Source organism: Artibeus jamaicensis, unplaced genomic scaffold, assembly GCF_021234435.1.
Source record: "Artibeus jamaicensis isolate MK-2021 breed Jamaican fruit bat unplaced genomic scaffold, CSHL_Jam_final contig_685, whole genome shotgun sequence".
Lineage (NCBI taxonomy): Eukaryota > Metazoa > Chordata > Mammalia > Chiroptera > Phyllostomidae > Artibeus > Artibeus jamaicensis.
Window position 1 is genome coordinate 31,105,484 of NW_026521924.1, and position 144,179 is coordinate 31,249,662.

The 144,179-nt window shown below is 48.0% G+C and overlaps 1 protein-coding gene and 1 non-coding gene across 2 annotated transcripts; both read right to left on the reverse strand.

Moving 5' to 3' along the window:
* Positions 1–36,009: 36,009 nt before the first annotated feature.
* On the reverse strand, positions 36,010–109,442 carry BCAS1 (brain enriched myelin associated protein 1). Its single transcript, XM_037133661.2, has 14 exons — positions 109,277–109,442; positions 102,595–102,659; positions 101,615–101,691; positions 99,062–99,140; positions 87,003–87,574; positions 68,740–68,895; positions 67,605–67,649; positions 65,083–65,223; positions 61,023–61,199; positions 55,830–55,871; positions 49,372–49,545; positions 43,343–43,408; positions 40,516–40,794; positions 36,010–36,674 (listed from the first exon to the last, which is right to left on the reverse strand). The coding sequence occupies exons 3-14, from the start codon at positions 101,684–101,686 to the stop codon at positions 36,600–36,602; spliced, it is 1,878 nt and encodes a 625-aa protein (XP_036989556.2). The 5' UTR covers positions 101,687–101,691; positions 102,595–102,659; positions 109,277–109,442; the 3' UTR covers positions 36,010–36,599.
* Positions 109,443–124,314: 14,872 nt separating this feature from the next.
* Positions 124,315–124,476, reverse strand: LOC119040653 (U1 spliceosomal RNA). The gene has a single exon (XR_005080899.2). It is a non-coding gene; the product is annotated as a U1 spliceosomal RNA (small nuclear RNA).
* Positions 124,477–144,179: the final 19,703 nt, after the last annotated feature.

Here is a 144,179-nt window from a genome sequence, read left to right on the forward strand (position 1 = left end):
AAATAATCGTATTAACAACGGATACTGAAATTTCCATGTATCTATTCTAATTCATTAAATTATTTAACGCTATTATCCATCACCTAGTACATGGTCCAGGGGTGATAAACTAGGGGCAATTTTGTTGCCCAAGAGACACTGGCAACATCTGGAGATAGTTTAGTTGTCACCACTGGGTGGGGGGATGGGTACCGCTGACACCTAGTGGGCGGAGGGCAAGAATGGTGCTAAACATCTGACAGTGCCCAGAACGTCCCCACAACAAAAAAATTATCCTGCCCTAAATGTCAATTTGTTATTATTGAGAAACTCAGGTCCTGGGCACACAGCAATGAACAAAATAAAAAAAAATTAACCTGCTTATTGTGGTCTTAGAAAATATATGTAATGTCTATACACAAATATATGTGTTTTACAGATTTGGTATTGTTCACATAGAGCTTTTTTACTTAACATCGCTTCATGCACATTTCACAGGATTATCAAAAATTCTTCGAAGACATGTTCTTTATGCCTAGAAAACATTCGTTCAGAAATATGTGAAATTTTTTAGCAGTTCTGTTATAATAAAATTGATGTATTTACACTTTTCCTATTATTTAAAATAATGCTGTTGATGAACATCCTTATGTCCACATCACTGGTGGCATTTTGATGACTTCATTAGATTCTAAGTCTTGGGGTTCATGCTAGACATGAAGTGATTGAGTCACAGGGCATAAACTAAAAAACAAACACACCTTGATGAACCCTGGCTGGTGTGGCTCAGTGGACTGAGCACTGGACTGCGAACGGAAAGATTGGAGGTTCAATTCCCAGTCAGGGCACATGCCTGGGTTGCGGGCCAGGACACCAGTTGGGTGTGTGCAAGAGGCAACCAATCAGTACTTCTTGGTATCACACACTGATGTTTCTCTCCTTTCCTTCCTATTTCTCTGAGTAAATAAATAAAAATCTTTAAAAAAATCCTTGATGAAATTGCTTTGCAGAAAGGTCATCCTAAGTTTCACTTTACGGTTTGCATTTAAAGACCAGGGGTGTTATGTTATTAAATAACAAATACAGGTAGTTTAAGCCACCAATAACACATCTGGATAATTCTGGTGACTGGAAGAGGTCTTTAGAAGGAGGTGAGTACCATGTTGGGTTCAAGTTCAACTAGTCATCTGAGCCTGAATGGATTAGATACATTTCTTCCCAGTCAGTCCCACAGTACTCATTGCATTCTGAGCATCCCAGAAAGCAAACAGACTGAATACAAAGACTGCAAGAAAACATAGTTAAGGAGTGACTGCCTGACAGGAAAAAATGAAAAGGGATCCAAGTCTGAAATCTGTGTGGCAGAAACCCCTGGAAGGGGATGGTCACGGTTTCCAAGCACTGATTCCAGTAAACACCAGGCTAGAAGAGGAACTTCCTGTGGGGAGGGGACGGCTCTGGAGGGGATGGCGTGCAGCTGAGCAATGGGAATTCCAGAAGGAAAGGTCACCAGCAAACTTCCTCACGGTTCTCTGTAAGGATCATCCGCCAAAGAAATGATAGAATTCCTTTTAAAGGGTTAGTAGGTGAAACAGCCAGGGGAACACTGGCCGATCAGATAAGGTGATTCTGCTCTCCAGTGAGCTTCACAGGAGAACCTAATACGACAGGTGAGCGTCCCCTCTGCCAGGGTGCGTGGGCGCACGCGGCCTCTGCTGTGGCCTGCCGTGGGCCGGAGGACCCCGCGTGGAAGGAGAGAGATGGCACATTTTCTTTCCTTTTCTCCTTCATAATTAAAATTTTGTTTCAGCTACAGTTGACGTACAGTATTACGTCAGTTTCAGGTGTGGAGCATAATGATTCCACATTTGTATGCCTTGCGAAGGGATCCCCCCAGTGAGTCTCGTACCCGTCTGACACCACACATAGTGAGGACAGCATTATTGGCCCTCTTCGCCTCGTGGTACTTGACATCCCTAACTGTCTCTTTTAGAAGTGGCAATGTGTACCTCTTAGTCCCTTCCCCTGGCGCTTTCTCTTTATCTGCAGCTAAAGGAAAGCGGCTCCTACAAGCTCATCATTGACGAGCAGGGGCGGACACACTTTTCCTGTGAAGAGAAGGAGCACAGATGTCTTCGGCTGCCTCTCCGGGCTCCGCGTCAGCCGCTCACCTCTCTGCCTTCGTGGGCTGAAAGCCGCCATAGCCACGTGCAAATAATGTACATGGCTGTGTTTCAATAAAACTTTATTTACCAAAAACCAGACAGTGCCCAGGGAGTGTAGTTGGCTGGCCTGTATCCTAGAGAAGTAGGAAAGAGCCAGTGTAAGAGTGAGCAGGTCCCAACTCTACCACTTACTGGCAGCGTAACCACAGGCAGGTTAATCGACCCTTTGGAATATCACTTTTCGTGACTCTAAGAAGGAGTTCATTGAAGACTGTACCTTATGACTTTGTTCTCAGAATGAAATCGAACAATGCCTAAATAATGGGTGGCGTTGGCCTGGGCACGTACATGACCGTAAGGAGAGAAGGGTGAAGAAAGAACACGGGCTTTCTTCAGTTCTTACCCACCGCATGTGCATTTGGAACCCCGCTTCCTCCACTCCCACAAAGTCCTGAAGTTCAAGGACCACATCTGAGTTAACCACGTCTCAGCATCTGTGCCTTGGCACGCAGCAGCCGGTCTGTAAGAGCAGGGTCGGGGGAGGATTTGGTTTATTGAGGCAAAGCAGCCGGAGGAGGGCGGTGAGGGAAAGAGCGCAGGAGGGGGCAGGGATTGTTTCTCCTCTGGAGCCCAGGTGCGGCCTGCTCTCTGGGACCTCTGGCGTTGGAGGCAGAGGGGCTGGCCCTTCACACCCTGGGACAGTCGGTTACTGGCTGTGGGCTGTCCCCATGAAGGGTGAAGGACACCTTCCAGGTGAATTGGCTCCTGTTGAGCTGAGGGCAACTGAGAATGGACAGCTAGGAGCCATTAGCTGTCAGCATCAGTGACACCGCAGCCTGGGAGGGTGCCCTGCCTGGGAGGGTGGCCCGGGGAGACACGGACAGCCTTCCAAACAGTGCCCGATTGTGCTCTGAGCTTACGCTCCAAGCCACCCATGACACGCAGCTGGCTTCTAGCAAAAGGGAGAAGGGCAGAGCCAGGGTGACTAAGCCATCACCTGTCACTCCAAAGGCAAATTGTTTAGCTTCGAGGCTGAAGCCAGGGATGGTGTGGACGCTGGTGGTGATGCTGTCATTCTGCAGGGACAGGAAGTGGCTTCTTTCCCAGGGGCCAGTGACGTTTATTTCCCCTGTCCAGACGAGCTAAATGGCATCACCCAGATGACCTAACACTGTGCCTGGCACAGTGGCAATGAGGTCACAGTTCACACCTGCCTGGGGTTCTGCTGTCCTGTTGGGGTGGAGTCAGATCCTAGCTCTGTCCCTTTAGCGTGACCTGAGCCAATTACTCAGCACTGCTAAGCCTCGTTTTCCTCATCTGTAAAACAGGAGCAACAACATTTCCTAGTTCGGAGGTTTTTCTTTTCTTTCTCTCTCTCTCTCTTTTTTTTGAGCAGATTAGAGTTAATGCTTATGAAATACTTAGTACATCGCTGGAACCTAATTAAGGTTTAATATATGGTAGGGTTTTTTTACTACTTTCTTTGCGGTGGTGTTTTTGTTTGGTTTTGGGTTTTGAGGAATGGTATTGTCTAGCGCACTGTTTTTCAATGGTCATTTGCATATGGCTAAGGGTGTTTGCCATCTCTGTTACCATGCATGCTAATATCTTTTTAATACACATTAATGGACTCTCAAACGAACCTCACACACTATAAATTTGCACATAAGACCAAGCACTGCAGTGTAGGCGCGTTAGTGCCCGGTGCCCGGTTAGTCCCCCGTGATCGCTGTCAGCCCTGCTAGGGAATGACGTCAGCTTTGCTTCCTACCTGAGAACTTGCCTCTGTCCATTTCATCCCTTCCTCTTCGGGCCGAGTCTCTTGCGTCCCCTCCCCTGAGTGAGGTCACCCCCTCCCTCCTGCATGCGCTCACCGCTGCGCTGCTGCTTGGCTAAGAACTGCGTGCACACCATTGGGATGTTTTCTCTCTCTCTCCAGCAAAGAGCTCGGGCTCCGCCAGATGATGTGGAAGTGGTTACTCAGCGTGCAGCGCTCACGACTGGGGACAGGGAGCCGTGGAAATTCCCCTTCCCTGCCTAAAATAGCTGGGGCTGGAACGAGACAATAGTAGCTTTGTCCAGGCTTGAAACAATATCCCTTCCAAGGGCATTTTGTACGGAAATCCCTGCCAGTGTGCGGTGGTAGCCCTCGCTGACAGGCTAGAGAGGGGTCAGCCCTTCTGAGCTCCAGGTTGAAAGAACCATTGTTAGCGCCCATGCCTCCCAGAGGGCGGGCATTTCAGTACCTGGACGTGGGAATATTGGATTCACCTGACTCTCCCTGCCCCTTACCCCATGTGATATCTTTCTGATGGCAAAAACCGAATTCCGGAAATAGACATGCTCTCCACGGATATGATTATTTTTATTGCCCGGCCGTTGGTGACCATCTCCCCCCGGACACCCCTGAGCAGGTTCCGAGGAATTGAGAGAAGGCCCTATAGCCTTGTGGTGGAGCAAAGTTTGGAGGGGCTGAGTTGGGATGAATGTCTGCGAGTTCAGACTCCAGTTGTGGTTTCGACTCCCATGCTTTGAGCTGGGCCAGGAGGCCCGAAATTAGCAGGAGGGCAGGTGTCCAGCCTGAGGTGCTGGGATTTGGTTTGGACCAATATTCTCGTACTAGAGTGTTATTCGGACTACTGTAAACTTGAGAAAAGAGTAGACAAGAGCAGCATCTCAAGAAATGCTTCATGGCTGTCTCTTTAAAATTTTTGCTTGTTATCACTTACACGACTGTACTCAAGGCTAAGAGGAAATAAGGGGGCAGGCACAAAAATGGGAAGCCATAAATTAACGTGTTTTTGGGCTCCATGAAATATGGTTATTGCCAGTCATGTTAGCCTGCGTTCGGGCGTTTCTTGAGACCTGCTGTCTATTGCGTGTGATTTATTAAGATGAAGAACCTGCGTCAGGGAAAATGTCCTTCTAAATAAAGCAAGGAGGCCAAATGGAAAGGCTATTTTGATGCACGTTTCCTAGCAGAGGTCCCTCTACCTGTCGGCATTCACGGCACTGCTGGGGGAGGGTGCCCCCCTTGTAAAGACTCCAGAGGGTTCTGTCCATCTACCCACCGAGATCCAAAGATTCTGGCATTTAGCAAAGGGGCAGGCGGAGCTGCGGAGCTCCCTCAAGGCCCTCCCTCCTTTCTGTCCTCTCACGCCCTTCTGACCAGCGCAAGGGAATGGGATCATTTCGCCCACTGAGCAAGCTTGGCCAAGGGTAGGAACAGGAGAGAGAAGAGATAAGAACATTGGTGGTGCTGGCAATGGTGCCTGCCAGCTCTCATGGGGCACTGAGTGAGGAGGACATTCCTGGCCATGCCTCTGGGAGGAAGAGGCCTCATGCTCCTGAGTGCGCCATCATGGTTTACAGATTCACACAGAGTTTTTTCTTAGACCATGGCTCCTAAGTGCAAGCCAACTATTGCCCCTGGTATTTCAGGAAACGGTCACCTCCGCAGGGTGACTTGACATGAATTCCCAAGGACACCTGTAGAAGGATCAGCACGTAGGCTGGGGTGTGATGGAGAACAACTGGGTACATGTGAAATGGCCCATAAGGAGAGAATGCCTTCTGGACTGGGTATGCTCCCCAGGTATTATCTACAAGATTCTTACCTGGGACTTTCATTAGAGCTGTTGGGAAAAAAATGAGCATGTGTGCGTGTTCCCTTTGGACCCAACATCCACGAAGGTCAGCTAGGCCTGAAGCTGCAGATGATTGCCTTGCAGTCGCATGGAGCAAGTCTGCCTGAAAATAACACCAACATCAAGGGAAAGAGAGCCAAGATGTGGAAAATGACATGCCCCTGCTAATTGTGTTGGACACCTGGATCCAGCTATGCCTGAAGTCAGCAGTACATTTGAATGCTTCGGTTACATAAGATGATAAATTCCTTTTATCATTCTTAAGCCAGATGGAGGGATGTCACTGTCACTTGCATCTAAAGTAGTCTTGGCTATTACAAACTCCTCCTTCTGATCTGAACTCTGAATAGATAGGTAAATAGTTAGTTTGGTTAATGACCCAACTTTGCAGGACGGAACATCCCCTAAACCAGGAACCAAGTGCTTAGGCTCATCTGTGCTCAAGGCTGGACATTGATTTTTAAGGATACGGCCCATTTCCCTTGCAGACAACGTGTCCGAGGGGAAACGAGCAGGGGTTCTAGTCGCTATGGGGTAGTCATCGCTGCATGATGAGGGATCAGTCAACCCAGTCAAATGTTGATGACTGTGATGAGTCCAAAGGAGTCTTTAACAATTGGTTTCCACCATGGAAGTGTAAAGTCACCCCCGAGTCACCAGCTGGCTAATAGTTCTTTCCTGCCCTCTGCAATGAAATTCACCCACATTTTGCGTGTATAATAAACATTCCCTAATATCTGTCCTTAACGAGCCTCTCTGTAATGCCCTGGCACGTGGGATGTTGCCTGGTAACCCTGTGGCTTGGGCGTAGCCGGGTACCATTTTCCGCTGCTGCCCACTGAGTGAGTGATGATTTCACCATCAGAGGCGTGAGCTGTGGACTTGTTTTTCTTGACTAGATAGTGCTTAATGCTAAGTGATCCACAGAACAGCAGCATGCAGCCAGGAACAGGGCTGAGCTGTCTAGAGATGAAAAAGGAAAACTTTGCAAGCCCATTGCGTAACCATCCGCTCCTGTTCGAGCATGTGCCCGAGAAGACTGTCTTCCTCTCTCAGCCTTCCAGAGAGCTGGTGCCCCCAGGGAGCGAGTGTGATGGGGATCTAGTTTGAAGAATGCAGACGGATACCGGGCCCAGGACCACACAGGGCCTGGGAGAGGCCCAGGCCCTGCTGACTCAACAAGCCTTCTGGCATCTCAAGGAATAAAAACGAAGAATTGCCAAAGCCAGAGTTACCAAAAATTAGGGAGTATTTTCAGTGTTTACATTAAACAAGAGAAGAGTCTGAATACACACAAAGTACTGTTGACTATAATGACATTGCACTGTACACAGGATCAGAGGATTTATGAGACATATTATCTTCAAATGGACTGCAGACAACATGGTCTGCAGAAGGACACAAGTTGAAAGCTGTCTTATTACTGCTCCCCCTGAAGGCCGGCCATCTTTTGGAAGACAGCCTTGAAAATCTAATAAAAGGCCTAGGATTTCTAGACCCCTCATGGCCAGCCCCACCGTGTGACATTAAAATTAATTTAAAACAATGAAGATTTAAAAAAATGATTAAGTTGCATCTTGTGCCTCCTGCCTTCTTAGACCTGGGCATGAGGGACGGTGTAAAGGAGCAGAGCCATTACTTGATAAGGATCCAAAAGAATTTAAAGCTTGCTCTGTGGTGTGCCCCAACCGGCTGTGTGACCTTGGGGCAGTCGCTTAACCTCTCTGGACTTTTCCATCTAAGAAAATGTAAGTGTTGGATCATGATGGCCTTGTAAGTTCCTTCTAAAAATTAATGACTATTCCAGTGTCATGTGAATGGTTTAGGCATGAAGGATACAGTGATGGGGAAAAAACAGGAGACACCACTCCACCCCGATCCGGTTGCGGCCTAGAAGGAGTGTGCATTCTATGTGGGGGTGCGTGAGGGAAGGGAATAGAGAGGGGTGCCCCTGTGTGTGCTGTCAATCAGCAGAAAGTCAGAGAGGGCGAATGCTGTGAAGAACAATAGAGATTGAGAGTGGGCAGGGAGGGACCTCCGGAGAGATGGCCATTAATGCTGTTTAAGCAAAGGATGTGCCATAGAGGTGGGTGGAGGACTCAGTGGGCAGAAGGGCCATTAAGGATGTGATGGATAGAGGAAATGACTCTCTGGTGACTCAAGAATTAGGAGAGGAGAAAGAAGAGAGAGGAGAGGGCAGCGATGATCAGAATGGGAGTTCTGTAACCCTTGGGTGTGTATGCAAGAGGGAGGCAGGTGGGGATTTGAATCCAGACTCTAATTACTTACGCCCGTGTGTCCTTACCTCCCCTACCGGTCTGATCCTCAGCTTCTTTCTTTCCGCAAGAGGGGATTAAGAAGCCCCACCTCGTGAGGGTGAAATGGGGAGATGTCTCCAAAGACAAAGCACAGGGCGGATGCATTAATAAACGCCCCACCTGCAATTAGCATAGTGCTTGCTAATATTTACTGAGCGTCGGCCAAATGGTTCTTCATCTGTGCTGCTTCCTCTCACCCTCCCCCAGAATGAGTCTGGGAGGCCGGCCCTACTGTGATCCCATTTCACAGAGGAGGCTGAGATGGGGGATTGGGTCCTGGCGGGACTGTCAGTCATCAGTATTTGTCCTGCAGCCCCAGCGGGGGGTGGGGTGGGGCGGGTATGGTGACCTGACAGCTTAACAGGAATGTCAACATAAGCTGGCGCTTTTCCTGGAGGTGGAAAGTGAAGAAATACCAACTGTGACAGAAGCGCATTTTTCTTCCGTCCGACACGCATGTCTTTTATTGCAGGACAATTTCCGCGCGACACCGTTTGCCCAGGTTAAGTGAATTCTGACGCATGTATACAGCCACTCGCTGTCGGCCTAACCATGGTCCGCACCGCGGCAACCACCGGTTTGCTTTCCGTCTCAGCAATGTCGCCTTTTCCAGAATTTCACATAAAAGAGGGTGGGCGCTTCTTTCGCTGAGTATGTGTCTGGGATTCACCCCCGTTCTGGCGTGGACTCCCAGTTCCTTTTCTGATATTTGCAAACCGATGTTCCATCCGACGGACGGGCCACAGTTTGTTTTTCCTGCCCAGCAGCTGAGGGACGTCTGGGTCATTTCTGGCGTTTGGTTGTTATGAAAGGGCAGCCAAGGGGGACTGAGAGCCGGTTCTTCTGTAGACACAGGCTTTTATTTCTTGCGGATACCATCTTGTGGTGGGGTCGCTGGGTTGTACACCAAGGGTGGGCTTCACTTTAAAAGAGACGGCTAAGTGTTGGACCCCGGGGGGCTGCCCATTCTGCAGCCCCACCACCATGTCTGGAAGCCCTGACTGTTCCACACCTTCGCCGACAGCTGCCATTACCAATCTTTTAGCTTTTAGCCATTTCAATGGGTGGGTGGTAGTATCTCACTGTGTTTTTAGAATTTTTTATTATTTATTTATCTTTAGAGGGGAAGGGAAGGAGAGAGGGAGAGAAATATCAGTGTATGGTTGCCTCTCGTGCATCCTCTGCTGGGAACTGGCCTGCAACCCAGGCATGTGCCCTGGCTGGGAATCCAACCGCGATCCTCCGGTTCACAGGCCCGTGCTCAATCTACTGAGCTACACCAGCCAGGCTCACTGTGTTTTTAATGACTGATGATATTGAACACCTATGTGTGTGCCTATTTGCTATTCTTGTATTTTTTTTTCTTGAAGTTATTTGTTTAAATATTTTGCCCATTTAAAAAAGTTGTCTTCTTTTAATGGAGTTTTAAAGACTTCTTTATATTCTGGACTGTCATCTGATACAAGCACACTTTGCAAATATTTTCCCCATTTGTGACTTGCTTTTTTTCTCAATTAGTGTCTTATAAAGATCATAAGTTTTTAATTTTTATGAAGACTAATTTATCCATTTTAAAAAATATGGATGATCTCATAGCTTCAGACGCCTTTACCTAGCCGAAGGTCACAAAGACTTCTCTCCTATGTTCTTAAGGCAGTTTTGCAAGTTCAGCTCTATTAGCTCTATTAGGCTGATGGTCCATTTCACATGAATATCTTATGTACACCGTGAGGGAAGGGTCAAGGTTCATTATTTTTGCAATGGATATCCAATTGTTCTGGCATTGTTGTAGATGAGACTACCATTTCCCCGTTAAATTAGCTTGGCTCCTTTTGATGAACTCAACTGATCATATTTGTGTGGGTATATTTCTCAATGTTCCATTAATTGATATATATATCTTTTTATTCCAATAATGCACTGCCTTGGTTCTGCCTTGGTTATAGTATGTTTATAGTAAGTCTTTAAAAATCTATCATCTATCTATCTATCTATCTATCTATCTATAGAGAGAGAGCTGAAGGGAGGGAGAGAAACATCAATCAATGTCTCTCACATGCCCCCAACTGAGGACCTGGCCCACAACACAGGCAGGTGCCCTGACTGGGAATCGAACCAGCAACCTCTTGGTTTGAAAGACGACGTTTAACCCACTGAGCCACACCAGTCAGGGGTAGAGTAAATCTTGAACTCAGGTCATTGAAGTCTCCTAGTTTTGTTCTTTTCAAGGCTCATTTATGGAGTGCCAACTATGTATCCGTTCCTACTGCTCATTTGTTCACTGATTCATTCAAGAAATATTTCTAGAGCATCTATTATGTGCCAGGCTTGCTTTTTGGTGCTGGGATGCAGTGGTGATAAAAATAAACAACCCCCCTGCCCTGGAAGAGTGATGAATGTTCTGATGCGGTTTCCCCACTGTATCTGCACAGAGGAGACAATCCAAGTTTTTAAAAATTCCACTTCGTGGTCATTTCAGCGAACAAAATAAATAATGAGAGCTGGACAACGTTTGAAGGGAGACCTCAATGAAGATATACAAGTAGTTACGTGAAGCACAGGACAAGAGCTTTCCAGGAGCGGGAACGGCGGGTTCGAAAGCACGAAGGTAAAAACGGGCTTGGCGTGTTCAAGAACCACAGCGCAGGCTAATGCGGGAGAGTCTTTGAGATGAAGTCCGACAGATAAACAGAGACCAAATGCCCAGCGGGCTTGGTGAGCCCAGGTAAAAGTTTGGATTTTATTCTAAAGGACAATGGACACCACTCAGAAGCTTTGAGCAGGAGTGACCAAATGGACTTCTGTTTTTAAAAGGCTGTGTGCACTTCAGTGTAACTTGGTGGCCTGTATTTAAGAAACTTGTGCCCCTGGCCAGGTGGATCAGTTGGTTAGAATGCTGTCCCGTACACCAGAAGGTTGCAGGTTCCATTCCCGGTCAGGGTGTGGACGAGAGGTAACCGATCAATGTTTCTCTCTCACATGGATATTTCTCTCTCTCTCCCTTCCTCTTTCTCTAAAATCAATGAATAAATCCTCAGCTGAGGATAAAAAGCATTAAAAAAATTTCTAGAATCCCGAGAAACCATTGGTGTTGGGTAGTGTCATCTGGCTGCTTCCTGGAAACCCCCTCATTTGGGAGAATTTACGATCATGTTCAGGGATCGACGTCCCTCACGTGTGACTGTTGAATTGTCTCATGTGCAAAGAGGAACTCTCGGTTTTATTAGGACGAGGAATGAGTTTTCACATACTGGGTGCGTGTGCGCATGCGTGTTTGAGGTGCCGAATCTTGATGAGTCATGAGGTGTATTTCCCCATTTCAAATAAATGAGCATTCTGTGTATAATCTTTCTCTGTCCCCAGCTTTACAAACACATTTTATATATAAAAATAGCTTCACATTTACCAAAAAGTCACAAATAGAGAAATAACGTAGAGAATACCTGTACACTCGTTATGAGGCTTACCTATTAATAATCTAGTCCATTTGCTTCATGGTTTGGGTTCTCTTTCCCTTCACACACACACACACACACACACACACACACACACACACACACACACACACAGAGTTTGTCCCTAAGTTATTTGTGGTTGTTACATTTATCATGGCCCTTTCCTCCTAAATTCTCCAGGTGTGTTCGCTGAGCATGGGGGTAGTCTCTTACACAGAGAGCCGCAGTAAAATGAACCACCTCACCCACTCATACTGACTCGAACCTTTGATCCAATCTATTGTCTGTATTCCAATCTCATCGGTTAATCTTACACTATTCTTCAGGGCTTGCCCTCCTCCAGGACAGCATCCAGCCAAGCGGCAGAATTTGCAGTTAATTTTTATGTCTCTTCAGCCTTCTTCCACTTGAACATTCCACAGCTTTTCTTTGTCCTTGGCGATATTAGCATTTTTGGAGAACACAGTCCCTCCCCTGCCGCCTGTCCCGTGCAACAGAGTGTTTCTCATTCGGGGTTTGTCTGATGTTTCCTCATGATTAGATGGAGGCTGTGCACGCTTGTCTGGAACTTGGGGCTTTAGAGGATGACCGATCCTTCTGAGCCTAGCACCCGCGGAAGCACGTGACCTTCATCTGTCTGTCATTAGTGATGGGAAAGACTCAGTGTTTTATCCAAAGTTGGAGGACGACATGAGGTCGGGAGGGAGGAAGAAAGTGGAAAAAGCTGGGAGGCAGATGACTCAGCATTAGTTAGGTTCTTGAGTCATCTGGGTGGCTGATTAGCTACCCAAAGCAACATTTTGTGTAATCACAGGGGTGGGGTGGGTTGCACACTCCAAACACAAGCCCACACACATGCACACACATGAACAGACACGGCTCAGCTCTAGTTCGTGCTTTTTTTTAAAGCTACCACCAAAGTCCTGTTTTAGCCAATGGGGCATTGGGCGAAATAATTCAGAGAGATTTTCCAGTTCTGCAAGAAGGCTTCACCTCTAAGCTTTACTCCCTAATAATTCCTTGGGCCTTAAGAAATTTGGTGCTATGGTCAGGAGGTCCGTGGGCGCCGGCCAAATGGATGCCTCTGCTTAAAGAAGTGGTTTCCAGCCCTGGCCACGCACTGAAGTCTCCTGGGTGCATTTCACAAGGGCTATGAGGACCCGACCCCAGACCAGCTGAGTCGGGACCCCTGAGGGTGGGGCTGGGGGAAGGAAGAGGTTTAAAGCCTCTGCCAAGATTTCTTGCCCTTTGGAGGTAAAGCACCAGCAGCTCAGAGGTAGCATTCCAGAACATCAGCGATCCCCAAGTGGTCCTTAACTCTTGGTTAAGTGCTCCCTTTAACAGCTGATGTATATTGAGCGCCTGCTGTGTGCCACAGGTGTCAGAGATTTTGTCCTCACGGTGTCCACTTTCTATTCTGTGGGTAGAACACTCCTGTTGTTCCTCTGGCTAATTACCACCCACAGCATACAGCTCGCGGGGTCCTGGGGCGCTGACCCTGACTCCCCACTTCAGGGATGGGCATGGATTCCTGGGCCTGGCAAACTGGTCCATTCACGAATGCTCTCAGTGGTTCAAGTGAACTTGAGGCAAGACATTGGCTGGAATTATTGGCAAAAAGGTGTTTCATTTCCGCTGGAGCTTAAGACAGAGAGAATGTGAATGTGAAGTCACCTGGGGCTTCTACAGAAAGGGCATCTACCCAGGGGTCAAGTCCACATAGACGAAAGCAGAAAAAGAGATGGACTTGATGGCTATGGTTTGCCCCCAGTCCTGGATCCAGCCATTCCTGAATCTATCAACTCGTAGATCTTTAAGTGATATGAGCCACTAAATTTCTATTTTGCTGAAGCTGGTGTGGGCAGAGGTTTAAGAAGCAGGTAAGATAAATCTTATCAAGAAACCTGATAATGTGACCTAAGGCCGGAAGTTATCAGAGACAGAAAATCCTTACAGAAGGAAGAGAATTCAAATGTCGGTTGGTTCTCTGCCCGTGACTGTGGGACTCCATCTTCATCAGTCTCCCTGGGCTCCAGCCTGCTCTTCGGAGGGGCCAGGGGGTAGGATAATGGCGCTGGCCTCACAGTGTGGCCTCGGGATTCTATGGCACAACCTCATATGGCCCTTCGCAGCTGGTTACCACTGAGGCCATTTTTAGGAGCCTGCATAAAATTCGAGCTGGTATTTGGGAAGTTGGTGGAACGGGGGATATGGATGCCTCTAAAATGGAACTGTGTCCCCATCAGCCATGGCTGCGTCCATGGCTGTGAGCAGAACATGGCCGGAGGTCTGGGCTCTTCTTTGCAAGACCCTTTCCTGTGCTCTCTGCCCACCCCACCCCTCCCTTGTCCCCCAACATAGGCAGGAGCCGCCGCTCCATCACCTTTGCCCTCCACCCAGCCCCCATCCTCCTGGCCTGCTGTGTAGCTGTCACTTTGGGTGACACCTAATCTAATAGTGGAAGGCAGGCGGAGCCTCACTATCTGCAGGGCCATCTGGGTGGCCTCAGTGGACACATGGGGTCCTCTCCCAAGCACCAGATGAGGTTCAAAAGCAATACAACACACAACAGAATGATATGGTTTTGAAATGATGCACGACATCAGATGCTACAGCTAAGTCAGTCATTTTCTTTTGAGATGGTCTCGTTCTCTCTGGGGGAGGGAGCCCCTCCTTTGCTCCGAGCTCCACTGTGTGTGCAGGTGGTCAGGTGCCTGTTGGGAAACCCCGCGTTGACTGTGCCCGCACCTGCCATTAGTCAGCCCATAGCCCCAGCTCACAGAGGTGGCTCTGCGGCCCCTGTTTGCCTGGTGAAGTGGAGACGCGGAGCAGTGAGGTGTTTGTCCACGGTCACGAGGCTGCTCAGCTCTGGGGGTAGGATTTGATGTCAGGTCTTATTCTCTCTCTCTCTCTCTCCCTCTCCTTACTTATTCACCATTCTGTCTATCTATTACCTACCTTCCTGTCTCTCAATCATCTAACGATTGTCTGTTTATCTATCATTTATTTATCTACCTACCTCCTATCAATTACCTATCTATCCATCTGTCTATTTATCTCTCAGTCCCTCTATCTATCTATCTATCTATCTATCTATCTATCTATCTATCTATCATCTTTCTATGTATCTTTGTCTCTTCTCCCTGACCTTGCACCTACCCAGGTCTGGTATTATGTTTTCTGTAGAGTGACCTTATTTATCATCCAATCTCGGACACCCTGGGGAGTGCGAGGTGGCACCGTTGGTACTTAGGCACACGCTGGCGTTGCCCATGGAGCCCTGGGAAGTGTGGGGCGGGGTGGGCAGGGGCTTATCTCTTCCCAGTCCTTAGCTCATCACAAGGGCTCCCTACAGTTGTGCTGAGTGTGTTTTAGCAACAGTCTCAAAGCAGGTGGTCAACCGGCAAAGCTCGTTGGCTTGTTTGCTTTATTCAGAGAGAAACCGAGTCACAAAGCGATGACTTATAAAGTCCCAGAGAGGCAGTCACAGGTGAGGTGGGGCCAAACCTCCCCTCGCATCACCCGGCTGCTACAGAGCTGCCTCCAATAGGCATTTGTGCAAAGAAGCCAAGGGCCCTGCAAACAAGCCTGCTGGAGGGGGCTCGTGGCAAAGAAATGATAAAATAGTGATATCTGGTGTTCACTGTGCCCATACCACGGGCCTTCGCTAAGCCCTCCATGTAGATTGTTTTATTTATTCCTTAAAAAGCTACCATTATTATAGAAAAAAAGAGATGAGGGTTCAGAAGACAAATCTCCCGCACGGCACAGCTGCTGCAGCCAGGGGACCAGCCACCTGACCACCTCGTCCTGAAGGATGCAGTGGGGTGATGGGTGTTTGCTACTGAGAAGCCCCTTCCAGCATTTTCTGGGAATCTTCATAAGATTCCAGCGAACAGTCCTAATCTCCCACATGGGCTCCATGCCCCAAAGCAGGCCAACCAAGTAACCCCAACTCACAACTTCTCTCAGCGCCCCCACCCCTGAAATTCATAAACAGAAATTACAACCTATGCTCAGTAATGAATCAGCCCCACTGAGGGGCTGAAAGCAAGTCAGCTGGGACTTCAGCCCCTTCTGTGGGGGGAGGGGAGGACCGTGGCAAGGAGAATGGGGGGGAGAAAAGGAAGGAAGTGGAGAGAATGAAACAGAGACAGATTGATGGTGGGGGAAGGCAGGGGGGAGAAGGGAGAAGAGAGAGAGAGGAAAGGGGAAGGGGAGAGAAGAGAGACGGAAAGAGAGATGAAGTGGGGAGGGGGAGGGGAGAGAAGCAGACAGAGAAATGGAGGGGGAGGGGACAGAGATGGAGAGACTGAGAAAGACTGAGGGGAAAGAGAAACAGAGATTGAGAGAAAGGGGAGAAAGAGGGCGTTTGTAGATAGCAGACAGACAGACAGACAGTCAGATGACGGACAGTGAATGCTGACCGACGGTGCAGAGCGAGGCAGCCACACAGGTGGAACGAAAGTCCCCCTTGGGTCCCTGCAGACGTCCCTGTTCAGCCACCACCATTTTGTTGCTGGCCTGGGGTGTGAGATGCTGGGTTGCCCCTCAGCCCCCACAAAGGGTGGTGCCAGCCCAGGGTGGGGGTGCAGCTGGGGGCAGCCCCCGGCACTCCGGGCCTGACTCTGGGCGGCCGGGACTGCACCTCACACAGTTTAGACCTCATTCCTTAAGAGTTCTGCAAAATGGTGTCTGCCCGTGTTTACCCTGCAGGCTGGTGCGTCCCTGAGCCGGGGGAGGTTCCCCACCCAGCTGGCTGCGTGCGGCCTGGATGGCTCTTCATCTCCAAGTTTTGATGGCATGTCCTTCAGGTGACCTTCGTTATCTGCTATCTCAGATTGCTGCTCACACACACATACACACAAAGTATCACTGGAAGAAAAAAAAATCCCTAGTGATTGTGTAGATATTCTTTACCAAGAATATTAAACTCAGATGCCCCCTGCTGGGCAAGACAGGTAGGGGCGAAGGCCAGCGAAGGATGGCGCTGGTGGCCAGTGGCCATGAGCTAAGGTGCTCTGGAATTGACGCTGTGCCTGGGAGCTCAGAGGAAAAGCCACAGTGGGGTCTGCCCCCTTCTCCTATGACCTGTGGGCATCTGTCAGGGCAAAAGAGCCAATCGGAGCTCTTTGAGGCAAGAGGAAATAGGAAACAAAACTGAAACTGCTTACAAGCAGATCACACATTTTGGGAGAATGGGCAATTCCTTCACCTGCATTTTTTTTTCTTTCTTTGACTAGTACTGTTAGATTTGACAGTTGGGGTGAATCAGGAAAGACGTGACAGAGGCTTTGCTGACACTGCCGGCGTCTTCATCAGGACAAAGGGTTTTGGGAAGTCTCAGCAAACACTGGTGGCTGGGGGAGGTAGCTGTGAGGAGATGGGGGGCCAAGATCATTTTCATTATGAAGTTGTATTCCCCAGCCAGGACTTGATTAGAGTGAAAGAGGGCGCTATTCACAATTATGCCAGGTTGACAGGTGTGACCCAGGGATGTCCCAGGTGAGTCAGACAGTTTGGTCAAATTGTCCCAGAGGAATTTCTCACAATGATAAAAATACTCTAGTCTGAGCCATTTGAAGTGGCAACTGCCAGCCACATGTGGCTACTGAGCATTTGAAACCGAGACAAATTTGTAGCTTCCCTTCATTGTTGTTCATCTACATTGAAGTTTCAGTAGTCGCCTAGTGGCTGGTGTATTAGGAGCAGAGCTCCTCCCCTTCTCAGTCGTATTGTTCCTGTGAAGAGACCAGAGCCCCAGGTGGCAGCAGCTAAGGCCCCGGACGCAGCACTCTCTGAGAAGGAATTTGCAGAACAAGCAAAGGCTCCATCCTCAGAAGTCACTGTGTGACTTCTGCCTCCCCAGGGGCGGGAGTTCAGACCGTATTTCAGAGACTTCCAGGAACTTGGAGAAGCACAACTTTTGCCCGGGGAGGCTCCGTTGCCAGGAGCCCAGTGACATTTCCCATCCAACGTCTAAGCCTCACCCCAGGTCTTGAGTGTTGTGACATGGCTCTGGGACCAGCATTTGGGAAGACTCTATGCCACCCATTCCCAGGACGTTCCTGGTAGTCTCCCGAAAGGCGGCAGAGTTTCCATCCGGGCAGAGAAGACCTCTCTCCTTGAAAATGTCTCTGAATTTCTGCTGGGGTCACTGACTGGGAAAGATGCGTTTTTACATTATACAATTATACAATTATACATTCCTGGGTGAAGTCACTTCAGCCCCCAAACACGTAGCAGGGCTATGCACAAAGAGGGGAAGACAACTGTGAACAAGTTATCTCGAGGTGTCAGAAAGAAATGATGAAAAACAGGACAGTTGGGGGAAATGTTTTCCAGCCTGCTTTCTGGTTCCAGCAACGGCGTTGGAAGAGATAAGATCCACAGGGCTTTGAGGGAGGCGGCAGGATGTCCAGGGGATGTGAGATGGGAGAAGAGAATGAGGCTGAAAACATCCAACCATGGCATATTCCCTGAAAAACAGATTACGATAGCACAGAGGAAGCTCTTTAAGGAAGGGCCCCCCCAGGGACGGTTGGAGCAAAGACTCAATAGGCTCCAGGACAACTTGACTTCAACTCAATGGTATTTGAATAATCCGCCCGAGAGAAAATAGATATAGCGCGTACACTGTCACATTTCGCGTGGAAACTCTCGGTTTGATTATGAGTAATGCTCAGCCATGCCCAGAGGTCAGGCCTACACCCGCCAGAAACAAGTGGGGAACCGAAGCAATTATTCAGATAAGATCCACAGACCGAGCTACCGGCCAGGGTCCCGTCCCCCGTTTAGCCCAGAAATAGTAATACTATTAGAAGCTGTTTGCGATGGGGCGGGGCGAGGGGAGCTCTCTTGAATTTATTAAGGAGGGGCGGTTACAGGAAAATCCTGCCTCTTCTGAGCGTGCACCAGAGCCCAGTGAGAAATGGGGAGACTTTCCTCGCCATCTTGCTTGCAGTTAAAATGGAGACAAGGAGTCGGGTTTAAATTTTTCGGATGGTTCGGATCTCTGCTGCGCATGTGCACAGCTGATACAGTTCATATTGGATTGCATTTGGGCCAAAAGGCAGAAAACGGTAAGACAGCACACTGAGAATTTTGAGATGCTATAAATCAAGCAATAGTATTCATAGCTGTCCCTTAATTAGTTTCTGCTCATGGTTTTCGGTGAGCTAGCCAATGGCGGGGGTCCAGTGTCGCCCTGAACCCCGTTGTTTAAAGTAGCTTGGAACAGAATACAGTTTGCCTGCCAATGAGGGAAAACCCCCAAACCAGCAGCTTAAATAAGACTTATTGCTTCCCGTTGAGTGAGAATCTGGGGAGGCGGGTGCAGGTGCTGGTATGGTGCAGACTTTTTTGACCCTTTTCTCAAAGTCACATAGCTGATCAGAGCAGGAAAGAAGGGAAAAAGAGATCACCTGAGGGTTCACCTGCCCCCCACTGCCTCTAACAAGCCTGTGGGGAAGCATACCCAAAGACTTCTGACCGCTCATTGGCCAGAACCAGGTTAAATGACGTGGCCAGTTACAAAGGATTCTGGGAAATGTAGTTTTTTAAAGCTGACTGTTTTAAAGCTACATCGCCCTCTCCCGCCCCACTAATGTTGGTGTTCTGTTAGTAGCATCGAGGAGATTTTACCAATTTAAAGAATCTTCAAACAAAATAAATTTAAAAAATTTAAATCTAGCTCTTCAAAAATAATCCTGATGCAATGGTCTTTATGAACAACTTTTGTTTGTAATTAATTACCACGTAATAGAACAATGATTATACATATTATCAAATATGTACAGGAAGAAAACCAGTTAGCAAAGGGGTGGGGTGGGTGTGTCTGTGTGTGTTCTCCAGAAGGCCAGCTTCACCCTTCCTGGGGGCTGTTTCTCCTGGGGCTGGAAACCAGTGAGGTGTGGCTTTGTCAGTCATTAGTGCCGCCTCCCTTTGTCAGAATCCGAGATGAGCAGCACACTCCTGAGAACTAAATCAAGAGCTTCAGCAGGAGTTTTTTCAACCTGAAATGCACTGTCTAGAGCAAGTTCAACTTCATTAGTGATTTGAAGAGAGATTTATTGAGCCAAAGGGACAACCTCTCTGAACGGAGGGTGTCTATCTTGATATAAGTAACCCAGACAGTCATGGCATTTGAGTGGGGGTTAGGTTCACGTCTGAAACAATTTGTGAGTCAGCCATTATTAGGGATGGAGAAAAGGAAGGGGGTGGGGAGAAGGGCTGGGAGTTAGGGCTGGAAGTCGGCACGTTCTGGACACAGCACCCAGGGTCCTAAGTGCACATAGACAGGCTGGATTTCAGCCTGCGGTTCTGAGGTTGCACACTCTTCCCGGACCAGGCAGCAATGTGGGTGCATGAGGCTGGCCAGGGTAAGGACACAGGGAAGGGGGCAAAGTGCCTGGCTCCCTAAAGCCATGGTCACCCCCGGTCATGCATATTATTAACTGTGCTGACCCAGGGCTGTCAGCCAGTCAGACCTTTCAGAAAATATCTGAATCCAGTTTATATGAAACCTGATTTGATAACATTGGGTCCAATGTTATACTGTTGGGCCAAGCGCTGAGCAAATGTGGTCGCCATTGGCAACTTTGCTTCATGAGCAATATGGTGCCAGGTAGGCTGTTTGAGCAGGAGAGGGACCTGGACACTTGTCCCTCCTTCTCCTCTCCCTTCTCTCGCTCCTTCAGCTATGGCAAGTATGTTCTGGAACAGAGAGGAGGGTAGCAAATAGGTGTGTGTGTGGGGGGGGGGGGCAGGGCAGTATCACCTGATGGCAGGAAGCCAGTTAGGATGCTGGAGATGCAGCCAGGATGCGAGCGTTGGGATGAAGGCAGTGGCTGTGAGGGTGGAAGAGTGGGTTGAATTCTGGAACAGTGTCTGAGGTGGAATCAGAGGCTCAGGGGCTGCGCTGGATACTAAGGGTCAGCGCCAGCTTAAAGAGGGAATTTGGAGAAAGAAGTTCCTGTCTGACATCTTGGCCACTGAGTTGGCCTCATAGGCGTGTTTCATGGACCACATGGGACTAATATTTTTTTTACATTGATTTTCAACTTTGAGAACTATGAGCATTTACACACACGTCTAGATTTTGGGCTCCTTTTGTAAAAAATCTGTGAGTATTAGGCACAGATTCCAAACAAACAACAACATCTGGGTGTGGGGTTGGGTCGGGCCCCAGGGATGGGGAGGGAGGGGTGCACAGACTGGCAGATTAGTTTCAACCAAGGGGCTCCTGTAAGTGTTGGAGTCTGTGACCCCGAGGGAGCCGTTGTACCAACCATAGCAGTGTGAGAGATCACCCCGTTAGAGCAAGACATGAGGAATTCCAGGACAGAGTCAGGGAATATGGCGAAGGGGACTTAGGGAAGGTAGTCTGGGAGACTGGAGAACAACAGGGAGAAATGGAGTAGGAAACAGAAGCAGCTGCCTGCTGCCTGATGCCACTGGGGAGCTCGGTCCTGGAAAGACAGAAATAGGCTGTTCAAGAGGGTTTGTGTGGCCATCTTGGAGGGGTGCCGCACCAATGCCATTAACGATAAAAAGGGAAAGAGCGCCCTCCCTGGCTGGGAGGTCCGATGCTCTGTAGCCGCCCTGGAGAAGTGAAATTCCTCCAGACAGGCTCGGAGGGAGAGACAGGTGGAGTGCTCCTGGTCTGCTGTAGTGCCAAACTAGAACACCCTAAATGTCCATCAGTAGGGGTTCCAGGTAAATCAACCCCTGTCCACGGTGTATCTGTGCTGTGGGGACCCAAGGATGAGTTACAAAGGTAAGATACTTTGAAAAACTTCCAAACAAAACAAATGTGACATAGCAGTATTCTTGTATTTCTCTCTCTCTCTCAACAGGTCCTTTTAACTGTATGGAAGCCTGACATTTGACATTTGGGTAAAAGGCAAAAAATAAAAGTCTCCAAAAGCAGCTGGGGCCTGAGGACCTCGCCCACCTTCCCCCTGGCCTCTCCTCACCACACTAGATGTCCTTGTTGAAGGAGAAAATTTCAAAAATCAGGGAGAAGTAGTTAAAGGGAAATCTACCTTTCTCTTTACCTTGTTAATTATTTTAACTGGGAAGATGCCTTTCTGTACCACCTGTGCAGTTAAAAGTTAACAGAGAGCATAGGATGCTGCCTTTGGCAGCCTGCAAGGTCTGGCTTAGCAGCCCAGTGGGCGTGAAGATGCATTATAACATCCTGAGTGCACCGTGGGTGGTGAGTGGGCGATCCAGGCCAAAGAGGAACACGAGGTTACTAGCCGGGTAGTGGACACGTGGTAGAGAGTCTGGGGAAGTTCGCTGTTGGTTTGCTTTTATCTGGGTGGCCCAAAAGCTCGGTGGAAGGGCGTTTTGGCTTCTCCTATGGGCCATTGCTTCTACAGCAGAGCATGGGGTTTGCTTCAGAGCTGAGATCACACTTATCATTTGTGTCTTGGCTCTTCTGATGTAGAAAAATCTAGAAGAATTCTGATGGGAAATTTAAAGTGTTTGGTGGGATAGGACCCCAATACTTGTGTGAGGGAGAAACGATCCTATGAGGAAAATGTTGGTTGAAATTGGATAGAAAAGAATGTCCACCGATGGAAAAACAATTAAATAGGTTTTCATGACCACTGGGGCAGACTGTCAGATGGTTATCCAAAAAATCATTGTTTTCCAAGTTTTAAAGTTTAAAATATAGGGAAATGCTGGTCCTGGCCGGGTAGTTCAGTTGGTTAGAGCCTTGCCCTAGTATGCTAAGGTTGCAGGTTCGATCCCTGGTCAGGGCACATATAAGAATCAGCTGATGAATGCATAAATAAGTGAAACAACAAATGATGTTTCTCTCTTTCTCTCTGTCTCTCAAATCAATAAATAAAAATAGGGAAAATCAATTTTAAAAAATAGGGAAATGCCAATAAATATAAGCTTTGATGAAAAAATTGCATGCTACAAGACTTTTTATGCAGTTGTGTCCAGATGCAAAAACAAGTATCTATGTATTAGGAAAAAAAGAAGGAAAAGCGTTCCGTTATCAACAGCGCTTCCCTCTGGGTGACAGGGAAATTGGCGATTTTATTGTTCATGCATTTCTGTTGACACAACAATTTTCTACTGGCAACCCTATTGCTTGTATAATTCCCAGAAGGAACTGTTTTTAAAACTGTAGTTTCGACATCCTTCATAAAGGAAAACAGCCAAAGAAGGACTTCTGTTGGCAAGGAATCGGCCAGGCAGGCCCCTCGCTGCCTTTTACCCAAAGGTCAGATGTCAGGCTTCCCGTACGATAAAAGGACCTGGAATTAGAACCAACTTCCCAAATGCTCGGTAACAGGTGTGCACTCCGCCCTCCTCCCTGCTCACGGGCTGTTGGATGTTCTTCCATCGATTTCCTACAAGAGAAAACACAGACCTCAAGCCGGCTGGAGCCACGAGCTGGCCTCAGAGGTATGTCCCCCATCTCCTAGGCTGACCCCAAAAGTGTTCTGTGACCTGCAGAGAGGAGATGGTGGCTCTTCTATACCTCTCCCCGACCCTACCCCCTGCCTTTGCACCAGTATGGCTGTGCAGCCCGTGATTCTGTCTATGAACTTGGGAATCCTACACGCCCTATGGAATTGGAATCCTTACCCTTTCACTTCTCAGCTTTGTGGCTACCAGCAGATTCTGCAACTTCTTTGGACTTGAGCTTTCTCATGTGAAAAAAAGGGAATGAAGATCCCCGTCCCACTGGGTCCCTTTGAAGATGAAATGAAATAAAATACATTGAGTGTACATGGAGCAGTCCTTGAATCAGTGGTCTTATTCTTAGCTTTCCTAATTTTATTTTCTTCTCAGCCCACCTCATGTCCGTCACTCATGGGATGGAATAAGAAAGGACAGCTTTGGGGTCCTTTAACAAGGATATCCAGGCAACAAGGACACTCTTGTTAACCTGCAGGCTTCCCTGTGAGAAGCAAAGCCACCCATTCCACGTTGGCGTCCATTGGGAGCCAATGGCCCCGTTGGGCGGGCCCTGTGGCCTTCCAGGCAGAGTGCTTAAGCCCCCTTCAGGTGCACCTGTGGGTTTCACCTGGACTGCATTGTACTGTCCTGTCTTACTCGGATCCGTCCTGAAAGCAGGCACTTCCTGCCACCTCTTAAGGACCCCTGCCATCTAGGCTGCCCTCTTCTCTGGAGAAGGGACCACAGCAGCCCTCTCCTGGGCTACCTTCCTAGTGAACTTTGGAATCAACCCAAATCAGAGAAGAACCAATCTGGACAGAGCAGCGTTCTGTGTGGGGGCCCAGGAAGGGTGTGGGCGGGGGGACTTCGGGCTGAATGCTCCCTGCCTGGGTCCGTTACAAATTTACCTGCAGTCACAGGGAAGGAAGCGGCACAGCTGCTTTTCACACCTCTGGCTGACTGACTCCCGAGACCCCACTCCGGACCACCCAGCTCGCAGCGCCCCCGCTGTGGTTGCTATGAGAAGTGAGTATCGATGTCCGGGCGGGCAGTCCCATTCATGTTCATTTCTGCACCCCCACTTCCTCTGCTTTCCCAGCCTCGAGAGGGAGTAATTTACCCACCTAGCACACCCTAAGAATTTGGGGGTGCTGCTTCGGGAAACATAATATGTAGCTGAACATCTTTCCCTGCAGTTTTTTGAGGCTGACCTTTGAATTAACCAGCAGTCCAAGGACATCTTTTCTTAGGTATATCTATGCAGGGTGGTTGGGTTGGTTTCATTCGTGAATACATTAAAACGCTCGTATGTTTTATTGATCCGTGTTGGGGGATTTGTTGAGTTTTAATACATTTTTTCTTTGAAAGGGTGAAAAGCAAAGCTTCCAATGAAAATAGGATCGTCTCATAGTCTCCTCCCCTCGTGGAGTTCATTTTATGACAACCAGTCGTACGCAAGGAGCCCCCTCTGATTTCATCTCTTTGGGCTTCCTTCCAGAACCTTAAAGGGGAAGAGGACAGGCTTGGCCACAGCTCACACACTGACACAGGGAGAGATCCTGGAGCCACAAAAATTGGGATCCTGTAGCTCATTAAAAACAAAGGGAATGTCCACAATATAATTATAACATAACATAATATCATATCATATAGAGCTGTAACTAAAGTACACAAAACATAATACAAAGTGGTTGTATGCATTGAATCGGTCGGTTGGGCCGTGGACATGCACTTCACCGAGCATCTGCTATATACCTGTGTTCATCACCATGAAGTGATCAATATAAGATATATTTGAAGGGACTATTGAAAAATAAGATTGAATCAGGGAGATGGGGTGATGCTAGTTTTTAGCTTTATTGTCTCCTGAGATTAAAAAAATATTGTGGTCTCACAATACAAAAGGAAAGAAGTGTTTGAAACGGTATGGGAATCAAAGTTGCAAATGCTGATTTTATGCTGACTCGGTCCCAGGCTATGCCCCGAGCAGCCCGTGAATAGCGCCTGATTTAGTTCTCTGATGATGAGCGCATTAATGACGTCAGCCTCCTTTTACAGAGACGAAGCTGAGACACAATATTTCTCCTGAAGCCCAATGTCTTAGGGCTAGTTCGTGGAATGGAGTTCCTGAATGCTCTTAATTACGACTCCAAGCATACCGCACCAGGGTATGTAACCCAGTTATGAGCGTGGGACTTTCTACAGTGTTTCCTTGATGTTTGGCCTTTGAAGTAGATGCCGCCTTAGCTGTACTGGAGGCTTCTCTGTGTTCTTGCTCCTCACTCTCCCAGACCCAGACTCACAGCTGATACACTCTGTTGGTGAATAAACCAGTGCCACTCTGATCAGAGAGGACAGGCGCTGAGTGGACACTTCGCTTTTCCAGAAGTGTCTATCGACTGTGTGGGACTTTCATAGAGTTTTTTTTTCTTCTGTGTGAGCACCCTTCCAAATTGAAATGGATAATGCAGCCCAGTTCACCAGACCAGCAAACACTTCAACTGAGAAGACAGCGATTAAAACAGGAAATTATTTCACCCTGGGAGTATTCCGGCAACCAAGCCTGAATAATTGCTCCATGTTCAGTGGGATGCAGGTTCCTTCCCGGGGTGACTCACACTCGGAGATTCTCCTGATGGCCTTCTGACTGCCACATGTGCCCACGTGCCCACGCATACACACACCCGTGTTCCAAAGTGCTAACGTGCAGCACGGATCAGTCGCTCTGGCCTTGGGAGCACGGAGTCCTTCATCATGAACCTTCATCGTTCTCAGAAAGAGAAACCTCTTTCTCTCACGCTCACATCCTCTCTGACAGCAGACCCTGCCGCCCCTGAGTCTCAATCTGAGACCGATTCTATAGTCCAGCACATGTTGATTTTGGGAAATGTCCTCTGTGCCCCTCAAAAAATATATATATATATATATATTCTGCAGTTTGGGGTTGCTTTATTCTATAAATGTCAATTAGGTCAAGTGTGTTGGTCAAAACTTTTCTATTCCTACTGATGTGTTTTTGTTGGTTCATTTACTAGTTACTGAGAGAGCAATGTTGAAGCCTGCCTCTAGGATTGTGGGGTTTCTCTTATGCTCCTTTTAAATCTGGTGGTTTCTGCTTTATTTACATTGAGGCTATATCACCAGGTGTTCATAGAGTTAGAATTTTTCTATCTTTCTGGTGGAACTGGCCCTCTTTGTTATTATAAAATATATCCCGGTATTATATTGTTTCTTACCCTAAAATCTACTTCATCGGGTACCAGAATAGTTCACCGGCTTTCTGTTGGTTAGTTTGTGCAGCTATGTCTTTTCTACTCTTCTATTTTCATTCTTTCTGTGTGCTTATACTTCAGGTTTGCCTCTTGTCAGCAGAATATAGTTGGGTTTTGGTTTTTTCATTTAGTATGACAATGTCTTTTAATCGTGTTACTTAGTTCACTTACATGTAATGCAATTCTTAATACATTACTAACACCATATGAATATATTATCAACTGTTTTCAATTAGTTCCAGTGTTATGAGTTTCCCTTTCTCTCCTTTATGGCCTTTGCATTAATGAGATCTTATTTTTCAGATCATTCTATTTTTCCTCTCTATTAGCTTGTTATCTCCATATTTTCTTTTCTTTTCTCTTTCTTTTTATTACCCTACAGAGTACAAGTGTGATTCTTGACTTAATAGAGTCTAACAAAATTAGTGCTTTTACTACTTCTCAGGCAGTGTGAGGAACTTAGGACAAGTTTAATTCCTGGTTGTTCTTTCTTGCTTGCCTTTTATACTACTGCAGTAATGTATTTTAATTCTACGTATATTTTAAACCCCATGAGACTATTATTATTATGTTTGAATACAGTCAATAGTTATTTAGATTGACTAATACATGTATCATTTTGCTGCTCTTTATTCTTTCCTAAGTTTTTATTCTTGCATCTGAGATCACTTTCCTCCCCCCTACAGAACTTCCTTTCATCTTTTGGGAGTTTGTTGGTAATGTATTCACTCCCTTTTTGCTTGTCTGAAAAGGTATTTATTTCATCTTAAGTTTTGACGGATATTTTTTACTAGGTATAGAATTACAAGTTGCAAGTTATTTTCTTTCAGCCCCTAATTTTTTCTGTGAAGAGTTTTATCTTCTAGCTTCTACCAGTTCTGCTGGGCAGTCCGTGGCCAGCCCCTCGCGGCCCTCTCGAGCGATGGGGCACAGTGTCCCTGTCTTAGCGTGCCTTCGGAACAATTTTTTTTCTGGTCTAGCTTTTCTAGTTATTCTCAGTAGGTGAGATGATCTGAAACTAGCTATTTGGCCGATTTTCCAGAGAGAATTGTTACATATTAAATGGCTTGGGATTTCCCTGAAAGATTACTGAGATTCCAAGCCATGGCAGTAGCCCACACTTTTAACCACTAAATAAAGGCCAGAGACTTTTAAACTTTTATCCCTATAAATTATAGTAAGAAATATATATGGAATCTATATGTACATATTCATAATAAAACCCTAACCTTTCACTAATCACTGTTACCTCTATCACCTGTACTATGACGTGAGATATTCCATTCCATTCCACCCCCTCCCATATGCTGGCTTAACATTAATGGGTTGGTCCCCAGTTTCAGATAAAAATCACTGCTAAGGACAATGATTTACCCTAAGGATTAATAAAGCACATAGTTCAGATTTGCCGGGGAAAGCTCAGAAAGTGAGAAAAAATAAAAAAGGCAGAAGAAGCCAGTTAGGATGGACTTTCAGGGCCTTTAACGACAAAACAGCTTTGGGCCACCCCTTCTGATCCTGGTAGCCTGCGGGAGGTCCCTGCACTTGACCTGGCACAGGGCAGGGAGACATAATTCTGCCTGTTTGGGATGTTTGGGAGCCCATCGTGGCCCTCTCCACCCCACGCAGGGGCAGGGCAGGCACCCCACAAACGACTCCTGCCTGAGCCAGACACGGAGTCGGCTGAAGTCTGTGCCTCTCACACTGTCCATTAAGCCCCTGAATGAAGAAGGCACTGCAGTTCCCTCTGGGTCAGCCTCGACCGCCAGAGAATATGCTAGAATGGTCGTTTTGTCCAGAGTTGCTGTCTTAGGTTGCAGTGGCACTCACTGAGGAATTAAAGAAACATCCCTCCCGCCCCCCCTTCCAGAATTTCCTGTTCTGTCTTGTGGTTGACTTTGAAAACATTTGAAAACATTCTCGACTCCCGCCTCGCTCTTTCTCACCATCTCTCTTTCAGGGTGTAAAGAGGTTGTCCATTGTGAAGGAAACAAGTAAGCAGAACCAGAGTCTTGGCGGAGGGGGGGGACCTGAGTTTTTCAAGGCTCTAGATTTCGAGAGCTGAAGAAATGGGCCCGATGAAGGGCTTGCACAGGAGATTTCGGCCTTAGTCAGGACGGGCGCGTTATTTCCTGTTTTGTATCCTCCAAACTGCCAAGCTGCCGGTTAACAACTGGCCGAGGGAGAGGGAGGGGCGGCGGAGGCCCGGGGCTTCCAGCCAAGGAGGGAGGAGGCTGTTCCTCCTGCAGTTCTGGCAGAACTTCTGTGAAAGTGGAAGGATTTTTTTTTTTTTTAAGGCAATGAAGTAGAGACTAGAGGCAGATTCTAGACATCGACGCTGGGGGTTGGAGTGATAGAGAGAAGAAACAAGTTTGAGCAGGAATTTTAATGGGCTGCCAGATAGCCGAAGAGCAGCTGAATCTCGACATGGGCTGATAAGCATGAGCATTTATTAGGCACTTACTGTGTGCTGGGCAGTGCTAACTGCTTTGCCTGGAATATATCATTAACCACCCCCCCCCCCCCCCCCCCCATGGCAGGCCCACGAGGTGGATCCCGCCGTGGGCCCCACCCTTCATTTTATGGGTGTGAAAGTGAAGCTTGAAGAAGTTAAGTAATTTGGGATTCCAACCAAGGCCTCTCGGACCGGAGCCTGTGTGGTTAACCAGCACTCAGTTCTCAAGGTAAAGGAAGTGACAGGGTTGTCACTGGAACCATAATCTACTCGTCTGCTCAGATCCAGGCTACGGAATGGGGCGCTCGGAATGGTTTTGTCTTCTCTCAGAGCGGGGTTTCAGAATGTGCTGGGCACTTGCCCGTTCGCTCTTAGCTTCTCTCTCTCTCTTTTAAATCCTTATCTGAGGATATGCTTATTGATTTTAAAGAGGGAGGGGGAAGGAGAGAGAGAAACATCAACTGGTTGCCTCACATACACACCCCAACCAGGGATTGAACCTGCAATTTAGGTATGTGCCCTGACCAGGGATCGAACCCGCAACCTTCTTCTGGTGTACAGAATGGGGCTCCGACCAGCTGAGCCGCTCCACCAGGGCCCTAAGCTCCTCTTGCCATATTGCCCTTCGGACAGCTTTGCCCAGGTTCCATTGCCAACTTGTTAGTTTCAGCCAGGGGAAGGCCCTGACACCCTATCATAAAGCAGGGCTCGTGAAGAACCCCCTCTGGTCCCAGCTGCCTGCCCCACCCCCACGTGGCACCCCCTTTTTCCTGTGGGGCTCCCATGACGTCACCTCTTTCTCTCTGCCTGGCCCTCATGGTAGTTACGCTTCCTTTTTGCATCCAAAGTCGGGATGGCCTCCTTGTCACATGCTTGTCTGTTCTGCTCATCCAGCACCTGTAACCCTGGTGCCCATAGGAATGTCCCTCCATGAAGCTACTTGGCACAAGCTAGATTCTCCCCGACCCAACCCTATGAGAGACACAGACCCTGACACAAGAACGCAGATGCAGGTCCTTTATTCAGGAAGTGGCCCCAGGAAGTACATACGGGGGTGAGGGTGGGGTGTCCATCAGTGTGTTACTGCTGGGGGCAGCTAGGGCTCTGTCTTGCTGGCCACCCTTGTGGGAACATGGAGAAGACACCCCCAAAATGTCCCACTAAGCAGTGAATGGGGAAACTGAGCTATTTATCTGCTATTGTCCTTCATTCCCTGGTGGAGGAAGGCCCAGGAGGGCCTTGGGTTTCAGGCACTTCCAGAATGCCCTGCATACGGGCTGCACAAATTCCCACAGCCCCTGGAGAAAGCCACCCAGAAGGGAAGGGAGTAACGGGGAGTCTTTGAGGTGGGAAGCGGTCGTTGCTGCAAGCGAACTCAGCATCTGCTACCATGGCAACCTGGCTAATATACTGTCATAGGTACATACAACCAGGAAAGCCAAAGGCAGTCTCCCTCCCGGAAGTTGGGACTTGAGTTTAGAATGGGATGGATACCAGAGACAAACATTTCCCCCACTCTTCTCTCCACCCTCCTTTCTCTTGCTTTGGATAAGCCAGCCAGCCATCTAGTTACCTGGATGCGGAGAGAGTAGGATGCAGTTTAAGGGTGTCCTAAAGACTGGGCGGTCTTTCAGCTCAAGACAGAGAACATATCTATTCTACCTTGAGTAGGTTGCCCCTGCATCTTGTCAATGATGCTTTGTGAGCACTTATTACTCACTAGGCACGGTGCGTACGTGCTATACAATGCATTGTGTCCTTACTCAGGAATTCTCTGAGCTAAGTAGCATTGTTATCCCCATTCTACAGAGGAACAAACCGAGGCTTTGAGCAGTGAAGTAACTTGCCAAAGATCACACAGCCTTGGTCACAGGTGTGGATCATCTGAGCGCATGGGGCCGAATTCCAAATTCACATTTATGACCCTTGGAAATAAGCATTTAAGTATCCACCTAAGGGCTAAAGCCAATTAGAAATTTTATGTAAGTGGGTATTTCTGAAGCCTCTTTAAAGAGGCTTAGAAAGAAAATGATCACACATTATTTCTAGTAGATAGTTCAAGACATGCAATGACTCCTGGTTGAATTGAGTTTGTGTGAGATCGGACCTGCAACCAAACTACAAATCTGAGTACGTCACTCTCCAGCTCAGACCTCTCCCTCGGCTCCTTACTGGCCCTGGGAGGAAGTTTAAACCGACTCAGAGCTCTTTCCCACGTGGCCTCGATGCCCGCCACTCTCCACCGTCTCACCTACCCGCCGGCTGCCTCACTCCAGCCTCATGGCACTACTTGCTTTTGCATTCCTCTTCCCTGGGAACCCTTCGGCTCTTCTCTGTACTTCCTGAGTCCCACAACCTTCTGCATCCACCGCTCCTACACTGTCGTATCACTGTCTGTTTGCTGCCTGTCTCCCACACAAACATGAACACATGCCTTAAAGAGCCCAAGCTGAATTTCAGCGTTGGCTCTGCCGTGTGTGCCCTTGGGCAGAGTTGCTTTCCTTTCTAAGCCTTCGTTTCCTCATCTGTAAAATGGGCAGAAAACAAGGTCATTCACGGGGCGCACAGTACCTGGCGAGAAGTCAGGTCCCATGTTAGCTGTCATCTTTGCATCTTTGGGGCTGGTTTTTCTAAGTTCATGTTCAGTGAAGTGGTCGCTCTGCCCTTTTCGAGTTTTCTTCTACATGAGAACCACCTGGGTCCTAAGCCCAGCGTTTTTGACCTAGTGGGTCAGGAGTGGGGCCCAATCATTTGAATTTTTACCTAGTTCTCAGGTGATGCTGATCATGATTGAGGCCGCACTGGGCCGGCCACCTGGGGAGGGTGGATGTCTGGTTAGAGTGACCGAACACTGAAAGTTAGGATAAGTTCATACCAGAGGCAACTCAATTCCCAAAGGATGTGGCCGCAGACTGTTGATCTATCAATTTATCCATGCAGCCGATATTTATTGAGAATTTACTATGTCCAGATCTGTGATTCCCAGCCCACCCCCGACAAAGATAAACTTGGTTGGTTTTTCCATGCCTATCAGCCCAGTCTTGGAAGAAGCTTAAGGAAAAATAATGTGATTGCAAAAACTTAAGTTGATGTTGCTTCAAAGCATTAAGTCACCCTCACCAGCCTTCCCTCCCAAGTCTCCACACTCAGCTAAGTAGAGGACAGTCGGCTGGACCTCTCAGTTCCCTTCCTGAGCACTGGGATAACCATAGTCCTACTTGGTGGAGCGGCCGTGAGCACGGAGGGAGATGGAGCAAGCCCAGTTTGGCCCCCTTGTTTTAGTTTTCTTCATTAAACTGACTGCTTTCTAAAAGTCAATCAACGAACACATTCTTTAACGCTTGCTAAGGCCCAACCTCCTATTTCAGCTATCAGGGAGAAGGGCCTGGCTAGAGAGTACAGGACCCCTGGTCCTGGAACTCCCCCATGTGGCCAGATTTAAACACAGACGTCCTCCTTGAGGTTAAATTAAGTAATGCGCTCTTTCAATGGCCCACATTATCAGGAAGGCAGCTGGGGGCCATTTTGTCAAGTGGGGATCCTTTGGGGAGGGGCGGAGAAGCTGTACAGGTGCAAGCCAGTCCCCTCGTAATGAAATGTAACAAAGGAAGCAATTAAATTCAGTTAGGGGCATACAGCTTTAAGTTAGATAATGCATTCAAAAACCTTCTATAAACTGTGAAGTGGGATAACCTAAGTTATTATTATTATTACCCTTATTCTGGTGAAATTGCATGGGTGTCCCTGTCTGCTCTGGCTAGTTAAAGGGCCGGAGGATGGAGAGGCTCCAAGGAGTCGCTTTCTGGGGAAGGCAAACGGAGGCGAAAGGGTTAAACTCCCCAGAAGACCAATTTATGCAAAGGGACAAATCCTGAATGCCAGTCAGGCTGGCGCTAAAGATCTGAATTACAAATGTCCCGAAGTTGTTGCTCAGTAAGTCATTCCTTTTTCTCCCTAATGGAGCAAGGCCTTTCTGCGGGCCTGGCCACTTTATTTTCACTGCGAGAGCGGACAAGATCGGGACCCCAGAAGAGCCTCATTCTACTCACCATGGGAACTGCCTTTTCAAAAGGCTTAACGGGGGACCCGGGGAGGGTGGGCACCGCGGAAGCACGGAGCCTTCCCCTCCTGTGTGTGTCTGCAAAGCACATTCTCTGCCTTTGCTCCTTGGGTGAGTTAATCATTGAAATCGCCTTCCTGCTCTGGAAGGGAGATAGGCTGGCCGACTGCATTTTTTAAAAGCTGAAGATCAATTTGGGGCTATTTGACACGAGATGCGACATTTGTCAGGTTCAGCGAGTAGAAATCGGCTCCCTCCCAGGCTCTTTGAGAAGGAGCCAGCAGGGTGTGTTTAAAGAGCCAGGGGATTCCAGCCTCTTGGAATCTAATTTACATCTGGCCTGTTTGCAAACAACCAAGGACGATCCAGCCACAGTGTGTGTGTGTGTGTGTGTGTGTGTGTGTGTGTGTGTGTGTGTGTGTGTTTAAATTTAAATCCCCGATAATTTGTTTAAAGAGCAGAGGGTGGGGATTACAATAAAACGTGACAACTCCACTTTCTTTCTCTTTTTCCTCCCTTTGGGGCATTTTGGGGGGTATGCCTCCCCTTGCCCCCAAATGATGACTTCATGAAGGACCTGAGGGGCTTCTGAGAAGAACTGCGGTGTTGAATGAATTCTTCTGTGGGTATCAGTCCAAAAGTCTCCGTCAGGTGGGACTGGAAATCGGCATCTTTTTTCGGTTTGTTTTTTGTGTTCCCAACACGCAGCCACGTCAGTTCAAGAGCTCAATTCTTGGGAAAGGCCACTTCTTCTGGCCTTTGGAGAAGGCACATTTCCGTGTGCACCTAAAAACAAATAAGTAAACAAGTAAATGAGAATGCACACTTGCGAAGGGCACCTTTGCCCCTTCCCCCCCCCCAGGTCTTAATTTCTCTTTCAGTTTCAGGCGGGTTTAAGGGCTTGGCTGTGGCTTTTTGGCAGTGCGAGGGGAGGGGCGCTCGGAGGAACTGGAGCCCCTGGGAAAGGCAGTGCCGAGAACTCTCCTGAGCTCATTCAGGGCTTTCTGCTCGTTTTCACTTGAGTTCAGCGCGAGCCATGGAAATTAGTGTTTATTGTAAGTGCTCAGGAATGGGCTCTCACCTCAAACAACAACAACAAAAAACCCCATAAAACACAAACCGCACAAAACTCAAGAATGCAATTTTAACTCGCTTCTTAACTACAGCTGGGTACGGAGTCCCCCACATAAGTCAGCTCTGCCTTCTATGTTCAGCCTTAGAAAAACTAACACACAAGCACGTTCATGAAAAGATTGCTCTCTTTTTTGGCTGGGAGGATGGGGAACCAGTCACAGAAACTGTTGGCATGCTTTGCAGGGAAATTCTCGGCAAAGTACCTCTTTAAAAATTTTTAAAAATTTCTTTCTGGGGAGATGAGGGATGGGAGGGCTCCTTCTGTGTTAGTGACTCAGTTCCCCCTGAGGTTATTTCTCATCGGGGCCAAAAGCCCCTGTGCCCAGTGAGGTGAAACTTGCAAATGATATTGCCACCTTGCCTCATGGACTGCTGTGGGCCCAGGCCATCCCCCTGGTGTGTTGAGACAAAGAAGTAACCAGCTGTCTGGTTCCCTAGAATCTCCTCAAGCTCTGGGACGGCAATGGCCCATAGCTGAGGGAAGGTCACCCCTCACCAGGGCTTCCCCAAAGGGCTTTGTCCTGATTTGTGCCAAGTTAAGCATTTGGACCTGAAGCGGCCTGAGGTCATTCTCAAGTGGGTGAGTCAGAGACACTGAGTAATCTCCGGGTTCAGGCAGGGGCCTGATAAACTAGCTCAGCTGCCCGGGAAACGCCTCTGGTCTTTATATGAAACCCAGCATCCAGCAGGCCCTGGCAGCCAAGGGCCCCTCACCGGATTTTTAGAGGTATCTCTCCCCCCGCCACCTTTTTCCAAACACATTTTTTAAATGCCTTGTGGCCAAAGCCATGGTTTTATTTGCCTTAAGTGCAGACTTAGGAGAATATATTCAATTTATTTTTGATCAATGTGTGATAGATCACAGGTGATGGATTTGTACTAGCCGCTGAGTGTGTATGTCTGTCTGTTACAGCAGGTATTTGTGTGTGATGTGAATGTGTGCATGTATTTCTCTACTCCTGTCTGCATTTATGTTTCTGTGTATAAATGTGGACACGTATGCATCAACGCCTGTCCGCACTTACGTGTGCATGTACAAATGTGAATCTGTATGCATGTGTCTGTAGCGGACACACCCACGCTGCGGACATTCCCTGGCTGCTAAGAGATCCCAGCTTCCCAGCGCACTGGAAGCAGCTTGCCCTTCCCACCACTTCGAAGGGTGGCCCCTGACTCACCCACAAGGGTACAGACGCCTGCCCCCTTGGCTCAAGGAAGCACCAGCTGAGGGGTGCAATTCATGCGGCAGATCCCCTGGGGATTAGGCGACTCCACCCCAGCTGAGCCCAATCTCTGCTCAGCCCCTTCCCGGCCTTGTTCTCTTCCTCCCTTTCCTCTGCGACCCTCCCTCGGTAATTTTACAGACATTGGAATGAACCCCTGTCTCAGGCTCTGCTCTGGGCAGCCTGGTCCCAGACAGCACTTTTCATATAGGTGTGCGCTTAAAGGCAAACGTCCCTGTGCACACTTTAGTATTCGTGTGTGCCCATGTCCTGAGAAGACTCAGAGGGGCTGGGAGAGAAGACAAGCTGGAGGAAGAGCATGGATTTTTATTTTATTTCATTTTTTAACTGGGGAAGATAAAGGCATCTCAGACATAGGATATGAGAGACCTGCTTTAAAAGTGGAAAATTAAAAGATGCTTTCGATGTAAATGTATTTTTTTATTAAATCAGAGAAAGATACAAGGTACATGATATCTGTCAATCATATGCTACTTTTGAAGTACATTTTAATAGACCCATGGTCCGATTTACTCCTCTGTACAAGTATTAAAAAAAAACCTCAGGTATTTGAATAATCTTCTGTAAATTTTTATTAACTGGGGTTATGGGGCGGGTTTTATCAGAGCACATCCTGAGAACATTAGGAAATTACAGACAGACTTGAGATAAGTGTCAGACAGAACAGATGAGGCAAGCCCCCGGCCATCTGAGAAACATTAATAATGTAAGATCACAGGAGACCACATCTTGGTTAGGGACACCGGATTCAGGATTAAAATGGAGCCCCGGGCGCCCCCTTGTGTTGCAAAGTAAACTTGCAGCTTCATTTATGACATTTGTTTTGTTTTGTTTGGGAAGCTGTAACCCTCAAGAAAGCAATTGTTTTCCCAAATCGGTTCAAGCCCTCTCGTCAATAACTTTCAAGGACCCTATTTGAGAAACAACTCCTACTCATTCCTTTTTTCATTCTGCCTACACTCCACTCCAGGAAACTGGCAACTTCCCAGTAGGGAGCCCATGTCTTCCCTCCTTGAAATGGGAACTTAAACAGATTTTATAGTCCCTCCTCTTCACGTGGAGCGAATGAGCTTGCGTTTTCACTGCCAAGCTTAATTCCTCCCAGCAGCCACTTCTTTCCTGCAACTTACTTGCTCCTGCCATTTCCCATAACTTCACCAGAAAATGCATTCCTCCCCCCACTCCACCCCCCACCATCGACTCTGCTGACCTGACTGGTCAACCTGCTACATCACCCTTGCAATTATTTACCAGGACAGGTTGGACCAGAAACGTAAATAATACACCTCAATATACAACAGCCCAGGCTTAGTTTGGAGGCAGAATTTCATTCGATGGCCATCAGGAGGAAACATATATACATGGAGTGGGCGGGGGGGGGGCACGGGCAGGGAGGAGGCATCTCGGTGGCAGGAGGACTTGGTGGGAACTGTGGTCATTTGTTTACTTGGATTTGCCAACTGGTCCAATGGATACGGGGTCTGTCTGCACTTGAGCGTCCAACATCCGCTTTGGTCCCTGGAGAGAAACAAAGCAGTATTTCCTAATGAAGAGCTGTAATATCAATTAGCCACAACTGCCATTTATTTAGCACTTACTCTGTGCCCAGAGCTGTGCTCAGTAAATACACCTTGCTTGCCGGTGGTAGGTAAGAGAACGGTCTCCCAGCAGAAGCCCAAGCCTGGTTACGTTACGTACTTTCTGACCAGTGCCTGGTTATGTACTTTCGAGCTCTCTGCAGTTTTGGATGACTAGCTTGAGCTTCAGTCGGTGTCTTCATCTTTAAAATGGGGGCGACACACCTCCTCTGGGAGAGTTGTTTGGGGATAAACTGAGTTTGTGCTTGTACTGCACTTAGGACAGTGATGGGGGTGCAAAGTCCCTCCACAATGACAGCCCACAGCAGTCACCCTCTCTGATGACTTTCTGACCACACGGCTCTGCTTCCTTGTCTTACAAAACCTACCACGTGTGAAGCGATGTGATCTAAGGTCTCTCTTCACCCGAACGAAAGCCCCGAGCATTGTCTGCTGTCCCCTCCCTGGTGCCCAGCAAGGGCCTGGCGCAGAGTAGCTGTTAACTGAATGTGGTTGAATAAATGCCAGGAGTCAAGTACTATTATTACTGTTTTGTTGTTATTTAACCTTTCTCTGTCATTTTACAGACAGTAAAATTAACCCTTTTTTGCCCAGAGCTCTATGACCTTAGACCAACATGTAAATAGTTACGTGACCACCGCCAAAATCAAAATGTGGAGCAGTTGAATCTCTCCCCAACCCCCAGACCCCCCTGTAGTCAGCCCTGCCCCTGGCCACGACCCTGGCCACCGTACATTGTTCGCCCTTCCCAGACATTTTCCTCCCTCGGGGCGCCATAGCAACGGGATCACAGAGGGTGGCTTTGAGCCTAGCTCCTTTCTTGTGGGTTTGAGACTTACCTGCCTTGCTGCATGCATCAGGGGCTCAGTTACTGTTGGCCCTGTTTTACAGTTCAGCGAATACAGTGGAGGGTGGTACAGTATAATACGGGCCAGTATGTACAGTAGAGAACATGTATAGTGCAGGCAGTCCACACAGGAAAGTTTCTATAGTAAAGCACTAATAGTATAGCATAGTATGATATATAGATACTATACATTATATAATAATAGAACACGATATTATTGTATAATGATATATTATACAAATTATATAATACATGATAATACACTATAGATAGTGTTGTGTAGTATAATGTAGTACAGCACAGTATAACATAGGACGGTGTATACAGAATAGTTTATGTCTGTATCTATCCAGCTATACATAAATCCAGTATGGGGAGTAGAGCACGGAGCATAGGAAATATACTACAGGATAGTAGGACCACAGTATGTTCCCTGTAGAATAGGAAACATGTGTAGGGTGGCATCGCACAGCATAGTATGTACAGAAATGGGACGAGTAGGCTACAGTTGTCTGTGTAGAGAATAACACCATAGTTAATAAATGACACAAGAATACTGTGTTGCACATACAGTTGTAAACCTCCTTTTGCCCACCCGTGTCTGGCATATACAGTGTGCAGTATGCGGAGTAGGTGACTCTATGGTGAAGGGTATATAACCTAGTGTACACAATACTGTCATGTAATACCATGCAGCAGAGCAGTGTATACATAGTATAGGCTGGAATAGGATCATATATAGTATGGTATATACATGTATCGAGCCCCTACTGTATGTAATAGTGCCCTGTTAGTCTCTGGGGCAGAGACCAGGACACGTGCCGTGTTGGACGGGAGGCCCCAGGGCTGTGAGCTCTGAACGTTTCTGGAACGCCGCCCTCCCCACGCTATACACCGCCCAGGGCACTGCAGCTTGGCAGGTAATGGTTCGACCCGAACTCTGGGCAAACACTCAAATAACAAACAAACAAGCACAAATGCATGGTTGCCTTGGAAATGACTGAGGGAAGCATGATTAGGGTCCGCACTCCGCCAGGAGCTAGAGCCCCTGGGGACTCAGCTGTAGGCTAGGATTCACCTTCCCCAGGAGTCTCCAGTTGTGACTGTGGGCGCTGTCTCATGTTGGGGTTCTACCAGATGCTCAAGGGCACAGAGACTAGACAGTGACAGGATGTCATCAGTCACAGAACTTGACTCTTGGGGTCTGACGTCCCTCACTTCTAACAGGATTTCCGGAGATGCTGTTCTGAAGTCCAAACTTGGGCCAGAGGAACCATCGCCCTCACCTTCCTCTGCCTCCTGGGTATTCGTGGGGTGGAATGATTATGAACGACCAGGTATGTTTGGGGCGGTGTGCTTCACCTACCTGCGCTGACTTTACGGCAGCACGAAGGTGGACCCCCGTTTGTTGGTGCCACGACAGGTGCCTGTGTCATCTCTTTGCCTTGCTCTCCTCGCTCCACCCACACTCCCCTGCCTCCTAGGTCTGATTTCACGTGTTTCTCTTCCTCATTTATGCATGGTCACCTTATCTTCTGAGTACTGACTCTTCAGACATTTCTCAGTTGCCAGGATTTACATTTCCCCAAACATAATGAGACATTTCCTAGTGTCCTGTTTTATTTCATCCATCCATCCATCCATCCATCCATCCTCCTCTTTCCATCCATCTCTCCTCCTTTATCCACCTCTTTCCTCCTCCATCCATCTTTCTATCCATCCATCTCATCCATCCATCCATCATCCATCCATTTATCCATCCATCCATCCATCTTTCCATCCATCCATCCATCCATCCATCCATCCATCCATCCATCCATCCATCCATCCATCTTTCCATCCATCCATCCATCTTTCCATCCATCCATCCATCCATCCATCCATCCATCCATCCATCCATCCATCCATCCATCCATCTTTCCATCTATCCATCTTTCCATCCATCCATCCATCTTTCCATCCATCCATCCATCTTTCCATCCATCCATCCATCCATCCATCCATCCATCCATCCATCCATCCATCCATCCATCCATCCTTCCTTCCATCCATCCATCCATCCATCCATCCATCCATCCATCCATCCATCCATCTATCTATCCTTCCATCCATCCATCCATCCAGCTATCCAGCAAACACTTACGGAGCATCAGCTACATTCTAGCCACAACACTGGGGAAGACAGCACATCTGCCCATTATGGGTAAGGTCACTACCCTCCCAAAGCCCCATCAATCATCTGGAGTGAGGGAGCAAAGAACCAAATAGAAGTAAAGAACGCAAAGGCTGATTAATTAATTAATGTCTGACCTGCACTCACCCCTGCCTGGGCTTCCCTGGAGGGAAGGAACAGCGTCTCGGTCACCTCTGTATACCCAGCCCGCAGGGTCAGGGTTAGAGCACTTTCCCTGGTTTAAATTCTTCAAGACTCCCCTTGGCCACAGACAAACGTCCATGCTTTTCGTCACCCCCTGTCCCCGCCGATATCTCCTCATCCTTGCTCCCTCCGTCCTAGACAGACTGATCTTCAGTGCTCTGCTGCCTCCCTGGCACATGGTGGCACCTGCCGTCCCTCTGCCTGGAACACATTCTGCCTTCAGCGGCTGCTCTCAAATCCAAGTCCAGGCCATGTCCTCACCCCCAGGCTCCCTACACACTTGCCCTCTACCTCCTAGCTCTTCCCAGACTCAGCGCCCCTGCCCCATCACCCCTGCCCCAACTGTCGCCTCCAGGCAGCAAAGCCTCTGTCCACCTGCCCTCTGCGCCTAGCGCAGTGCCTGGCACACAGCAAGTGCCCGATCAATATTGTTTGACAACCATCTGGCCAGCCCCTAGCCAATTGGTCCCCTCCCTGGAGGTGGGAATCACACTCCTGGCCCAACAGCCCAGAAAGAAATGCCGAAGGTTCACCTACCAGGCCCTTGAAGAAGCCCCCGAGGGACTGTCGCCGCTTCTCGGGTCTCCTCTGGGGCTTGTCCCCATTCTGCAGCGCGCTGGCCTCGGCCCGGGCGGCCTCTGCGCATGCGCATGCACACGGGGCCGGCTCTTTGGCTTCCTGCTTGTTGTTCCTCTGCTTGTGGGTCTCGGCCGGCGTCTTCTTGTCCTTCGTGGAGCCCTCTTTGCCCTTCTGGCTTGTTCCGGCCCCTGGCTCCGGCTCTGCTGGCCCGATCGCTCTCTCCGAGGAGTCGGATGTCTGCAGCAAGTGCAAACAAAATGCGTCTTAGGGGCTGCAAGACAACCCTCAACAGTGGGTGGCTACATGTGTTAGAACAGAGGTGTTCAAGGTGGGGTGGGGTGTCTACGTTTTCAGGAGTCCTGGGTGAAATGAAGGAAAAAAAAAGGAAAAAGAAAAATGCTTGAATACTTATTATGGTACAGGGTCAAGTAGGGGACATTATTTATTCATCGAATCATTTGTTAATAACTTCATGCCTTCCTAGAGGGCATTCTTCCTCCTTCTGGTACCGGAACCCTGGTTTTCCTTGGGGAACCACGATTCTCTCTCATCTATTCCTTGAAATTTAGGGAAAGTGATTATTGTCGCCCTGGCAGGAACACATGACTCAGGCCTGGACCATCAGAACACTGCATGTGATCGGGCTGCTGTGGTTTGTTCAGGATGGCTAACAGATTAAAAACTGAGCTATTCTCAGAGCTTTTTCTAAAACAACCATGAGAGAGTTATCCTTTTCTGTTGGGTTTAAAGATAAAAGTCTGGAAATTCCAGAGGCCCTGCCATTTCCTGGAAAAAAATCTGCTCTATAAGTTAGCTAACACAGAGAAAAGCTGAGAGATGAAGAGAGAGAGCGAGAGCAAGAGCCTGCACACTGACGGCATGAGCCATTCAAAAGTGCTCCTGGATCTATCTGTTCCTGAAGCCCACCATGCTTGCACCAATATTGAGAGGGTCTCTTCTTTTGCAACCACATGTGACTTTTTTCTTGGGGATAACTTTACTTTATGTTTATCTTGATTTCTGGTGTGGATTTGTCCTTCTGCTTCATGAAACAGTGATAAAGAAGATTATTGTTTTATTTTTAGTTTTGAACTCATATCCTTTCACGTCAAAGTGAAAAGTTTACAATCCTACTTGGTTCCTACAATTGGGAGGGACGAGGCTTTAAAATCCAAAATTCTAGAAAGTGCTGGGCAAATTACAGATAATGGAAAAATCGATGAGCCCTTTTCCCACAATTTACTTGAACTGAAATGCCTATAGGGGCCAGACAGATAAAATAAAGCCCTGACTGAGGCGAGGGATAAGAGTAATCTCATGGAAACCTTATTCCCCAAGTTGTGAAACCAGCACAGGGCCAAGGAAATATTTCTCTAGTTCAAGCAACGCTGTCTTTGATGTTAGGGATACAGTTTGGAGTAGTGGGGACTGCGGTGAACTGACTGACGCATGCCCCGTCTAAACAGTTGCTCGAACCCAGCTGAGAGGCACCGCGTGGGACTGCAGCCCAGTGTTGTCAGACCTGTTCTTGTCCATGGAGACTTCAAATTGCAATTTGTAAATGGGGACTGTGTCCATTCTTAAATATTGACTTCTAAAGTTTTAAGGCCCTATTCATGGTAAACAACCACCGCACAAGTGCCCCTGTGGGCCACCTTTGACCTGCTGGACACGCGCTTACAGCCTCGGATTCGTACAGAATGTACGGTCCCCAGGTCCAGAAATCCCACGACAAAGTGGCAGTTTCATTGAGAAGGCGGCAACCGGAGAACTGTCACTCACACCTGTGGATTAAGCACACCCCTCAGAGGGAGGTGAGAAGACAGGGAACGCTCTGGGTGGGAGGTCTCTGCAGGCTGCAGCCCCCTGCGGGGCAGAACTCCTCGTGGGAAGCAGCAGACGGCCAGTGCATGGGAGAAGCTATTCTGTAACCACTTGTTGCGAATGTTTCTGCCGGGTCCCAGCTGCCTAAGTGGTAGCAAATGCCAAGATACAGATGTTCAAGTACAATGGTCAGCCCTGAGCAGATACTCGTCTCCAAATGAGCCCCCCACCACCATGCTCTTCAGTAGGGCCAGAAACCAGTGACCCTGCTCAAACAGCTTGTTAACTGCGTTTGACGCATGGAAAATTTTAAGATGCGGTAAGTAGTGAAGAACTTAGCATCTGGTTCTAGTGTTGTCCCATCTTTGCTGTGTGGACTAGAATAAACTTCCATCTCTCGGCTTCCTCACTGGTGTGGGGATGAGTAAAGGTCTCATACCTCAAGGCAATGTAAACACCTGTGTGACACTGTGTCGGGCCCATGTGGAGTGCCAACCGTGAGGACACCCATCGTCCTGGTTGGTCTGAGAGCGAGAGGGTCCGGGACACTGAACTTACAGGTTTAAAACCAGGAAAGTCCCGGGCACATGGGTTGCCCTGGTTTAATGTCCCCAGAGGTGACTCTTCCAGAGAGACTGCGTGGACCTGTGTGCCAAATGCAGATTGGGACACTCAGGAAATCCTTGTGGAATTGAGCCCCTCTGTGACATTCTGGTCAGGACTTAAAGGACAGGAAGGAGTTTTCCGCGTGGAGAAGAGGGGGCTCTGTAATAAGAAACAGCTGAGGAGCTCGGGCTTGTCCATGTTCTGTATCTGCAGAGCCCGAGTGAGTGCCGGGCAGCCAGTGGGCACGCAACCCAGAGAGCTGGCGTGGTTGAGTCCTGCGTTGGAAATGAGGCTGGACAGAACTGAGAGCGTGCTGGCTAAACCCACCACCGAACCGAGTGTACAGGTCACTTACTTGGTAGCTGGAGTCTTTCCCATTTATTTCTTCTGAGTGGGTGGTCCCTCCATTCCCTCTCACTGACTAAAATAACAAACAGACAACGGCCTTTCAGCTACCATAGGCACAGCAAAAATGAAGACTACAAAGGAAGTTCTGATACAGGTGGCCGTGGTCACTTGTCATTGAGGTTCTGATCAAGACAAATGGAGGATGGCATGGAAGTGGACTGTTTATGAGGTAGACAATCTCCACGCAGTGTGCACCCAGAGTCTCATTAAATTCGAGTGTTGGCCTCCGGAAATAACATCGACAAAAATCTTAAACTGCAGGGTTAGGTAATTCTGGGGTAAATAAATGACGATGAAAATACCAATGTGGGAACCAGGAGGTGTCTGAACATATTGAATGAATGAATTGGTGAACAAACAGGTGGTCAAAACGTACAAGCGTCTGGTGGTAAGAGATAAATAAGTTGCCAGGTGTCCAGTTGTAAGATAAGTAAGTACCAGGAATGGAATGTACAACAGTTCCCACTGTATGGGAACATTGTGGAAAAGTCCTCAGAATTCTCATTACGAGAAGAAACATTCCCCTCCCCCCCATTTCTTTTTATTGTAGCTGTATGAGAGGATTTCTTTTCATTGTAGCTGTTAGCTAAACTTGGTGTGGTGATCACTGCACAAGGTCTGTAAGTCAAGCCTTTATGCCGTACACCTGAGACTCATACAGCGCTATATGTCAATTACATCTAAAAAAAAAACTGGAAAAAATGGATGACTAAATTAAACCCCTGGTAGCCTTCCACTGGGGACATTTAGTGGCCTTTCCTTCTTTCCCTCCTTCCTCATTCCTTCTCTCCTCCCTCCCTCTCTCCTTCCCTCTGGGCAGAGCTCTCTTTCAGAGACAGATTAGGCTACTTCCTGCTGGGATCTGTATTAAAAGGGCGATAACCACAGAAACTTATCTTTTGCAGCTGTCAGAAATAGCGGCGTTCCTGTTTAAAGAGACTGAAATTCTCCCAGAGACACGTCTTTGGAAGAAGAGTCTAGAGGCTGTGAAGTAATTGTGGTGATTTTCCAACGTGATACTGAGCAGCTTTCTGCACGGGGTTAATCTTTGTCCCCGAGCATCACAGGGGAAGCAGGTCGGGACATCGGGCCTGTGCGGGCAGATGGGGCCAGGATGTGACACCCAAGCTTTGCATATTAATGACGTCATCTTCTATTTCTTTTCTTGGGTCATGCATTCCTACAGCTTGACACCCTGAGGAATGTTGGAACCATCTCCAATGCATATGCCTCCTAGATACTCAAAATTCTAGTGGAGGTGTCTGCTGGTCGGTTCACGTTTTCTTGGAAGGAATGAAAATGTATTTTGATTTATGCGTCAACCCGACTTGGCCACGGGGTGCCCAGACATTCTGTTAAATGTTATTTCGGGTGTGTCCGTGAGATTGTTTCTGGATGAGATTAACATTTTAATTGGCAAACTGAATAAAATAGATTGTCCTAGTCAACGTGGATGTCCCTTATCCAGTTTACTGAAAGCCCAAATAGAATAAAAGGCTGAATAAGAGGGAAAAAAAAGAAAATGTATTTGGATGGGGATCTAGTGCAACTGAAGGCGAGGTTCACAAGAATAATTGGGGCGCAATGTTAGTTTAGTGTGAGTACGTCAGCATCAGTGTTTGCTAGATCAGCCTCATCCCATGAATTCAGGGAACTGGACCGGCTAGGAATTTCCAGGATAAACAAAAGCTAGGAGTCTAGACTTTGTGTTTTACCAAGACGCTCACTTGAAATGAAATTGGACAATTCAGGCAGAAGTACACAGAGGAGGTAAGTCTCGTTTGAGTGACAAGGACCTTCAGAACACTGGCCAAGCTTCATGTCAGTGTCAGGTTAATTCCTTTCCTGTGCCTTGTCATTTCAAGTAAGGGAATATCAGGTTGGCCCAAGACATAAGAATGATGTTTGCACAGGAAACTCGACTAAGGAGCCACCGAAATGGAGCTTGGGTTGTTCTGTCTCCATTGGTACTCAAAGAAAACCAGCCCCCAGGAGCACAGGAAGCTGAAATTCCATAAGAGAACATGGAAGGGGTGGGGCTTTGGAATCAACAAAAGCTTGAGTTTGGCTTTGCCAGTCGGCAGCTCTGTGACCTTGGGCAGATGGCCTAGACCCTGAGTCTCCCTGCCCCCACCCGTGCAGCAGGGTGGCAGGAGTGTTCTGTTAGAGGGTTTCCATATTAATCAGTGGGTTGATACACATGCTGTGTTTATTAGCACAGTGCCAGCCATGCCATTTGCATGCAATGAATAAGTGGTAGCTATTATCATTATTACTATTAATAACTGAGAAGGCAGATTCCCCTTTAAGGGGAGAAAGGAATGCAAGGCGCTGGTGAGGACAGAAATCGCCCAAACAAAAGCTGCTTTCAGAAACCCTTCCTTAGAGAGCAGCTCGGTATTCCTATGTCATACTCAGGGGAGAATTAGAGATGGAGAACTTTGGCTAGAAAACTCCTGTTTTATAACTACCATTACAACCCTCTGTCTTTGTTTACTGCCAGATAGTGTAAATTTCAACAGGCTTTCTTAGACGTATTAGATTGACTGCAATCAACAAAAAACTCTTGATTTCAAATCCTCATTTGGGCCTTTGCTTTGCTCGATATCGAAGCCCACCGCTGTCTTCCTCGCCTAATGGAGTTTCTTACGAAACTCATGGTGTAAGGAGAATGGAGGAGGATTAAAGTTAACGTGTGTGGCCCTAGTTCGGAGGAGGAAAGCACCTTCACAGTACAAGGTGCTATTAATAGTGACAAATGGTAAGTCCGCGTCTCCACATTCCTATCTAGCGCCTTTATGAGCTCATCTGCCTACCTGTGTTGTGGGGACGCGAGCACAGCCCTCTGCCCCCTCGCTTAATAAAAATACACTCACGCTTCCACTCTCCAATCTCTTGACACACAGTTGAATTAATGCACAGAGGAATCCTTTTTAATTTAGGGCAGGACAGATGTCGTAGCTGTTCCTTGCAATGATCGTGAAAATCTGCAGGAGCCCACAGGGTTTTTGTGGTCTATCTGCGCCGAGTGTGACAAAATGGCTTGTGTGATGCTATTTTCTCTTCCCTGAAATGAAATGACTGGAAACAAGGATCTCCTTCCTCTTTTTACTTTTATGAGGTTAGTTTCTGGGATGGAAAAGCTCCCTTTCGAAATGAACAGGGCAATGCATTTATTAAAAATAACCACTCAGCCAAGAGTTACTTCGTGGTGGGGTGGGAAACGCAATAGGTGAGGGAAACCTGGGGAGGCAGAGACTGGAAGGTAGGGAATCAGTGATCTGGTGAATGGGACACAGATCGCAGAACAAGGGGGATGCAGTTACAATGGAGTTGTCTCTTCTATCAAATCAACGATTTTTAAAAAACTATATTTTGTAACAATACCTAAGATCAGTGGAAACATTCTCTTACTTTGCTCCACAAACAAACAAACAAACAAACAAACAGCCCATAGTGATGGACTAGGTCCTGTCTCTATTTTCAAGCCCTTAAACCAGTTATTTCCCCCTTCCTGCATCAATACAAAGACTTTAGATTAGTTTGGAGGCCGTGAAATGTAACCCGAATGTCTTTCCTCAAATTAATTGCTGGAGCTGACGTCCAGGAGTCTACACTAAGGGGATATGAACAGAGATGCATAAAAGCAGGGGTGCAAGGGGGCTCCTGCAGGTGAGTTTAGCAGTCAGGGTCTTGTGTGGAAGGCACACGGGCGTGCTCACTGAATATGGTGGGGAGTTAAACATAAACGTCTGGTTTCTGCATTGGGCTTTATTCTCCGTGAGGACAAGAACCAGGTCTGTTTATGCTCACTGCTGTATCGCTAGTGCCTGGAATAAAATGGGCACTCAGTAATTATTTGTTCAATAAGGGAATGAATGAAATGCAACAAGTTGGAAACAAACCAATTGCCCATGAATAGAGCCAATGGCGAATCAGAGAATGATAAATCCGGACAATGTGATTCGATGAAGTTGTTACAAAGAATGAGGTGGCTCTGTAGCAGGGGTTGCAAACTCAAATACCCACAGGGATAGGGCCAGGAACATAAATGAATAGGCTGGGCCCGGTGTGACAATAGGGAGTAGTGGGGATTGTGGTAAAACTGGAAAGCCAAGTCTTCCATGGATTCGAATTAAGCACGATAGTAATATAATGTTTTAGTGACAACAAAACAGAATGCGTGACAAGGATCACTAGGATATCTGGAATTTTAGGGGAAACCCCAATAATAGTGGGAATGTTGGCGTTTACACATTGAAAGAGACCACGTTCAAGCTCCCAGGCCCTTGTATTGGGCCATAGGAACAATGGCCGATGGGAGACCTGACAGTAAGAATCCACTGAAGTCTGCTGTGGAAAAAATGGGTCCTTTCCTACCTCTCTCCCCAGCCCATGGAGTATCAGTCCCAAAGGCCTTTGCTCCCCAGTTTGGTTTCCCTAACAGTTCAGACTTACCCAGTTTCCACTGCTAGAAAATATCACCAGGCAACAGCTAATGGGTAGCTCTGCAGGGTGAATTGAAGTGATGTGGGGGCTCATTAGAATGTAGGGGTGGTTTATACGTCTCTCACGATTTATTTGGAGTCTCTCGCATTTTCCTCTCCTTTACATGAAAAGTATCATGTTGGTTATTTCGAAGCGACAGTCATTCTGCTATTGTATCTCTGAACCCTACTCAAAAACAGGATAGCTGCATCCCATTCAGTGCCACGAATTTAGGGATCCCATGTGTTATGTAGGTGGGTTTCCAGAATCAGGCCCAGTGTTGCTTTCCTCCCTGACATCGGGCACATGTTGGCTTCAAAAAATCTCAAATCCTGATTCCCACGTTCAGTGCCAAATTGCAGAGTCAGTGGCCAGGAATAGAGATGGGGTTCCAGGCACACAGGCTGCCCACTCCGTACCCCACGTACCCTACTCCATGGGGACCCCACAGCGAGAGGAAAGGATGCCTGTCTACGATGTCTCACGGAGTTATCTCTAACATGTCTCAACTCCCACTGGCCAGGGTGTTGTGTTCGGTTCGGATTTGTGGACCAGGGAGGATTCCTTAACAGGTTGGGCCCGTGCAATTAGAGTTGCTCTCTCAAAGGATTAAATTCCCCAACACTCCTGAAAACAAAGGCCCACTGTAATGAAATTCTTGTTTTTCATTAAAAGAGAATTAAACCGATGACCTTTCCTATGCATGTTGGGGGAGGCCATATTACCCTGAACACGCCGATCTCGTCCTACGTGCTTTTGGGTTTTGTCTTCTGACTGATTCGGGTTTTAGTTCACTGTATTACTGAAGTTCTTGGATCTTTAGATAATTAATATGTGTGACTCTTCTTCATAGACCCCATACGATGTCTTTCCCACATTCTTTCCATTCTAGATAAACTAAAACCACAGCAAATTCACCCACTAAATTATAATATCCATTATTAGGAAGTTAGGTTCTCGTTTCCTTATTTTAATGATTTACAGGCCAGCGTTGTCTAAGTTGGTGACACTTCCAACATCAATATGCAACTTCAACTATTTATTCCTTAATCCTTTAAAAATGCCTATGTTCTTTTTGCCCCTAAATGTATTTTCAAAGGAAACTGCCTATAATTGCCAGAATAAGAAAAACAGTATTATTTGCTCCATGCATGGGGACTCTTTAAAAAAAAAGAAAACAGAAAGTAGGCAACAACATTGACCTCTAGGTGCACACCACCGTCAGCCCACACTTGGGGCCCAGGGCCAGCCCCGTATTTGTTAAAAAAGGCGTTAGTAGAAGTTAATGAAAGGTCATGATATATTAGCAATGAACTGAGACTTTCTGTATGATTGAATCCGAAGTGCAACAGGGAATTTTCTCGCTGCCCCACCCCTATGCATCTATACCATCTACAATCATATCTCACACGCGCGTGACACGGGGCTTTACTCTCAGAAGCTGTGCCGGCTTTGCCCGTTGTTTTGTAGCGGAAGCAAGGGGCTTACCATTTGTCTGAGAAACGCCATCAGGGGGGTTCTCGGCGGTTTGCGTTCTTCTCTTCTGAGTGTGACTTCCGTGGGTTCAGGGCTGGCCTCTCCCTCTTCGCTGAGATCCACCGTTTGTAGGGCTGAGTCCACTTCCTCAGACTTTATAGCCTCTACTGGTGATTCACACACCACCTGGATTGTTTTGCCAGGTAATAAGACAGTGAAAAAAAATTCCCCCCAACCCTGTTTTATAAAGTCCTGGTTGGCCCCTGGTGCACCTGGTGAAGACAGGTTGGAATCTATGACCATTTCCACGGAGGCACAACCGCGTCTTCAGGAAGCAGCACTCTCAGCTGCCAGACAGACGGACTTAGAGGCAAACTCCCTGCCCCACGAATGTGGGGCTTACACAGGAAGTCGTTTTTTGGGACTGCCCTTCAGAGCATGCTCAAAACTCCTTCCATCTAGAAGGCCCACCCCTACGGTCCTCGTAAAGGTGAATTACACCTGGCCTGCGTACAGATCAGGGTGATCATTCCCCTAGGGGTCCAACTTTAGAGATGGTAACCATGACAACCTTCATTCCACATCTTAGGCCCCCGAGACTGCGGAGAGACTGTCCTCCACGCAGAAAGGATAATGTGAAAGCCACTCCATGGATAGAGAGGCTCCTCATTAACTCCTTCCCGCCGCACCCCAGACCAGTCATTTGCCCTTGTTGCTTGACTGAATGAAGTTCATGCTTTCAGAAGAGAAATGAACTTGGCACGAAAACGCTGGCTAAGTTGCTTATGGGCCCCAGCAGAGTGTCCAGTGAGCTCAGTGTCCCTTGAACGTCTGTGGTGGGAGAGCGGGGCAGCCATAGGACCCAGCGGAGGTCTGATTCACCTGCCCTCTGGTCCCCACACGGATTCTTTTGCATGGCCTCGGTCTGGGCCAGGTTCTGCAGTTGCTTCGGCCCCCGCAATGGGACAGGCTTAATGGGCCCAGAGAGGGTTTCCTAATTGTTTGTTAGTTTGTTTCCTCTGGCAGGGATTGGGGAACCACTACCAAATCCATCCCCGAATCTGTTTGGGGTTTAATTCAACCACATTTCTGAAAAGTGAACTTCAGCTGCAAGGGCCCCAGGGTGAGCCCAAAAGGCAGGCAGCCGACATAGTGATTAGGGGCATAGCTTCTAGCACCAGCCTGCTTGGGTCTAAATCTCAGCTCTGCCCCCACAGGGGCTTTAAGTCAGTCAAGGTCCCCATTCAATGGGGCTATGCTTGTATTTTCTCATTTTTCAATGGGAACAGCATATACATTGGAAAGCTGTTTCCAGAATCGAATCAGGCAACGCGTATAAAGTTCCTAGAATGGTGCCTGGTACACAGGAAACTCTTAGTTAATGCTACTGCTTGTTATTGGGCTGTTATGAGTGGTATTGCACTCTATGGGCATGGCTCATCTGGGACCACCCAGCTCGCCTGTGCACTATTTAGGGATGATATTAATGACTAATAACGAATGTTATCGCGCAAGGTAGTTCTAATATACAACCTCAGTAAATAGTTTCAGAGGTAAGAGCAGATAACATCTCTCTGACTACAGATAAGGAATCTGAATCGTTGAATGACCAGACAAAGTCACACCTTGGGTAAGGAGCCATTTCAATGAGGGTGACGTTGTCTACCAGTAACTGAATATCAAATAGTGACCTGATCAATAATGATATGGAACAGAATGTTTCAAAGTTGGAAGTTCTGGGATGGGTTTCATATGGCTTTAGAATCCACACTTTCTTTAAGAACCTGGGTACTTTCTATCCTTTGGCTCTGCCATCCTCAGTGTGCTGGATTTGGATCCTTTTATTTGCTACCTCATGGATATAAAGTAGCTGCTGCAGGACCAGGCATCACATCCTTCACCCAATGTCCTAAGAAGGAAGGAAGATCACAGCAAAGATTTGTTCCAAATGAATTCCTGTGCTTTAGTCCCCTACCTCAGGGTACAGTTCATGGGCCAAAAGTAGGTCACATTTTTACTCCTAGGCTAATTACTGGTAAAGAAAATGGAATTATTGGCTTAGACTAATCCCAATCAAATATTGGAGACATGGGTAGTAGTTGCCGACCTTGCCTAAGATCAAAGAAAGAAAGGCGGAGAAATGAGAAAGGGCGTTTGGGTAAATACAGAGATTGACTGACTGTCTCTGGTTCAGAATTATTCTGTCTTTGAAGCAGCACATTCTTTTTTGTGTGTGCAAAGGTCTGGAGGGAAAATTACTCACATAATAAAATGACCCAATTTTATGGCAATACCTTCATAAGTCAACCTTATCGCATTGCCAATGGTCCAGGTGCTTGGTCTTTCCTAAGGTTGATGAATGTCAATCATACATCCTAGACCAGAGGCCATTCTTTAAAAAAAAAAAAAGGGACTCCCAAGAAGTGGGCTTTCAGCAGCCAAGAAAAACCCAGTGGGGAAACCCAGAAGGATCGGAGCTAAATTAGGAGCTTGTTTGCATGGAGGGACATAAGAATTTCATTTTTATTTGGCTAGTTTTTTTATTTCCTTCTAGACCATGGCTTTGGAAAAAGTTGTTCCTTATGTAGAATAAATGATTGCATCTGCATGTTTTAATGGACATAATTAAAACCAGATTGGTGCTCTAATTTAGAATTAAGTCCCCTTTGCTTGATGTCAGTAGGGGATGTTAGATGTTGCACAATAATACACATTCTGGTAAAATATATTTTCACTTTTTGCCTCAAATATTATTTCATACTTACTCTTAGGATGTATTTGATTTGCACAGTTTTTACTAGAGCTGTGAGTTTTGGAAACCGACTTATAGCCAGATCAATTTCCTCCACTTAAAGTTTACATACAACATAATAATATTGGCAGTAAAAGTTTTTATTTTAGAATCTGTCTTAGATTCTTTCTGATTTGATTCCTAACATGATTATTTGATTACAAAGACCCTGTAGAGATTTTATTTTTCTGCCCAGTAGCTATTCTCCCTCATTCTATTCACAGCCCCTAGTTTGGCTTTGGGGGAAACAGCCCTCCCTGGATATTGTATTTTGTACAGAGACTATGTATTTTGAATGGAGTCAGTTGAGCAAGTCTAAGCCAATCGACATAGTCTAGCTCCTTGACCACATGGGTTCAGGGGTGCCAGCATGTGACATAATGCATTATTCTCCTGATTATTCACTGCCTCTTCCTGTAAAAGAATTAAACAGCTGTGCTCACTCCTGTGTGACTTGCTTTGGCAAATGGAACATGAGTAGACGAGATGGAAACCACGACTGACTGGAAGTTTTTGGAGCCGTTTCAAGTGTCACTCAAGACTCTATTTTCTCTCTGTCATTACCACTGTAGGTCCTTGTCAAAGGGGCTGTTCCTTCCATCTACATCTCAGTAGGAAGAGGTCATGAGTACAGCTGACCTGCCGATTTACAGCTGACATGCAGCACGAGAGAGGGGAAAAAAAGCATCTTTGCCCTCGAAAGCCAGTGAAACTGGGGGCTTGCTTGTTACTGCAGCATAACCTGGCAAAAGCTGACTAGCAGAGCATGGGAACCCATGAGCCAATGAAAGGGGACAAATTCAGGACAGAGAGGGTTGCTACTCAATTGATTTCCCCTTTACTCTGCACTGAGTGATATGATGTTGGAAAGCTGAAGAAACTATAGCCAGTCCAGGAAGGCTGGGCCAAGCGAGAGCCCTGAGTCAAGATTTATTTGAAATGAATTCTATTTCCTAGTGATGACAGCCAACACATGCCCCTTTTTAAAATTCAGGTTGAGTTTCTTTCCACTTGGAACTGGGAGGTTACTTACTAAGAGACCTAAACAAGAGAAATACATTTCCTTGTTCTAGTAGGTCATTGGGAAGAAAAGATGTTTTCCCCCTTAGTTAAAACATTACCTCAATTAACTAACAGCCTACAGCGGAAAGATCCAATAACTTCTGTGGTCAGATAGGTAGATTTTACTCTGATAGGATCAGAAGTTCATTCTAGGAAAACACTAAACTTCCATGGGCATCAACAGCCTCATTTTTCTTTTCATGGAAAACTCTGAGGAACGTTGAAATCACTCTCTGTCCTTTGCTTTGCATGATGGACTGGTCTGGAAACTTGTGGTAGGGAAATTTAACAAAATAAACTCAACCGTGTTTTATCCAACATAAGTCACCAGTTAAGGAACTTTCACAATACGGTTCACAACACCCAATTGTCCAGTTTTGAAGGTTTGGAGCCATACACATGGTTTGGACTAATGCCGTCTCCTTTTTCACGGGGGAAGAAATTGGTGTGCACCCCCCGTGGGCACTGGGTCAGCTGTGAGATGTATAATTTCGGGAGGAAATGTAATTATTGACTATGGAGAACACTCATTCATAATATTGTAACTGAAGAAGACTGCAGGGCCCGCCCACCTCCCCTGCAAAGGGCTTTGTCGTAACTACTGGACTTGACAGGTTCAGCAGGTACCCAGCCATAGCACAGACTCTACAGAAAGCAATGGGCGTGGCTGTGTTCTAATAAAACTTTACTCATAAACACTGACATTTGAATTTTGTCTTATTTGCAAGTGTCATGAGATATTATTCTTCATTTGGTTTTTGCAACTATTTAAAAATGTAAAACCATTCTTAGCTCAGGAGCCATAGTACCCCAGGTGATGGGCCACAGCTGATCCAGGAGCTGAAGTTTGCTGACCCCTGAATTACTGAGTTCTTTCTTCCTATGCTTTGGCACTGAAGTACGGACATTTTATGCATTATTCACTTAGTTTTCACAAGAATCTAAGGGGTGGGTAAAATTGTTGTGGCCATTGAAGAGATGAGTAAACTGAGGCCCAAGAGGTGGCGCGGCCTGGGGATGGTGGGGCTGAGATCACAACCTTTTGGCCTCATTCCCTCCAACTCACAGGCTGTTAGAAGATGAAACACTGCAGCTTAAAAATAGAAACACTCTTTCTGGGGCTAAGCAATGTAAAGAAATGTTTATAATGCTTCTTTGTTTTCTTGAGAAGATACTTTGCTTTCTCTCATTTCTCTAGCAGCTTTTGTGTTTATCTTTGGCATCAGTAATTTAATCCATGTTTCTATTTCTGCCTTACACGTGACACCAGAAATCCGCCCGTTACAGATTAACACTGAATCCTAGAGGCCCGGGAGACAGGCAACTACCAAATACAAACATCCAAAGGAAGTTTTTCTGCAAAAAACCCCCTCAGGACTGCAAAGCTCATGGGTGCTCCGGATTTAACCCACAGCTTTTAATGTGAAGTTTGTGGGGGGAAGACTCATGGAACCCCTCCGCGCCGGTATACACAATGGTCAGTCTCCAGATACAGCAGGAAATTGATGAGAGTTTTGTGGAATTATGACATATGTGACTTTTGCTGAGCTATGAAGCCTGGAGGGAGGGAGGGAGAAAGAGAAGCAAAGGAAAAACAAAGAAGGAAGAACGAGAGGGAGGGAGGGATGGAGGGAGGCGGGGAGAAGGGAGGGGCAGAAGACGGCAAAACGAGGACAACAGTGAAGCAGATTTCAAAGACCTTCACCTTCACAAGAATTATAACATAGACATTCTCGTTTCTGTTCCCCATCGCAGACGCTATTTCTGGAACATGCTTGGATTTTCAACATCTGTTCAGTTCTAGTAACTAAATGAAAGTGAAAACACAAGCCCCATCTTTGGCAAGTAAACAAGAAACACCTAGAAAGAGGGGGATATATTTTGCTTTGGCAAAACGATAGCGATGGTTTTCTGTTTTGAGGGCCTGCGGATCCATTTATTCCCACTTATAAAAAGTCCCCAAGACTTCCACCTCTTTCAGAGCAGAGAGCTGCCGTTTGGGTCTGAAACACACGAGGAACACAATTTCTTCACTCTCTGGAGGAGGTTCTGAAAAGATAGACTTTGGTGATGTCTCATTTGGAGGCATCTCCTTCAGACCTGCGTGCACTGGCCGAAAACTTTGGCCTTTGCTCTAGAAGATAAAGGCCCGATAGACAGGGAAGCTTGGCCTCTGTCTCTCAGGTACAGACTCTCGGACCGACAGTCTCAGCGGCATTGCAACAAGATGCTCTCAGTTAGTAGAGAACCGGCACTGTCATGCCCACACAGGTGAAAGAAGCAATCAGAGCAGAACAAAGCCGGGGGAGCAGCCTCCTGGTCCCTCAAGGAAGTGTAAGGATGTGCCCATGTTTAGAGTAGACTCTTTCAGCCCCTAAAGGACGACAGATTATAAAAGTGTGTGCACTGGTTTTGCATTTAGTTTGCACTGACTCAATGGGCCTTATGAACACTCATCCGCAGTCATTCCCCAGTGGCCCCTGGTCCCACAAAAAGGTGAAAGAGTCTACAGCAGGCGGATGACCCCGGGAGCATGCAAGAGCGCAGGCTTCCAGGCTGAGATGCGGCAGGCAGAGGATGAGAATGGAATGAGTCTGTCATTGAATGAGTCACTTACATGCTCCTCTGCACCTGTGGGGACTGAATCCTCTTTAATTGACTACAGGGGAGACAAAAACAAAAGCAAGAGTCAGAATGTTACAGAGATCAGGGCGAACAGCCTCCCTGGTGCAATGCCTGGACGTTGCTGATGTGTGTGCCTTGTTCCAAAAGGAACTTGAAGAGAGGAGGTTTACACAAATATAAACAGTATGGTAAGATCATATATGCTATGTATGTTTAGATGCTGCAGTGGGAAAATAAACATCCAGACGCAGCCAGGACACAGACGGAGCAAGGGAAGGGGCCACAACAGAAAACACAAACCACAGCCCGGGCTGTAAGTAACACGTTTATCGACATTTTTCAGTAGCCGATGGAAAGAGGGAACTATGAGCGATCACACAATATGTGGGCACTGTTAGGTAAAAACAAATGAGCTGCTCCGGAAAATTCTGGTAGCAGGACCAGAGGCATTCGTCCCATGGTCCTCGGAGAGCAAGTGGACACTAATAAGCAGGGTCCTCAGCCTGGTGCTGACCGTAGCACAGTCCCGCGTCAGAAGCTGCTTCTTATATCAGCCCTCAGGTGGGGTCAAGTTCACCATGTCCAGGCTCTGTTCAGTTAAAACACATCAGTGGAGGGGTAGTGGGCTGGGGCCCAACACATCCAAGTTCAAACACTGTTACTCCCTCTCCTGCCCCAAATAGGAGAGCAATTACCCCAATTCTCTTAAAAGCCGATGCCATGGTCATTTTAACAGTCCCAAGCTCCAGCCCTGAACCTCATCTCTGCATCCATCCCATAGCCATTCTTAAACTTTTTTGGGGGGTGGGGGCTGTTGTTTGCAGACCATTTTGAGATTCATTTGATGGATCGGGACTGTCCTCCCAGACAATGAACATGAACAAAATATTTTGCAAATTATTTCAGGGTGTTCGTAGACTCTCCTGTCTTCTCTTAGATTCTAGGTTAAGAACTCTTCCCTATTTCTATTTAGTTCTAAGTCCTGCTTTTATCTTTACCTTAAAAACATCCAATGGGAGGGGAGAAGGGAACTGACATGTACAAGTACATCTTTTACACTTTGCACTTTGTACATGTTTTCTCACTTAATGTAGCCCCAAGTGGTAAGTATGGTGGTCCTTATTTACTCAGCAAGAAATGGAGGCACAGGGGGTGAAGTCAGTTGTCTGAGGTGGTCGCTAAAAGGCGGTGGAAATGGTTCTTAGGGCCAAGTTTTCCTTCTGCTGTAATGACTTCCAGGATCAGAAACACATTTTTTTTTTTGGTGGGGTGGGGCACGTGTGACTGGGTGAGCTTCTTTCTCCATTACCAGACTTGCTTTCTCTCCAGATGAGATCTTTTCTGTGGATTATTTATTTCCACTGATATTCTTTTCATACTGACACTTACTTGGGCACAAACACGTCCTTAAAAAGAAGTGTGGGTTTTCTGGAAGCTTCTGATTATTAAGAAATCCCAGAACATCTGGAAGTGTAGCTTTCTTGGAATTAGGCCCATTCTCCTGGAGACCAGTTATATGCTATTTAATATTATGACCAGGTAAAGAATGAGACACTATTTTGAAAGGCAGGCCTCTTTAAACTTGACCTGCAAAAGTTTCAAGGGCCAATATCCTGTCGACTTTAGGCTGAGAAAATCCTCCCACCATTTCAGAATAGCAATTTTAGGTTTCCACACCTCCCTCCTGTCCCAGCTGGTTGTAATGGGACTCATGTGTGTGTCTTTGGTTTCCTGTGTCTGGGAAGTTTCTGGCCATCGACTGCTTGTTGTATCCCAGATGACCCTGGGGACTTGGGGTAGGTGACGGCAACAAGCAGAAGGGACTGCTTCTGGACACTGCCGTTCCTGTGACCTTCATGGTTTCAGACTTCCAGACCTCTCCGATGTTTCAAAAATTGGCATTAGAAATATTGTCTGTGCCAAGAGAACTTGCTATTTCATATTTTAAAATTATACTCTGCAGCAAAACATTCCTTATTTGGGGATTTAGTCCAATGGAGCATTTCTCAAACTTTGACAGTTTTCACCATTTTCGTGATTTTTTACCTACCCGTGTACCACCTGTATTTGCTTGATACTTTTCTTTAAATTGACTACTTCTTAATTTAAATGAACACATTTTAAAAGAAAACCTCATTCTAGTGACTGTAATATCCACATCCTGGCCATAAGTAGAAGTAGGCATGAAACAGCTCCAGTAACTAAAACAAAAACACTCATTAATTCTAATTATTATAAAGTCCTTGTTAAAAGGGAGATTAGCAACTGTTAGCACAGTGAGAGCTGCCTGTTAACGTCAAGAAGAGACTTGCTTCTGGAAGGCATCAGAGGGATTGGAGTTAGAAAAGGAGATAATTTCACACGGTGCGACCGATTACATTTTAGGACAGTGTCCAAGAACCCCGCAGAATCATTTTGTACTTTTTGGTACGTTTGCCCACTGACCTGGGTGTCATCTTTATGGCGGCAGAGGCTGAAATACCCAGTTAGAAAAAGGACTCAAATATGGGTAACGGAGGCCCGGTTCCTGTTTTCGTTTAGTGTCTGGCACACGTTCAGAGAGAATCTGCTCAGACCCCAAGACTGGAGCATCTTGGACTACGGGTTAGTGGCTGGAAATGTTAGCATTTTCTAGTGCTTCTCTCTCTTTTTCAAAAATTTTACGAGAATGACTTAATAACTACAACTTAATTTAAGGAAAAGAAAACAAAACCTCCCTTTCGTTTGCCACGAGATTGTAAACTGCGAGAAGTCAGCAGTCTGCCCACTGCCGTCTTTTTGATGCCAATGACTTCACACAAAGTATTTAGCACAGAGAAACTGATTAAAAATACTCTCACACGAGTGACTCTTCCCCATGTTACTTCCGGATAAAGGCATTTTTTTCTGAGTGGGGAAAAGAAGGCAAGATGTGATTTCATTTTGGGATGTACTTTTTAGTTTCTCTTAACGTTATTTTTATAAGCTACTAAAGAAACAAAGCCAGATAATATTGAAAAAAAGTCAAACTACAATAAATGGAATTCTCTTATTAGGGACGTAAGTGTCAAGTAGCTCTGCCTTTTATTTGCAAGGGGGAAAACTTAAATTTCATAGACAAACCCGCACACCCCTGACAGTTCCCAAAGGTAAGAGAGATAAAGACCTCGAGGCTGAGTAGCTTGGACGCCTCGCCCAACTGGACGGTACAGAGAGATAAAGAAGGTGGACCTGGTCAGTGTCTGCCCCTCCTGAGCACACACACCAGGTGCATGACACCCAGGAACGGCGGCTCACCGTGTCCACGGGCCACTTTTGTGCCTAGCGCCGTGCTGTTTCATTTACCCCTTGCTTCATCTCCAGGAGGTAGGTGCCATTAGTATTTGCATTTTACACTGTGGGAAACTGGGGCTCATCCATCCCAGAGGACTGGGACTCAAAGTCAGATCTAACACCAGACTTATGACTCTGATATAAGGGTTCCTCAAGCATCTGCCCCTTGCTGACCACCTGTGCGGTTTTTGCCATGTAGTGTGTGCCGTCTGCGGTGGCCATGGGAGCGTGGCGCTCAGATTCCCCCTTGGGCTGTCATGCCTTCAGAATCCAGGACGGCATGGCGATGCTGAGGTCAGTGCTCCCCTTGGCTGCGCCCAGTCCAGGCCTGGGCCATTTCTGCCCAATTCAGGACTCCAGGAACAGGCCGCATCTGTTCTGGGACTCCCTCCGGCTCACCCCACACTTGGGCTGAGGGACCTTTTCTCTCTTTCTTCCCTCCCTCCGGTCACAGGTCGCAGCTGACAGGTGACAGGCCACAGGTGTCAGACTGGCCCTGCGGTGGGCAGGCTCTCTCTACCTCCTCCTGCCCCTCCCCTTTGTCCCTCACACTCATTCCCCTCCAGCAAATGTCTGCACATCAGTTCCGTCTCGGAGTCGGCTTTGGCAGGACCCAAGTTTACCACCACTTCCTTAACATCAGTACCATTATTTACGTAATGCTTTCGTTTCAGTTGGGTTACTTTTGAAACATACAGTCTCCCCCTGAATAAAATATACGTCAAATCAAGCTTAATGTGCCAGTTCTATTTTGCCTAAAACACTTTACATTTAAACATATTTAAATAAAACCCAAACTGTTTGCATATGGGTCACCTAACTCATCTCCCTTGCCACGCACATATGTATGTTACTCACTGGAAGACAGTCCCCTACACCAGACTGCTGATAAAAGATTTTTAAAAATAAGTTATCGGTGGTTGGTGAGGGGAGAGGATGGACCCGAACGCCAAACGACGTCATCCGATGTTTTCACTGTGTTGGAATTTGTTTCTGGACAGAAACGGAGAAGGAAGAATTCCATACAGCAGGGAAGCACATGGGGACGATGTCGGAAGTCCCACTGGATTCTGGACCAGAGAATAAAACTACCTCTGCCTTGGCGTCTGTTTTTACCACCTGCCCAGCCCTGCAGGCTAAGAGGCATGGAATTTGATGAAATAGCTAAATTCAATTTTCCCAGCTCTACGAATTGCACTCCACCACCCACCTCACCCACGGCGTCTTGCTCATCTTTTGGCCACATTGAAAACAGGCCTGAGTCGGGTTTTCAGGCCTGTGGCTGCTGGGGTTTACTCAGCCAGGATGGTCAAGCAACAGCTCTCAGAATTACTCAGCCCCACCCAAACCATTTCCTTGCACCACTCCTTAATTCTAGAGAGGAAAGAAAAAAATCAGACTGGGGTTTGGATTTTCCTATCACAGAGCGTGGCGTGTGCTGGCCCCGGTGGGAAGCTGGTGGACGCCCTGGTTTTTGCAAAACAGCAACGAAACCTGGTGCTTCTAGTGACTGATTATATCTGGCTGGGGAAACAGAGAGCCCAGCGCTCAGGGGAAACCAGGCGGAAGAAATAATAAATGACTTTCGAAAGAAAGTGAAATCATGCAATACCACAGCCCTTTGTCACGAAGCAGAATAATTCCAAGAATGAAAAGTTCTGGTTGCTCATTTCCCTTCCTTTCCCATGAAACACATGTTTGTACCATTTCACCCTTCCCAGGAGTAAATCCGTAAGTCAACTCAATGGCTCGTTGAGTCATTCTGGGAGGAGAAAAAGAAACTCCATGCGTTGTTGAATTCACAGACTGGCTCAATAGAAATCAGTGCTCAAGTCATCCCAAGTACTCTCCACGTCCTGAGAATACGACTTACCTTTTTCCAGAACAGTTTGCTCAGAGGCAGGGAGGGGGGTCCCCCCTTTGGCTTGGCACCTTCCTTTGGCGTTTCTGTGGATGTAGGATTCTTGGCAGCCCCTTGGGTCTCCCGGGGCACAAAGTTGCCTTTGTCTGACTTGAGGTCTGCTGTGGTGGTGGGTGAATTTTCAGCACCCTATCGAGTTAAAGAAAATCCAAATGATCTCCAGATTTTCAAAGTCAAAGATCTGCCTTTTATAAACATAGGTTGGGGGGGGTGTGTGTTGATTTTATTCTTTGAACTCTTCCGTATTTTCCACACATTGCTACCGTGACTGTAGATCAGTGTTAAAAATCTTGAAAAAAGTCAAGATAGTTTTCTTTTTGGAGACAATATCTACAGGACATTATTTATTGTGCTTATGTAAGTAAGTCATGAGGGATCGAGGTGATTGGCAGAGGCTGTTAGAATGTTAGTTACTATGATAGAGGCCACCGGTCTTTGGTGGCCTGGGGTGTGCTTTCTTCAGTAAAATCGGTGGGAGCACACACCTCCACGGCATGACGTATGGTTGTACTAACCCAACTTCGCAATTAAAGAAGGGTTAAAATAAATGAGATTGAAAGTGTAAGTTCTCCAATTCTACCACCCCTCACACTCCCCTTTGGAGGTCACAGATGGAGGCTCTAAGTAAGTATCAGACAGCTGGACGGGGGCTCCTGGCAGGGTCTGCAGCTGGGAGAGACCCACAAACCCCATTTCTTCATGTTTAGGTGTAGCCTCTATCTCTAAATTAGGTGTAATTGAATACATTGTAGTTGAATTGAAACTTTAAATGTTATTCATTCAACCCCTATTTTCTCTCTCTCTTCCCTTCCCCCTCCCCCTTCTCTCTTCCTCTCTCTCCCCCTCTCTTTCTCCCCCCTTCCTCTCTCTCTTTCTCTCTCCCTCTCCTCTGCTGAGTGGTCACACTGAGGTCAACTCCAGGACATTTGGCTTCCGCAGGGACTGGGCTCTTCCTTCCCACACTCTGCCTTCTCCTGAGTCCGAGATAAAGAATGAGTCGGGATAATGATAGTGTCCATTTACCCCGACACAAGTGAATGCTGGCACTACAGATTTTAACACTCAGTTCCTCTGCCTCAACCTCTTTATCTTCAGCATCTTCATTTTATGATTTTTGCTCCGGGAGCCTGTGACATAAAGCCTTTCAATTCCAGGGATGTCAGAGCATTGACTACATTTTCTGACAAGAAAAAAAATCCAGCAGTAAAACTGGGGTGCGGAAAATGCAGGAAGTTTTGTAGTGTTTCTGATGTTGGGAAGAGACGCAGACACCATCTGGTCCAGTGCCCACGTTCTCATAGATGGGGAACTTGAGGTCCATGATCTGCCCAACGTTAAAGGGTGCAGCCAGCCTCAGGTCTTGGGCAACTAGCTGGCATACTCTCTACATAACACGTCACCTCTCCAACAAAGGGTGGTTTGCAAATAACATGAATTTGACCATTTGGAGCCATATGCTCTGTTTTTTGTGCTTTTTGATAGTAAGAGGGAGACATTCGAGAACTTCAGAATGTGGGGGCTTTTTGTTATGAAGCCTTCACGTGGCTTTCACTGAATGGGCTGAGCACAGCGCCCAGGAAGCCAGGAGCTGGACAGGGTACCACAGCACCTAAAGCATCAGTTACCAAGCAACAGACTGGAGATCAAAACAGGGTGGGGTCATTAAGCAATCCAGCATCTCCTGTAATGACACCAGCAGGATTGATGATTGACTTCATCAACCAAACCCTTTCTTAGAAATGGAAATGAGGTCAGCCCCCTCGGGAAGACCCAAGAGGAGAAAGGGGCATTTCCAGGCACGGCAAAGACACCCTAAAACAATGCCCAGCCCTGTGTGCGCGTTGCCATCCAGAGTTTGGGGTGGGGGGCAAGCGAGAAAGTTTGTTTCTGAGGCACCAAGGCAAAAGGGTTCACATTCAGCCAGGGGAAAGCTGACACCCTTATGCATTATAACAATAAAGTTATTTCAGTTATTAACTCCAGGCTTATTCACTTTTTTATAGGCAGGGAAATTGAGACAGAGAGAAATGAACCCAGGCATTAACCAGAATTGGTGGCCATTATATTTTTTTTAAGAGTGAAACTAGAAGATAATATTTCATTCTTGAATTTGTTTTGGGATTTCTTCTTTTCTGTCCTAGGTTTCAATAAAAACAAGAAGCATGAGAATCACATCTCCTATAATCATGCACAGGGCTCATTGATAGAATATGGTTGGTCAGCTTCAATGGTCCTATTTTTCCACCTTTTTGGGCAACAGGATAATAAAATGGAAAGAAATAAACTCTCCTAGACATGGAGGTAAGAGCCAGTGAGAGCTATCGACCTGCTGCATCATTGAGAATTAGGAACATTTGGGAATTGCCCCCTTTTCCATAAAAAAATAGATTAAGTGTAACTCAGGGCAAAACCCAGAAGTTCTTGTGTCTGTATTACAGAATCTCAGAGCTGGACACTTCCTCTCCACCTTCTCAAGTAGCTTCAGAATCCTGTCCTACCCGAACATGCAAATCAGTGGGCAGGATGTGAGGACAATGGTTTGGGGAAGTCCTAGGGCTCTTGAACTTGGGTGGTCCACTGAAGGGGGAGGGGAGAGACTCCGGGCATGAAATGAACGTCATCATGAATGCAGGTCTGGGGGAGGGGGCAGTCATGTTACACTTCCGAGGCCCCCTGCTCACCGAATCTCCGAGAGGCAGTTCAGCTCCATTCCCTGTGTGAGATCACGGTGTCCCTCCAGCTGTTACCAAAACGTCTCCCCCACACCGTAGTAACACTACTTCTTAACTTTCTTTAATCGAAATATCTGTCACTTACCCCTTTCTTTCTTTACAGAACAAAAGAAGCTTGTAGGGATATGGAAGGGTGGCTTCCTAACACATTTATGCAAATACAGATTCACTCATGAGAATTTCCTGTGGAGCTTTCATTTGCATACACCATTCTGGGACTGTGAATCCAGCTGGGGAATTTTTTAGTAGGTTTGTTCAACTTATTGGAGAATGACTGATATTTTAGCCGCATTTCTAAGCCCACTGGCCCAGTTCAAGAGTCCTTCTAATGGATGGTTTCAGACAAACATGGGTGTCTTCACAGACATTAGACCAGTGAAATCTCCCAAAATGATTGCTAAGGGTGCGGAGACAGAACTTGTTCTGCCCATTCATTGTTCCGTTCTGCCTGGGTTTTTCTGTGGATTCAGTCTAAGCTTTAGTTAGTGCTGGTAATGGATAGAACAGACCCCAGAAAGACAAAATTGTTATCTTGAGGTTAGAAGAGTATTTCCCAATGTGTAGAAAGCATACCATTGATTGTATCGAGGTGATTTTATGTTGCACAGAGATAGGACATAAAATGATGTTCAAATAGTGAAAATACTTTTCCTTTTTCGACTCTCATTTAACCCTTCCAAGAACATCTGGGGGAAATTCTTGGTCTGGGGGCTGGTACATCTTTAACGTTGCTCTACGGATGGCTAACTGCCTTCCAATAAAACTAGAAAAGGTATTTGACTTGGAGCTTAACACAAACCAGGTAACTAGCATGAAAGGTCTTTTTTTTATTAGCTATATTAATAGTTGCCTTCCTCTTAAGACGATTCTGCTTTTCTATGTATAATGTACTATAAAGTCTCTTGTAAAGACACCTTTCAGTCAGAATGGGCCAACGGCAATATAAAAAAATGAAGTAAATAATAGTATATATGACAATAATGATGAAGGCGGCATACATACTTTCGACATTTGGGAAATACTGGGTTAGAAGAATAATTTCAGAACCCTGGTCCACACACTGGGAAGAAACTAGTCTGAGATGTTTATAACTATGGAGACTTTTAAAAGCATTCACTTAAATTTGATTTGCAGATTCTCAAACCCCCCTTTAACGATCCCAACCACCCAAGGCTCTCACTTCAGGGAGTAGAGCTAGGTCAATATGGAATGGCATGGGCGTCATGTAGTGGAGACCAGGGTTCTTTTTTTTCCCCCTCTTAGCTTAACAAAATACAGACCTTATGCCTAAAGAACTTTCTAAAGGTGAGTCCTAGCCTGGGGCTATGCAGGTGCTTTTCCTTGGTGCCTTTTGCTCGGATCTGGATCTCAGATGCCTTCTGCCCAGCTTGTCCATCACAGACACTTCCTGCTTTGCATGCCTTTTGGGCAACAGCAGTCACAGCTCAGAACTTTGTTTTTAAACAAAATCCATTCCCCCCCCCAATTGTTTTGAAGTGCCTTAGAATAGTTTGACAATTAGCTGCTGGTATATCACCACCCTCCACGCCCCCAACCCTGAGACATCACGTGAACATTTTTTGAAACTCCCAGATGATCTGTGCAAAGCACATGCTCACAGTTCATTTCAGGTACATGTGGCAACAGGGTGACCTAGTTAAATGACCCAGATTAACACAACTCTATTTGCTACAGACAATTCAGGACGTTGAAACTCTGTCTACATGACATAAACTATCTGATGAAAAATCTAAAAAGTCAAAAAGACAATAGAGTCCCTGCTCAGTAGTTTTCAGTATCTAATCGGTACTGTCACGTGGGGAAGAAACAATAATTGAAGACAAATGATTTAGTTTTGCATTGTAAAGTCAGCACAAATTCTTCCGCTGAGTGACTTTCATCCCCCACATGAACCTCCTTTTATTCAGTGTGAGAAACTTCAGGGAAGCAGCGTCACCCACAAACATTTCAGCTCACTTCTAGATGAGCAGATCTCCCAGGCAAAAGAAGTTTCTAGCATGAGCCAGTCTACTGAGCCAAAGTGGGGAGAGATTAGACGGAAATAGCCCAGCTACAACCATTGAGAATTATTGACTCAGGTTGCAAACGGGCAGGGAATTTTCTGTGGGATGTTTAGTGTGTTGAAAATTCCCCCGGGGCCAAATGGAAAGATGGACAAATGGTAGAGACATTTCAAAAGTATGATTCCAAGAATTCAGTAGAAAAGATGCTAAAAAGGGCAAGATAGGACAGCCAGGGCTATAGCGGTCTGTCTGTGGGGGTCGTGGACAACCTGCATTCACAGAACCCGATCTGGAGACCCAGCTCCACCAGCGGGGACCCCATAGCTCTCTGCGCAGGACAATGAGATTTTATCAGCTCAATCCATTCTGTTGGGACCCCATTCTGGGTAGAGAAAGAGTCCTGGTGTGTGAGCCCCTGAAGAAAGAGCATCGGGCTGCTTGGGAAGTCACAAAACATACCCACCTACCCCACAATTTGTAGCCTCATGTGCTCTGTGACCTCAAAGAATGCAAAACACAGACCCGAAAGAGAAACACTGGACCCAAACAGTCATTGAACTTGACCCTGGTTACCTTACAGCAGCCGAATAATTTTATAGGAAAACACATGTATCAGAAACTCCTGTGATGCCTCTTTCTTCAATAAAAGAGAAAAAATTCTAGAAGAAGCAGTCAACACCAGACATATAGATCACGGCGCAGCCGGTCTTGCAGGGGTCATAGAAAGAGGGGTCGTCTGCATTTGAATAGAGCTCCATTGTTTACCAGATATTGTCCGACTTTCATCCAGCCTGGACTGGGGAGATGGAATTTTTTGCTGTCACCTTTTATAGATGTGGAGGTTTGGGTTTGGACAGGTTAGGGTTACACAGCTAAGGAGCAGCAGGACCGGAGCTCAAAGGCAGGTCTCCTAGGACCCTTTTAGCAGCTTAGCCCCTTCAAACATGGGCAGCGGATGAAGCGGGCGGACCAAGCCCCTTCTTGGGTCCCAGCGTCTTTCAAAGCACTTTTGGTTATCAAAAGAAGGACGCCGGACACTCAGCTGTCACCAAGCTAAACCTTAAACCACGGGATCCACTAGACATAATACATTTTGTCAAGGGTAGACAGAAAACACCTTTAGAAAGTAGTCATCCCGAACAAAATTCATCTTGAGGGCAACTGGCTGAACTTCCAGGATGACGGTGAACAAACCCAACCTGTCTGGGGCTCTCTGACACCTCTGTGTGGTCCTTCATCTGGTGCGTCCCCTGGGGGCTAGGTCATTCGTCACATAATTGCCCTTGCAGTGGAGAGTTATCTTTTTCAAGTGACATGAAGAACATTGTATTTGAAAATAGACAAACAAAAATACAGCAGCCTTTACTTTTACCTTCAATTGAGTCTTATCTCTTCCTCATTTCCACAAGTTAATTTTTCATGCTATTCCCTGGATTGCTCTCTATACGTCTACAGGACTACGATGCTATATAACTGTTAGTATTCTCCTCTTATTTTATACGAGAAATTGGTTACAGGGACACTATTTTCTCAGAATGGGCATACATCGCAAACTTCCCACGACCATTTTTATTAAAATACCATTAGCATAAATGAAACATTTTAAAGGCAATCTAACAGTACTATTGAATTGCTAACCCTGTATATATGTGGTATGTACACACACACACACACACACACACACACAATTCCAGAAACAGTGAAGCAGAAACAATGAAACCATTTCAAATCCAATTCTATACACAAACCCAAACATAAATAAACGTCAATCGACCTACCATGTCTTCCAGATCTTTTTTTGTTTCAGCTTTGTTAGGTGAAACCTTAAAAGTTTGAGAAAATCAAATGTTAAAAATCATAGCTCTTCAGGGAGATTTTATTTCACAGATACACAATTTTTAGGCTGACCCAGCTCACTATACAGGTAAAGAATGTAAACAGAAGTTTTTTTAGTATAGCAGAAACCTGCAGACTTCTGGTATACCTAGGCATACAAAAGTTAACAAAAATCAATGTTTTATAATGAAATGCATCAGATTTCATACAATCACCAAGAATTTGACCACATTCCAAAATTTTCTCCTGGAAGGCCACAGACTTTTCATTGATTCTGCCACAAATCCAAACATAGGCCCAAGCCTTTGGTGCTTGTAACAATCCTTTTGTTTTATTTGGGCTTATCTTCGGAAGTTGGCCTTTGGAAACAGCTCAAACATGCTTGGAGCTGCCTGCTTAATGACAATTTCATTCATCAGCCCTTTTCCAGGTGTCTGGCCTGGGTCAGGCCACGGGCTCTGCCTCAAGAAGTCAGAGATGAGACATACGAGACATAGGGCTCTGCCTCCAGCCAATTTAAATGGCAGACTGAGTTGGAACAAGACGGGAAGTGGTTTCTAGTTTTATTTGCCATGTGAGTGTCTAAACTGCTTTGATAGGTTAGTAACTCGAGGTGCAACGACCATCCAATTACAATACGGTTCCACTATGACCCGGCTCACATTCCAGAGTCTGGGCGCCTTGTGGTTCCCATTTCTGAGTCTCCCTCATGAAAAGCCTGGTAGAACACAGTTTCCTTGCAATACACATCTTATCACTGTTCTCCAATGTCCTGGCTGTGTCACTCAGAGCAATGACACACAAGTGTGCATTATTCTTTTTAAATGTTTCTTTTATTGACTTGAGAGAGAGAGAGAGAGAGATGGATTTGTTGTTCCACTGATTTATGCACTCATTGGTTGTTTCTTGTAACGTGCCCTCAACTTGGGATCAAACTCACAACCTTGGCCCCACAGCCTTGAATATAGGATGACACTCCAACCAACTGAGCTACCTGGCCAGGAAGTGGGCATCCTTCTTAGACTAGCAAAACTTTTGAGCAATAGAATCGAGAGAAAAAGGATGGAAACAACTTACCAGTGTTTTGAAGAAGCTCATGATGGAGTTATTATTCTCAGTTATATCTGTTGCCTGGGGGTCCCCCTTGGCAATCTCCTGGTTTTCGGGGTCCCCGGTGATAGAGCAACTCGCAGGTGTGACTTCCTGTCCCTCTTCTTTGCCTTCAACTATGTCCTAGGAGCAAAATAAAGTTTTCACAGTTGCAACTTGCTGAATGTAGACTCTCAAAGTAATATTTTTGCCTCCCAGCCCCTTTCTCCCTGGCCCCCTAATTCCAGCCATACTTCATCCGCCCACGGCGTGTAGAACAATCAGGAGCTTATGAGAGTCACTCTTCCTTCCCCTCCCCCTCTTTCTAACATATTCAGCATTTGCTGTTAGTTGGAGGGACATTGTTTGGAGCCCAAGGGTAACAAACAGCCCTGCATGTCAAATTCCAAACAAAAACCCCTTTCTCCCGATTCTGCAAAGAGGTTGTATATGTCTCCAAATCCAGCGATTTTCAACAGACGTGCAGCAAGAATTTTTAAAACCTGTACTACCTGACAATCAAGTCAGATGCACTGACCTCTTTTCCCTTAGATTGTCGTCAAAAAAAGGCAACAGCCAACGCAGTGATAGCCGTCCACTGTGAATGTTATCAAAATTACACCTATCTGTTTTGTCAGATTGGCAAGAAAATAGAATAGATATTTTTGGTGCGCCATAGAAGTTTAGTAATCAGTTTATGTGTGCCATGAGATGAAAAAGGTTGAAAATCACCGCGTCAGTCTGACGATCCCTGAGATGTGTCTGTTTGAGTTTTCGCAATCTATATAGTGGTGAATCCTATCAACTAAAAAAAGTACTCATATTTTATTTTTAAATTATCATTATTGTTTTTAATCCTCACCTGAAGATACGTTTGCTGGTTTCAGAGAGAGAGGAAGGGGGAGAGAGAGAGAAATACCCATCGGTTGTCCCCCCCATACACGTCCCAACCTGAAACCCAGGCAAGTGCGCTGACCTGGAACGGAACCTGCAACTGTTTGGAGGATGGGACGATGCTCTCATCAACTGAGCAACCCAGCCAGGCAAGTGCTTATGTTTTAAAATAATAATAATGGCGTCAAGATCTGGATGTTTGTTGGTGCCTGGAAGGTGATGTAGGGACTGAGTTTCCCCTCCCCCCAGTGAGACAGATGCATTCCAAATCTGTTCCAGCTCATCTCCACTCCTATGACCCTGGGTCATGACCATCTCTCCACCCCATGGCTGCAATGTCCCCCTCCTACCCCCAACCTCCACCCTGTCTACCTGGACTCTTGGGCCCTCTAATTCATTATTAACTCTGCAGAGCCCACCCCCAAAGGCTTACGATGGCCCATGAAGCCAGGGTCTCCCCTGTCTCGCATGGCCCGGCCCTTGTCGACATCTCTAGGCCGTGCGGCTCTGTCCCCTGCACTCCACACTCTCTGGCCACCTCCCTTCGAGTTTCTCAAATGTACTGTGAGCTACTTCCACCCTCAAGGCTTTCAGTCTGGAACATTCTTCCCCTCTGTCTGCCCATGGGTAAGCTCTACACGTCCTTCAGGTCTTAGGTCTCTCCTCTCCTCCCCTCACTGTCGTCCCTAAGACTGTCCCTGCCCCTTTTCCGTCTTAGCCATTACAACATTTTTCTTTATCTGCTTGACTATCTGCCCCTTCCTTCCCACCCCCGCTAAACCGGAAGCTCAGCAAAGACAGGGGTCATGTTGACTTTGGCGCCGCTGTTCCTTTAGTATCTGGGACAGGGAGGCCTATGGCCGGCACTCAGTAAATAGGCACCATTTGGCTACTTAATAGATGAACGGATAGAAATAAATTTTATGTAAATGGCATGGTGCTCTCTGTATCAACTCATTTCTCCTACGTAGTGAAGTAGCACAGACACCTTCCCGTTGCAACACAGATCCGCATTGGCCTTCCTGGCTCACACGGTGCGCCACTGTCCAGCTGTGACATCATTGCCCAGTGTCCTCATTGATGGGCACTTACAGTACTTATGGTCTTATAGCTAGGATGTTATAAATCAATAAATCAGTGTTTTTAACCAATCACGTGTTTCTATATTTCTTTTGGGTAAATTTCCAGAAGTGACATTGCTATGTCTAGAAGTATGCAGATTTTATAACCCTATCAATATTTTCATGCAAAAAAGAACAAGAGCAGGATTTCACTGGGAAGGTCCTCGAGGTACGACGTCGGATCTGAAGAGCTGCTGGGTTCATCGGGAGGGGTGGCAGGTGGCACGTGAAACACATCCAGGGCAGGCAGTCGAGTGCCTGGGGACTGTGAACTTGGCAGTGGGCTGCTGGCTGGAGGTGGGGAACGTGAGAGAGAGCTGACTCTCCGAATCTCCTCCAAGTACGAATAAACCAGTAAATGTACCACTCATGAAGCTTGCAAAGGAGAATCTAAGGAAGACAAGGGAATGGGCTTCCTTAAGAAGCTGTGTGTGGGGGTGTGTGGGAAGGCATCAATTCTAGAAGGTCCCCAACCCCTAGGCTGGGTCAGCGGCTCTGACCTGCTCTGGTCTCATAGCTCGTAGGCCTCAGGGAATGGAAGAGTCTGTGCCTAGGTCGCCCTGCTCCCAGCCTGGGTGCTTCCTAAGATGGGACGAGAGGCCATGATTCTTCCCTGATCCCCAGGCTAAACACAAGGGAACGTTCATTGAACTTCTTGGAAATAATATGGAAAACAGTAAAGTCAACCGAAAAGGAAATGAATCAGTATAATGTCAGGTAAGCTGCACGGATGAGGCTGGGTCTGCATGGCCCAGGTTGGGTCCACAGGGATTGGGTTTGGTTTGCACGGACCATGTTGGGTTTGCATGGACCAGGTGGCCACCAGGGAAAATCTGCCAGGATGGGTCTCCTCTGAGCAAGGGAGAGGGGACCCTCAGTACTTCTTCACTGAGGAAAGGAACTCTGACTTGAGGGGACGCAGCTCCATAGAACTCCAGGAACAGAGGAGCCCTCCAGCTGCCCCATTTGCCGTGGGGCACCTTCCCAGCCATCTGAGGATGCCAGAGACCTCTGTCCCCTGCCTCCCCAGGGTACCAATGTCTCAGGACTCGGATGGCAAATGCGGGGTGACCACACCGGCTGGGTGCAAAGAGGTGGTTTGTTTCCCTGGGGCTGTGTCTTAGTTAGAGTTTTATTTTTTTTTCAATTTGATACTGAGCTTGAACTTGATTCTTCTCTTGAAATACTGTTTTTCTTTTCGGACTGCCTTTTAAAAAAAGAACACAATACTTCCACTTCCAGGAAGACAGAGCATACATACTTTTCTTCACTCTTCCACTCACTGCGGTGGAAAATTCCCAACATTGGGTAGAAAACAGATGCAGAGGACTCTGCAAGCTGGACAGGGGCTGACAGACCAGCCGGGAACTCGAGGAACAACACGGTGGTAAATTCTCGGATTTCCTTCTTGCCTCGTATGTTCTAGACTTGGGGTTGAAGAGGCTGGTGAGTTGAAAATACCAACAGGACCGAAAAAACCCCAAAATCTTTTAAAAAACCTGCTCTCTACTAAAGGGTCTGCCTGGCAACACAAACTTTCAGACGGTAACTCTTGGCTTCAGCCAAACACCAACCATGTGATTATACACCATAAGGTCAATATTAAAACATTTTTTTAAACATTAAAAAAAAGATTTTATTTATCTTTAGAGAGGAAGGGAAGGAGAGAGGAAGAGAATATCAATGTATGGTTGCCTCTCATGGGTCCCCTGCTGGGAACTGACCTGCAACCCAGGCATGTGCCTTGACTGCGAATTGAACTGCGATTCTCTGGTTCACAGGCCTGCACTCAATCCACTGAGCTACACCAGCCAGGGCAAAGATGGTTTAAAAAAGACATTAAAGAGTAGTGCTGGCAGAGTAAGGATGAAGACCCCTTAAAAAGTGTGAAATAGGTAAGTAAAGCAGCACGTGGCTTTGATATCAACATGTGAGATTGACCTATGACCACATGACGGAATATTTTGCATTCACGAGTTTGTTAGAGAATTTATAATGAGGAGGAAAAGGTCCATGGTAATAAGAAAAATGATCACATTTAATATGTCAGGCTTAATGCTATGCTGGTTAAGAAGATCTCATTTAATTCTTAGAAGGATCCCATGGAGTATGTACTATTTGTCATTTCACTTTTACTCATGAATAAATCGATGCATGAGATGAATAAATCACTTGCCTACGGTCACAGAGTGGAGCTGGGATTTGATCCCAATCCCAAATGATTTCAGAGGCAAAAAGCTTTGTTAAAGCACCTACTGTGTGGCCTCAAATCACCTCTCTTCCTTTAGCTGTTTACTTAAATGGTAAACAGGACTTCGGTCCTGTTGGTATTTTTGACTCGCCAGCCTATATATTCTCTCACTAAGGGTTTTCCTATTTTAATTTCCTTGTCTCCATTCCTTTCCCCTGCGATATACTTTTCCTACTTTTCACCATCCATATACAACACATTTTACCCAAAGACATATGGGAATTGAGTGCATGATAAAGATGACACCTCAAATCTATCAAAGGGAAGAAGGACTTTTGAATAAATGACAACAGGGTGGCCCTCTGGAAAAAAAATAACTTCTTGTCATCACTCATCTCTATACCAGGATAAAAGCCAAAGGAATAAAAATACTAGAAGAAAACATGGGAAAATATTTTATAATTTTGGATTGAGAAGACTCTTGTAATTTGACTCAAAACCCAGAAGTTACAGAAAGAAAGACTGAAAGTGAAAACATCCAGATATTTGGAAACATTCAGTGGGGAGTCTGGGGCAGGACCCCGGCAGCCCCAGACGATGCTGATTGGGGTGCACATTAGTTCAGGCCCGAGGAAGGGCTGACAGTTTGGCCTTATCGACTAAAACCGACAGAAAGACTACGTTCTTTGACCCAGCAGTTTCACTTCCAAGAGTTCAGGCTAAACCTCAACTCACACACGTGGGAAATAACAAACAGACGAGGGGATTCATCTGCAGTGAGAGCACAGCAAGTGCCTGGGAGCCAGTCCAGGGTCATCAATAAGGTTCTGGTTAAGTTAGTGATGGTACATCCATTCAAAGGAAAACTACGTGAGCGTTGCCAGATGAGGAAGCTGTACAGCTTCAGAAAGTAGGGGTCTCTCTGGACAGAAATGGAGAGCAGAAGTAACCGAAAAAAAAAAATACAGGACAGAACAGCATATATGACATCACCTTTTGTATAAACAAAGAAATAACTCATGCTTGTATTTACTTGTGTATGCCCAAAGAAACCATAGGAGGGTCCATTTAAAAATACAAATCATAATTATCTATTGAGGTGACATTGGTAGGCAAGTAGACCATTTTGTGATTTTTAAATTTTCATTAAAATGGCAATTAAAATGTGGGTGACTAATTCCAAATTTAAAAAAATATCCCAAGGGCCACACTCAACACAATCAGGAAGTTCAAGCCCAAGGTCACCATGTGGTGGCCCTTAAACATGCCTTGAACGTTGAGTTGTGTGTAGAATCTTTGTCCTTCCCTGTAAATACTGGTTTGCTATTCTTACCAGGCTTCCAGATTGTTCTCAGCAAACAGAAAGTTTAGACACATGAACATTCTCCAGGAAATGTCTGGAAACTTCTTTTAAGAAAACAGGTGTTCCTGTTTTTCATCTCTGTGGACAAAACCTATATATGTTTTTTTCTCTTTCTGTTGGCTTCAAAGAGCCCACAGACAGGAACACTAGTTAAGTGATCACAATTTGTCATGTTGAAAAATAATGCCGCCTTATCATAATTTGATTGTCTATAATAAAACCCATCTGGGAACTCCTGGCACCTTCTTTCAACTGGAAATTGTCAACTGGATTTCAGCTTCCTTTAGGCCAAGTCCTCATGGTCAGAGTGAAAGTATCAGTGAGGACAGCATGATCAAGGCGCAAAGAGCCTCGTCTGGAACGATTTGTGATAAATGTCTACCCCGCGAGTTCCCCACTGATTGCACATGGCTGGTTTCATTTTGAATCTTTGTAGCAGGAGTCAGGGCCGAAGGTACCGTTTAACACGGGAAAATTTGTCTGGGAAATGTTGAAGGCTACAGTAACCCGTCACTCTGCTCCTTCCCATCTGTTAGAAATCTGAGCCACATGTGGCCTGAGATACAAGAAAAAGCTCTGTTTCCTCTCCCCGCTGGATGCCCCAATAGCTCAAGGCTCACCATTGCCTAGGCAACAATGGTCTCCAGGCAATCATTAAGTCTTTACTTCTCCTCTTCAGAGCACACTGTCAGTCACCTGCATACAGCCGCTGTCAGATGTAGGAAGAAAAACGGCATTGGGTTTGTTCTTCAAGGTGAAATGTACCTCCTCCAATTTGCCTCAAAAGGGAAGCAAATGAATAAAGAAGCAGGAACTCGCTTCAAAGCCAAAGTCTCCTCAACACGTTCTGTGGAACTTCAAAATGCCCTAAGCAGATGGGTTCTAACTAATATTATTATTATTATTATTATTATTATTATTATTATTATTATTATTTTACTTGGCTTTACTACAAAGCGGAAACTCACCTAAGGAGGGTCTATCACTGTAACTCAGTTTCTGGTTTTATTCTCCTCTCTATTCCCGTCCCATTCACATCAGCTGATAAAAACGTAGCCCCCTTTTTTAATCCCCAGTAAAAATGGGGAATGAACACAAGTAGCACGACCGTGAGAACAAGCCAAGTATGAGAGGGCTCCAGAAACTGCCCACCCGCTGCATGACCCCCCTCTCTGATCTCCTGCTGCGGATGGCGGCGCCGGAGCTGTGAGTGTGTTTTTAAACGTCAGTGTTATTTCTGAACAAGGACTCGCCAGGCAGGCTCTGGATCGGGAAGTTTGGGAACTACTGTGAGCACCGGATAACCTCTCGCTGAAGCTGTTTGCAGCTGCTCATTGTCCTTTCCAATGAACTTTGGAAGCCTCAAGCCTCATAGCGCAGCTTAGTGGAGAAATCAGGGAATGACCTAAATTGTAGGCTGTTTTTTTTTAAACTTAGCTAGGCAGTTGGCTGTGCTTTCTCCTTTTATAAAAAAATAGAGAATATAGATAGGCAAAGAGGAAAAACGTAAAATTAACTGTTTACCCCACTACCGAAAGAAACTGCTACTAACAATTCACAGTTTTTTATTCTACACCCCTTTGGGCGGAAGGGGGAACCTGTGTGTGGGCAGGCATTCTTTTCACCCCAAAGAGACCATTCTGTAGGTTTTACTTTGAACCCTGCTCTTCTTGATCAACATTATATCATGGCTGTCTTCACATGTCCGTGATTCTATTCTCATGCCATCCTGGTTCTGATGTCCAGTGGAAGGGTGTACCATTATTTTATAAAAGCTGTCCTATCAGAACTTGTATATCCTTCCAGCTTTTTCTTGGCAATGCTAGAATTGAAAAAAATAATTAAAAAATGTCTTGTGTATGAATTTTGCTCATTTTCCCAATAAGTCCCTAGATGTCAAATCGCTTGTGGAAAAAGCACCCCTGTTTTAGGTCTTTAAAATGGATCACCGCCCAAGTGTGAGGGCTGAAACGTGCTTCCAAGTGATCCCAGTAAGTGATGAAGCATTCTCTGTGATTTCAGAGGGCAATACAAATGACATAAAGATATTGAGACATGAAACGTAGATTTTTGTTCTTTCCTGGAATGTTTTCCAAAGAGGGGGATTGAAGGTGCATTTTCACAGATCTAAAAATGCTCCTCATCCACCGTCCCTTCTCATTTGGGGAGAAGAGAGGCAACACTATTCATTTTGTCTCTTTATGCTAATTGGATCGAGCTAGGTTGGATCAATTATCCAGTAGGACGCTTTTTATTGCACATCGTAAGATCAACCCCTGTTCTAATGCTCTGTAGACTTAACCTCAGGATACTGAAAACTGTATCTTAGCAGAAGTCTAACACAGCACCTTTATGGTGGGGCCTCATGAATCGGTGGTATTGACCGATGCAGAGATGTTGTAAGATTAAATGAAATCAGTTGCTCATCATAGTCGTAGAGGGTGGGAAAAATCAATCACAGAAAGCAATTCATATTTGCTTTAACCCCTGTAAACAAGGGTTTCCCGTGGCCTCTTCCAGCAATTCCTCCCTTTGGCAGTAGGTGAATTTGTCAACTTGATTTCCAGTGGGAGGTGAAACGTGGATAGAGAATTAAGCAACAAGATACTTTCTTTTTTCTTTTCTTTTCTCTTTCTCTTCTCTTCTCTTCTCTTCTCTTCTCTTCTCTTCTCTTCTCTTCTCTTCTCTTCTCTTCTTTTCTTTTCTTTTCTTTCTTCCTTCCCTCCTTCCTTCTTTTTTTAAGCCATCATTACTTTGGGGACATTCCTAAGGATACGTGAGTCGTCACACTCTTGCATGATATAGAATGGGAACATACACACTTGCTGTGGGCCCTGAATGGGTGGGGCACGACGCCCAGGGCAGTCACATTGGGCAGCAGGGGTTTGTGGAAGTTTTCCCCGTCCCACAGTTTGTTCTACCATGTCCCGATAATGGCATTCCACATTTATTAGAGAAAAAATAGCCAACGTTAAAAAAATAAGACTTCAAAACACGAAAGCTAATAACCCATAGCCTAGAAAGTTTTTGCCATCTGTTTAACAAACACTTCCCAATCATGAGAAAAATGTTTTGAATGTTGGCAGAATTAAGCGGCAGACTTTCTAAGAATGGTTTGGCATTGCACAGAAGGGAAGGAAAACCACATCCTCTTCCCTGAATTTTCAGATTAAACCAAACTGCTCTTTGACCCTACCCCCTACCTAATTTTAATGACCAGGCTTCTCTCTACTTTCTATCTCAAAACTCTGTTTATTTCATTCATAGCCCTTTTTCTACCCTGGAAATATTTGTTTACTAATGTTCTTGTTTCTCATTTATAGAATGAAAATTCCCGTGAGGTATGTTGTTCTAGCAGCCCAGAACCTAACACCATTCCTGGCACAAAGAGAGCACTCAGATGTTTGTTGAATGAATAGATAAAAGCACTCATGTCTCCTATGTATTGTTCAACGCCTGCCAACAGGTGGCCTCCCAAGCTGCATTTACAGTTTACTAACCTTAAGTAGCTCCAAATTGTGAAGTAAATATTTCCATTGGCCCTCCACTCTACCACAAGCACATGACAATGCAAGTGTGCCAGTGAGGGACAACCTCATCCTGGGGGCCCATGCAGGGGTGGGGACACAGGTGACCTGGAGAGCAAATGCCACCTCACCTCCTGTCTAGGAATATAGGGCGAAATGTCCCATTTTTCAGAAATGTCTGAATTATGGAACTGCATTGAGATCTCTCCTTTTAAAATACTGCCAACTTTGTCCATTTACAAATACTACCTTTTAATTAAAACATTATTTAACACAGTGTTTGGGTCAACTAGAACCTGCCTGTGGTCTGCTGCGTCCTCCAAGAGGCCCTTCTCCAGCTCTGGTCTAATGCCTGAGTCCGCATGTCTTGGAAGACTGGTCCCTTGGAGGACAGGCCCAACTGGGGGACGACTAATAGTTACAGGGACGGTGAGGTCTGAGGAGCACTCGGCTGCACGGAGCGAAGCAGGCCTGTGAGCTGCAGGACTTCTCAGGGCCTCCAGGAGACCGATGGCCATCGTGAATCTTCAGGAGAGAGGATAAAGCAAGCAGCAGTTTCCAAAGCTCTTGGATGGTGGAGCCCTATTTCTAGGTTGATCTCAGCAGGCTGATGCTTCACAGAACATCAGTGGGGGACATACCAACTTCCGAAATTTTAAACCTGTATTAGATGCCTCAAAGGCTGAAAGTGGGCGCTCTTGGGAAACTTGTGGGCACAGTGGCTGAGCATGTGGACTTTGCGGGCAGTGTAATTTTATGCAAGTTCCTGCCCCTCTCTGTGAAGGAGTAACTGCTCAATACATTAGGGCAGTTATTCTAATCTTGGAAGGAGTGAAGCAGGCAGGGAAGGGACAGCGGGCTCAAAATTTATTTTGCAAATGCATTGTGAAGCACACTTCCCTTGATATCTCAACCTTGATTAACATCACAACAGGTTAACGTCTGAATTAAAAATACCCCCCCCCAAATGGTACAGATATATGATTTCACATAGTTTATCTAAGTGAAAGCATCTGTATCAGACACACATTTTGAAATCATTTTCTACTTAAGTTGTGCGAGGCAGAACTGATAATGAGATGGCAATAATATAGTCTGGCATCCTTTGAAAAGTCATACTGTGATATGTATCATCTTTACCTCCGTCAAGTCCAGCTAAGAAACGTTACTGCCTGGTAGTGTGTGTGAGGCAGGGGGAAGGGGGTCCCTGGGGGCATAAGAAACAGTCAGATCCTCTAAGACCACTCCATATATGCAAAAAAGTGATTATGGTGAAATGGAGTTTTTTGAACTTCAGATTGTGACTCAGTGGGCTGGAAAGTAATTCAGTGGGTCAAAACTAACACGGAACAAGACAGAATAGAAAAGAAGAGAAAATGCCAGTCAGTGCTACGTGCTGCAAAGATACTGTTATTTTGTGAATTCTTTGTTTCGTGTATGTACATTATGTATGATCCAGATATAGAATCTATTTCTTACTGTGGGTCATAGTCAAGTTAAAAAGTTAGTGCAATAAGTGTATTTAAATAAATGATACTGTAGCAGCCTTTACTACTTTCATCCACTTAATGGTTTCCTGATATAAAGTCAGATAGAAAAAAATGTATCCAATTCCTATCTGTGGCAAATCATCTTTGCTGGTAACGCCTGCTTTCTACGGAAGAAATTTTCCAGGCCTCCCTTCTACCTAAACAAGCATAGACTTGGAACTCAGTGCTGCCCCTGCGTAAATCTCAGGAAACCTCTTTCATTGGATAGGGCATTGTGACAACGTATAGCACTTTCAACTATGGCAGCCATTCAAAAACCACCAGGACCAGCCCTGTGAACCAATTGGTCCATGGGGGACACTGGGGAGGAAAAACTGGGCATGTGGGGCCTCCAAGGCACTGAACCAAGCTCGCTCACCCTGCTCCAAAATTCTTATTATGTATAAGAGACAGCTCATTCTCCTCATGAACTAAGCTACTCTTGATTGCATGTTCTTTTTTTTTTTTTTACTTGTAGCCAAAAGCACCATAAATGATATACTACTCAAACACCATCACGCTGGAAGACCATTGATCTATTTCATAATTCTTTCTTTCTAAGCTTCCGACAATTTAGGAACCATGCTCTGTTTTTTAGTGTCGCTACTGACCATCTGTATCACACACCACCTTTACAACAGCCCTTGGGCAAGTGGTGTCTTCTTTTTGTGGATGGAAACACAAGCCTTTGAAATGTGTGAGTGAAACAGGGTTTAGTGACTGAGGGATTTTGATTTTGGTTCTGCCACTGATTTAGCTGTGTGGCCTTGGACAAGTGGCTTAACTTCTCTGAGCCCCAGTTTTCTCACCTCTTAGATGGCAATAAATATATCTACCTTGTTGTAAACACTTCCTAGCAAATGTTTCTTAGCACTAAATTCACATGATGCATAAAAATTATACTCGTAGAGCTGACGACTTTGCTTACTCTATAACTTGTATAACTTTTAAGATGCGTTTCTCTCCATACTGACAAAGTCTTTTGGGTGCATAGTTCTTTTTACCTGTTCGAACGGCACACCCTGGTGGCCCTAAAATAAACAGAACAAAATAAAAAGCACAGATCGTAATTTGTTTGATCCTCTAATGTTGGAACTAAAAATCCTTTTTTATGATTTTAAATTTGAAGTTGACTTGCTATTTCTGATTTTCTACTTACTAACATTTTTGAATTGCACATCCACAAATTAACAGTATTCCGTTTTGCATACTTGCAACCTTATTGCATGTTGTTGGGAACTGCCCTGCCTGGTTTTGGAGGCTGTAACCCCCTGTGGCTAAGGCTGAGTAAAGAGACCTTGGGACCATAAGCCACTAAGGAGACAAAGCTTAGCTTCCTGGCAGGGGCACTGCCTCTGCCCCCTTTAACTTCACCCTGCTTGGCCTGCAGGTGACAGGTTAGCCAATAATGGGTAAGATTCCTCAAGGGAGGGTCGACCTAAGCCAGGCACAGTTGCAAAGGGCCCCTCAGGGAAGGACTTGGGGGGCTATAGAAAAAGCGGGTGATGGACCCTAACCCCTTGGCTTTGACATAACCTGAGTTCTCATTCTGTCTGTGAGAAGTCTCTTAATCTCTTGGTTGCCTTACTTCCCCTACCCGACTTAAGCCTGAAACAATGCTGGAGGGTGGTGCAGCCCTGGGCAGGAACAGGCGATTTCCTGGGTGATCAGACCTAAGAAAGAATGCATAAAATCCTGTGAAAACTGCTTTGCTAAGAATGCCCTCAATTTTCTGATAAGGGTACAAGCATAAAATGAGTTGGTTTCCCAAAGTTTTATAGCTCTTTAGCTAACTGACCCTGACTCAGAATAAGCCCTCATAGTTCTTTGAATGTTATCTATTGTTTGATCATTACTGCCTGACAAGGATTGATGAGCTTTACCCACATTCCTGTGTAAATTGAACCCAATAAAAGCCCATTGAGGAACAGACTCAGGGCCCTTCTTTTCTGAGAGATTGGCCACCTCTCCTCCCCAAGCAGATCATGTCTTGGTAGACTTATTCTCATCTGAGGTGGGACAGGGGGGCTGTGTGGGCGGAGCCCCCCCCCCCCAGCATGCCACTCAAACAATTGGTAAAAACACAGTGGGCATGGTAAGAATGGAGCTGGACAATTGTTTTTTAGCTGTGAAACTTGGATGAGTTGGTTATGCTGAGGCTGTGACTTCTTCATCTCTAAAACACTAAAGATACAGAAATCCCCTTGTACATTTTATTGTTCCCATGAGATGATTCCTTCCATGTGATTTTATCACAGTATTTGACTTAAGGTATAGCATACAAAAAATACTAGAGGGGTCATGTCATCAGAGACCACCCAGGGGTGGGGACCTATGGTCAGCTTCCTGAACTTGGCACTTGCAGGTGAAGAAAACACTGGAGAGCAGCGGGCATTGGCCGAGGTTGTATCCTGGCCATACTGACTGGAGAAATTTAAGTGGAAAATACACTTGGAAAACTAGAGGGAAGGGTGTAGAGACCCTTAAACGTAAGACTAAGAAACCAGGTCTTATGGGCATAGGCACTTAAAGTCTATTTTCTCTAAAATAATTTTACAACTCCTGCACTTTTTAAAACCCAAATTAGGACTTATGTCTTTGCTTATGTACAATAGCTTTCAAATTAGATTCAGCTACGCTGCCTCTGTGGCTTTTGGTTGAGGATTATGGGAAGGAAGACTCATAAGGCTGAAATGTGGAGTAACAGACGGGGAGAAGAGCCAATATACTAATGACAGCTAAATTTCCTTTTTCTCAAAATGTAGCATCTTTGTGTTAAGTTCTTTACTTGGCTTATTTATTTAACAAGTGTGAATCATGGGAGAATGTGCTGGATCCTCTTATTATTCCCATTTTACAGGGGAGAAAAGGAAGCTCAGAGAGGTTAAGTAACTTGCCCAAGGCCACACAGCCAGGAGGTGACCGAGGCAGAGTGGAAACCTAGGCTCCTTGAATGCATTGCTTTCATTTTCGCTGACTACTCTACCAAAGGTCTTGATTCTTTAATTCCAAGACTAAGAAGCAGTGGCCGGACAGAGCTGCCTTTCAATGAGAGGAGGAGGCTGTGCATTAAATGCGCAGGCGCTTGGTCACGGTGGTGGTTGTTTTGGACATGAGTTTGCAATGCTCCATGAGCGTTCAAATGGAGATGAAGAGATTCAGCAGGACGCCTGGAAGAGGCAGCTGGATGTTAAGTCTGGGCTTCAGGGGCAGGTCTAGGCTGGAGATATAAATTAAGAGTTGTCAGCAGATACTTAGGTTGTAACCCTTGGGCCTTGAGGAGGTTTCCAAGCGAGGAAGTAAGGGTAGTTAGAGAAGATGGTTAACAGCAGAACCCTGGGGAATGCCGGGCAGGGGGGTCCAACCTGTTGGCGTCTCTGGCCCACACTGGAAGAAGAAGAGCTGTCTTGGGCCACACATTAAATACATCGAGACACGTAATCATACACACACAAATCTCATAATGTTTTGAGTGAATTTGTGATTTTGTGTTGGGGCCACATGCAGAACCACCCTGAGCCACTTGTAGCCCACGGGCCACAGGTTGCACACCCCTGACTTAGAGGGTCCGATCCAGCGAAGGAGGTAAGGGAACAGCAGCCAGGCAGTGGGAAGACCTGAAAACCAAGTGAGGGGGATGTTTCGAGAAGGAAGGGGCCCCCCACTGTTTCAGATGCGACTGGCAAGTCCAGAAGGGTAAGGACAAAGGCATATCCAGCTTGGCAACTGTAGTGAGGGGTGGGAGAGGTCCAACATGGTGGCGACTTTAACGAGAACATTTTTTTTTTTTGGTCAGGGACAAAAGCCTCAAGGGAGTGTGTTCAAGACAGAAAATAAGAGGAGGAAGCAAAATCACTGAGTGCGTTTCTCCATTCCAGTAGTCAGAACGAATCTGCGGATCAGTGTGCTTATCACCGTCTTCTTGTAGGAAATGATGCCTCTTCCTAAACTGTGTGATCTCGGAAGGACTAGGGTGATGATTTATCTTCTAAATGCCTTGCAGGAGGCTGGTGTTTAAATAACAATTGCAGAATTTAATTAAACTTTGAAAACAGAGGCAATATCCCTCCTTAAATCTCACGAATCAGTGCCTGGCAACACTTGAGGTATCTCTTCCCGCCCCCAACACAGAGACACTTCTGGAAGTCGGGCTGACAACAGAAATTGATTGTGTGTGTGTGTGTGTGTGTGTGTGTGTGTGTGTTTAACCAGGAAAGGTCGAATTTTCACTTTTGTGTGTGTGTGATGAATCGTCAATGAGCATCTCATAGCTCTTGCTTCGGTGGTTGGGAAAAATGACAAGCTTATCCTTGCCAGCATGCTGGCCTGTGTGAATCACAGCCCAGTGAAAGCTTTCAGGCATATAATTTATCTTTTCTTTGGCCTACGTAGTAAATGCTTCATTTGTTCATGAATTCTGGCCTTGTTTTAATTATGCTATGCCCTGAATGTCGTTTTCTATGGCACAAAAATCAGACTGTCGTTCTGAAAACACAGAAGATTTGTGTGTACCCCCCTGCCCCCTCCCCACCTCCCCGCAGAATGAAACGGTGGCATCTTTTTCCCAATTCACAGCTCTGTGGGTTTGCGGTTGGAATCCCAATCTAGTAAGGGGCTCGGGGCAAGGCTTGTGTGGGTGGGCGGGCAGGGGACTGTTGACACGGCTGAGCCGGGGGCACAATTTACTCCCAGGACTCTGAATCAATACATTGATGGCCATTTAGGCGACTCCCACCAAGGAGGCCATTGATTGAGGAGTTTTATTCTTGTTTCTTTCTGAGGGCTGGATTCTCTCATTACACTTAGAGAACAATTGATTTTTTTGTTGTTATTTGCTCCAGAGACACAACTGTGCAGGCCAGAAATCAGATGAGAAAGCTTAACAGTCAGAAGGCTCGGGTTGTGTGTGTGTGTGTGTGTGAGAGAGAGAGAGAGAGAGAAAGATCTTTGCAGACATATGTATTTGCATATCCACAAGTTCACAGACTAAAGGAAAAAATGAATGGCTATTTCATAACGTGTCTATGTTTTCTATGCAGAGTGCAGAGTGGGCACTCAGTGTTTCAAATCCCAATGATACTACTAACAAAGAGTGGAAACTGGTAGTGTCACAAAGACAGATGCAAATCCTGTTAGTGACCATTAGGGAGCCAACTCTCTCACAAAGGAAGACGAGGCACCATTTCGGGGACTTCTCAGAGGTCACTGGAACTCTAAAACACCGCCCGGGGGCTTGGCTGTGTTAGATCCCGACCCTGCTCCCAGCGGGACCTCCTGTTTTCGGACTCCATTCTCATTTCAGAGCTCATTCCACTCAAACTGAGGTGCTCTCCTTCACAGTCTTTAGTGAAGAAGAGAAAGCCGAGCTGATAAAGCACAAGTCTAAAACGTCTTTGCTCTTTTCTGAAAATAGGAACGGATCGAGTGCATTGGGCTTTATGGTGAAATTACGTGCGTGCGAGGCTTGGTTATTAGCTGCTAACGTCGATTATCGAACTAAGAGGGGGATTTGAATGAGGCACTAGATGCCTATCGGAGATGGGTCTTCCCACAAGTAATGGAATCTTTCCCTAAGTCAGGCCCTGGGTTGACTCCAGACGCCCCCACAAAACGTGACAATTCACCAAGTCTCAGCCTCGGAATGGCCTCGGCAGCCCATGGCCCATCATGAGAACTCAGTCAGAGTTTCCTCACTCAGAGTAAAGTGGTCCCTAGTTTCTCAGATGTTCATGGGTATTGATAACCAGTCTATAGCCCCCAAACAAGTAACTTTCTGCCTTGGGTTTCCACCGTGATGGAATGTTCCCTGGGCCAGCGAGCCTCGTTCTCCACGGTCTGGCGGCCTCTCCAACACATGCCCTCCACCCCCTCTGCCAGGAGAGCACTTGGCACCTTGCGTAATAATTGTGGGTTTTTAAAATCCCTCTTCTCTGCTGGACTGCACACTCACTGAGGACAAGAGCACACTGTCCTGTCGCCCACTGTGGCCTGGCTTCACCTGTGCATGGCCATGTCACACAGCCAGCTGTGCCACACTTTTGGTTTTTAAATCCTCATCTGAGGACATGTTTATTGATTTTAGAGACAGAGGAAGGAAGAGAGAGAAACGCTGATTGGTTGCTTCCTATACATGTTCCCTACTGGGAATTGAACCTGCAACCTAGGTGTGTGCCCTGAGCAGGAAATCGAACCTGCAACCTCTTGGTGTACGGGAGATGATGCTCTCTCTTGGTGATGCTCCAACCTACTGAGCCACACCAGCCTGGACTCAGCAAAGATTTGATGCTTGAATGCATGGAAAAACTTATGTTGAATTATACAGAAAGCAATTCAATTGGCTCCTGAGTTGGTGCCTTTGGGGAAGTGGCCCCTTGAAGGGCAATTTCTTAAAATTTGGAAGGAAAATTTGCATACCGAATTTCTTGCAGTCAAATTTTACAAGAACAGCTTATGAGAACAGCAAGAATGCTGGTGGCAAGAACCTAAACACAGGACCCAAATGATCTTTTCTCAGTTGTAACTGTTCAGGATTTTCAGCTGGTGTCTAACATACGCCAGGAAATTCTTGACACCGCCCTAGGTGCATGAAAACCACAGAGTAACGTGACCATCATTTTCCTTAAGGAAGGAAAACATGTGTACAGTCTCTAGAACAGAGCCTGGCGTGCTGGGAGTGCTCAGTGATGGACAGCCAGTGTTTTATTGGCAGTTAGCTGTTATTAAAACAAACACATTAGTAATCAGGACACACAACCACATAATAAAAAACTCAGTCCATCTAATTTTTTCCTGGCTCTAACCTCAACTAGAGGCACTTGACTTTATCCCAGGGTTTGGAAAAAAAATAAAACTGTTATTTAAAAGTCCATTAACAGAGGAAACAAGTGCCTTAAAATAGAGCGCATTAATTTTTATTTCCTCCTTCACGCAAGGGGCTCCCGTCTCGGGCCCGAACACAAACAAGTTTTTTCATGCTTTAAAAGCAAATGCTCTTTTTTTTCAGATCAAAAGAACTTGCCTTTCTTTGTACAGGCTGAGAGGGTGTCAAGAAAAAAAACTAATTCTGGATCCCTCCCTAAACAAAAATCTAGCTTTTCAAAGGTATTACTCCAGGTTGTTGGAAAATCATTAGGACATAAAAGAGTCTGCCCAGAGTGGTAAAAACTCTTTATTTAAACCCACCCTTTACTGCAAAAGACAGTTCAAGATCAATCCGGGCTATTAAAAGTAAGAAGTGAAATGTGTTTGGAGGGAAACCTTTAAACACACTGGGTGTGAGACACGCCGCTGAGACCGGGGAGTGGGTCGGTCCCCCAGGAACCATGTTTATCCGGCTAATGCCGTTCCCCCTCCACCCCATCGATCACAGAGGCAACCTGTCTGGCTTCCCCTCTGATAAATGGAAGGACGGATTCATCTGTATGTAACTCGCTTCCTCTTGTCTTTTACCTAAAACAGATGCCACAGCTGTGGTTGCTCTGCAAACAGATGTTTCTGCCGCTCAAAACACGGGGAGGCAGATGATACGAGGTGACCGTAGAGCGACCTGCCTGCCATTGTCTTACCCCGGCCAGTCCCCTGAGCTCGCACCCAGGACGAAACAGATTGCCCCTCGCCAGCACTTACCCTCTCCGCAGGGACATCACGGGACGGCCCGGGGAATCCGGCAACGTGGTCAGCTCGGTCCTGTCGCTCCCCGCACTCGGCTTCCTGTTGGGTGTCAGCGGGTGCCTTTTCCTGTCCCCTGTCCAGTTTGAAGAATTTGTCAAAAAAGCTGGCGTCCTTAGGCTTGGCGGGGGCTGCTCCCCCAGACTCAGGTGGCAGAGGCTCTGGTCCGCGAGTGGCAGAGAAGCCTGCGCGTTGGGCGGGGGTCCGGCCGGGGGTTTTATCTGGGCCGAGGCCCTGCGCAGCTGCCCGCGGAAGGGCCACTCTGTCACTCGGTTCTTTGTTCCCCAGGGCTTCGCTGGAGCTGACATCGAGCTGCCCTGAAGCAGCGGATGAATCCGCAGCTCGGTCTTCGGTACGTCCTGGTACAGGCCGAGAGAGTGTCAAGAAAAAACGCGATTTAACAGCTGGGGCCTCGGCGTTGGCCTCCGTCCCGAGATTCTTTCCATTGGCACCCGCGACAGCGCTGCTCTCCGCTGTCTCGGGGGAAGAAGTGGCCACACTGTCTTCCTGGACACTTATCCCCAAGTCGACTGTAAACACAAACATCAACAGCGGTCATTCAGCCACGCGAGGAAACTCAAGGAGGGATAATGGACTACGAAGGTTGCCTACACAAAGGCCACCACGCACACTGGGACTCTTGTTCTCCGGTCACCCTGCGGAGCAGAAGGTGCTTCTCTAGATGTCCCCGGACCCTGCTCTTCTTGGGAGAGAGGAACAGAAGGTTAGTGAGGAGGACGGCCAGTTACTGGAGACTACACGCCAGGCACCCTGTGTGTGATGTTCATATTAATTATCTTCGCAGGAACCTCATCACAAGCAAATTGTCATGAATTCCACTTAGGAGCTGGGGGTCCTCATTGGAACAAGGTCTCTCAGCCTTGGGACTCCTGGCATTTGGGTGGGATCCCTCTCTGGCAGGGGGCCCGTCTTGTGCATTGTAAGGGTGTTCAGCAGCATCCTTGGCCTCAACCGACCAGGTGCCAGCAGCACCCCCAAATTGTGACAACCAAAAATGTCACCGGGCATTGCCAAATGTCCCCTGGGAGGCAAAAATGACTCGCATTTGAGAACTGCGGAGTTAGAACGTCTGTTTGAATCCTAGTTACTTCTTCTGTGTCTCATTGTCTGGTAAAGCGAGGCACTTCATTAGGGAGATCATGAGTGTCTGTTCTTAGAGCACACAGAATGGTGCCTGGAATATAACCAGTGTCCAGTCAGCGCCCCAAGCGCTAGCTACTGGCATTACTGATGTTTGGGGAAGTGGACGGCCGAGAGGCTGGGCCGGTCCCCCCAACGGCCCAGGAAGCTGGTACACAGCAGCGTCCGGGTACAGTTAGACATCTGTTGAGAACAGGAAAACATTTAAAAAAGACAGACTCAGAAAGTTTCTGTTGTGAAGGCCTGAAGGGCAGATGGACACAGAAGGTGGCAAATTAGACCCGGGCCCGCCTGGAATCAGAGGTGGACGGTGCGCTGGCCCAGACAGTGCCGCCTGCGAAGGGGACCCTGTTTCCAGCCCCCGCCGGTTGTATTTTGACCTCTGCATCGACCTAGTTCCACTGCCTTCCTCTCTGGGTCCCTTTTATAAAGCAGAGTGATATTCAGGGGAAAAAAGACATGCCGTTAATGTGGGAACCACAGTTAAAGATCAAGATTTTTCTGCTGAAAAATTGCATGACCTTGGCCCGGTCACTAGACATTTTTTGAATATTCTCAGAAGAAAAATGGGAACAATAGTAGCTCCCTTGCTGGGTTGTTGCGACGTTCAGAGGAGAAAGTTCTTGCCAGGGACCCAGCACACTGACTGCCCTTTCCATCGTGGGCTGTGAGAGTGGACAGAAACCGTGGTTGTTTTTAAAGTTCCTCCCACGCCTTTGCCAGTACTGCATTCTGCTTTATACCCGTGTAGACGGCTACTTCTTCATATCTGTTTGCGGAAAGACAGAGAGAAAGCGAGGGGGATGAAGGTTTCTTTGGGTCTGGCCAAATTGTTCATTAGTATGGAGTGAAAAATGCACATATACACATATCCACCCATTAGCAATTGTTTTTGCCAGACTCTAGTATCTCCAGTGTCTAGAGACAGGAATAAATAAACATGGAGAGATGGAGAGGGAGAAAGAAAGAGAGAAAAAGAAAGAAAGAGAGAGCAAGCGTGAGAGAGGGGGGTCTCTGGTGCAGAATGGCGGTCTCCCCGTTCAGCACCGAGGAGCAGAGGACAAACGGACCTAGAGGACCAGGGCTTCCTCAGAAACTCGGACCCCAAGGAAAGCACCCTGCAGGAGCTCTGACTGTGTCTTCTCGGTCTCCTTTGCCTTTATTCTGTGGTCCAGCGGATCCATAATCACGGTAAATATTATTCCCCGGGGGGGACAGGAAGGAGGGAGAGTGTGAGAGTAAGAATGTGGTAGGTGGACGTGTCCGGGTGCCCAGTCCGTGGTGAGGCACCCGAGTGAATATAAATGGACTGCGGGGATGGTCCGTGCCAGGGGATGGAAAGAGGATGGAGAGACGAAGATTCGAAACAAGGAAGGGCTTTGCCAAATGCCGAGAGCATCAGCGGATCTTTTTCCTCTTTCTTACTCTCTGGCTAGAAAGCAAAGGGACGGGGTACTTGAGAGTGTTATAATCATGGCAAACATCTCCAAAAAAAATCTTCCCACACACAGATTTGTTTTAAAAGTGCCAATATATTGCTCTGATAGAGGATACATCCCGGAATCTAGGTAAGTCTTTGACGCATTTTGAGATTATAACGGGTACAAACCATAGTTCTTGATATCAGAGAATGGGTAAGGTGTTTTTGATGACTTGTGAGACCTCGGAGTTCTTAGATGGGACATTCCAAGACGCTGAAGCTCTGCCCCACCCCCAAACTTGGGCCCTTGAAAAGTGCTCCCCTCCAGGTGGACACATGGCCTAAGCAAGACTAATAAAAAGAAATCCTGCGACTTTTGATGCATCTCTTAGAACAGAGTTTTGTTCTTTGTGCCCAGGGTGGCGAACAAGTAGAGATGGCCGCTGTGGCCATCCCTTTGGGGAACGCCTGCCTGAGCAACAACACAGATGAAAGCAGAGCCAAAAGATCTAGGAGCAGATGCTCAGTTATAGCATCTGTGCACCTGGATCCAGCTTTGCCTGAAGCTGATGGACTTTACCATTATAGGGCCAACAATCTTTTTTTTTCTCTACCACCTCACCTATGCCAGTTTAAATTATGTACACACTCAGAGACTTGGAGAGGATTTCAAAGAGTAGGTCAGTACCTACTTCACTAGTCAGTTAATAGCAGTCATTCCTCTACTGGAGAAGCTGTCGCCAGGCTTTTCAAGTCTATCTCAGAGGCATTTAGTACGAGAGGAAGAGAGGTAAAGAGGATAAAATGGGAGGAAGTGAGTTCCAAGGCTCTGGAGAGATGCACAAAACACCTGCCGACCTTTTGTCTTCTCTGTGAAAGTGAAGGAAAAATCCACTCGGGGGAAGAGAGATTTACAGTCATGTGAGACCTTAAACATTAAAAACAAATATGTTATAAAACATAAACTTACACGTACACACACACACACACACACACACACCTCCAACCCGTGTGAGTGAGCAGGCAGAAAACACATTGTAATTATAGGTTTTATACTTTTGCAAAGATGGGGAGAGTTGACACGCCTTCCTTATGTTATTCTGGAAAGAAGAAAATGTTCTTTCTAGAGGACCGGAACCAAGCTTTCAGCTCCCGTGAAAAAGCCTGAGAGAAGCCTGCCCTGAGTCTGGTTTCAATAAGAGAGTTTCTCGTAAAGCAGACAAACAGATGATGAACCGGAGAGCTTTACTTTCCATGAAAAACAGTGTGTAAGAGATAAAAGGAACCAAGTAAATGCAAAAGGCAGCTCCCGAGGGGTTAGGAGAGTTGAACCTTTTGATCTCTTTAGAGCAGGAAAGATACTTTGTATTGTGTGTGTGCTTTTCTTTGTAAAGACAGTGATTTTGTCTAGACCCGAGACTGGAAACTTACTTCTACAGGTAGCTCAGTGTAATTGTTAAAGAATGTAGATTGTGGATCGGAAGGGCCTGGATCTAACTCTTAATTCATTTATTAAATATGTGACCTCGTCCAGTGACTTCGTATCTTTGTGCCTGGTTTAATTACAAAACGAGCAAGAAAGTAACAGCGCCTTCTTCCAAGGGTGACGGGAGGGTTCAGTGACATATTTCTGGTGAGGTGCTTAACACAGCAGTGGTATATGGCCGGTATTCAGTAAACATCAGTTGTCCTGTGGTATTTATGTTGTTACTGGAATTACTAGTTTACATTCCTAAACATCACTCATAAAACAAGGAATTATTCCAAAGGTTTAACCTACAAACTCGAGTGCTCTGGAAAGACTTTTAAAAATGAAAATGACATGAGTTAACTTATCCTCAGAAGTATGAAAATCGGGGCCAGAGAAGTTTTAAGAATGCTTATGATTTTTAAGTACCACATATTCTTAGTCAAAGCAAACCGCTTCATCAGAGTTCTAGTTATTTATTTAAAAACACACACATACACAGTTTGTGTTACAATATTCAGAACTTCTGAGGCATGGTATGTTCCAAAGCTGAAATTTTCACTTAATACAGTTGTAAAAACAGTACCAAATATTCAGGGGGCCTGCCCACGTGTCAGACATCATGATAAGTGCTATGTGTGACCAGAAGCATTAGACTCAGTTGTTACGGCAAATCTGCAGGTTAGATACTGTCATTTCTCCCATTTTACAGGTGGGAAAACTAGGGCTCTGGGGAGTCAAGTCACTTTTCTAACATCGTCCAGCTCACAAGTGGTGGAGTCAGGATTTGAACCCGTGTTTGCCTGATCACAAAGCCTGAACTCCTGACATGTTACAGAAGCAGCAAGAGCAGGCGAGAGGGAGGGAGGAAAGGTGGATGATGCAGACACATTTGGTTAGTAGAACTAGAGGAAAAAGCAACTATGCGCAGAGGAAAGTCCTGTGATTTCCCACATCTGGAAAATGGAAGTGATTTTTTTTTGTTTTAAATAAAAATTCAATCATGCCCTTTCTCTGCATAAAACTAGCCAAATAGAACTTTGCTACAGTCAAATCAAGTCCAAAGTCTACCATGGACCACAGCTCACCCCAAGTTCTTCCTCTCACCTGTCGACACACCAGCCTCGTTCCCGCCTGAAGCCCTTTGCCCTAGTTTTCTTTCTACCTGGTCATGCTTCCCTGGTCTTTCCGTGATGACCTTGCCATCATTCTGGCCTCGGGCCAGGCCTCCCTGAGCCCCGTCTCTGAAGGAGCCCGCCACTCACCCCATCCACTCTTTGGGTCTGCAGAACACCCCTTAGTCTCTGATGTCCTCTCATTAATCTGTGGTTTACTCATTTCCTTCCCCCTGGAAGGGAAGCCCCACGTGGGCAGAGACTTAGTCTGTTTCCCTTTCAGCCATGCCCCCAGCAGTGACTGGCACACAGAATAGGATGAAGTCTGGGAGCTTGATGACAAGCCCTTTGAGACCATGAGTGTCCCAGTGGCAGGAATGGCAACTCTTGTTGTAACAGGGGTGGCAGAGACGCAGTCCTAAGCCTGCTGAGAATTCGTGATCCAAATCCTCCTGGTTACTCAGGTTAAAGAGGGAAGCAGACACTCTCACCGACATCATATTCACACGTGAAGTGTCCATATATGAAAATTATCCCTCACTCTGATCGATCCCCCTTCCTTGGCGACTCCGTCCTACGCATCGATATCCTGATGGATCAGGATGAAGGATAAATCAAGTGGAAGTGAACACACGTTAACTGCAAACAGAAATCGCACGTCTTGCTGAAGATTCAGGCGTCTGGAGAGTCTCGTGAAGGGACATCTCGCATCTCGCCTGTGGCGTTTGTTGGACCAGGATCAAACTGTTCACCAAGGAGAAGGACACTCGGATCTTCAAAAGAGACACGTATTTGAATATCAAAGGGTGACGGCCGGCCCTTGGGGGGAACTGATGAAGACCTCAGACAGTTTTACAGAAATGACCCTTTTGCCGGCACACTGTGGGAGTCAAATGACACTAAACCACAGGGGCTTTCTGTGTTGTGCTAATGTATTTGTTGGTTTAAAGGTCTGGAAATGAGCATCCATGTGGCAGATACTTATGGCTTGGGGGGAAAGGGTAGTTCTGATCATTTCACTGGATGATCAGATTTCATGCTTTCATTTAAATATTAAAAAGATAGGAACTCTTCACCAAAACGTTCTAACATGGATAAAAGAAAGAACGGGTTTTGGGGGCGTGGGGGGAGACTTCTCAACTATGCACTTGATACAGCATGTCTACATGTTTAGTGATGAAAATGTTGGGCTCAGATGTCATGCGGGCCAAATGCAGCTGCTCAGCCTGCGTTCTTGCAAAAGCATCCTGAGGTCACCGTGGGGCAAAAGCACGCTACTGACATGCTGTATTCCCACTCTTCCTCACCCACGTATTTCTAATCATTCACGTGCTGCAAAAATCTAGAACATACAAAGGTAATTCAAAAACAAAACTGGGCTTTGCTCCAACACAGGCAAATACCGTCACTCACTTAGATGTTTGATTTTGGATTTAGCATGTGTTTACTACCCGAGACGATTCATTCTTAACCTTTTTCTTTCCTGGTCTCTACCCTCACTGCCATATAAATAATATTGCCAACCCAGCATTGCTTATCAAAGAGTTCATGGTCATAAAAACACTGGTGGGCGTTCCGGATACATGTACAGAGGTTGTCTGTATCCTTGGTGGTTTTATTTTTTTAAGATTTTATTTATTTATTTTTAGAGGGGGAGGGAAGGAGAGAGGGAGAAAAATATTAATGTATGGTTGCCTCTCCTGGGTCCCCTGCTGGGAACTGGCCTGCTACCCAGGCATGTGCCCCGACTGGGAGTTGAACCGTGAGCGTGTGGTTCGCAGGCCTGCGCTCAATCCACTGAGCTACACCAGCAGGGGCCCTTGTTGGTTTTTTATAAAAATGGGATCATGTTAGACATAGTTTTCGGTTGCCGTTACGTGCTGTTGTTATGGGTTGAATGTGCCCACATGTCGCATGTTAACTCTCACTGTGGTGTTAGGGGACGGAGGCTTCTGGCTGGTGCTCAGGTCACGAGGGTGGACACAGTGAAAAGACAGCTGCGAATCAGGAAGACGGCCTCTCCCAGACGGCAGGTGTGCTGGCGCCTTGGGCATCCAGCCTCCAGAGCCGAGGGACACCCGTGGGTGTTGTTGAGGCCCCTGCCGTGTGGCACCTCTGTCATGTCAGCCCGCATCAGAGAAGACCATCACGGTAGTCCCGCCTGGTCGGCGCCTCCAAATCTGCCTTGCATTTTAATGGCTGCAGAATACTTCTTAGGATGGACATACCGAAAGATATTTAAGTCATTGCCTGGTCAATAAATATTCTGCTCATTTCTATTTCTTAAAAAAATGTCCACGACAAACAATGCTGGATGAACTTCGATGCTCAAAAGTCCTAACTTAGTGCTTTGTATCTGTACAATAGACGCATAGACGTCCGATTGTTGCACTAGGCAACTTTTGGCATCTCTGGGCCACACATTAAATACATAAACAGTAACGAAAACTGACGAGCAAAAAAAAAAGTTCTGTGAATAATTTTTATGATATCCGCCACCACAGATAAGCCAAAAAGTTCTCTCATAAGAACCCTAATTATTCAGCAGCCCTTTCAATCATCTTTTAAAATCATTGAGCCCTGGCTGGTGTAGCTCAGTGTATTGAACGCAGGCCTGTGAACCAAAGGATCGTGGTTCGATTCCCAGTCAGGGCACGTGCTTGGGTTGCAGGCCAGTTCCCAGCAGGGGATGCATGACAGGCAACCATACATTGATATTTCTCTCCTTCCCTTCCTCTCTAGAGATAAATAAGTAAAATCTTAAAATTGTTGAGCAGGTCCCAGGTTTGTGATCACTAATATAGAAAATGTACATGTCCAAGTAATAAAGATAAGTCAAGTTTTAAGTAAATCTACGATTTTGTGCTGGGCCGCATTCCAGCCATCCTGAGCCGCCTGTGGCCTGCGGGCCATGGGGAAGACTCCGCTGTGCTCCGCAGTTTTTAAAAATAGACATTGTCAGCCCTGGCTGGTGTAGCTCAGTGGATTGAGCGCGGGCCTGCGAACCAGACAATCGCGGTTCGATTCCCAGTCAGGGCGCATGCCTGGGTTGCAGGCCAGTTCCCAACAGGGGACACATGAAAGGCAACCATACATTGATGTTTCTCTCCCTCTCTCCTTCCCTTCCCCTCTAAAGATAAATAAAATCTTAAAAAAAAAATAGACATTGTCAGATTACTTCCCCCCAAAACGCTCTAGAAATTCACATTTCCAGCAAAAATTGGATGGAGTGTCTCTCTCTCTCTCTCCCTGCCTCTCTCACCCCCAAAGATGGCCGGGACACAAAGCAGTGAGAGCACCAATGAGATACACAGTATCCTTCTCTGAGCCCCGTCAGCTGTGAGAACACCAGGGGTAAGCGTGGGGCCTGGGAGAGAGGGCAGTCCGAATGCAGGCCACGTGGACCCCTGTTAAGGAGGGGGATGGTTCGTTTGGAACTCGGGCTCTGAGAACAGCTGGCCAGGAAGCAGTAGGAGGCTCGGGGCAGAAGGTAGGGGAAAGCGACCGAATCTAGAAGATATTACATTCTCCAGGGTGGACAGACGAATGGCCAATGGACACGTAAAAGGATGCCCGGTATCATCGGTCACTGGGGACGGCAATCACACCACCATACGAAACCACTCCCCACCCACCAGGAAGGCCACAGTCCCAGAGGCAGACGGCAACCGGTGTCGGTGACAATGTGGAGACACGGGACCTATGGCACGTTGCCGGTGAGAAGGCGGAATGGTGCCGTTTCTTTGGAAAGCAGTCCAGCAATTCCCCACAAGAGTTAAACGCAGACTTAGTTTATGATCCAGTATTTCCATGCCTAGGTACAAAGCCACAAGATTAAAAACCTATATCCACATCAGAACTTGTGCATAAGTGTTCAGGCTGCATCATCCATCACAGCCGCCAAATGGGAAGAACCCAAATGCCCATCAGCTGATGAGCAGATAAACAGAGCGTGGCATGCGCATGCAACGGATGGAGTATTACTCAGCCATGAAAAAGAAGTTCCACCACCCACCGTGAGGTGGGCGAACCTTGAAAACATGCTGCCAAGTGAAAGAATCCAGATACAAAAGGCCACAGATTATGTGTTCTGTCTCTATACAAAAATGCCCAGAATAGGCAAATACGTAGAGATAGAAAGTAGATTCGAGATTGCCAGGAGGTGGAGGAGGGGGGTTCCGGAGTGACTGCTTAAGGGACTTCTTTCTCAGGTGAGGAAAATATTCTGGAATGAGGGACATTCCAGAACATGGGGATTGCTGTCTACCTTGTGAATATACTAACAAGCACTGAACTGTATACTTCACAAGGGGGAACTTTTCAGAACGTGAATTGTATCTCGATCTTGAAAAGGAAGCTATAGGAACGAACATGAACGTGGCGGAGGGTGGGGGGCGGGGACGAGGAACACTGGACGTGAACAAGCCGGCCACGGAAAAAGAACCGTCCATGGAAGAAGAACCACGGCTGGGTTTTCAGCACTTAAAACGACGGCCAACCTCATAAATGGTAAAATACCAGCAAAATAAAATCACAGCGAGACTGGGCTCCCCGCCCATCAGAGTGGCCAACCCAGCAAGATTTGGTGACTTTGTGGGGAGGGGGCATAACGAACAGTCAGTATGTGTATCTTTGCTGGCAGCGTGAGGATACTTGAGTGACACATGTCAGTATTTAAAAATCTGCAAACTCTGTGCACACTAAACTCCCCTTCTAGACTGTTACCTGGTATCATTCATTATACAGAGGTGGGTATTACCCTGTATCATTACACAGAGGCGGGCTGTTTGTAGGACTAGTGTTACTGTGGCCGGAGACTGGAAACGGCCTAACCTCTGGTGCCTGGGGACCTGGGCAAGTCAGGATCACTCGTCCACACAAGGATCAAGTGCACCACCAGCCTGGACACCCCAAGACAGCCAGTGAGTGAGGAAAAGAGCTACAGCCAAGAGTGTCTGCATAGCTGCCCTTGTGTTTTTTTAAAACGGTGCTGAGAGGAGGAGGAGAGGATCTGAAAACACCCACGCTTGGTAATGAAAAGAGAAAACGAAGGAGAGGTGTCGAAACCAGACCTGGGATTTAAGGAATGTTGACCTACTTCCCGTCCTTGCCTGGGGCTGGCCCTGCTGCGGTGACAGGCTCTGTCACTTATGAGCCTGCAGCTCCACCTGGAGGGGCTCAGGGCCCAGCAGGCTCGGCATCCTGGCGTGGGCGCCCCACCTCGGGGGCATCTCCAGAGCCCAATCCTCTGCTCAGCAAACTCAGGGACTTGAATTTTTAAGTCACCGGGAGACAATGTACCTCTCACAGCTCATTTTACAAAAAACTCATGAATCAACCCCACGGGCAGGTTATTGGTTCAAGAGGAGAAAATAGAGCTGGAGGGGGACCTGGGCCACTGGTGCCCCGCCACCCAAGGGGGCCGTCCCTGTGGGGACCTGCGGGAGCACCTTATGGAGGGCAGGGTGCCCAGAGGGCCCAGAACCCAGCCAGCACGCCTGGAGTTGACCGCACCCGGGGGTGCTGAACTCATCTTCACCGGGGGCCACATCAGCCTCGAGGTGGCCTTCAAAGGGCCGAATGTCATTTTGGGACTGTACAAATGGAACCACTCCTTAACCAGGGGCAAGGCGCTCGGCGCTGTCACCAAGTAGAAACAAGGTGTCGGGCCGGATAAAACGGGGTCGAGGGCTGGATTTGGCCCACGGGCCTGGTGTGTGCCACCTGTGGGCTATAGGATTCAAATGTGTAATGCTCCAAGCTGTGATAACCTGGTGTGATGATGATGAAAATCTACCTTGTTAAGATATGCGAGGTAGTAAAACTACTTCACAATGTCAGAGGTTGGCCTCTGCGAGATTGTTTCTGAATTGGAAAATGTCATCGGAAACTCCTAACATCCGGCTTTTATGGAAATATCTTATCTGCTGAGGGACCCCCAGGGCTGAGTGGATCCTTCTAGACGGGAAGGGCCCCAGTTACCCCTGCGCCCTGCAGAGCCTCCTGCCGGGTCTCCAGTGCAGGGCACTGAGGTGAGAACCGCCCCCAGCATTTCTAATCTGGGGGTGCTGGCTGGGGCCCCCACATCTGCAGGTCTAGTAGTTCCAGGAGGTGGGATGCTGCTGGCGCAGGGTCACTCTGAGGGTCGCGGACACACGTCCCAGCCCTGGCGGCTGCAGATGGAGCCGGACCCTGCTCCCACGTAAGCTGCACGAGTGAGGATTTTAACCTCGCCCGTCTGACTCTGAGCCTACTTCCCCGATTGCTTTCACCTTAGCTGCTGCGAGTCTGCAGCCTCTTCCCGTGGCACGAGTATCAGAAGAGGTGAGAGTAGTTGAGAGCGGAACTGAACCCCCGCAAGAGGATGGAGCCCCAACCCCCGATGCCTGGGGCCTCGTTAGACGATGGGCAAGGGAAGATCAAGCCCGTTAGGGTGAGCCTCATTCCAGCGTGTCTGTGTCCTTATTAAAGGGGCAGTTTGGGCTCAGAGTCCGACACACAGAAGGAAGGTGCGTGGGTGTGAGGTTGCGGAAGAACATCTAGAAGCCAAGGAAGGCCTGAGGCTGCCGGAGGCTTGAACAGCGGCAGGGAACAGATTCTGCCCCCCATCCCACCATCATCCTCAGAAGCGACCGACCCTGCCACCCCTTGGTCTCAGACTTCTGGCCTTCAGCACTGAGACAGTACATGTCTGTTGCTTAAGCCTCCCCGATGGCGACACTTTGTCCGGCAGTTCGGGGACCCTGAGATGGGTGTTTTCAAGGTGAGCCCATGGCTTTGATCCTTCCCTTTTCATCCCACCAGAAACAGGAGCAGCGGTCCTGTCCCCAAGGCAGCGCCGGGCGACACTGACCTTCATCGTAGACTTGAACGGTGTGGGTTGACACCATCGCCGGCCTCCCATTTTGAGTGCAGTCCCTCCTAGACACCTCCTGGAACGGAACACGGGCCAGTGTCACTCAAGTCTTTGGGGAAAACCAGAAAAACTCAAGGCCGCAGGGGTGCCTGCCCCGAATTAAACTTAATTTAAAGGCTCTGTTTCTGGAAACGCCCCAGCGTTCTGTGGGAGAGACTCCATCCCACCTGAAGGACTGGATTTCTGGGATCGTGACCATACCCCCTCGTCTGTCCCTCATCTGTCCCTTGTCTCAGGAGCCCCACAGGCCCCGGCGGGACAGACCCTGGTGTGAGGGTGGAGTGCCCAGGTTAACTGGGGCACCTGTCGAATCAGTGGAGAACAACGTGGACACCAAAACCTGTGAGGGACACCCCACCCCGCTGTCCACACACTTGGGCACAGCCCACAGCCAGACCCTCAGTCAACAAACCCGTCCAACACAGGAAGCCCTTCCTGCTCCACACACGGGGCGGCCTCTTTCCAACTGGAGGCCACGGCCCTGATTTTCTTCCTCTTCTGTCACTTGTCACAGATATTAAAAAAAATTTATATATGTTTGTGTGTGCACACAAACCGACATATATATATATATATATATATATATACATTCACATGGAAGGAAAAAAGTCAAGGAGAACATATGTTACATAATGTCATCTAAGTCACAAAATCATCTTCAGGGATCTCCTCCCTGGGCCACACTGGGACAAGAGTCATCGTGGGCCACACACCAAATACATTGTGACATGTAACCACAAAAACATCTCATAAAGTTTGAAGTAAATCTACGCTTTTGTGTTGGGCCTCGTTCGCAGCTGCCCTGGGCTGCGTGTGACCTGCGGGCCGCGGGTTGGCCACCCCTGATTCTGAATTATTCCTCTAATAGTTGACACTAGGTGAATATTGATTTTATGCTAAGTACTTTGCATATTGTTCCTTACTGTGCTCATTCTGTGAGTAGTATAATACATGTTAATAAGTGCACAGAAAAATAAAAATAAAAGACCAAAAAGCAACCTTCTAAAGGTGGGGACCTCTGGGGGGATATGAAAGACGTTTCCTTTCTTTATACTTTTCTCATGGTTTTCATTGTTTAAAATAAGCTGGTGTTCTTGGGTTTATCCTGAACTCTACCAAGAAATCGCGAAAGCTAAACATTAGACCCGTACAACCACCGCACCCTGAGGTTACAACCGGCTTTCCTAGGCCAATATGTGCTCTGCAAAGTTGATCTATTTGGCTCGCAGCATTTTAAAAGATCATTTTAAAATCAGTTGCCACTATTTAAAAAGCAGGAGATTTTATCAGTGCTGGTGCCCAACTCCTGATGATAAGAAGGGTCTGGGAACCTCCTGTTTCAGGCGCCCCTACCCCCCCACCCCTCATCCCCACCTGCTGTTTCGCTCCCTTTGATGACTTCCTGGCCCCAGAGGACAGGGGCTCCGTGACCTGCGATCACCTGGGGTGCCCGAGAAACTCCTGAGGCCTGGGCCCACACCCAGAGGTCGCGTTTAGGTTGGTTTTGGTGGCTGGTTCTCAGGAGTTTGAAAAGCATCCTGGGTAATTCCAGTGTGCACTCAGGTTCCACACCCGCCAGGAGTTTTCGGCCCATTCCTTCAAATCCAGCCTTTTGTCGTGAGCAGGATGTCCCTCTGTCACATGGGTACTACTCGTTCAGGGCCTTAGCTTCCTCCTGTAGAGATTCCACGTCGCACTGTGTCCTAAGTCGGACTGAATCGATCTCAGAAACACGGATGGAGGAAGTTTAGGCTTCCCGCTACCTGGTCAGAGAAGAGCCCAGGAGAAGCATCTGGGTGTCCGTGACCTCAGCCTTCCAGAGCAGTTTTCTCAAAGGAGAGTCCCTAGACTAGGGGTCCGCCCCAGGGCTGCACGCACCACAGTGAGGAGCTCCGCCACGTGGAAGCCTGCCCTGGCTCCCACATGCTGATATAACCGGTCTGGGGGCCGCTCCGGTCGGTCCCCAGATGGTTCTCACGTGCAGCCCAGGCTGTGAACTGCTGATCGGAACCTGGGTTTTCCATCCTCTGCCGCCAACACGTGGGGCCGTTCTGTGCGTTGTAGGGTGTTTACCGACATCCTGGGCCTCTGCCCACCTAGACCAGCAGCACAACCCGAGTTGGGACAGCCAGAAATGTCTCCAGACATGGCCAAGGGTCCCCTAGTGGGGACAGACAAAATTACCTGCAGCTGAGAACCACTGGGCCAAACCCACCAGGCAGCGGGTATCAGGTCGGCCCCACAGGAACCATCCTGGAGGGTCCTAAAGACACAGGGTCCTCGGCTCCCCACCCAGCCTTTTCTGACTCAGCACGTCTCTGGTGGGGCTGAGAGCCTGAGTTTTCCCTGAGCTCTGTGATGGATTCTGGAGGTCCGAATACAACAGAACAACCCCTGGGAAGATGGGGTCTCTGTGATAAGCCCCAAGTGGGCCATTTATTTCGCTGGCATCCCCCAATCGTAATGACCCAGGGACTGCCACTATGCTACCTTGTAAGTGTCTGTTTCCGAATCATTCTCTAGGTCATCAGCTCTTTGCGGAACACTCAGCTGGTTACCCATCGTTCCTGCAATGGAGAGAGAGAGAGAGAAATTAAATTTCATGACAAACAGAAGCCTGACTGTCGCCTATGAGGCTAAGGGACAGAGACCTGACAGGTCCCCATGGTGCATTATCACAGGGGCTCACATTTACTTTGGGGCCTGAGAAGTGTTAGAGCGTCATTCGACAAAGTTAAAGTCAGCCGCGGCCCCGATGTTCAAGTACATTTCACTGCTGGGGTAAAGATCATCAGGAACAGTGTATTCTGGGTAGAAAACATTTTCTTCCCCTTCAGTCACAGCTTTTATACCAAGGAGATTTTACGACGAAGATAATTATATAATACTTAATTTTTTAGTGCGCGCTGATCTTCAAACTAAATTAGGGCCCCTGTCCAATCCCATCATAGCACTGGTAATTTTTTTGTAGCACTCAGCACTACCATTAATTGTGTGTTTATTTGGCTATATTTTTACTCACTCATGGATTCAACAAATATACACTGAGCACCAACTCTCCACTTTACTTTGCACCAGGCACTAGGGTTACAGCTGTGAATCAAAGAGACGAGGCCCCCTGACCTCACGGAGCTGCAACTGGGGGTGGGGTGTAGGTGAACAAACAATAAACAAATAGACAAGGAATCCACAAACCAGGCCATTCCCGACGACAAGGCAGCATGGTGCAGTGGCCATGAACACTAAGCCTGGAGCGAGACAACTTGGGCTGGAACCCTCTCTCTGCCCCTCATCACTGTGTGTCCTTGGGTGAGTTAATTAGCCTCTCTGTGCCTCACAGGAGTCCCATGCACTCGGTGAATGAATGAGTGTAAAGTGAGATGGAGTGCAGCTCATAATAAAGAACATGTGTTTGTTAAATAAAAGACATAGGGTCAAATACAGAGAATAAAAGTAAGTTGGTAACATACCAAGAGGGGGTCGTGGTAGAGGGTGGAGTCAGTTGTCCTGGAGTAAGGGAACAGTTGACCCAAACCTGGAGGGCAACACAGAATAGTTAACGCAGTCTCCCATCCTCAGTAAATTGTAAGCGACACGCGGGCAGGACCCTCTGTTTATCTCCTGTTCTCAGCCCTGCATTGGCATTGATCAGGCGCTAACTATTCCTTGCTGGTCGACTGGAGGGGCGCATCATGGATAACTACCCCCCCCCCCCCGCGTGCCCCGAGCCAGGCCAGCCCATGTACAACCTCACTAAGCCTGTTGTGATCATAAACGTTATAATCCTAACAGTCAGCAGTTATTTAGCATGCTCTCCCTCCGGGACCTGTTTCTAAGTGCATTGCCCGGGTCTTCTCGTTTGGCCCGACGGCACCTGTGAGCCAGGTGTCACCCTCACCTGGTTCTAGGAACGAGGAAGCTGAGTCACAGGAGGTTCCATTACTCCCCAAGGGTCACCCAGGAGACTGTGGCAGAGGCAGCAGCCAACCTCAGGCTGCTGTGCTCCCAACTGTCACCTCCCTCAGAAGGAGGGACTCGAGTCTCTCTGAGACCGCCCCCAGGACACATATCCAACATGTGGTTGAGTGAGGATGTGACCCAGAGTCTCTTTGGTTCCCAAACTGGAGCTCTTCCAGCCACCCCGAGGCCTGTGGCCTCGCCACTTAAACATTTTGTTTCACACGCATGCAGGTGATTCCAATATAGTTCCCATCTCCAAACACCTGGCTGCTGGCTCGCCTGCTCTGGCGGTTTCAGAATAAAAGCCAGGACTTTTGATTTCTGGTTGAAAGCAGCTAGTGCACCCCCAAGGGTTCCCATGGGCCCCTCGCCCTGCCTGGTTTGAGTTTTTAATGTCCCAGTAATGGACACGTTGAGTAATCAGAAATCGCTGAGGCTGAAAACGGTCATAAATCTCACCACCCGTATCTCACCAAATTCCAGCACTTGAGGGAGTTTGGTGGGTAACAGAATCTAGGGATTTTACATGTGTTCTAATCATGGAATGTAATAAAACTGTGCAATGGCAAAACATACAGGCCACTATTTTTTCTCTTTGTAAAACCCATGAGGAGCACACTCCTGATACGTCATCACTTCATCTATCAGCGGGGCATTGCGAATGTCGGATTGACTCCTCACACCAGGGTCAGAGGTTGGCAGCTGGGGGTGGGGGTGGAGTTGGGGGCGGGGACAAAGCCAGCCCACAGCCTGCTTTGGTACAACCAGTGAGCTGAGTGTGGGTTTTACCTTTATAAGTGGTTGGAAAAAAAACCAGAGGAACCATGAGTTGCAACTCATCATAATGATATGCAATCAAATGTTGGTTTTACTGGGAGATGGCCAGGCCCATTTATCTATGTATCACGCTACAAGGGCAGAGCTGGGTAGTTACAGGAGAGACTGTGTGGCCTGCAAAGTCTAAGATGTTTATTGTCTGGGCCTTTCCAGAAAGCCTCTCAATCCCTGCTCAAGGTCACCGTGGGTAATATGTATCTGTTTTGCAAATGAGGGGGCTGAGGCAGCTGAGAAATTATATGTTTCATGTAGTGGGACTGACCAAGATTTGAACCTACTGTGTATAAAAATAATGACAATCACAATTGTAACAACCACATTAATGATAAAATAGTAGCCACAGGTAATTTGGTAAGTGCTTACCATGGGCTGAGGCACTGTCCTAAAAGCTTTACTTACAGTAAACTAATTCACTCCTTCCCACAAATCAACAAGACAGTGGTGTCATCATTCCAATTTTACAGATGGGAAAACTGAGGCTCGCAGGTTTAATGTGTTGACCCAGGCCACACACGCACCTGACTATGTCTCCATCTAAATCCAGCTTTTTGCCCAATGCAAAATTATTTGCCAGGGGCTTTGCATGCTTTTTAAGCTCCTATTAGTCAATTTAAACTCAGTCCAAGTTGGAGGCCACTTTCAGTAGAAATGTTTGAGACTGTGAAAAATCTCCAGGCTGGAGAAGTGTGACTGGGCAGGAGAGAAACTCTGTCGCCCACAGAACTGGGGTTACACGGTCCTGTTGTTGCAAGTTTTAAGTAGCCTCTCTGTACTTCAAGGCCAAGCGGCCCGAAAGAAAGAGAAGGCATTTGAACGTCTTTGGGATGTTGCAAAAGCCTCTTCTGCCCTTCCTTCAAACTTTGTGACAAAAGGCATTTATATGGGACAAAAACAAAAATTTACTGCCACCTACTGGCCGATGTCAGTATCAGCAGAAATGAATATATGCAGCCTGCAAGGTGAGGTCAGAGTGTCTGGGCAGGAGGGCAAAGGAAAGAAAGGCCTTGCCATTCAACCTTCACAGTGAAAACGTCCGTTAAAAGTTTAGCCAATAAAAGTTGGCAATGGAATGCCAGTCTTCTAACGCCCCAAAGACAGTACAACGATATAAAACAAGAGCCATAACGTGTGGGAGGGACTTGCCTTGCGCCCGCCCCGTGGGAACTGCTCTGGGCTCAGAGCAGTGCAGCCTGCAGGGTGAGACTGTGGGCTCCAGAGATGAACCCCAGGTTTGGAATCCCTGCTCAGCTGCATACTGAGTCTGTGACTCTTGCCGGGCCTCAGTTTCCTAATCTGTAAAGTGGGGATCGTCACAGCCTTACCCCGCTTAACAGGTTGTTGTGAGAACTGTACGAACTGAAGTATGCCAGGGGCTCGGCACCTGGCACACGGTGAGCACAGTGCAGTGTTAGCCGAGGTTAGGGTTACCCTCGTTATTATTGGTTCTCTTCAGTCAGGGTCCCCCAAAGTTGCCTGGGAGTAAGAATCAGCCGAGGAAGCCTCCAGCACCTCTGATTCTCACCGAAAAGCCAGCTTGGAGCTCGGCATCTGTAACTGCAGCCGACACAGGTGGTTTGCACGACCAGGCATGTGTGGGGAATACCGTGATGGCCGTCCTCTGTCCCAGGAGCGGGGCGCTCTGGGAGGCAGGATCTTTGTGTGAAAAGTAGGTGTGTCCTGGGCAGACCCGGATGGGCTGGCCACCCCATCTGCCCCTCACACACTCTGTGAGGTGAGCACTCTTTTCCTCCCCATTGAACGGATGGGCAAACTGAGGCTCCAGGAGGGTTAGGCCGTCATTCCTGTGGCCTTTTCTCCAGCCTCCAGTTGGGGAAACATATATCGGGCAGAGGTTTTCATCCAGAAGAACAGATTCAAGGGAAAGAGCTGGCTTTTGTTTTGAAAAGGACCAAGTGTGAAGGTGATGTCAAAGTGCCCTTTTAGTTCGTGAGCGGATGCTGTTCCTTGTTTTGATTTGATGACCACACCTGACATTAGACACAAGTGGCCATATGGCAGAGGGATTTGGTTTTGCAACTGGACACATGTTTGAGGGCCCAGCTTTCTGAGAACGTGGGGAAAATCTGCTGGGTGGGGGGGTCATTCAGATGAGAAAGTCCCTTTATTTCTCCACTTCTCAGCTGCGTCCTGAGGCCAGTCCTCCAACTGGCCCACAGTTCAGAATCGCCGGTGGAGATTCAAGTCCCCATGAGCAGGCTCCAACCAGGCCCGATTCCATCAGACTCTCCGGGACTTGGGCAGGGCATCGGTGTATTGTCAACCTCGCTAGAGGTTGATGACGGCCGATGATTTGGGGGGGGGGGGGGCGGAGCGAGTGCCCCACCCCCGCTGGGAATCTCTTGAGTGCTACCTTCTCTGACGCAGAGAGCCAGGCTGGGGATTCCTGGGTGCAAACAGGGAGACGTAGGACCGATCACGGCCAGCCTGGGGGTCTGCATACGTTCCCTACCCCTTCGGGGCACTCCTCGGGGGGCCCTCTGTTTTGTGAGCCTGCAGAAATCGAGACACACCTCCTGGGCCTGCAGCGGTCCGTTCCTGAGAACAAGCGTGCAAGTGTGCGGGTACCCGTGCTCCCGGGCAGCCCCACCTTTCTGGGTGCATGTGACAAGTGAGGATGTGGAGCGGTGGCGGCGCGGGTGGGGGCTCAGGGGGGACAGTGGAAGGGCTGAGTCCGGAGCGCTCACCTTCGCCTCCCCCGAGAAAAAGCTAAGGAGTGGGACCGGCCTCCATGAGCCCTTGGAAAGCAGTTTCCTTGTGGGAAATGCCATATTCACGTCGCTGGCAGCACTAAACGCCGCTGAGGGTCTTTTGTGGGCCGTTCACTTCCGATTTGCGTGCATTCACTTATCTGGCCCTTGCAAGAGCCCTCTGGGTTAGAGGCTGTTTGCTTAATTTCCTGGTGAGAAACTGAGGCACAGAGGAGTTCACCACAGTGTGGTGGGGGAGGTTAAATGAGGTGGGCAGGTGTGGGCAGCAGGGAACCCCTGCGTGGTCGTGGGGTATGTGCAGGGGTGTATTACAGACGGAGCTCTCTGCATATCACGATCTCAAAGTGCTCTCTTTAGAAACAGGCTGCTCTGTTTCTGACTCACAGCAACTCGCCAGCAGTGTTTTTCTAACTGGGCCGCCTGCCCTGGGGACATTTAGAAATATCTGGAGACATTTTTGATGGTCACGACTACCGCCATCTAGTGGGTAGAGCCCAGAGATGCTGCGGAACATCCCATAATGCATAGGACGGCCCCACAGCAGAGAACAATCTGGTACTGAATGTCCCTAGTGCCTGCTACAGGGGCTGGACTTAGTGGTTTTCTCCTCCCATGACGGCCCAGGGTGCCCTAGGGGACCCACGTTTCTCAAGAGCTGGTTTAGAGAGCCAGTCCTCCCGTCCGCAGTGCTGAGACAGCAAACCCTCCTGCCGGCGTGCAGACCCTGGCTCCCACCAGCTGGGGGCGGAAGCATCCACTCCTGGCCTGTACGGTGAGGGGTGGCGAGGGGCCCATCACAGATCTACCTCCATCTATCTGTTGTGAAGGTGTCAGGGGGGTCAGTCCACGTGGTGTGAGGTCCAGTGGCTTTGTTATACCAACTACTGGTGTTCATGGTGCTTCGTTTTGGCAACAGGTGAACAACCAGCCCACCTCCTGGGAACCGATCAAACACCAAATCTGGGCCCAGTGGCCGGGGAGGAAGGGCAGTCAGTCTGCAGCTGTGGCAGCGAAACGACTGTCCAGCGGAAGGGGGAGGTCCTCGACGGGTGGAATGGTGGCAGAATTAGTCACCGAGTAAACAGAAACACCTTGGATCTGTGCGGTGGCATGTAGGCAAACTGGGAGCCCTGCTCACCACCCAGCGGTGGGCAGTGCCAACATGGCCGGGCTGGCACACCCAGCAGAACACGCCCTCTGCCCCTACCCCAAAGGCAAGGTCGGTGTGAGTAAGGAGAGCAGACCTGCTCTGCCAGGTTTCCTGGTCCTGTGTCTCTCTGCCCAGGGTCAGGACAAGGCAGATACTATGAGGGCTGCTGCATGTAGTGGTACTGGCTGCCTCCTCCTCAAGGGGGCGCAGGAGACTGACCTCCACACCTCCCTGTGCTCCCCCAGCCCCGGATCCCCAGTCCTGCTATGAGACTCCCTGGACCCAGGGGAAGGGGTGCTTCCTCGAGAAGTTTAAACTGAAAACTCCCTAGAGTGTGGCCCCCTCTTGGCTTTTATTTATGGAGGAGCAGGGTGTCTACCCCCAGGCCTGGAGCCAGCGCCGTCTTTGTCGGGTGTCGAGGGGGGCGGGGGGCGCCAGGCACTACCCCCCGGTGCGAAGTGGAAGGAGGAGCCAGAAAACTCAGCCATCGGAATGAACACTACATTTTAACACGACCTTTCCGAACACCAAACAAATGCTGTTACCGATCTTGTCTTTGGCTAACACGTTACTTTGTTCATCATAGATCTCTTGGCGTTGGTTTAAACGATTTTAAATATTGCCTGAAGATATCATTTATTTTGCAAACCCTGTTTTGTTTGGACGTCTCTTAAATTCTGTGCCGGAGGGCACTCATGTTAGTTACTCAAGCCCTGGCCTGGACTGGATGCCTGGTCCTCGGCCTCCCTTCCGTGAGCCCGGAAGGTGCCCCTCCCCTGCCCTGGCCCCTGGCCCCATCTTCCTAATTGTAAAGTGGAGATGATGATAACAGCAGCACAGATAACAGGAGACATTGGTCACACGCACAGGTGTTCAGGTGCATTGGTCGCTCATGAACTTCACTTGGATCCCTGGACTATTATCACACCCATTTCACAGACCAGGGAGCTGGAGGCCCGGGGCAGCCGCCCCGCTGATCACAGGGCTCTTCCAGGCAGAACACACAGTTTCTGTGGCCTTGCAGCTGGGGTTGGAGCCCAGAGCTGCTTCAGAGCGTAGTTCAGAACGCACTCAAAAGTGTCTTCTCCCTGCCTCACTCGCCCCCTCGCCCCGCCCATCTCAGACGATGCCCCCAGGTGCCCCCACAGTCAGCTTTACCATGGGGCATTCTTATCCTGACGCTGGTCTCCAAATTGCATTCCTTACCAAGTTTTACACTTAAAATGACCTTTACGGGTTCCATACGTACAGGAGCCGTTTGTGTTGCTCGGCCCCCGATGCTGCCCACCCTGTTGCTTCATCCTCTCGCTGCCTTCCCAGCAGGACTCACGGAAGGTGAGACCGAGGCCCAGGGGCCCGAGGCCACCCAGGGGATTTATGGCAGAGCCGGGCCACGCAACCCCTGCTCCTGTGCGTCACCGCCGGCCCCAGATCACAGACCCTCCTGCTGTGCTTACAAGAGCTGAACGAGGTTACCTGCTGAGCCTCTGGTGGGAGTGGCTTTGGTCCCCTTGTATCACTTGGAGCTGCTCCCGTGCAGGGCACCTTGTCTCCAGCTGGTGCAGCTCAGTACCAGCGGCCAACTGAGCCCAGGTGCCCTGCCCTTTGCTTCCTCATCCGGAGCCTGCTGGCTGAACACACACAGGGCAGGGCAAACACCCACCTGGGTGGGGCCGTCCTGTCCCCTGGCCGCCTTGGGGAAGCAGATTCTCTTGCTGGCTGTCCTTGTCTCTCCATTAAAAACCACCCACCCAGCTGATTTCTCTCACCCTCACGCCTCCCTGGCTCCCCAAGCACCCTGTCTGTCGCCCCTCCCCCACCACCGCTGGGGTGGACTGGGGTGGCCAATCCCCTTCCCCAGTAACCTCAAGTCCCGGTTACAGCAGGGAAAACACGTTCTGTAAGGTTTTGCAGTTCCGTCTGCCTTTCACCTTCTTTTATTTCAGGATACCAGCTCCAACACCACCTACCCAAACCACCTACCTGGAAGGAAGTCGCATTTCACCCTCTGCACTGCCCCCACTCATGTAAACACCACCCCCCAAGGGCTGGAGACACCGGAAAGCAGGTAGCCTAAGGGGGGCTCATTGCCCCGGAGGTAGAGCGTGGCATTGGAAAGGGCATTCTTTTCCTCTGCAGGCTGGAAGGTCAGGTTTAATTTATTCAGTTCCAGCAAGGGTATTCATTCCAGAGTTTCACAAGGACAAATGCAAAACAGTCTGAGAGCACCAATTAAAAATATAGCTAAAGGAGATAGAAAAACAGGAGTGGGTACGCCCATGGGGTCAGGATCATTAAAAATGTGCTTGTTGATTTACAGGCTTGTTATGAAGCTATGGCTTGGAGCTTCCTAACAGCCAGTGCGAAAAGGGAAACATGGTAAATTATACTGCTCAGTGTTCTTGAGAAACCACGTAGGAGAAATGCAAACCGGTAATTATTGTGGCTCTGTTTATTAACACGCTCATCCAAGCATCCACACCAGGCTATGTGAACACCAGGCGAGTGCCAGGTTATCAACAGGCCCCGGTTGGGGAGAAGTGGGTGCAGAGACCCTCTCCCCAGCCTCCCTGCGCTTGAACACAGGGTCCTACAAATAAACATAGAGCCACAGAGTGTGATCCTCGATAGGAAACAAAAGCCAGGGCTGCTGAGAGAGAGAGAGACAGGGAGGCAGAGAGGGCCCCTTTCAGAAGGCAGCACTGATGGGACAAACGTAGTATTTAAATAAACACTGAATTCACCCTGGGACGCACCATAATGAGGGCTGTAAACTTGGTTCCAGCTCAGTGCTGGAGCTTTAGGTCTGGAATGTAATCAAGCCAATTATGAGGCAGCTGTCACGCGCGCACACGCTGCTAACAGGAACCAAGGCAGTTGGGCCAGCAGGCTGGAGAGTGCGGGCTCTGGCCCTGGGTCCAGACCGGGACTCTAACCACCGGCTGCGTGACCACCACCAGCCGCGGACACTCCCTAAGTGTCCGTCGACCCCTCGCCCACCCCCCACCTCGACTGTGAGCACGTTTGTGTCCCCGACTCCTAGCAGGCTGCAAACCGAGGTGGGTGTGTCCCTGCCGCTGCGTTACCCGTGACCACAAGCGCCATGTGGACAGCGATTTGCAAAGCACTTTGGGTCTGTCCCTCTCAGTCTCATCCATGCTGTAATTAGGACTTTTGCGCCCATTTTACAGAGGGGGAATAGGAGGTTTGGGGGTCGGAGCGACTTGAGCCATCAGAGTATGGTTCATGTGACTCAGGCAGGGCGCCTCGCAGCGTGTCTGGCAACTGTAGACCCTCGTCAAGCGTTAGCTCCGTAGCAGCGACAGAGGCAGCGCTGGTGATGTAACATGCAAGACCCCGAGCAAAAAAAAAAAAAAAAAAAAGGCAAGCCCCTTGTTTTGAGAGCCAGAAAAAGTCCTACTAAAGGCACTAAGATCTGTATAAAGATTTTTCCTCACTTCCATGGCCTCTCTCTTTTTCTCAATATCTCTCCCGCCTTCTCATGCCTTTTATTTGTGATGCAAAGTCACTCTAAGGGAGGGAAAACTGAAACTTCGAGTCATTAGTTGGTGGTGTGAAGACCGAACTTCACAGTGGAAGCTACGCTGCCCGGCGCCCACGCAGCCGCTCCCGGGAGGAGGGGCCCTCTCGCACACACTCGTTAGGTGGGGTCCGCGGTCACGCCTCCTGACTCGGTTTGCCTCTCAGTCTCCGGGTGTCACGGCCTCCACCCCTCCCTCTTCAAATATTGACGGACTGGTGCGGCCAGCAGCCGCTTTATCAACCTGCTTTCCTGGAATCGGGCCGGAGCTGCCCGCTGCGCAGACTCATCGCAGATCCGAAGTCTTTCCAGACCGTTTTCCAGGCCTTCCCCTGAACCCCCACCCCAGCCAGGCTCGCAGACAGTCCTGCCTGCCCCACGCAGGCCTCTCACTCCCTCTGCTTTTGATCAACGAGCCAGAGGCAGGCACAACCCAGACACCCGTTGCAGGGCGGCCGTGTGTGCCCGCCCTGCTGTGGCTGAGGCGGTGCATCTGGGTGCACCTTTGTCCTGGTGTACACGCCCATCACTTAGCATTTTTCAGATTGCCTTCTTGTACGTTGTGATGTGCTCCTTATTATAATCCTCCGGCACAAGGAATATCTGTTTAGCTGAGAGGAAGTACGGGCTCAGAGAAGACCAGTATCTTGCTCCAATCAGTCCATGGCCTGGTGCTGAGTCAGTCTCTCAAGGCCGCCCAGCTGGGCCATGGTCAGGAGCCTAGGCTCTGGAGTTATGCAGTCTGAGAAAGAATCTTGGCTGTGTGACCTTGGGCAGGTGGCTTGCCCTTTCTGTGCTTCGGTTTTATCATGTGTAAGAACGGAGATACCGGCAGCACCCAAGTCATGGAGTTTTTGTGGGAATTAAATGAGATAATTCACAGAAACTACTCAGTGCCTGGCTCAGAGTATGATTAATAAAATGGCAGCCACCACGGGGAGAGGTGGTGCTTCAACACACACCGTCTGACCCCCAGATGTGCTCTCAAAAACATTTTCAGTGTGCATCTATGAAAATGCAATGTGTGCGCACATGCAAAACTACACCGAGAATGAAATCACACAGATCACATCATCCAAGGGTGAGGAAAAACAGTTACAAACCCCACACGTAATCTACAAGCCACACGCAGATTTCACTGAATTGCTGATTGCTCAGCTGGGCTGTCTGTTCACAGCCTTGGACTCTCGGAGCCACAGTTCCGCCTGAAGCGAGACTTGGGAAACTACGCCGGCGAGAGCCGAGCCCTCCGACTCTCGTGGGGGTGCAGACTACCTTCCGAAGTGCCAGCCGGGGAAACTCGACTTGGGTCCAGAGCACAGCTTCTTATTCACCTCAGTGCCTGTTGCTGGAGGCAGAGCCTGGAGATGAGCAGTTGTCACCTGCAGAGGGGACATTTCCCTTAATCCTCGGCCATGGCCTCCATCCTTTAACGGCAGTGACCGGTCTCTACAAGGGGGCTGGAGGTTGGCAGAGAGGTGAGACCGGGGCCTCGGCACTGGATCCCAGTTTGGACTTGGGCCTGGGGTGTGTTTGTTATGTGCAGTGTGTAGTGTGAACATCACTTAGCTTTGGATCCTGGATCTGCGGGAACGTGGGCAAGATCCCTCAACTGCCCGGGACGGAGCGTCTCCGTGCTCCCATTGGGATCGGTGCCTACCGTGTGTATAACATAGCAAACTGCCTGGCACATACCATGTGCTGCATGCCAGCCTAGAGTTGTCCCCGTTTATTGTTAGAGGGAGAAGCCACCTACGTTGGGTGAGGTAGAGGAGGGTTTTACAAGGTTGGTACTGTTGACGTTTGGGGCTGGGTCGTTCTCCAAGGTGTGACCGTCCTCTGTCCTGTAGAACGTTCAAAAGCATCTCCGGCCTCACTAGATGCCAAGAGCCTGTCCCTCCTCCAGTGTGACAACCCTGAATGTCCCTGGACATTGCCACATGACCCCGTGGGGGCAAACTTGACCTTCCCAGAGGCAAGAAACTGCTGAGGTAGAAAGATGGGTCAGAGCCATGTGCTGCTCCTACCAGCTAAGAACTGAGGACAAGAGGCTTGGGCAACAGAGGACTGAAATCCCACAGTGTGTGTGTGGGAGGGCAGGGAAGGGCATGGTGGGCTCTGGGACTCCCAGGTCGCCTGGTGGGAACACAGGACATGGTGGCTGTGGTTATTATTATCAGTATTCATAGCAGAGGATAAGGCGGGGAATGTGGCCAGGCCCGGACTGGGAAAGAGTCTGTGGGTCAGGCCAGCAGTCTAGGCTTTGTTCGACAGGGCCACCCAGGGTGTTTATGCTGCAGGGCTGCCAGGTGAAACAAGGAAGTTCTGACCCCGGCTAGAGCACGCATGGACCCTGAAAACGTTACACTAAGTGAAATAAGTCAGACACGAAAGGACAAATAGCGTCCGCTTCCACCTTCCGGAGATGCCCAGAGCAGTCGAATTCATGGAGGCAGAAGGTAGAATGGTGGTGGCCAGGACCTGGGAGGAGAGGAGCAGGAGAGTCCTGTCTAATGGGGACAGAGGGGAATGTAGGAGAGAAAACCGTTTTAGGGATGGACCGTGCTGACTATGTGGCAATGGCAATGTCCTTCGTTCCACTGAACTGTGCACTTAACAATGGTTAGAATGAAAAATTTCACATCGTGACTGTGTTATCGCAATGAGGAAGTACAGGACACCTGTTCCATTTGAACGTCAGATGAACGATGAGGGATTGTTTAAGAGTCAGCGGGTCCCCAGCATTGTGCGGGGGAGTGTAGCAGGAGTACGGCCCAGCATGCTCATCGGCAGCAACCCCGGGGAGAGTGTGTGAATCTCCAGGGAAAGTCCTCCCCCTTCCCACAACGCACTGGAGAGGGCCCAGAGTGAATTGCCCGTGAGCTCGATGATTATATTTGCAAATGACAGTGGCCCTGATCGGCACAGCCAGGGCAGCAGAGAGCAGAACCCGCCGCGTTCCTGCAGGCCCAGGCCTGTGCAGACCTGCCCTTTCTTCTTGCTGCCGTTCGCTGAGGCCTGACCCCCGAGGGCTGCTCGCCTGTGTTGTCTGGCTGAACAGAGCCTGCCTGAGATGGAGCAGAGGGTCCCTTCGCAGGGGCCCCAGAGTCCAACAAAGGGACGGGGTTTCGAATCCCAAGTCTGGTATTGATTAACGCTAGGTAGAGTGAAGGCCACAGTGCCTGGCCGAGATCAGCCCTCCAGCACTGAGCGCTCTGCACCCCCCGACCCTTCTGGAGGGGGTGGCTGGGGATGCTCTTTCTCTCTCTGGCATTTGCCAGCTCCCCAGGCCAGGCCCCTGTCCAGGGCAGTCAGTGTGCAATGGCCAGTGGGCAGAGAGACAGAAAGATCTGGTCCTGGCTTCAGGGGAACAGCTCAGGGGTGCCACCCAGATCTCCAGCTCCTGTTGGATGGATGGGGGCCCTGGGGGCGACTCCATGGCGGCATCCACCTTCTCCCTCCCCCCAGTCCTGTCTCTGTCCCTCCCTCACTTGGATGGTTTACAAGATCAAACCGGCTGAAGTCCCTGCAGGCAAATGTCCACCCACAGACTGCTGCTCCTGGAGCCAAACCACGACAGTGGCCTCAGGAAGGGTGATTTTTTAAAGTCAAAAGGCATATGGCAAAAAGCGCGGTAAGCTATGCAAAACGTTACCCAAACGCACGCAAACCAAAATCGTGGGCCTGTCCTCCCTCCAGGCCGCGGCACCGCACACTTTCCTGTGCGCAGTTTAAGGCGGGGACTCTCGGTCTGGTCCAGGACCCAGGCAGGGCTCAGGCCCTTGCTCCGTTCCCCATCACACTGACACACTACCTGCCTTTTCCTCCCATCATCTGGCAGGTAGAGTGAGAATAGAAAGCACACTGATATAGTGTCAGAATTCACGCCGCAACTAACGTCGAGCAGCTGTATCGCTGGTCACGTCTGGGTGCGGTGTGAAGGCGCCGTGTGGCGTAAGTGATTAAATACGTCTTCCTCTCCAACCACGAGACCATGAGGGGCGGGATGGTCTTCACCTCCTTCAACCAAAACAACGTATGGAGACGTATTGAATGCAGAAGCAGGTGTGAGACCCCAGCTGTCTTCCCTGAAGGTAGAAATTAAAGACATTTGCCAGAAAAATATAACAGCATACCATACTTTTGCCCTTTTTCCTGTTTTAGAACAAATCAAATAGTTTGGTTGGAAACTATTGGGGAAAAAAAACCAAAATGTTATGTTTGGCAGCATGGAATGGGGTTGTTATTATTTTAAAATGAATTGATAACTAAATATTTTAAAGTTCTTAGCTGGAGTTTCTAATATGGTAAACATTGCTAGCTCTAACCCACAGAATAAAACCATTTTGGGGTCCTCAGTAATTTTCCAGAGTGTAAGGGGTTCTAGAGAATGAAATTTTGAAAACTGCTCCCCCTTTTCCTCATTACAGAAGGAATAGATGTTTCTTATAAAACATACAGAGAGCCAACATATGAAACAAGTAATAATCTATAATCCTATCATCAAGAAATACTCTTTCAGTAGTTCTCTCTTCCCATATCAATATCACATGTATATTAGCGATTCTGAAATACTGTTTTGAAGCCAAGACGTCTTTTTTTAAGGCATTGTGTACCATGCCAAATATGTCCTTTAAAATAGGGTCAGGAGCTGCTATAAGAGGCTGCAGCCCAGACGAATCAATTACCGGTCACCTTGTACATTTCAGTGTGTGACAGAGCCTCCTGTTGTTAACATGACAGATAAACATCTTTGCAGGGAGATTATTGCAGTCATTTCCTCGATTTTTCTCCTCCAAGCATCCCCTGGATGTTAACGTGTTGGATCAAAGGATAGTCATATTTGAAGGGCATTTGTTACATTTGTGGCCAGATTCTTCTCCGACTCAGTGGCTCTCCCTGAGGCCAAGGGCTGGGTCTCTCTCACTCTCTCCCGTGTGGCCACAGAATGAATGAATGAATCAGTGTCTTTGTATTCAAGGCATTAGCAGCTAAAACAAAATTGTATTTGCTTAGGAAATATGGTCCCTCATCAGTATTCTGTCTCGTAATTTCTTTTCCGTTGGTGACGTGAGGCTGAGATCGTTGGCACGTGTTTCTTGAACATTTGTCTTTGTTCTTTGTCAACTGACAACACAATGGGCTCTCGACACTCAGCTCTTTTCACCTCCCAGCACTGGGGCTCCTCGCTAACCAGCTCCCGCCACTCAGCCAGGGCGGAGGGAAGAACTGTCCAGTGTGAGGGGCGTGGTCTGAGCGATGGATCTCCCATGATGCTGCGGGAGGGAAGAGCGGTTTTAAAATCAGGGATTAATTGCTCACATTGAATAATCAGGGAACAGCCTATGAGAAAATCACCGTTCTACGTTCTCATAAAAAATACACGTGTTTGGCAACATCCTCTCCTCACGATGGACTGGGACTTAAAATTAGCTGTGCCTTTTAAAGGGACATGGGTGCCCCAGTTCACCTGGGTCCCCACTAGTCCCCTCCCCCGCCTCTGGCCCCGAGTTCCAGTCATAATTTGTTATTTATCCTTCCCCTTATGCTATCAGTTTTCTTAGGGTTAATTTGAAAGAGTCACAAACTTTCTTATGCTCAGGTTTCTATCAAAAGGACAAAAGAAGAGCAGGGGTCGCCAAGTGTCCACGACAATGTGAAAGTATAGGTTACATATTTAATACCATGTATAACACTGTCCATAAACAGAATTGTAGATAAGTAATACGCACAGCGTGTCTGTATTTAAAACGGCACATAGAATTTTTAAATCCAATATGAAACTATCGTTTTTTTAAAAAAGTCATCTAAACTCTGGAAAAAGGCCTAGGCATCAAGGTTTTTTTTACTGATGGAGAGTTTACACCGAGGTGTGTGGTGGGTGCCCGAGGCCTTTTTGACCCCAGTAGGCACGTGGGTGTGTGAGTCCTCCTGGGGGGGGGGGTCTTCATCTGTCTTGGTTTGCCGTGGTGTCCACCTGCCATGCCACCTGAATTACTACTCACGTGTTTTCTCTAACCTGACTCACAACGTTATTGAGCATATTTAAAAAAATTGAATATGACTACCATAAAATAAAAACTGGTATTATTTCCCACAAGTAAAAGATATCATTGCAAACAATAATGCAACAAGGGTAAAGAAAGATTTTGCATTCCAGCTCAGTTTTGTTGCCCACCCAAGACCCCTGTCTGAGCCCTGCTGACTGCTGAGAGTGTTAAAGAAATCCCAGCATCAAATGAAGACTTTCTCCTTGACATAATTAGAAACGTTAGTTCATAATTGAAAGAGGGTCGCCCAGGGGATGACTTTCTCAATTGAGGATTTAATGTTATTTAAAAGCTTACTTTACATACCAGGTAAGATTTTCTTTTCTCTCACCACTGGTAAGTATTCCATAACTTGTGAAACATTACCCCAATATACTATTAATCATTTATTAATCGAATAAAAAATATCTGTATTACCACATGGGTTACTTCCACCTTCCAGCTACTGTGTCAGCCTGTAATTGATTGGACAGTTACCACGCTGTGCTGTTCTTCTTTGATCCTGACACAACCCTTTGAACTAACCTTTTGTACTAGCTGTCAATGGTCCCCACTCCCCATTTTACTGATTAGAAAAGAGGTGCTTTGAGGAGAAATTTAGCAAGGTTCTCACAAGTAGTAGGTGATAGAACCGAAATTCAAATCCAGAGCCGACATTACTTGTGATGGTTTGAGGTTGTTTTTCATTGGATCCACCTCCCAACTCACGATGGCCAACCCCTCAAGCCCCAGCCCCCGCAATTTAAGAAACCAATGCTGTGCCCAGGGCCAGGCTAGGAAACTCCCTACTGGTGCTATTTCCCCTTGACAACAAAGGGAGGCGTGGTTTCAGTCCCTTAGGGAGGTGTGAGCCGCCCTAACCTGTATTTCTACACAGGGGAATTCTGATTAAAGTTAACAACTAGATCACCTTTTGGGAAACACAAGTTTAAAACGAGACAACTTACTTATATGCTGAGAAAGGGGCAGCGTGGCTTGGGCCTTCTTCCCCACGGATGGATTTACAGAACTTTATGGACCAATTACAGTGAGAGAAGACACGACTTCTTTGAATCCAGGAAGATGGAAACTCTGCATTAGCTGCCTGCTAATGGCACCTATCCACCCATTCAATCATCCATTCACCCACCTACCTACCAACTCATGCAAGTACCATTCATGCATGGATCCATCCACCTATCCATCCATCCAATCATCCATCCACCCATCCCCCATCCACCCATCTATTTATCCATGCAGCCATTCATTCATTCATTCATTCATCCACTCGTCCTTTTTTCCTTCCATCACTTATCAAGCACAAACTTTCCCGGTACTGTATTAAGTGCTAGGACTACACAAGGATACGAACATGAAAAGAGTCTAGTTTCTGTCTGGACCACAGACTAACAGGGAGAAAGACATATGTATAAACTGAAAACAAAAAGGTGTTCCAATAGCAGTCAACAAAGAGGGAAACGAGGCTTGAGGAGGAGATGCCCCATCTCAGCCCAGGGCGGGGACAAAGACCTCCCCAAACAAACCCCTTTTACGTGAGAGTTGAATAAAAAAGAGGCGTCGATGAGGGAAAGCCAGGGTGCAGCAGGGTGGGGAATGGTACTTCTAGCACCGAGAGCGGCATGCGCAAAGGCTTGGCACACACACCACGCTTCTTGCAGAACAATGCTGGCACACAAGGCCCAGGTTTTAGGTTCTGCACCGATGGCCTCGCCCTTGGCTGGTCTTCCTGGATGTTCAGATTCTTGCCTGGATTCTCTCTGCCTAAGGACTTGGATTTCCCTGCGTGTTTGCCGTCTGATGTTGGCTGACTCTTGGTCAATATTGTCTCAGTTCGTTTGGCACCAGGATGAAGTGCCACGGTATTACTGAGAGCAATTAACCTTTAGCATTCAGCCCAATGTATCTGCTGTCTCCCCGTCGGACGAGAGGCTGGGCTCTTCTCCAGCTCCTGTCTCCTGGCCCAGGGCTGCCGGGTGGTAGGCATTTACTCCACAATTACTTTGTCTACAGACAAATGCAGTGGAGGTTCGCTTGCACGTCTGAGGCCAAAACCAATGTCTGTTTCCTTCACGTGTTTGCAAAGGACACAATTTTACAGCATGACAGTACATATCAGGGAGTCTGCAGGCAAGTTGGATCTGTTAGTCCCCACAACACCCTGGTGCCCAGCTTTGCTTTCATCTGTACGCTTACGAAAAAGTGAACTTGGAATTGCAAAGGCGGTGCAATCTTAGGCGGGTTACTCAACTTCTCTGGGCTTTAGTTTTCTCCACCTGTAATCATGAGGATGGTAGTAGCATCTACCTCATGGCACTTTTATGTGGTTTAAGGAAGTTAATATTGGAAGTATTCAGAACAGTTCCTGGCATAGATTAAACATATAAATGGCTTGTTTAATGCAGTAAAAATAGTTGTGGGGTTGGGGCCGTGGTTAGGAGCAACGGGGCGGGAGCTAGGCAGATGTGGGTTCTCGTGGGAGTTCTGCCCCCTTGCAGCTGTGCAGTCTTGGGCAAGTGACCGAACATCTCTGATACCCCGTGTAGTCACTGCAAAAATGAGGATAAGAATAGTCCCCTGCTTTGGGGATTATGTGGGTTTGGAATGAGATAGCACACGCGGCATTCTCGGGGCCATGATGGCGTAAAATAAACGATGGTCATGAGGTTTAGTGCTGTTATTATTCCTCACCTTAAGCCCTGAGTTGGCCAAAATAAAGAATAAGAAAAAATCAGACGTGTAAAAGCAAAGAGAACCTCCATGTCCTTGCAATTTCAACCACCTGTCCAACCTCGGGCACCTACCATGTGACAGGGATCTCTGTGGGGATAAAGGGGACCCTGACTCAGCTGGGCCACAGGGGATATTAGTGTTCTCTTATAAACGTGGATCCTGAGTCTTGGTGACCTGCCCAAGCTGACCCAAGTGCTTAAGTGACAAAGACAGCATTTAAGCGCCGTCTGCATTTTGTTCGATGGTGGCCCTGTCCTGGCCGTACAGGGACCAGCCAGACCTGGCGTTGCCTTTTGCTGCGGGACCCATGGTGAGTCTCTTCACTCCCCTCAAATCCCTCCGCTGTGGACACGAGGAACAATCGTGGCTACTGTCTGGGCTTCGGTGCAGTTCCAGCGGTCAGCAGTGGTCAGGGCAGGGCCGGCCACGTGGTGCCTGGCACACAGCGCTCAGTCAGTGTCTGCGGGAATTCAATTTGTGACTAGTGTTTTTTACTAGTCATGATTCGTCACATTCCCAACGCTACCTGCAGCTCCCAAAAGAAGAGCGAGAAGAGGCTGTTTGCAAACTGGGGCCACGGGTGTTCTCGCCCTGTTGTGGCATCGGTGATGACTCATTGCTTGCTGTCGTTTCCTGGGAGTCAGGTGTTTTTCGCCTCTCAGTTACAGTGTGTAGACTCTCACAGGAGGACACTGCCTTGTCTGAGAGCCAGGACAGCTGGGCAGAGAGACAGCAGGTGGACCAGGAGCTCCTGCAAACCAGCCATGCCCTCGCGACCGTGTTCGCTTCCCGGAGAGCAGCTCTGGGCCCCTGACAACGTCTGCGAAGAGGAGCGCCCTGTTTTAAGAACTGGGTGGTCCCCCATCGTTTTTCTCCCCCTGGGGCTGTGAAAGCGGAGGACGGTGGCCAGAACCCCGGAGGGCCATCCAGTCAGGGCCAAAACGAGACGGAGGTTCCCAGGCCAATGAGGCCAATTCAAGGAACGCTCAGCGCTGGCAAGACTGGTTGCCAAGGTGCTGGGGGGAGACCGGACAGCGGGAGAAGCCAAGGGCAGCCCCCGCAGATCCAGGAAAGGCGAGCAGGACAAAGCTTGCTGCTGTAAGAGCAACAGCGACTTTCTGTAGAAGGACACGGGACAGCCTACGGTCACCTCATTCTCCCTCCTTTCCTCTAGTTTCCTGCCCGGTGTCCCCATTGGCCGAACCCAACAGGAAGCCCAAGGGCAGAGCGCTCCGCCCACGGTGTGTGGACACGGTGCGCACAGGCCGGCCTTGGGGGCAGAGCGCAGGTGCGGAGGGGCGGGAGGTTGCCCATTAAATTCGGGCAAATCTTCTAAAAACGAGGACATCAGGCTGCGTTCCCCGTGCCAGAACCCCCGCAGCTTTCTCAGGAAAGAATATTGCGCAGGCCCGGGTCCCGGTGTATTGTACTATTTTAAGGCCATTGTGGTCATTCCCACGTGCAGCGAAGGTGCGAATCCCTGTGGTGGGGCTCTATTCCCTACTTTACTGGGGGCCGAGATTGCAGTCCGGCCGATTTGCCGGGACATCGGTAACCAGGGAAGATCATGAAAGCAAGTGTGTGGACAAAACTCGGTATTGTATCAGCCCATCACAGTGGTATCATTCCCCTCTTCCCCCCTGGCTCCCGAGTACCCACGCCACTGCGCAAGCCATGGAGACCGATGGAGTGCGCTTACCCCAGCTCCCCTGGGACCTCCACTTTCTCTCAGCCTGCCCTGGAGAAGAACAATACCCCCATTGAATGAGCTCTGTCGCTTGAATGGGAACCTGCTTTAACAATTCCGGCTTTCCTGTTCGCGTGCCATTATTTAAACAAGCTGGGTCACAAGAGCCTCCTCCAAATTGCAAGACCGCCTTGTTTTCCTATCTGCAGCCTGTAAGGCACAAAGGGTACAGCCAAACTGAATTTTCCTCCGCTGAGGAGACTGAAGAGTGTACGCATCCTAAGTGGGTTCTCCTTCGGAATGATTTAGTTCTGGAGCCAGACTGTCCTGCATGAGTCGTGGGCGGAGCCTATCCACACAGGGGGTGGGGGTGTGGGGGGGGTGGGGTGGGGGGTGGGGGTCGGGGGTGGAGCCCATTTCCTCCTTGGGAAGCAGCGTTTGTTTCCCAGTTCGTGGGAACAATTGTTTGTTTCCTGATGTGGGAAAAGTGTGCAGCCTTTCAACAGCATAAACTCCCGACCCTCACATTTAGAGAATATCTAATGAGAAGCCCCCACTGATTTCGAGACTTGAAAATGCCCCTATTCCTGTTGAGTCGTGCAAGGACTTCAGGGAAACCATTATAACCACTTTTTGAAAAACTTACTATGTTTATCGGGGTGACACTGGTTAATAAAATGACACAGGTTTCTACTGTATAATTCCGTAATACATCATCTGTATATCGTATGGTGTGTTCACCACCCCGAGTCAAGTCTCTTTCCGTCACCATGTATTTGGCCCCCTTTCCCCGTTTCTCGCACCCCCACCCCCTCCCCTCTGGTAACCACAAGACCAATAAAAGAGCAGTGATTTTCACACACACTTGCTTTAATGATGTGCTTTGTGTTTCTGCTCGTGCATAGTATTTGTCTGTGTCTATGAGGTTTTGTTTGTCGTGGTCATTTATTTGTTGCTTTTGGTTTTCTCTCTTATGAGTGAAATCATATGGTTCTTCACTTTTTTTCTGCCTGACTTATTTTGGTTGCCATGGTGTTTTCCAGGTACATCCACGTTGTTGCAAATGGCACCATTTCACCTTCCTTATGGCTGAGGAGCACTCCAGTGTGTGTGGGCCACAGCTTCTGCACCCAGTCTTCTCTCCAAGGACACTTTGGTTGTCTCCAAGTTCTCCTGCAGTGAACACAGGGGTGCATATATATTTGTAAGTAAATGTTTTGCAAAAGTTCAGGCAGATACCCAGAAGAAGGATTTCTAATCATATGGCAACTCTGTTTATAATGACACCAGCCTCCATGTGCCCAGTTAAACCGGTGACAGAGTCCCGTCTTCCAACGAGAGGTCTGCACCCTCAAGGAAGAGGGTTAAGTGCGAGATTGATGACTAGCTTTGAGATTCTTCATTCAAAAAAGATGCAGTGTCTGCCTCCTAAGAGCCATTATAATATTGGCATTGATGGGGTCCCGGGCATCTTGTCAAATTCTGATGTGGAGTATCTCATTTAATGCCAATAATGGACATATCAGATGGGAAATGCTACTAATCCCACTTTTCAGATGACAAAACCAGGGGTCAGTGAGGTTATAACCTGCCCTACAGCACACGACCCACAGACGTCATTGCCAAGATCGGAACATGGGTCCCAGGCTACTGAAGACCCACTCACTCCTCCCCAAAACACATGGGACGTCACTGGTGGGGAGCAAGAGGCCTTGAGGTACCAGACAAATGGATTCTGGGTATTTCACATTAATGAATCAAGCAATCAATACAGCAAGTGGTATTCTACACAGCTTGACAGATATGATTATTTAGGACAAGGACAAATAACTAAATGTATAGATTACAGGAAAAGAATTGAGTAAATAATAAACCAGTCAGCTCATGTTGAAAATGTTAATAGCTTATTTGAGTAACTGGGAAATGATTTCTAATTGGTAGAACAGACCATGGGGCAGCCCCCTTGATTACATATATTTTTAATGAGTTAAGTTCATTTAAAAATATTTATTTTGGAGGAAGGGGGAGGGAGGGAGAGAGAGAGGGAGACACCAACGTGTGGTTGCTTCTTGTGCACCCCCAACCAGGGAGCTGGCCTGCAAACCCAGGCATGTGTCCCAACTGGGAATCGAACCAATGACCCTTTGCTTTGCAGTCTGGTGCTCAACCCACTGAGCCACACCAGCCAGGGCAAGTGACTTAAATTCTTATTCTTAGAGCCATAGCCCCCAAATAGAACACAGACTCAAGCTCCGGCATTTTACCCTTAGCAAAGGTTGCTGAAAGTGCTGTGTGACGTAAGGGGCTGGAGTGACCTTGCTGATCCGTCACCAAGCTGCTGTGTGACCAACCCAACCGGCAAGTCACTTCATCTTTCTGTGCTTTCTGTTTTCTTTTTACAAAATGAAGGGTATGGAAATGTTCGGATGTAAAGCATTTTTCAGTGCTAACTTTCCGGGAGGGCACATCTTTACGGGACACTCCTCTTCAGCTTATTTTCTTTTCAGGGGAGATAGCAAAACGCCGTCCCCCACTTTCCCAAATTATGCAGTCGAGTTTCCCACATCTGGGGAAATCGCAGGGGTCCGCACACCGGAGTGCAGTGGATAAGCCTCGCCCTGGGAAAACCGCCTTCGTGATCGCGGCATCTCCCCTGCCAGGGAAATGTCTCTCCAGCTATTTTTTGAGGTGACCCAGCAGGGAGCTCTGGAGGTGGACGATTTGTGTGGTCACTACTTTTTGCTGTGTTTTTTAGATTCCCGCTCCTCCGGGTCTCAGAGGAAGCCCGGGGCCGTAGGGTTCATACCCATATATATATATATATTTTTTTGCCGACCTGCCAACAACGCCTGAAAGAAAGGCGAGGAGGAGGGTGGGTACCGTGTAGGACGTGTTGTGTCTGCCAAGATTAATTAAGGGGCCATTTTCGCGCAGCCCTGTGCACTTCCCAAGACAACCAGCAGGTGGCGACGTTGCATTTTATTTCAGGTGGTCAGGGCCTGGTGCTCCTCCAGGGGAGAGGTTTTGTGAAACAATACATAGTTCCCCCCATTCTCTTCTCCCTCCTCCTCGTTTTTAAAAAATCGACACCAGGAATCATTAGCCTCCGGAATAAATAAAGGCGATCTTTGTCACTTGATGCTATAGAAATATCAGGAAAGCCCCAACAGAGCGAAAGGACAGCATCATTAGCCTTGCCCCAGGGACTTGTTAGGAGTGCACACCGTTCAGCCCCACCCCAGCAGGGCGGACTGGGAAACTCCGGGAGGGCGTGGGGAAGTCCGCGTTGGGGGGAGGGGCCAGCCCTGGGCGTCTTCAGGAGCCCCCTCTCCCCCCCCCCCCCCATTCCCGCGCCCTGGGGTGGGAGAACCTGTGCGCCGGAAGGTTCTCCCTTTCCATGCCCAGTGTGAGGCGGTAGAGAGGGGGCGTTCGGTGAGTCCGGGGTCCCGCAGTTTCGAGCCCCAGGCGGGAGGGGGGCTTCAAAATGCGGTCTCACACCCAGATGTGCCGGGCGAGGGTTTGCATTTTCACCAGATCCCGGGGGTCTGCACCACTTCTTTCTCCTCCCTTTTCTTTCCTTTCTCTTCCTCCTCTCCTCCGCTGCCCGGGGCTAGGACGGCTTTCTATTTTACTTTTCCAGCACCAGTTCTGACTGCGAACCCTGTGGTTCAGCTGGTAAAGAAGAAAAAGAAAAACTGGAAGGATGGACAGAAAGGACTTGCCCAGTCCTGCTCTGGATGAATTGCCGGAGAGGGGCGGCCCTCACGGGACACTCACACTGACCTCATTGTGCCAGCAGGTGGCGGTGGGCCGATAGGTCTGAGCCGCAATCAGTCCCTGACATCCCGGTGAGGCCACGATGGGAGTGTCCTTGGAGGGTAGGGGCAGGGGTGTTAAACGGAGTTCCCCATTCAGGACGTCCGGCGTGGGCCTGAGGATTTCTACTTCTAACAAGTTCCCAGATGCTGGCGGCTGCTGGTCCAGGGCCACCCCCTGAGAACCAGATACATACTTCGGATTCTAATCACCCTGGTGATGCAGAGATGGGAGAACACGCTGCCCACAGGTGACAGAGAACTGGGGAAGTAGAGAGAGAACAGACACAGAGAGGGAGACGGAGAGGAAAGTGAAGGAAGACCTCCACTTGGATTTCTGGATGTTTCTTAACTGCCACCCTTGCTGCGAGGCCTTTGGACTTGGATACTTCCGCTCTAAGGATTTTTTCCTCCCCTTGGCCTGCAGCTCCGGGCACAGGCTGTCCTGTGTGGACTCAGAAGCAGAAACTTCCTCCAGCCCCTCGGGGTGAAATCTGATTGGTCTTCGTCCTGTTCTTCTTTGGCAGTGATTGGTTGTAGCAACTCGGGGCCCCGCCCCCACGGAGTAACTGATGGCAAAGTCAAAATGCAGTGATTTTAGAAGTTTATGTAAAGGTGTGAACACAGGGTGTGGTCAAATAACACCCCTTTTTTATTACAAATTTTTTTTTATTCCAAAGTCATAAGCATGTAATTCTGTAACAACACTATCACACTCAAGCGCTCACTGTATGATATTGTAGGTAAGATGTTCAAATTAAAACTATACATTATTACACCCATTTTATTACCCTGCCAACCACACTCAAGCAGGCCTTCCTTCTTCTGCCGGACCCTGTGTGTGAGAGACAGTGAAGTAACCACAGAGTAGTAACAAGAAAGCTGTTACCTTCCCCAGGCCAAAGGGAACAGGAGAGTCATAACACGATTTAGGAGAGAGTCCAGTGAGGGGGGGCTGGAGGGGAGCAGGGAGCTCTGGTTAAAGTTCACAGCCAGCCTGAGGTCAGGCCCAGGAGGGAAGTCAGGGAAATATTCTCCTCCCCCTCCCTCGTCACTGTCTTCTGTCCGTCTGATCTTCTGCTGGGACCCCCCACTGGCTGAAACCAGTCAGGGCCAATGGGAACCCTGAAATCCTCACAGGTAGGTCATCCTTACAGGTCTTCCTTATTGCTCCCCAAAGGGTGTCGAAGAGCAGAATGTGGATCTGGAAAGCAAATGGAAGACATCCAGGCTTATTGGATGCCAGGGGTGAGCGGGTGACCTAGTCTGGCCAGTGAGATGCATGGGAAAGTCTTCTGGGGGCTTTGGGAGGAGACTTTCCTTCTTGACTAGTACACAGGAAAGGCACTTCCCCTTCACTCCTGCTTAGGATGCTATTGATGTTCTTCTCGGGTTTCTGCAGCCACTTTGTGACTATGAGGGGAATGGGAAGAGAACTGCTGATTGGTAATCACATCCATGTTTCTCTCCCTCTCTTTCCCCCTCCCTTCCTCACTCTCTAAAAATAAGTAAATGAAAACCCCAAAGGTGAGGGGAGTCCACCGGTTCAGCGGCAGAAGTGATGGAAGTGGTCATATATGTGCCAAGCTGAGTGGATTGAGAATGAATGAGACCAATTGTACCTTTCTGTGCCCGCCACTTGGATAGGCATACAAAGACGAGAATGAGCAGACTTGTTGAAGGTTCCTGGCAGGCAGGCGACTCTGAAGAAAACAGGGCAGGCACCTGGCATCTGCTGAGCTTTCCCGGGTACCTGGCTGGTCTGTCTTCCTCCTGCAGGGAGGTGGGGCGCCGACCGCTGCACGGCCAGCTCTGATTTCCAATAAGGGATGCCCTCCAGCGGGACTGCGGTGCATCTCCAGGCAGGCTCACTGAGTAATCGATCATTACTTCCAGGTCACTGGGGTCACAGAGGGCACAGGTGGCGTGCCCCCACCTGTAACTGGTTTAGAATGATAGTGATGGGGAAGCCTCTCCTGTCAGCGTCCACGTGCAGGGGGCTGGAAACGCCAGCCCGTAGGGCCACGGCCGGCACAACCAAGTGGATGATATGACGAGGCAAGGGTCACCTGGTGCCCACAAGGAGAGGTGGCCACCACGCACTGCAGGTCAGTTATGTGCCATGGCTTCCACCAGGTTTTCCTTTGCAAATGAGGAAGCCGAGTCTCAGTGAGGTTCCATGATATTCCCAAGGGCACAGAGCTGGGGCACAGCGGTGCCGGGATACCAGTGTAGACTGGCCCCCACACTCGAGTTGCTTGCACGCCGTGGACTGCCAGAGGAGAGGGCGGTAATACGGCTTAGGTATTCCCTGGAAGGCAAAGAGAGGGATTTTGGAGCAAGAGTCAGACTGTGCCTTTAACTTTCATGAAACTTGGAACAGACTCACTCTCCCTGAGCCTTTCTCTCTCCCGTAAATTGAGAAGATATTGCCCTCCCCTCGGCAGAATACCTGATAAACAACTGTCAAGTTGTCTGCCTCTTCTAGAGTAAGCCTTCCCCACCATCACTAACTGAGCAGGTGAAGTCGGCGCACTGCGGCACACAGAACGACCAGAGCTCCCGACGAGGCAGTTGCCAGCTCGCTCTGCTGTGTTTCTCATTAACCCTCAGTGAGCTCATCTGCAAAATGGGGACAATAACCTCCAGGCTGTAAGAATTGAATCAGGGGTGGGAGTCACTGAGCTCAGTGCTCTGCAGGCACTTGGCAGACAGCGACTAGTATCCTTAGTGCAGAAGAGCAGGGAGCAGGCGATGCCTCTAATCACGGATGCTGAGCTCTGTGAGACATGTGCCTTTTGTGTTCTTCAGGGCAGTGGAAGAAAGTCCTCTGGAAACCGACAGCAGCAGGAACTGGCACGGTACCGCTTTGGAGAGCAGCTTGGCCAGGTGTGCCGCAGGCGAGGTGTGCGTCTCTGGGACCTGGAGGAGCCCCGCTGATGCGCAAGGAGACGTGGGCACAACGTGGGCAGCAGGGGCTGTGAAGGGGGCGAAATCGGGATAAAGTCATTCGAGGGAATATTATGCTGAGATTAAAGGCAATGAATCAAAACTCTGGGGATCAGCCAGGTAAGAGGTCAGAAGCACATTGCTGAGTGACTAGCAAATTGCAGAAAGATACGGGCCACGTGAAGCCTACGGACAACAGCAAATATTGGTTATGAACATGTTCCCAGACAGCAATTGGATAAAACGTATTTGGGAAGAGTGAATGGCAAAATCAGGGATTCAGGACAGCCGTTCTTTCTGGGAAAGGAAGAATGGGACTAGGTTTTTTTAAAAAAAGAAATCAGGGCCTTCAATTCTATCTGTGTTATTTTATATCTTATAAATCTATTGGAGCATATCAATGACCAATGTAATATTTGGCAAAGCTGGGCAGTCAGTGCTTCTCTGTATATTTGAAGTGTTTCACAATTTGAAAATTCATATTTTATTACTTGTTTGGTCTTGTTTTCGTTAGTTTTTTTGTTTGCTTGTCAGCATCACGGTTTGGACGCCTGTGGCACCTTGGGCTGAGTCGGGCACCTGCCGGGACTGTGTTTTCTTCCCGTGACGACCCTCCCGTGCGAGGTCCAGGGTTTACAGATTCTAGGTCCGAGTGTCAGGACGGGTGTTCTTCTGCCGGGGTGGGGACGAGAGGTCAGAAAGTGCAAGCCGGAATCGGGGTTAATGATTTAACACGGCTTCCACTTGGCCTGTGTGAGCCCTGTGAACTGTCACAACGGTGGGGGTGGGCTCCTTCACACGTGTGGCCACCGAGGGAGAGGGGCTGGGGAGGTGACGTGGGTGGCCAGAACAAAAGGCTCCATCCACAGCATCCCTCCCAGTCACGGGCAGGGTATCAGCGGGGCAGATTAGACTTTCTGAGGGAGCCAGGTGCCTGCGGAGTTATGGCTGACCTACAGAGCGAAGGTTCGGAGAGGCCAACGGGTGTGTGACTCTCCGGTTAAAGTGTGACTTCTCCAGGGGCAGGTGAGGTGGACATCAGGGGCAGAGGAGGCATCGAGTTCACAGACAAGATCAGTGCCAACCCCGGGCAAATCCAGCGGGCAACTCCGTGTATGTGTGTGTGTGTGTGTAAGTGAGGCAGTATGTGAAAAGGTACACGTCAGATCTAAAGTAACCAGCCTTGTGCACAGTATCTCGTGAGTTCCCAACTCCGCCACCAGGAAGTGAAGTGTGGAACCACGAGTTGACACTTGCAGGGAAACGACTCCCCAGGGCCTGGGGGGCTTTGGTCCCCCGTAACAAACTTACATTCCAAGGAAGCCAGGGGCAAACAGGAAATAGTCCTTCTCTGTGGGGGCATCTGTGGGGGGTTGGGTTTATAAAACTTAGAAAAATGTTATGATCATTGAATGCATGGTACAGTATTGTCTCCGGTTCTTTCAAACTTAATTGTCTTGCATAACTGAAACTTTATGCCTGTTCAACACCAACCAGCCGAAACCCCGCCCCCCTGCCCCCAACGCCTGGTCACCACCACCCTATGCTTTGCTTCTGAGTTTGACTATTTTCGGACCCCCACAGAGGGGATCACGCAGTATTCGTCCTTCTGCGACTGGCTGATTTCACTCAGCACCGTGTCCTCGAGGTTCACCATGTGGTTGTATAAGGCAGGACTTCCTCCCTTCTCAACACGGGATAATATTCCATTGTGTGTATACACTGTGTTTCCTGTACCCAGCATCCACTGGGGCTTTGAAATTTTTTCAGATATTTATCTTGCAAATCTCAAACTACAGAAACATCGAAAGCATAATACGTTGTATACCTTTTTACCTTTCACTCAGATTGTTCAAATTATTAACATCTTGCCACACTTGCCTTCTCTCTCTTTCTTTGTAATACAGACTATATATTATGTAGTATTTATAGTATATAATAATATAATATAAGCACAGATTATTTTTCTGCTGGACCACTGGGGAGTAAATTGCAAACATCATCATGCCCTTTACTCCCGAAGGCCTCAGAAAGGTCGCCTAGGAGCGAGGGCGTTCTGCCACATCAGCACATGCAGTTGCCCAATTCTAACAGTTTACCATCTTGTGGGTTTCAGTACAGTTCACATTTAGATCCCCCAACTGCCCCCCTTACCCTCACCACCTGTGCCATTGAAAGCAATTCATTTTCTTCTTTTAGAAAAATATTTTATTTATTTTTACAGAGAGGGGAAGGGAAGGAGAAAGAGTGGGAAAGAAGCATCAATGTGTGGTTAGCTCTCATGTGTTCCCTACTGGAGACCTGGCTTGCAACCCAGGCAGGGGTCCTGACTGGGAATCAAACTGGCAACCCTTTGCTTCATAGTCCCGTGCTCAATCCACTGAGCTACACCAGCCGGGGCGCGGTTTGTTTTCTGATCCAGAGTTATATGTTATCATGCTTCTTTACTTCCCTTTATCCTGGAGTCACACCTTGGCCCTTGGTCTTCTCCGACACTGACGGCTTTGAAGGGCCCAGGCCAGCTGCCCTTTAGAATGACTCAGTTTGGATTTGTTTCCTGGCCGCTTGCTCCTGGTTAAATCAGGGTTCAACATCCTTATGGGAAAACTCCATGAGCGGTTCAGTGCTCATTCGAACGGATCGCATCAGGAAGTGCGCAATGTCAGTGCGACCCTTTCTTGGCGACCTGCATTTTGATCGCTTGGTTAGGTGGGATTTCGAAGTTCTGGGGTGCAATCCCCTGGAAGAGGTTTACGGCCGCCATCTCTTCCTTGGGCTCACAGGTTGCTGTCGAGTCCGTGTCTCTGGGAGGGCGAGTCTCTACTGCCGCAGGTGAGAGCCGTGTGCGGGCCAGCTCCTGCCACCCCTCCCCTTGGCTTGCCCTCGTGGGGAGAAGTGGGCCGCAAACAAGTGAGTGTCCAGAATAATATACTGGTTCGGATTGTGATAAGTGCTGGGAAGGATCTAAACCGAGAAAATGGGACAGAGAGTTCGGCGGGGACAAAGTCACTCTAGATAAAACAGAGTCCCTGCCCTCCTGGGGTGTCCTTTGCCATGGGGAAGACCCAGGAGAAGCGCATAAACAAATCTACAGTGAGTCAGGGAGTGATGAACATCATGAGGAGATATGGAGCCCATGAGTGGACATGGTCCTCAAGGGTTCAGTGCTGGGGACAGAGCAGAAGGACCGGGTTCAGGAGGTGCCACTGGGGTGGAGGTTGAGACGAGGTGAGGGTGAGTCTGTGAGGCTGAGGGGTGGTGGGGGCACCCGAGCAGACAGCAGAGAGACCAGTGTATCCAGCTGAGAGAAGTTGGCTCCAGCTGAACCAGAACCTCATTTTGCTCACCTGTCTCCCTGCGCCTAATCAGGGATGCTCAGGAGTTGCTGAATGAGCCAGCGAATGGGTGGGTGAGACAGTACATTGGCTTCTACCATTTTTAAATGATTTTCAAGAAGAGACATCCCGCTGATGGATGGTGGACTTGCACTGTGTCAATTTAGCTCAGGTAGGATATTTCCTTGGATTTGCTTTTCTCTTTTTTTCTTTTTCAGATTGGGGTTACCTGCAGGAGACATTGGCATGTGATTTAGGGGAGGGGAGGCATGGGCATTCGTTTTTTAGTGCTCTGAGGTCAGCATAGAGCTGGCTGTTTTGCAGTCATGCAGGCCGTCGCTTGGCTGCTGGCTCAGCTCCTCGGCCTGGGCTGTGTCTCCTGCCCTCTCCGCTCCTGCCAATCAACCCCTCCTGCTCTTCGCATCCTGGTTCAGGCAGGTGTGCCCATCCCTGGCAAGGGGGATCAAGGGCTCAGGCCGGCCCGCACATCGTTGGGGGCAGAGACAATGGGACGAACAAAGAGCTAGTGAATCACGGAGGCTTCAGGTTGTGTTTCCTCTTCCACCTCACGCCCGTCTTCCTGGCAGTGCATTTCACTGACTTCAGTCCAAGCCCCAGAACCAGGAGCAACAGGACGTGAGGTTCCTCCCTCGACTGTCCACAGTCTGATCCCCTAACCAACCCCTTTTCTTCACCGTTCGTCGGGGTTCTGCTTCTTGGAACAGACCCTCACTGATCCACACTGAATCTGAGCATCTATCCACCCGGGAACTTCCCAAACTCTTCTGAGTTTGAGAGAAAAAAAACATTCAAATTTCTGAGTAAACTTACAACTACAACTAATCAATCTTTGAACGATTCTGGTGCTGATAACACTCATTCCAACACACGAAAGTGCTTTCAACTGCAGGAATGTGGTTCTTCCTTAGTTTTCTAGGCATGTGGGGAGAGAGTGGTTTACAATGTTCGCCCGCCCAGGAGGATCGTACGTAAGTCAAGTCTCTGGTTCACTTTTGCAGCGCGTGCCCTGGCTGGCCTCACGGTGAGTCGTGGGGGTGACAGAGTTCAGCTGGTAATCATTGGCAGACCCCTGGCTTCTCTGTCCCAGCACTCTGACCCTTAACTGAGTGCCCGGGATTAAAGTTTAGTCCCAGCTCGGGCCAGATCTAAACCTTCTTAATCTTTTTTGGATTCATGGGACAAAGAGGAAAGGGAGAGGGAGAGAAGTGGCTGCTTGAGATCTGGGCCATTGGGACAAAGGGCGGAGGCCACTGGGTTTGTGGCAGTAAAGGGCTCCAACTCCTGGTCAGCCAGAGTCAGACTTCAGTCCGTGACACCGTGTCCCCAGGAGGAATTAATGGTGTGTCTCTGAGACTCAGTGTCCTGCTTTATAATGCAAGGTGGTCATTTATTTCTTCCTCAAAGCAGTTGCAAAGGTTAAATGTGTACACGCAGCCGGTAAGAAACTCCTTGACCCAGGAAACCTGGGACAGGTGCCTCAGTTTCCTCACCTATAAAATGGGGCTGTTAACATAGCATCCACTTCATCAAAGTTTCCATGAACATTAAATCATGAAATATCAGTGCAGTTAAGATGGGAAACGGATTCAAATCCTGCCTCCAGCACTTAATTACTGTGAGGCCTTGAGAAACGTAACGTCTCTGAGTCCGTTTATGGTTCTTGTAGCGTGAACATGGTACTATCGGCACCCATGACATAGGGTTGTTATGAAGGTTAAGTGTGGTCATGTATGTGCAACAGTTAACAGAGCCTGGCAGGTCGTTAAGTGCATAGTAAATACTGGTTATTGTCATTGCCACCCTTATCGTGAGGATCAGCCATACGCACAGCCAATGGCCTGCCTAATTGTTCTGAACTCTCACGACCGTCCTGCTGGTTATCACCTTGTTCCTGCTCGAAGCACAAGCCGTTGGAAGTTGAGAGCAGGGAGCAAGGTTGTGTATCTGTTATCTCTCTTTCCAGCTGGGGAACTGAGACCTACACCACTCTGCTATTCTGTCCCCATTAAAACATTTTTTAAAGAATGTCTCTGGGGCAATAAGTGAGCAGAGCAGCCCAGTCTCTCTGGGCCCCTTGTCTCGCTCACTGAGTGTTTTTGATAAATGTCGGGCAGCTGGGGCTTGAGTGCCTGCGGTGGGCAGATGGGGAGTTATCTCCAGAGACACGCTGGGGAGCCGTGGAAGCCAGGGAGACCTGCTGGTGTTGGGGGTGGCAGGGAACTGGGGGATGCTGGCTGGTTTTCTGGTCTCCCCTCAGTGTCTCTCACCCTACATTGACAGTGGGAACACTGTGGGGGGGGGACCTAAAATCCGACCCTTTCATATTCGTGAAACAAGACCTTAACGAAGGAGGCTTTTTAATAATGGAAAATACCCCTGCAAAGGGTATTTGCACACAAGTTCCAGTGAAAATGTGTATCAGTGGGGGATGCTTGTTGCTCACAGGTGGGAAAACGGAACAATTTAAGGAGTGCAGTGATTTTTCTTTTCTTCGGACTTGCGGGAAGTGAAAGACGAAAGGTTGCTAGGGGCCCTGAGCTACGCGAACTGCCGAGGCCAGAGATTTCAGGACAGGAAATGGGTTCATGAGTGGCTCCCATCAGGGAAATTTTGCCCCCCAAGGCATATGTGTCTGTGTCTGGAGACCTTTTTGATTGTCATGACTGGGGATATACGGGGTGCTACTGGCACCTGAAGGGTAGAGACCAGGGAGACCGCTGAGCACCCCACACCACACAGGACGGACCCCGTAACAACAGTGAAGGCGCATCTGACCCACAATGTCAACGGTGCCAAGGCTGCAACATCTGGAGTCGGCTGAGTGTCAGGCAGGTGCCACCGAAGGCTAACAGCTAAGAAAACTCTTCTGTGTTTGCACGTGTGTCTTGGTCAGCCTTTGTTTTGCTGAAACAAAATACCATCGACTGCGTGGCTTCAACAGCGGGTGTTTACATCTCACAGTTCTGGGAGCTGGAGATGGGAGGTCAGGGGCCCGGCATGGCTGGGTTCTGGTGAGCGTCGTCTTTGGGTATCTTGTCCCTGGGTCCTCACATGGCCGAGACAGTCAGTGCGCTAGTGTCCTCTAATAAGGACACCAATCCAATTGTGAGGGCCCCGCCCTCATGACCTCATCTGACCCTGATTATCTCCCAAAGCCCCATCTCCAAATACACTGGGGATCAGGGCTTCAACCTGTGAGTTTGGCAGGGAGACCCATTTAGCATAATCATAAAAATAAGATTCAACACTAACTACATGGTATTTACTGTTCTTAGTGCTTTACATGTATACGGGCTCATTTCCTCCTCAAACGCGTCTAAAAGGAGACAATGAGTTTATCCCTATTTTGCAGATGTGGAGGTGAAGTAACTTGTCCAAGGTCACAGGCTTGTTGGTCACACACCTGGCTTCAAACCCAACCCCGGCTCCAAAGTTAGCATGTTCTTAATCTCCATGTGAAACGTGGTCAGTCTACCGCATCAGTAGAAACTCGGAGAAAATGGCCGCAACTCAGCAAAAACAGGGGCTGCAAACGCCCTTGCTTAGAGCAGTCCTGGCTGTGCCGGCTGCAGGCACTTTGCCTTCACAGGTCGCTTCCTCCCATTTGAAAAAACATAAGAAACTATATAACGACTGCATTAGTACAATGACAAAAACAACCCAGGTTGGGTTCCCATTACAGTCATTATTATTATATTTACTTTCTCTTCTGCTTTGGAAATAAATCAAAGTTAAGATATTTGGGGGGCCCTGTAAGTATGGAGGACCCTACAAATATGGGGGACCCCTGACACTGTGTCTAATGGAGGAGCAGCGCTGGTGGGTTTGAGCAGTGACAGGAGGGACTGAAGCGAGTCTGGTGTAGAAATGATGTGGCAGAAATCACAGCAGCGGGAGCAGCTGGGTCCCCTCTGCAGGGCCCAGCTGTGGTTGTCGGGAAGTCAGGGGAGGGTGGGGAACGAGGGCTCGATATGGACACGTAGGAGAATTTTCTAAGTTTGGAAAAGAAGCCTGAATCCAAATATTCTTTTGAATCATTTAACTTTCTATAAATACTATTCTAGGAAGGAAGGAAGGAAGGAAGGAAGGAAGGAAGGAAGGGAGGGAGGAAAGAATGGAGGGAGGGAGGGAGGGAGAAAGAAAAAAAAGAAAAAAAGGAAAAGAACAAGCCATCATAGTTTGATTCAGTAAATGGACTTTGGGGTCAGGTGCACCTTGGCTGCCCACTTCCTAGACACGTAGCTTTGACAATGGACTTCATGTTTCCAGGCCTCGTTTGTCATCTATAAAGTGGGAATAATACTGGAATGCACTTTTCCTTCAGCAATGTGGGTGTCTAATACGAATCCAGATTTGTATCGCATCCTCAAGGTCCGATGGCATTTCTGATCCAAATGGGAGCTTGCACATCAGACCCCACACTTTCTGGAGTGGGGGAGAGTGGGGTAGAGTGAGGGGCGGGACGTGGGCAGTGGAGCCAGGCTGGGCCTGCGGCAGGCATCGGAGCTCAGCCTTGCTCAGCCTGGCTGATTCTGGCCAACTGGGGATGTCAGCCCACATTAGACGCACCTTCTGATTTAAAGCATGGCCTGAAATTTGGATTTTATATGAAAGGTCTCATTGATTTTTTAAATGTTAGCAATGGATTGCAATGTTTAAAAATACAAAAAAATACAAAATGGCCAATTAAAGCAAACTGGATGAGGCCTGGGGGTGGTGGTGGCTGGTTTAGGATCTGCTCCTATCAGAAAGTAAACCTGTAGTTGGTGTCCACCTGGCTTGTAGGTGCCCCGGTATCGCTCAGAGAGGCATCTGTAGTCCAGGAGTCTCCTTGTGTTTAGGGGTGAGGCTGGAGGATTAATGTGGGGATGTAGCTTGTGGAAGCAAAAAAGGAATTTTCAGTCAGTTGAGTGGCACAGCATTCTGGGAGGAAACGTCTGTCTGGGAACCCGAAAACATTACCAGAAAGAAAGGTGTGAGCCCTGGCTGGTGTAGCTCAGTGGATTGAGTGCGGGCCTGCGAACCAGACAATCGCGGTTCGATTCCCAGTCAGGGCACATGCCAGGGTTGCAGGCAGGTTCCCTGCAGGCCAGTTCCCAGCAGAGGACGCACGAAAGGCAACCATACATTGATGTTTCTCTCCCTCTCTCCTTCCCTTCCCCTCTAAAGATAAATAAATAAAATCTTAAAAAAAAAAAAAAAAGAAAGGTGTGTGAGGGACCAAGGGGGACCCAGCAAACCGATTTTTGATAATTGATACTTTAGGAGAAAGAAAAAAGAAGAGGGTGAAATAGAGAAAAAGAATTTGGACATGAAAATCAGAGTACTCTAGAGAAATTCTGAAACCCAGAAATCACCAGAAAAATAATGTTGAGCTTCTCTTCTCACTTTTGCCTGTGAGGTGTTTCACGAATGTACGGAGGTGACTCTCTGATAGACTTTGACAGCTGCAGATTGCTAAAGAGACCTTTACATTTTCAGTTTGGAGATAAATAAAATGGGGAGTGGAGTTAAATGAAGCACCTGCCCATTGCTCAGAGCACATGCTGGCAACCCAGATGTTTAAAGGGTAAGGCAAACAATTGAAATGAGTGAGCTAGACCAGGTGGGAGGTAATAGGGAATGGTGGAGACTGGGGCAAACCAGAAGGGCTTTTGATAGATCTACCTTTTGAAGAGAAATGAAAATTCCAATTTTGAGGATGAAACCTCCTAATTTTTAAAAGTCATTGACTAATTCAAAAGTTCAAAATGCACCAAGTTAAACAAAGGGTTTCTAAGGTCCCCAGTTAGCTGGAAACCAGCCAGTTAGTGACTTGCATTAGAGACCCTTTCAGCACCCCACACATTTCCTGACCACGTTGTTCTCACTTCACTTCCTGTCAAGAGATTTCTTTTCCTAGGCAGCACCGTTTACTTTAAAGTCAGAAACCCTCCGTGCAAGGATTTCCCTAACGCTTTATTCTGAATAAGGACCTTACATAAAGACAGTATTTTCCTTGTGTTTGCTCCCAACCATTCACCGGTTTGTACTCGTTCAGCCAGAAATTCAGGAACCACTGGGAAGGCTGTGAAGAATTACAGAACATTTAAACTCTTAACCCCGGGCCTATTTTTCATTAAAGAATCTTCTTTTTATAGTAAACTAGGGAGAGGATGTTCAAAGTCCGGGTTCATAAGGTACAGCGTTTTTGCTAGGCTGAGCCCAAAAATAGAATGGCCAAGATACGCCCTGGTGAATCTTTAGTGGCCTGATACAACTCCCTGAAGCAGCCCCTGGGGCTGTGCCCACCTCAGCACTTGGAACACGGTGCTGACCGGCAGGCTCACGCCAGTTTTTATGCACCGGTGGTTCCATTTCCCAATTCCGTTCGAGCATCTTTAAGGCAGGGAAATGGGCACAGCACTCAGCTTACTCCTGACTGTACATTTTTCTCCCGGAGTTTTATGCAAACTGGGAAAGTGAGTCAGAGGCGAGTCGTAAACCCACGAACTTCAGTTTCGGGTTAAACCCTTCATTTAAGACGAGGCAATTTCCCCAGAGGATTATTTTCACTCTCCAGTGAACGAAGGTGTCCACTTGAAGATACTGATCACAAAAGTTGTTAAACAGATGTCATCTCTCAAATAGCTGCTAAAATAGGCACCGTCCTTCAAACAATTTAAGATAGGAAAATACATTGTAATGAAGTAATGGCATGGAAATCTGAGTTCTCGTCTATTGAAATTTGGGTTACAAATGGTATCTCCCCCCGCCACACACACACACAGCACAGTGAGCCGATGTTCAGCGAGACCAATCTCAGCAGTTGACTTCATGGCTCTGAGCTCTACTACCTTGTCATCTTGCTAAGCCTCTATTTGCTTTGTTCCTTTTCTGCAAAACATAGGTAGTAACAGTACCTCCCTCAGAAAGATGAAATGATACGGAAGTGTAGCTTATGCTACAGTATCTGGCACGTAAAAAAAGTCCATGAGTGGTAAGTATTACGAATGCCAACACTTCCACTACTAATATTTGTACGTGTTTCCTGCTTCTAACTATTAAATGATGCAGACAGAGCTAGCGAATTCCAGAGCTCATATTCCTTCCATCCCAGCCCAGGAGCAAGATAAACACAAGCATTTGTAACCTGAGTCTACTTATCACGTCATGTTCACAGAGGGATCAGGGGAACACTGGACAGTGTCTACCTCCTTAAGTGTGAGTATGTTTGTGCCTGAGCTAACCCATATCGCTAGTGGTCAGTGGCCATATAAAGCACAGGTTCTCTGTGAAATGACTTGATGGGGAAACAGTATCTTTTGGGCAACATCCTCCAAGGGAGGAGGCCTGGCTGGGTGGTTCAGTTGGCTGGAGCATTGTCCCATACACCAAAGTGTTGCAGGTTCAATTCCCAGTCAGGCACGTATCTAGTTGGAGGGTTTGATCCCCAGTGGGGGCACAAAAGGGAGGCAACCAATTGATATTTCTATGATTCTCCCTCTCTATCTGTCTGTCTCCCTCCCTCCCCTTTTCTCTTTATAAAAGCAATAGAGAGAAAAACCCTCTGTGTAGAAAACAAGGGATGTAGACAGCTGTGTTTAGGTGTGCAAACTGCTTTAGCCATTGTCAGGACATCTTCCGTCTTTTCTGAACCCTGGCAACAAAAACAGGTAAACAGGCATCTCTAGAGGGAACTCTGTGACATGGCTTGGAAGTTCTATTGTTGTTTATCAGCACCGACAGCACAGGACCTTTGCAGCTGATGATTCATCATGTGAGTCCTTCCGGGAGAGAAGGGAGGGGCTGACTGGGGGTCCTCCCCAGCTCGGAGCTGCAGGGGCGCTTTGAAGGCAGCCTTCTCCTACCCCCCTCTCTCCCCTGAGTGTTCAACGCTCCTTTTAGAAGCTCAGGAGGGGGCTCTTCTGAATCATGTCTGTGTCTATAGACATCAAAGGCAAGCTGCCTGTTTGTGGGGCTCACCAAACCTAGTTAGGAGAAAGGAACAGGGCTGGTCTCCTCTGAGTCACTCAGACCAGATGGAGGGAGGGAGGGGAGGTTAGCAGGTTCATGGGCAGCCTTCCGCGCCCTCACCAGGAAGGGAGGTCATGTTGTCTCTTGCCAAAGAGTTACAGCTAAGAAGACACTGTCGATTTTGTCTCTGGCAGCTCAGTGCTCGGGCAGAACCCCGAGAGGGTTTGAAGACCTCGATTAGGCTACGTTCACTGGGTGGGCGCTAGACAAATATGGAGGGCACGAATTCAAGGGACCTGCTGCCGTGAAAAAATGGGCCAATCATTTCTGAGAATGAGTGAGAAGAGCTATCTTTAAAAATCTGACAAATAGCTAAGAGAAAGATCATTGCTTTCGGTTGCTCTTCAGAAGCCCAATCCAAGACGCTGTTAAATCTTGACAGAGCAAGAGAAATTCAAAGGCGGTAGAGCGTGTTCGCCAAGACCCTGAAAGGGGAGTTTGGAACCGAGAGGAGTGCGTGCTTTAAATAATAACATGAATTTGGGTGAATTGGATGCTCTTAGAAATGCCATCGTCAAAGGAGGGCAGCCAATCGGGGGGGGTCTCTGTGGAACAGCTTATAAGGACCAAGGACTGTCCCCTCTTGTTGGAATGAAGGCACTGTTCAAGACGCTCAGTGCTTTGCACTGTCCTTAGGAGGTCGTTTCAGCGTGATGCCCTTTTCTCCCACCAGACTGGGAGCTTCATGGGGCAGGGACTGTGTCTGCTTGGGCTTCCCACTTTACACCAAGCACAGGGCTGGGCACATAGTAATTGCTCAATAAACCCCCTGCTTTTTGGGAGTAAGGCATTGTAACATCTACCCCGAGTGTGTGGTGTAGGTGTGAGCCCCAGCTCTGTCTCTGTCTTCAGGTAGTCTACTTCTGCCTGTGCAGCACTGTCAAATGGGAATAATGGACGTGCTTAGCTCCCCGGGGGGGGGGGGGGCAGGGGGAGGGTGTGCTTCCTTCTTAGGAGCTGGTTTTCTGGTACGTTAACACCATCCAGATTCATGTCAACCTGATGCTTTTCATGATTGTTGTTGCATTATACTCTTTGTAGTGTCTACAATGAAGTGGATTATTGGTGATTTTGGCTATTCTCTTCTTACTAAATAAATAATCCAGAGATTTGGATCAAGGAAAAGGAGAAAGAAAGAGATTGAGAGAGATTTAGAAAAAAAACTGCTGGTGAGCCAAAATTTAATAGTTTGTGGCCCGCATGTCATTAGTTTAAGGAAACAGGGTCGCACTTTAACAGTGTAAAAAATAGATATATATCTATGTCCTGGTCATTTGCCAGCAGCATGGAGTTTTGGACAGACTGAGCATTGAAAGAAGGTGAAGAGATTAACCAAAGAAGGTCAACGCACAACTCGTGCTCACAGGTAACAGTGTGGTGATGGCCAGAGGGAAGGTGGGAGGCAGGGGCTGGGTGGAGGCTGGCTAAGGAGGGAAAATGGGGACATCCGTGATAGTGTCAACAATCAAGGGGAGAAGGGGGGAGAAAGAGAAAGGTGAGCTCCCGCTGGTACCTTCTAACTTCCGTGCCACGGAACACATCGCTGTGCATTCGAATGACTGCCAACACCTGCCTGAAAGTCAAAGAACGCTCAGCAGAAAGGGGGAGGGGGAGGTCTTCAAAATGACACTCGGTTTGCCGGAGGGTCACGGGGGTTCTGCTCTGGGTGCATGTTGGAAAGGGCGATGTCATCACCTTGCGTATTTCATCTTGTGAACCGATCACCTCTAGGTCCCGAATGTATTCCTCTCCCCACGTGAACATTCCAGAGTTGGCCCAGGTGAAGCGGAGGGGAGAGAGAAGGGAAGGGCGAAGGGAGGTGGGTGCTCCCAGAGGGGACACGGTGTCCTTGTGTGGCTGTCCTTGGAGGAGCTGGGTTTACATGCGGTGCAACCGTCACTGGAGAGGTCTCAGAGCACCCACATCATGCTCTGTGATGGTCCCAATCTGTGTCGAAGGAAGAGCGCAAGGCACCATGATGTCACCCCCAATCTCATGCACGTGATCACCAGCTCTGGGGGGCAGGCCTAGAGATACATCATCAGGCTTTTCTGTAAGAGAAATAACATTGCGGCCAAGTCAGAGTCTTTTCAAGCGGCTTATTCTGTCCGACACATAGTGTCTTCAACCCAGAGACGCGTAGACAGTCTTTACCAAATTGGTTCCCACAGTGGTTACCTGACTTCCCTTCCCATCTCTCCCGTATTTTTTTCTACTACATATTGACAGCTGATTGGTCATTTTTAATGGGTTATTTTTTTTAATCTTATTTATCGATTTGAGAGAGGGAGAAAAAGAGAAAGAAACATCAGTTTGCTGTTCCACTTATTTATGCATTCATTGGTTGATTCCGTTGATTCTTGTATGTGCCCTGACCTGGGATCGAACCCACAGCCTTGGCATATTGGGAAAATGCTCTAACCAACTGAGCTACCCAGCCAGGGCCTAACTGGTTATTCTTATGAACCTTCCTCAGAATCTACTGCAGGGGATGATAAACTCTTCCTAAATCTGTGATGCTGTTCCAATGCAGTGTTCTCTGAGGATGAAGCTGGCAGGAAAGTAGGTGTATGTCTCGTGCTCATCAGGAGGAATTCCGGACCCGTCCTTAGCAGGGTGTTGTTTTCCTCATTTGAGATTTAAATTTTCTTTTGCTGTGCACAGAGCTCCTGTTGAGTTCACCCAGCAGTTCACGCAGCCCCTATTGAGACTGGTGATTTCTGGGCCATAACTTAACGCAGAGGCATTGTAACCTCCCAGAGTGTACGGGAGGAGACCCCCAGCTCACCAGTGTGTCTGAATGCTCAGTCCGATGCTCAGTGGAGGCGTGCCCAGGCTCCTGGTTTCTCTGTCTGGGTTGTGCTTTCCCGGGCTTGAGCAGGGATTTCGTGGCTGGTCCAGGGCAGGGGCCTCGGCTCATGCCGAAGCTTGGCCAGCTGTGCTCCTAGAGGGTCCCTGAGGGTTTGGGGTCCTGGCCCATTCCTCAGCTTTATTTTGAGGTGTTTTTTCTCATCAAATATCATTTCTTTCTTCTGAGAGATCATTTCTAGAAATAGTATTAGAACTTGAAGGTCTCTGTCTGGTTGACTGCTTTGCCTTTACTTGAAAAAAAGAAAAAAGAAAGAAAAGGAACTAGCTGGCTAGCCCGGCACCCGTGTGGGTCATGATGATGTCATTTATCTGCCTCTGGAGGAAAAGGAGATTTGGTTTTTCCCCAAGGGCAAATGAGTTCACGTTGGGACCACGTGGTTGAGTGTGCGCCTCCAGTTCCCAGAAACACACGTTTGCTTCTCGTATTCCTTTCACTCATTTGCGAGTTCTTTCAGAAACTCTCCTGTGCCAGGACTAAGGTGCATCCTGAAGCGGCAAACGAGGAACTGTTTCTCGCAGGTGCCCAGGGAGAGCTGAGGTGGTAAAGGAAGGAAATGCAGCCATGGGCAGGCACGTGGCAGGACGGGGGACAGGAGGCGTATGTTCTGTCACTTCCTATTCTGGCTGGTGCCCAACTCCTGTTTGCTGCGCCAAATACGGCCACTCACAGAAGGGTGGGGAGGTCGGTGGAGCTCAGCCCCTTGGGAATAGACGAAGCAGAGGTGGGTCTGGCTGGAGAGACAAGCAGACGGATAAGAGTGATGTGACCCAGAGGAGTAGTGTCCACCTATGACATCCTTTCTTGAGTGTCCTTTGGCCATAGCTGCGTGGGCTCCTCACGGTCCGTGGATCCACCCTTTCAGCCCACAAACGTTCCCAGCTTTGTTTCGCTTTTGTGCGGCGAGGGCCCTTTCCTGATCAGCATCGCTCCTATTTTTTTTCTTTCTTTCTATGTTTCTATCCTTGGTCCTCCCCACCCCCACCCCCACCCGTTCTTCCTCCTCTGCTCAGCAGTTTTTCTGTCCTTGACCTTTCTCAGCCTAACAAAGGTCCTACCCTTCCACTCAAAACCACGAAGAGCTCCTTCATGCACTTGCCATTTTCTTCCCAGTGAAAGGAAGGAGGCGTCCGCAGGACAGTTGCGGTGTTGAAACTGGGGAAATCGCTCAGGACTGTGTCTCCTGGATACGGGGGCTTCATTGTCACGAGGAGCCACGGTTTGTGTAGAGTCCTTTTGGATAAGTGACTACTACTTATGTGTTGTAGTCAGAGGGGGGAAAATAACCAAGATAAAGGGGGAAAAAAGAGAAAAGAAAAATACCCTAAACACTGAAAAGCTCTTCTCAGAATATGCTCATCGGCGG

Bases quoted from the DNA above. Each gene is read 5' to 3' on its own strand.
- BCAS1 (XM_037133661.2), bottom strand. From the start codon at position 101,686: ATGGGTAACCAGCTGAGTGTTCCGCAAAGAGCTGATGACCTAGAGAAT. The intron at 68,896-87,002 runs GTAAGTGCTGGC...TTTTGCTCCTAG, and splicing joins GTGATGTCCCTGCGGAGAGG to GACATAGTTGAAGGCAAAGA. The intron at 55,872-61,022 runs GTAAGTCGTATT...TCTCCCCTGTAG, and splicing joins GCAAACTGTTCTGGAAAAAG to TCAATTAAAGAGGATTCAGT.